Genomic DNA, 144179 nt, shown 5'->3' with positions numbered 1-144179 from the left:
TGCGGCACGGACAAACTCGACTAAACCTACACGTCGTTAGAGATGCCATGACGACCTAGCCAACGGTCAGCACACCTGTGCAAATATACACACCGGACACTCCCGCACCAATCTACACAAAGAATATACTCAGTGCTATGACGTAGGCGACAGACATACTCACAGACGTACATCTTTATTATTTTCCACATAGGCTCTCAAAATGCAGAAACGCAAGACGCATCATGAACTTATATAAAAAGGCTTGCTCACGCTTCTTCTAAGAGCCATGTACCATAATGAAGAATATAACGGGGACACGATACTGAGGATAAAGCAATATGATACCGTAACCTAAAGCGCCCTGCATCAAACGGTTCCACCTATGCACCAGGTCCAAGTAGGCCGCAGGCAAAAGCTTCCATGAACATTGAATGAGCAAGAACTAGGTTGCTGACCCTGCAAAATGAGCCCGGCGAAAGCACACCGCCAAGGGCACGATGTTGCAATCTCGCACGCTGCAAGCCAACGCCAAGGTCGCACCTGCAAGATAAACCAGGCACACAGTAGGAAAAACAATATTAATTGTGTTGAATTTTGCCTCAAACACGGTCCCACCTCACGTGACAAAGCCAAACCTGACAAGATGCCAAACCCAGGAGGAAGGAGACGCCTGAATCCCACGTTTCAAGACACAGGCAGATACAATTAAAAGACTCATTGGACATCTGCAGCAGTGGGAGTAGTCGACCTCCCAACATATGAATAAATCCTCACATTGTTTACACCTACCCATATTAAAACATTGTTGCAAATGACAGGTGCACCGCGAGCTGGGAACAGCGATAGTCCCAGACTGGGAGGCTCGCGAGCGGACCAATTAGAACATGGGGTTCTTATCACTGACGCCATTCACATTGACCAATCCTCAGAGGTCTTCATGTAACAATTTTCATGTATCAAATTGAAGGGACAGCCCAGGTATACCACCTGACTAACCCTCAACCACTAATACTGTTCTCTATATGTATGCTATACTAACCCTACCACTCGAGTACCCAATCCAGAGTGGAGATAGGTTTTTTGCTAAACTTTCCAAGTGACGCAAGTAGCGCGTCATACTAAGGTAAAAAGGGCCTGCAAGCCCCGCGATTGTGTGTGTGTCAGGACGGACGCGTACGCTCCTTGACCCATCCCTGCCGTTTTGTCTAATAAACAGCAGAGTCACCTTGCTTCTTGCGTGTGTCTCATAATCTATCTCTTTTGGGATATACGGGAGGAGTTGGGGCCTCCCTGCCCGGAGGTCTACGGACGGCCCGGCCGACCCCGGCAGAATTTCCCCCCGACAGATCGATGGAATCAGCAAATATCCTTGGAACCAAGCCACAGTCATCTACGCTTAAGGTCTTGTGACATAAATGCCCTAGCTTACATACAAGACCAAAATTGGAACGAGAGAAGAACTACCCGATAGAATACCAACTTTTTATGGAATTCTATAGGACAAAAAAAGACGGCTTAATAAACCAACTTATCGAAGGCATAACTTTGATCTAAAAGTTGTGCAAAACAAATTGAGGAAAGATTTAAGAAAAACTACCCTTGTAGCCAATCTCAATCAAAACTCGGAAAAAAGGAAACTGAAGAACGTATATAATAACTGGACTAAAGCTCACAGATCGCTACTTGAACAAAGAGATGCGAAAGTAATCCTCGATGCCATGAATCAAAGAAATCCAAGAAGCTTCTGGTCATTAGTCAACGACATAGAGAACCCACAAAACGCGTCACTAATAAATATGGTGAACGAAAGTCAATGGATAAGACATTACAGTCAACTATTCAGGAAAAAGAAAAAAACATCATGCCCAAACCTGAATATAGGTCAACCATGGGAACTCACAATGGAGCAGAGATGATATCCGGAATGGTATACAAAAGAGTAGCTCCTCAAGGGCAGCTGGCACAGATGGGCTATCGAACGTTATGCTCAAAAATAACCTTGAAGAATGGACAGACTTCTGCAAAATCCTCTTTCAGAACATAATAATGGAAGGCCGTGTTCCATCAACCAGGAAACTAGGAGTAATTGTTCCTATATTCAAAAAGGGAAACCGTACAGATCCAGCAAATTATTGGCCTATAGCCCTTTTGGATGTTGTAGGAAAAATGTTTGCAAGTCTCCTTCTATCCCAACTAACGAGATGGATACGAACAAACAACATTTTTGATGCCCTACAAACAGGCTTTACCAAAGGTGTAGGATGTAATCTAAATCTCCTCAGCTTGAATCTGTTAAAAATAGATGCCATAAAATCAGGCCACAAAGTTTATTTGCCATTTATAGATCTAGCCAACGCTTTTGACGGAGTCAATCGCAAAACATTTTGGTCTAAATTAAAATCTAGAGGCTGTTCTCATAGCCTAATCCAGGTAATAAAAGAAATGTATTCAGACACACAGATACACATTTGCTTAGATAGCCAAGGCCACCTGTCCAAGCCCATCCAAACAGCAAGGGGGCTAAAACAAGGGTGCCCTCTAGGAGCGATGCTCTTTAATTTCTACATTTCGGAGGTGGGAATCGCACTGGATGGCTTAATGTCGTTTCCATGGGTTCCATATCAGCTGGATCCTCTACGCTGATGACATGGTCCTTTTTGGCCTGACCCTAATTGGACTTCAAAGAAAGCTTGATACACTAAAAACCTATATTGAGGACCTAGGGCTGGAAATCAATGTAACCAAATCAGAAATATTAGTCCTGGAAAACCGAAGGGGAAGTTGATCCAAAACAAACAAGAAGAGATGGACATTGGGAGCCAATGCCTTGAGTGTTATGCACAACATCCGTGCCCCCACTAGGACCCCTACAGCACCCTCTGTTCCACACATACTCCCCGTTAGACCCCCCTTTAGTACACCTGCACCCACCAGTATTAGAGCACCTGCAGCGCGGGGGTCGCGTGGACTTGTTATGACCCGAGGAGGAGGCCGTTTGCAGTCTCGTGGGTTTCCCTTTCTGCACTGGCAATTGCCGTGGTGAGTGCGGTCAGGCAGAGTCAGGCTGTCGCATCGATTTCCTGGTCACGTGACGCTTTCCCGGTCACGTGATCCTGCTCGCATTCACGTGACAAGGAAGCGGGCGATATAAAAACAACGTCTTCGTAATCACTTGTTGCTTCACAGCTGTTTCACGACTTTGTTTGGCGTTTTGGCTTCGATCAGGATCTATACTACTCGACTTCAGGAACTCCAGATTTTGGATTACGGACTGCTTTTCGGATACTCCCTGGCATTGGCGCATTTCTCTGTGATCACCTGGCTCTTCAAACTCGGAACTTCATAACAGACTTCTTTTTGCTTACCCTTGGGTTTCTACGAAGTTACCAAAGTCCACGTCTTGCATTCTTTGGTTGTCAGGACTAATCAGGTGTGTTGCAGCAGGCGGTCCCTCTCCAGCTTACCGGCAACTGAGAACAACTGTTCACATGACCTCCCCGCAGCACCTTCCCAGGTCCTGTGTGGTGAGCAGTGTCCTGCTACCCCTGCTTAGGTAAGACTTATAGTCGCTATACTTCCAGCTACCGCTTACACAGATTACTATGCTTGTTTGTGCTAATCCCTGTTTCCTTTACAGCTGCTCTGGGGTATCGGCATCGCAAGGTTCCGGCAATCCAACATCCACACCTGTGGCTTCAAGGACCGCACAGAGAGTATATTTGCTTCTCCCTGTGGGGTACTTGGGGATGGAGGTCTCTATACTCTTCACGACTATCAAGTCTCGACATTGAGTCCAGTATCATATAGTCGATACCTGGGCATTCTGATAAACTTGAGTATAAACGATGACCCGATGGCGAAAAAGATTGCAAGTAATTGCAAACAGTTAACAGCACAGGTCACGATCATACATACAAATTATGGCAAATTCTCATATAATCCAATAATACATTTCTACAAGAGCAGTTAACAGCGCAGGGCACGATCTTACAAAATAAAATATGGCAAATTCTCATATAAGCCAATAATATATTTCTACAAGAGCAAGGTGGTGCCAATATTGGTTAATGGAGCAGAAAGCATGTTTGGGTGTTCATCACAGATCTGGTCTAGGTGTGAAAGTATGTTCTGGAAGCAAATTCTTTAGCTCCCTCAAGGGTGTCCTACTGCATGTGTATTGTATGAAGTAGGCTTGTCCATACTAAATGCCAGAATAATGTGGAATATGCTAACCCTATACAGTAAGACCCTGGAAGAAGCCGACTTACCTTCTTTTGAAGTTATGATCGAACCGAAAAAGCAGATGAGCAAGACCTCAATAACAATGTGGAGAAAACAATGCAAAGATATTCTGAAACAACTAGCTACGAATGAAAAAACATTATGGACCAACCCAAATGCAGTAAAAACAAAATTGATACAATTGGATTGGATTGAAACGTCAGAAAAAAGAACAAAACACAAATGCATGGAAAACTTTCCTGCTGAAGCCAAAGGTCTTAACAGCATACCCAAGTATGTAGCACTGTTTCCAGGTAAACATCTGAGAAAGCTCTATTTAAAATTCAGACTAAATCTGTACGAAACTAAGTAAATTGTAAGACAAAGACAAATCATACAATCTGAAGGTCTAGATTGTAGATTCTGCCATCACAATAACGAAAATTTAAAACATCTAGTCCTATTTTGCCCAGGTGTATGAACCCTAAGAACAAAATAGTTTGGGAAAGAGATGGGCAAATGCTTGACCTATAGTGCTGATGATTGGTGGCTCCAAATGCATAATAGTGAATGCAAAAACCTGACACTAGCACTTACGAAGTTCCTGGAACAGTTACAAAAGACGATGGACACAGGGACATGCAAAAATAATGAAGAATAAATGTCTAAGTAGATTGTATTAGAAGACACAACTAAATGAGAAATAGACAATTGGAATCTAGATCCGTTCTGTTGTCTTTTGAGCTAACAAAGTTTTCTTTTTTTATTAGAGTTTTATATTTCAAAGGTTTGTATAAACTGTATGAAATTAAATTTTAAAAAATAAACAAATTATCAGGGGGTACTATTAAGTCAGGCTCACCACTATAGCACAAAATACCAAAAATACCTCTAACATCTTAGTGTGTTTGCCGGGAAGCGGGTATAATTACTGGGCGTGGTCCTGCATAACATTGCACAACCATATTGTGCGCCCCTTGTCAGAATTAAAACTGAGCAAAGCAACTGTGCCATGTGCACTAATCCCACCATTTCTAAGTTTCAGGCAGAATTTTCTGAGTTATGGGACTATGTTGAGGAAAAATATTTCGCTTTTGCAAACTGGTCATCTGAAAATCAGATAACATGGAAAGACAGAATTTATACTGAAGTGGAAAGAGACACCCCAGAAGACATCTTTGGTAAAGTGAACATTATCCAGACATGTCTTCTTAGGCTGTTTCGAGCATCAGAGTATGAGGAACAGAGCGATTGCATCATTAGGTTATCTGTGAAATTATGGTTTTTCTACATACGTTTATAAAATTGCAAGAAACAGATGCTGAAGTCATTAGCAAATTACAGTGCAGTTTGAACAATTAATGTAATCAGGTGGAGCAATTGAAAGCAGAATTAAAACACAGAGAGCAAGACACGGAACTGCAAGCCAAATGTAGCGACCTTGCTGTTCAATTGGCTCAGAGAAACAATTTGCTGAGAGTGAAGAGGAATTCATTCATTTAAAAACAGTATTAGATCATGTAGGGCAAGATAAAGATGTTGCAATTTAAGAGGTCCAAAACTTTAGAAAAGATAATAGTGAGAAAGACAAGGAATTCTGCGCCAGGGAACAGGAGATAATTAAAGAATTGCAAGCAATAATCAGTAAGGTCAGGGATGATAATTCTGCCCACTGTCATGAAGCAGAGCAGTTTCATGCACAGTGTAAAAACCTTAAACAGCAAATATTTATTTTCATGTCTCAGGAAGAGCAACATTGTACCACATTCACTGGAGCTGAACTTAATCACAGTCCTAGCCAGGGTAATTTGCCAGCGTATGCATGCCTGACCAGGTGGGATTATGATCCAATTTTGGGGTCCGAATCAGGGCCAATTACCTACACACATACTTGCCCACAAGAGAGCAGGAGTGAGAGACAAAATGGCATCTCAGAATGCACCATGTAATCCATTGCAAATTTTGAAATCTATCAAGACTTTGATCAGACCATTGTCTATTGAAGAACATTTGGAATTTGTTTCTGATATATTTAAAACCTTGCAAATCCCTAGGGAACAATATGGCTGCTATGTTCATCTTACATTGGATGCAGCTTCTGCCAGTGTTGTTTGTGGCCTTGGCGGCGAGGCTCATGGCCATGTAGTCAGCTTTGGCTTTTAACAGATTGGCCATTAAACATGTACTTAGATTGGCACTGAACGGAGGATATCACAGGGGCAACGTGCTGGACTTGGAAGCAAGACCACGCAGAGCAACAGAGACTCGAATCCTGGATCCACGCTTAGAATCCAAACACTCTGGTAGTAAGGTTGTTATACAAAAACAATTAAATACTTAGTTCTCATGAACCACATTTGGGCACAATTTTGCATGTGTGATATTGTGCAGATGCTGAGGTTTAGATTGTCACATTGTGTTGGTACTTGCTTTTGTGAAACATGTTTGAACACAAGAATATACACAATAGTATTTGATTGTTGGAGATGATAATTTCTTGGACTGTGATATGAATGAGAGAATAGTAGATGATACATCACAAGAAGATACTTCACAAGAAGATACTTCCCAAAAAGATACTTCACAAGATGTTACTTAACAAGATAGTTGTGTATGATAAAAAAGGAGGCAACTGGTAATCTTGGAATGAAAACTGCTTCTAATGTCCTTTATTCTCTGAGCTTGGTGTTCTGGGTGCGAGGGACCTAACCAAAACAAGGCAATTGGTTTGCCCTCAAGTCAAACTGTCTCTGCGTTTGATGAATGTTGTGGAGGAGCCATACATTTTTTTGTTTTTGTTTTGTTTACCTCTTTTTGAAGTTATGCTTTCCTCCAACTTTTCTGGCATCTACATTTTAATATTGCAGCACTTTCTGTGCAGAGTTGCTAGGAGTTCCTAGACCTCCCACCTTATTTTCCTTGGGTTAACAGACATTACCGGAAGTTGACCAAAACTCCCCTTGTCTTTTTACTGCAGTGTGGCTGACTGAAACCAGTTCAGACTAGGAGGCTGACTGTCCTCATTGGACAACCACCCTCCAAGTTTGAATGGTGCATGGGTCTTGATTGGCAGAATCCACAGGTGTTCCTGGTTACATTCCAAGCAACCCCCAGGGCCTGCTGATTAACTGCTGCTGTTCTGACCTCCACTTCTAAATAAAAGGGAAGATCTGAACACAACGTATTCCCTTGGACTGGTAGTCCTAACCAGTCTCAAAACGAACAAAATTTTGTGCCAACCCTGGAAGAGTTGCGACCTCCATGGCCTGCAATTCACCAATACATGGGGACCTGTGCTGCATTGTTGACCAAACCGCGAATTTGCTTGGAACTTTGTGGTCATCCTTCTAAGCCTGCAGTAACTCGCGCCAGCTCCCCAAAGTCCCCTCATCCGAGACGAGCACTGAGAAAATAGGTGGGTCTACCGGCGCAACATGCTTCCTCCAAGCCTGAAAAAGGTGGCAACAAGCTGAACCGCAATGATCCTTTGCTGGATGTCAGTACGAGGGCTGTTGCCAGATCCACAAAAGTCCCTTTCTTTTGTCACCAAGACTGAGAAACCGGTGACTGGTCGGCTGTTGCCTCACCGCTGTCCTGCAGCAATTGCTTCTTCACTCCAAGATACTGTCCTGCTCCTAGTAAAATGTAGCTGGAGGCTGCTTTGTTGATCCTTTGTGGCTAGGTGCTGTAGGTAGCTGGTACCTTGCACTCCTCCTGTGCTCCCCCAATTACATTGGGATGGATACCCCATTGTACTCAATCCTGCCTTAGGCTATCGGTCCTTGGGGCAACCCTTTAAGGAAACCTTGACTTCCCTTGACTTGTGAAACCTAACCTTTACTTGCCTGCAAAACCAAGAAGAGATCCTGTTGGACTCGGACAGTACTTTTGTAAATCCCCCAACACCATGTCAGAAATCCCATTGTTAGGGCAGTTTTTCTGATGTTCTACCCAACTTCATCAAAACCATTCAACTGAGGCAGTACAAGACTCCACTCTTAGTATAAGGCTGTACCACCTGAGTACATGGTAGCATAGACAGAGCAGCTAGGCTTATCTTAAGAGGGAGAGAGGGCTGTAGAATCAGTACAAATGAAATAGTAATACCAATGGTCCAAAGAAACACTGAAACGCTATGTATTGTAAAAATGAAGGATTTATTCAAATACAGGAAGGGCCAGATAAATCTAGGGGAAATGAGTACTAACACATTATATGAAATTACAATTTATAAAAACACAACACTATACTTGAAGGTACACAGACCCAAGTATAAAACTTATTTGAAGCACCTAACGGTAGTTCTAGGGAAGTCAACACCTTTTCATACACATTCAGTATAGGTAACACCTATTATTGGGGAGTAAAAACTAATGGTTACTTTCACAATTACATTCAGTAATGGAAGGGCAGTCGACCCTACCAGTTGTACAGTGCCTTTCAGTACAAATCACATAATCAGTCAACTGGACAATATACTTTTTGTGAATAGTGGAACACTTATTCCAGGTACAGTAAAAACCTATAACTACTTTTGTGATAACACACAGTTATACTAGGTGAGTAAAACCTAAGGATGTAATATTCAACTACAGGTGCTTTTGAGATCAGTGAAACACTGATTGAGATGAGCAGTAACTCTGGTAACTTATTTTTGGAATGACACACAGCTTGCACCAGGTACGTAAAACCCATATACTTTTTTAATCTCTCAAGGAGTCTAGGTTAGATCTTTCCCAACTATACAAGTGACTGATGTAGGACTTATAAGGGACAGTTAGAACCACAGACTCTGGGTAAACCCTAATGTTACATTTTACTGAATGACTCAAAGTTATTCTAGGTAGGCAACAACCTAATACAGACTTATTCTTGACAGGCTAGCAGCAAGTCAGGGGAAGCAAGACCCAGTTGGGGGACACTCATACAATTATCCTAACAGGACTAATCTGGTGAAACCAACACATTACTTTTGGGAAGAGGCACAACCTAATCACAGGTGAGTAATATACCTTCACATCTACTTTCTAATAGAATGACAAAACAGTTTCTAAGGAAGACAAGATGTTAACCATACTTTTAAGAATAATGCATTACACATCCAATGTAAGTAAGAACTTTGTTTCCATCCAGGCGCTGCAGGTGAGTCAGAAAGTGCCTTGACCCTCCTGGATCTGTAATTTTTGAATTTGCCCAGTGTACATTTGAGCCCCAGTCCCCTCTTCTTCACTGAGCACAGCCGTGTCCCTTCCTCTCCACATCCCGCCTCCCTCCCGCCCCCCGGTCCTGTTTGGCTATCCCTATCCATGCTCCCAGCCCTAACCCTGGCACCTTGACATGCATGCTATTTTCCAACCAGGTGATGCAGGTGAGTCAGAAAGTGCCTTGAACCTCCTGGATCTGTAATTTTTGAATTTGCTCTGTGTACATTTGAGCCCCCAGAACCCTGTTCCTCGATGAGCAGAGCCACGTCCTTCCTCTCCACATCCCGCCTCCCTCCCACCCCCTGGCCCTGATTGCCTGTCCCATTCAAGCTCCCACCCCTAACCCCGCCACCTCGACCTGCATGCCATTTTCCATCCAGGTGGTGCAGGTGAGTCAGAAAGTGCCTTGGCCCACTGGGTCTGTATTTTTTGAATTTGCTCAGTGTAAATTTGAGCCCCCAGGCCCCTGTTCCTCGCTGAGCACATCCGAGTCCTTTCCTCTCCACATCCCGCCTCCCTCCCACCCCACAGCCCTGATTGGCCCAACCTCGACTCTTAATTCACCCTCCCAGGAGAGCCCTCTGCCCGGCAGCCCCTGCAGCTGAGGGCCCCAAGGCAAAGGGCGGCTCCCACAGAGGCGGCACCATATTGTGTCTGCAGGTGTCAGCAGGGGAGGCCAGTGGCCAGCCGTCATCCAGTAGCAACCATCAAGGTAGATGGGGAGTAGAGAAATCACTCTACTCCAGAAACCCTACCACTCTACCTGCCCTTTGACCATGGCAGACTAGAAAATTAACACTAACCTCCTTAACACTTAGAAAGAATTGTGAACACTAGCCATGCGTCGCATCTAGATGGGATTGTGAATTTTAGCAGGTGCCACACCTAGATAGAATTGTGAACCTTAGCCTGCGTCGCATCTAGAAGGGATTGTGAATGTCAGCAAGTGTCACACCTAGATAGAATTGTAAACATTAGCTTGCGTTGCATCTAGATGGGATTGTGAATGTTAGCAGGTGCCACAACTAGAAAGAATTGTGAACATTAGCATGCGGTGCATCTAGATAGGATTGTGAATGTTTGCAGGTGCCACAACTAGATAGAATTGTGAACATTAGCATGCGGTGCATCTAAATAGGATTGTGAATGTTAGCAGGTGCCACAACTAGATAGAATTGTGAACATTAGCATGCAGTGCATCTAGATGGGATTGTGAATGTTAGCAGGTGCCACAACTAGATAGAATTGTGAACATTAGCATGCGGTATATCTAGATAGGATTGTGAATGTCAGCAAGTGCCACACTTAGAACTGTGAATGTTAGCAAATGCCACCCTTAGAACTGTGAATATTAGCAAGTGTCACACTTAGTATTGTGAACATTAGCATGCGTCACATCTAGATAGGATTGTGAATGTTCGGAACAAAAGGGTATCCTACCACAGGGCAAGTTTTATGACAATGCTTTATTCATGATATGTCACTCAAAGTTTAAGAAAAGATCTAGTAGCCTTTAAAGATTGGCTATAAATACCCATTCAAAACATGATCTTGGATGATTCAGGATCAATCAACACAAGTACCCGCAAACTTCTATTAGCTTGTAAGGCAGCTTTATTGGAATTGCTGTCAGTTTGTTCAGTAACTGAACCACTTTCCTTTGTTATTTTCAATTCATAGTGTTTTTCAAAGAGAAAGTGGTATAAAACACAGTGCACAGTAACAGAGCAATTGAAATACAATTATACAAATAAATTAGCATTTTACAGTGAAGACAAACAAACAACAAGAGCTAAAGACCATCAATTCAAATGTAGGGAGGTCAAAAAGAAACCAAAGCATATTTAGCACTTTTACATACATGAAAAGGGTGCCCCAATTCAAGATAATTAGAACTGAGGTGGCCTGTAGAGCTGTCTTATTGACAGTGTCTAAAATCCAATGACAAATTTGGGAATGTTGGGATGACCAGTCAAGAGAACATGCCTAACAGCACATGAAGGTGAGAGATGACCAAACCATAGGTCTACGCCTGGGGGAGACTCCCCCGGTGGTGTTTAGGACTTCTCAGTGCTTAGAAAGTTGAGAATTGTGAACATTGGCCTGTGTCGATTCTAGACAGGATTGTGCATGTCGTCCAGTATCACATTTAGATAAATTAGCTAATATTAGTTAATATTAGCCATTGCCAAATTCAGATTGCATTGGGAAAATTACCAATGCCACATTTAGATAGAATTGTGAATGCTAGCTCGCTTCACATCTAGACAGGATTTTGAAGATGGGCCAGTGCCACATTTGGATGTGATTGTGAATGTTGGCATGCGTCACATATGGACGGGATTGCGAATGTTGGCCGGTGCTGGATCTGGATAGAAGTGCAGAGATATTCACGCGCCACATCTAAAAAGAACATGAAAATTTAGCATATATCACTTCTAGCGAGTGCAATAACCAAGCCACTAACAATTTCACACCTCTGCATACACCTCTCAAACTCTAACTTCATCATAACTGGCCCAGACAACAAAGAGAGGAATTCAGAGACATAGACAGATTTCAATGCTTAGAGGCCCAAGTTAAAATGTTGTCTGAGTAAAGAGGAAAATTATGTGTAGTTCAAAAGCAACAACCAAATGAAGGTGCAGAAAGTCATAGGAGTGATCCTGCACGTAGCAACAACAAATGACTAGCTAATCACCTCTGCCATGATGAAAAACAGATGCCCATGAATCACCTTTGAATAAAAATACTGAATTGCTTGCCGATTTAAAAACAAGAAAACAAACAAATGATAATGAGACAGGGAATTATAACACTCACAAAAAGGGATTGTGGGTTTACTTGGAGTTGAACCAGACTATTCAGGTGTGTGAACGTGAAGAGCAAAAAATGGAAAATGTGCAAGAAGAACTCAAAGAACAGAGAAGTAGATTTAAAAAGAATATGCAATGCGAAAATGAAACACAAAATGAAGAGTCAGAATCAACAAACAGTTTATACTTACTTGATCATCAAAATACTTTTGATACCCCCACAGAACAAACAATTCCCTAAAAGGCAAGTGCAGATCAGTCACCTGAGGAGTATTTTGAACCACAGATATTCCAAGGGACAGAAATGACAGGCACTGTACAAAATTCAGATATGTGTCACACCAGAAACTGACATGCTGTCAAGTGACAGGTGTGAAAATATACAGCCAATAGGTTCTAGAGTGGAATTTAGTAGAAAGGACCCAGACAATGGGGAAATAATAATGGTAGATTGGGTTGTGAGCACTGGTGGTCCCATTTCAGAGGGGCAGTCAGTGGCTGCACTTCAAATGGTTTTCAGCCCAGAAAAATAGACAACGAAATTCAAAAAGAAATGGGCAAAAAGGAGGATAAAATGGCATTACATATGTCCCTTTGCCTTGCAAAATGGCAGGCTGGTCTGAGAAAAGTAAGTCCTGAGATCAGTAGCAATTCACACTTTCTAGGCGTAACAGGAGTTGAGGATAGATATTATGCTCCCATCACAGTTTAAGAGAAATGTAACGTGTTTGCTTTGATTGGCACCGGTGCCCAAGTAACAATAATGTCAAGGGAACTGATGCAAAGTATCAATGAAGGGAGATACCCACAAACCATGTGAAGGTGAGGCAAAGTGAAGGCCCTGTGCGCAATTTCAATGGGGAAGAAATACCTATCGAAGATGTCACTGAGGTTGACATAAAGATAGGGGAGCATAGAATGAGACAGGAAGTGTGGGTCACACCCATTAATGAAATACCCTTCCTCATAAGGACAGATTGCCTAAATAGGCTGTCACCCCTCATTGATGGGGTAAATGGGGCATTGTGGTCCTTAGCCAAAAAACCATTGAAACCTAAGAAAATAATGTCCCAAAGCAATAGTGTAAAAGAATGCCACACCATAGCTAAATCAGAAAGTGCAGTGGAAGTATATCTTCAGAATGGCTGTTTGCCTAGTTTCACTGTAATTTTCATGTGTCAGGATGAAATGCAGGAAGAAAAAGAGAAGCAATCTTTGGAGATGTATTTGGACCCTAAGAAAAATTGGCAAACATAAATAGATGAAAACACAATGCGTCTTTATCTAAATGTAGAAAAATACAGGAAAAAGCATTTCAACAATTACAGAAATACACATGGGAGAGGGACAGCCATGGATCTCTATCCATGTGAAGGGGCATTATGAGATGATTGAAGCCAGAAGTTTCATTAATGAAAAGGTACTCAGGCATATAATTGACAGAAAGGAGATCCCAAAGTTTGAAATGAAAAATCAACACATTTTTGGCCTAGATGTCCCTGAATTGAGACAACAAATAGTGGGAAGATGCATGCTAAAGATTATAATTGGCTCTAAAAGCATTCATCACAATGTGTGGATTGTGAGCGGAACACAAAACAAATTCTATTTGGGAAATGGCATCATGCACAGAATGGGTATGGCGTTAGACTTTCTAAATCAAATGGTCTGGTCTAGATTGGGTGGAACTGCACGTGAATTTGAAGACAAGAGACAAGCTTACCATTGTGCCCAAAATATGCCATATGCAATTGAATTTCAAGTGAAAAAAGACATTACCATAGCATTTACCAGGCAATTTACAATAACGTTACAATACAGGAAGGGACACCAGAAGAAAGATCCTGATGCTTTTGTGTGCCTAAATGAGTCCAAAAAACAGCAAGGATTAGAATGCAAATATACACGATTGGTAGAGATTGGGGATGGACCCATTCAAATCCAGGTGGACAATAAAGGGTGTGAAGACATTTGTTTGGAAAAAATACAGCATTAGGAATGGCATTACAAGGATCTTACTACACTGCTGATGTCAATAACCCAGTGATCAGGAATATCCCTGAAAGTACTGTCACTGTACAGGGTGAATTTCAAGAATCATTGGATGTTAATGCAAGGGAATCTTTAAAGTTCAGTCTTTGTACCCTTATGAGCCAAGTGAAATGGTATCATGTCATCAGGATGATTGTGTCCTATTCGAATTAGGTGAATCTAAAAGAGAAGAGCAGCATATTGAAGTGGAGGGGTTAATATTCCAAAATATTTGAGGGTAGCTGCTCTCCAAAGAGACACAGCCACATGGTTAGAGGAAAGTACAGAGGTTCCTCCTTTGGAAGATTTTCCAGAAATTTCCAAAAAGGTAGAGGAGCCGATTCAAGCTGCAGATGCTTGCACTAATGAAGAAGAAAAAGACCAGTTGAGGAAAATATTTATGGAATTCAAGCAGGTTTTTGCCAAAGATCCCTATGACTGTGGGCTGACTGATTTGCATGCTGCTACACTACCAGAAGGACATGGTAGGGAACTAGTATTTGTGCGACAATATAGGTTGCACTTGGCATGTGTGCAGTCACTGGCTGAGATAATCAAAAATGTTTAATCTAGAGGAATCATTAGGCCTATTTGCAGTACATCAAATACTTCCATATTAGGTGTGCTAAAACCCAGTGGCGTATGTCGTTTATGTGCAGACTTAAAAGAATTGAGCAAGAGGGAACCTGTTTCATGATGGCCTCGTCCATTTATGGATCAGGGCCCTGCACAGGTTCATGGGTCAAAAGTATTTATTGCCTTGGATCTTGCATCTGAATACTGGTGTGTACCACTGGCTGAAAATATACACAATGTATTTGCATTTTCATTTGACAAATCATAATATGCATGGTCCAGGACCCCTTTTGGGTATGTCAATAGTGGGAGAGAGGCACTCTCAGCTGAAAGAGGAACAATAGTTTATGTGGATGATGTGTTAATCAAAAATTAAGATTTGAAAAGCCAGTTCAATGAAATTAGACATGTAGTCAGTCAGCCACAGAAGGCTAGGGCAAAAGTATCTCTACAGAAAGCACAGTGGTGTAGAAACAGAGTAAACTTCCTATGCCATGAAGTGACAGAACATGGGTTAAACCCACTAAAGAAAAAGGTGGAAGCAATTCAGAAACTTAAAGATCCCATTAATTTGAAAAGTTTAAAAGGTCTATTGAATGACAAGTTACAAGAGAAAGTTATTGAGAATTATGCATAGATTACACAACCTTTTACTAGATTACTGAAGCAGGGTGTACCCTGGAAATGGGAGGAGGAAAAAAGTGTAGCAGTGGCCATGTTAAAAGGCGGTCTAAAATCAAAGCTCCATGTTTGGCATAGCCAATGAAAATCCAGGATTTCTTTATAGGAATAGGATTCACATATCCTATAGGATAGGAATAGGAATAGGATTCAGCAGTGTTATATCAAAAACACGATGCAAATAACTAATCCATTGCATATGCTAGCAAGGAATTGTCACAGGTAGAGACTAAATTTAGTGAATGTGAAAAAGCGCTTCTGACCACCATCTGGGCATTCCAACATTTCCATCCGATAATTCATGCGGAGGGGATGATTGTTGAAATAAATCACCAGCGTCTTCAATTTTTGCAAAGTAAAAGAATCAGGAGGTGGGAATTTGGCCCAGTCAAGAATCACTTCATGGACAGTAGCACTACAGGGATTCCCAGCAGAAGTGAGATATGGACAGAATAAAAAGAGCCCAGTTGCTCAAGGGCTAGCCGAAATGCATGATTGTGCAGCTGTCTGTGCTCCTGAAGACATAGTTAGAGACAACTTTAATTGAGTTTGAGAAATTTCCACACAAGGCTTTCAACGTTCAACGAAGAAACATCTAAGGATTTACCAACTGTGTGTGTAGATGGATGTGCATACCATGTAGAAAATGATGCTGAAAAATAACTGGTGGCAGGAATAGGAAATGTGTGGTATAAATGCGATGGCATTTCAAGAGTAAGCATGAGGATAGGACCCAAAAGCTGTCAAGTTGCAGAATTGGCAGTAGAAAATAGAATTAAAAAAGTAGTTTTGGTCACTGACTCTGATTATGCATGAAATTGTTTTGTGGGGTATTTACCTTGCTGGAATGTAAGAGGTATGCTCACATATAATAAGAAGCCACTTAAACATGGCAAGATAATTCAAACTATAGACAAACTTGTTTCAGAAACGGACCTGATCATCCATTGGAGGAAAATACATGGACATTTGAAAACACCAGGTGAGGATAAGGAAGGAAATGCCAAGGCAGATCAAGTAGCCAAAATTGGAGCTGTAATGGTGGAGTTATTTTCTATTGAAAACCTGTTTGGTGAAATACAGGTGGATGCAATAACAAGCTCCAAAACTCTGAAAACTGTTGAACAGCCCGTGGCACAATGGAGTTTTAATACGCTGGATCAAGACTTGATTAAGGCGCAAAAAGAAGATATTATTTTAGGTGCATTTTACAACCATTTGTTAGATGCAGAGCAAAATCCTCTGACTGAGGAAGATTGCAAAGGGAATGAGGAATTGAGGGGATTGCTAAAAAACAAAAAGAGAATTAGTTTACATGATGGACTGATTATTAGGGAATCTATATCAGGTCAAATACAATGGGGAGTGCCTTTGTCATTTCTGGGATTGATGTTGCATCATGCCCATGACGCCATAACTTCAGGCCACAGAGGTTCCCAGAAAACTTTGGACATTTTAAAAGATTATGCCTATTGGCCACACATGACCCAAGATGTAGTATTATATACCATAGGATGCTTGGTTTGTACACAATTTCAGCCTGCGTCACTAGCTCAAAGGCTAGCTCTGAATGGCAAATCGATTGTATAGGACCTGTGCGAAGATCAGCAAAGGGAAACAGGTACATGTTAATGGTCCTTTGCTTAATATCTAAATGGGTGGAGCGCATTGCAGTTCCAAACTGCAGTGCACAAACCGCGGCCACCTTACTGGTGAATCATATTTTTTCAAGATTTGGTTTACCTCAAAGAATAGAATCAGACCATGGAAGTAATTTCTCGAGTGCAGTAATGACAACAATTTGGCAAATCTTGGGTGTGAAGAGGAAGCTACACATTTGTTACCGGTCCTCCTCTTCAGGGGCAGAGGAAATGTGTAACAGATCAATAATTGACATGTTGAAGAAGTTTGTGGATGAGGCAGAATGTAGCTGGGATCTGCGACTTCCTTTGGTGTTAATGGCTATCAGGTTGACACCATGTAGAGCAACAAATATCAGCCCACATGATATACTGACAGGTATGAAAATGGTTTTGCCACAACACCTGCTTTACAGAACAAATGAACAAATCCTTGTTAATGCATCAATAATCCATGAGTATGCAGAAGAATTGAGAAAGAACTTGCAATATGCTTTTGCATTTGCGCAGAGAAAATTTGGAAAAGCTGTTGATAGAGCAAAGTCATGTTGCGATAGGAAGACATCTCTGAGAGAATATGAGGTAGGCAACCGTGTACAAATTTAATTTTGGAAAAGGTAAACATAAAATTGTAGATGAGGTTTTACCTGTGGTCTACAGATTGCTAAAAAGGAGGGAGAATTAACCGTGGAACAATTTGTCCATGTTAATCAGATTAAGCTCTTTCAACCCAAGCATGAATGAAAGAAGAAAAAACAAAAAAGCGGCGTCAGTGTTTTAATAGGTGGAATCTGGCAGGTGAACATGGTGGAAGGTCAGGGCCAGTGGACCATGTTCTTTTTCCTGAATTCGTGCAGATTGGCAGGGGACATGGCTGAAGGCTTTCTGCTATGGCCAGTGGCACACGGTTATTCACTAGTAAAGGGGTTAGTACCATCACCATAGGCTGTGGCCACAGGTTCTGGCTGAAAGCCATGGCCAATGGGTCATGGTCTATTGCCTTAAATGGTGCAAAGTGGAAGGGAAAACAGAGGTGATGTTTGGAAGGTTTAGAATGAATCTTAACCACTGGCATTGCTCTGGGTAACCCTCCAGACCACTGTTCTTCACCTGCCAAGCCATTACAGAAGGTGGAAAGGCCATATGCAAATCAGGCTTGACCCCACTCCAAAATGGGCAGTCCAGCCCGAACTGCTAGGTCACATCCCTTCTGCACGAGACCACAAGCATCCCCAAACATGTTTCGTCCTTGTTGCGGCTCATCAGTGAGGAGTGGATTGGGTCTCTAGGCCCAGCAGGCACGGGAACCAAGTCTGGGCATACCCGTCCCACTCGGGGTGACAAAGCAAAAACAAAGAGGTGATGGCTGGAAGGTTTAGAATGAATCTTACCACTGGCATTGCTCTGGGAAACCCCCCAGACCACCGTTCTTCGCCTGCCAAGCCATTACAGAAGGGGAAAGACCATATGCAAATCAGGCTTGGTCCCACCCCAAAATGGGCAGTCCAGCCCGAACTGCTAGGTCACATCCCTTCTGCACGAGACCACAAGCATCCCCAAACATGTTTCACCCATTTTGGGGCTCATCGTGAGGAGTACCTTGGGTCTGTAGGCTGAGCAGGCACGGGACCCACGTCTGGGCATACCCGTCCCACTCGGGATGGGTATTCTAAACCTTCCAGCCATCACCTCTTTGTTTTTGCAAAGTGGAAGGGTCCATGGCCAACGGCCTTGGCCAGTCAGATATGTTTAATGACTACTAAATGGAGTAGTGGTTGAAGGCTATGGCCAGTGAAGCACAGTCTTCTACTGTAATTGGTGGAAAGTGGTCAGCTGACCTCAAAGGTGATGAGTGGAAGGTTTTGAATGAATCTAAACCACTGGCAATTGCTCTGGGCAACCTTCCACACCACCGTTTTTTAGCCCGTCTGCGCCATTGCAAAAGGAGACCAGCCATGTGCAAATCAGTCAGCAGCTGCCGCCACTGAAGGTAGCAGCCCAGCCCGAACTGCTAGGCCAGGTCCCATCTGCACAGAAAACCAAACAACCCCAGACATGTTTCGGCCTTGTTGGACCTCCTCAGTGATGTGCAGCCTGGTTCCCTGTGGCGCAGCGAGCAAGAGACCCACGTCTGGGCATACCCTCCCTCACCAGGGAAAGGGGTCAGCTGCCATGGCAAAAGAGCATGGCCAGTGGGTCACAGATGTTCACCCTAATTGGTGCAAAGAGGAAGGGACTTTGGCTGAAGGCCATGGCCAGTAGGACATGGTTATTTCCTACTTATGGGGATATGGATCACACCCTTTGTCTCTCACCACTGGCCAATGCCTAAATTCGGAATTCAGTGATTGTAGTAAAAACCTTTTGGTAGAGGCATTTTTTACCGAAATATATTTACTGAAAAAAACATTGCATTTAAAAAATTATTTTTATGGAGGTTGTGGGATTAAGGGGTTAAAACAGGTGGGGAGTGGGTGGGGCTAAGAACACGGGGACATGGGGCATTTGGCAGGGTCTTATAGATATTTTTCAGTTAAAAAGGTTTCAGTAAAAAATGCCTCTACTTAAAGGTTTTTGCTAAAATCACATAGAACCCTAAATACATGGCCAGCAGGCAATGCTCTTTTATCATAATTGTTGCAAAGTGGCCAGTGGGATAATATATAACATAACAAACATTTCAGATTCAGGTAATAAAAACTGTAGCTAAGAGACAGTTAAGGCCAAACAAGACATCATAATACATCCCATGTCATTTTGCAAGTGTTGGAAGCTACATCCATCTTCGAGCCTCCCATGTTAAGAAGCCCAAGAACACTCTGACAACATGCTAGACACATCTCTCCACTGGAATACAAAGCATTCTGTGTGTTCTTCTTTTAACACAAGCAGGCCTACTATACACATTCCCATATGCTTTAGCTTCCTGGCCCCTCCAGTTATAGCTCACAAAAGGAGCTGAAATAAATCACCATCCAGAAATGCAGACCCTACCAGCCCAGACAAGAAAGTCTATCGACCTCTAATACCCTACAAATACATTAAATGATTAACAATGTACAAACACTGTCACAAAATACCTGCATGGTTATCCATTAGTGCTAAGGCATGTTAAACTAATTTATAATATTGTAAACTATGTTTTCGTCCTGGACATGTTGGTAAATTTAAAATCATCATGTAGTCCGCCTTTCCGGTTTAGTACATATGTTGGCGCTTTACTACCACTTTGTGGCAAAAACAATGTAACACAGAGGAAAAGAGAAAGGGTGTTTCGAAACAGAATAGCATTGCATACCAGACTGTGCCTGGATATTCTGGCTACAAAACAATGGACCAGTAACTGGAGTAGCGAAAGCGAGGAGTCGTGCCCAGTTTGTGGCATGATACCTGAGAGTGTCAGCCACCTCGTGTTAATCTGTACAGGATATATGGATTTAAGGGTAACATTCCTGAAACCACTATTTCTGAAAAGTCAGACCAGAACGCTACATGAGGCAATGCAACTCTGTTGCGACTCCTCTGATAGCCTGGCGGGCCATTCTGTATGTAATTACTGCTTGTCCAGAGCATGGAGGAGGAGGATGGCCAAAACTCAGAAACACCACATAAGGTTTGCTGCAACCCTCTAGATGTGATATGTGCATACCCAGACCTGACGGAAGCTGTTGTTGCAGAAACGAAGGTGCTAATAAATATAGCAGATCTTAATGTGCCCCAAGTGAGGTCACTGCAAAAACCACTTGTAGTGTATGAATGCATGAAGCCCTTTATTAATCAGGATGTGAGTGGCACTGTTTTGCACAGACTAGTTTCAGACTATACGTGTGATGTATCCAAGACTCTGAGTCTGGTTTTTGGCACTTATTGTATGCACACTTATGGAATTCCCTGATATTGTACTACAGGAGATGTGTCCGAATATTTATTGCACTGTAAGCACAAAGCATTTTTCTGAGTATGATTTGTATCGGTGTGCATGGATAGGTTTTGCAATGTATGCGAAATATATTCAAGATCTTAAGTTTGATGTTAATGTGTATATTGAATGTGTGGGTTTTATGGTATGTATTACCGAAATAAAGCTGATTGATTGATTGATTGAAGCAGAATATTTGGTTGGCATGACACCTAGCAATACAATTGGCAAGCACTGACTGCATCATAGATTGGTATGTGTTGTCCTGCACCTCACAATGATAACATTTCTCAGAGCAGGCCTCAATAAAAAAGGAAAAGAGCAGAGTCCTGGAATTCACGGCATCTAAGATATAGCTCTAGTCCCTCTTCCTTGTCCTAGTCCTGCTTCCTCTTTCTTAGCTAGTCCACTCTCTTGCCCCATCCTAATCCATTTTCTCTCCCTTTTCCCAGCGCGTCTTCATCTCAGCCCTTCTTCCCTTGCTCCTTCATCTTCCTTGTTTCTCTTCTTTGTCCTAATCCTAGTCCATGTTTCTTGACACAGTGCCTCTTTCTTGTTCAAGTCACTCGTTCCCAACCTAGTGCTAGACCCTCATCCTTGTCCCAGTCCCAGTCCCTCAACCTACTTCCCAGTCCCTCGTCCTAGTCACAGACCAAGTCTCTGCCCTATTCCATGTCATTCTCTTATTCACATGCTCTAAGGTTCTCAGTCTCCAGTCAGTCACCGTCTGGACCTCTCGCCCCCGCATGGCTTTATCTAGCTTTTGTTCTTTTCCCCTTAGTTTCTTCTTTGTCTCTAAGTCTCCTTTTATCTACAGCAGCTCTCTCTTTCTCTTTTCCCACCTTTCCCTCGGCAGTGTGATGCCAGTTGAAGGGGAACAGTGCAAGAAAAGGCAAAATGAGAGTTAAGACTTCATGGTAAGCTAAAATGTTTCTCAGCTAGAAATTGGCCTATGTCATTGAAGCTGTTAGATCTTGGCTTCATTACAACTAGCGTGTGTACGCCAATGTCATCCCTTCTTTACCTGGCCACGAAATAAAGTTATCAAGCATGTTAGTTACTGCTACTCATACTCTCATATATCACCTATGGCTATATCCTAATTCAGAGTGGTATTTTACTACCTTTGGCATTTTTGTAAAAGAATTTTTAGGAGTAACACTATTCTCTTGGACATTGTTTACAACCCTCAATAATTGGGGCTTGATATTGTGCTTTAAAATGATTGATGATGCTCTGCCCCATTGTATGGTGTTCAAAAGCCTTTTATGGGCTTTCCAGGCGTTCAGACGTCTTCGAAATTCTGAAATACCCAGACTTTTTGCTAAATGTGATATGTAACACTTTGGAGGTTTGCATCTTAGAACAATGCATAAGAGAAACAATATTTCGATTGGCCAAGATTATACTATCAGATCAGCTAATTCCAAATACGTATTGGCATGTTTTTTTAACCCTTTTTTAATACAACTTGTCGATTTGAAATGAAGGAAAACTACACACATCATAATATTTAAATGTTAACACCAATATTTTGGATTGAACTCAACCTATTCCTCTGGCGGAATTTAGAGACCACACGGCAGGCTGTGAGCAAGTGGTGCCCACCTGAAAGTGAACCCAAGGTGGGTGGAAAGAAAAAAAGTGACCTTGTTGGGGCAGTCTTCACATGACAGCCCTCTACAACATCGCTCTTTTGTAGGTGACATATAGACATAAATCCTTTGATTTGCATATTTATTCATAACTGTGAAACCATTTTTGTCACTGAGTTAAAAAATATAGTTTTGGAATCAGATCTGCCGAGTAAAATGCATATAAACACGTTATTAAGGGATGCATAGTGTTTGCATAAATTGGATCGCTTAATACAACCACTTATATTACAGTGACCGAAATGAAAGATCCATTATTAGATTTATAATATTTTCACCAACCAAAGTAAGTTATTTGCTAACCCTTCTATATTCACACTAAATGCTGCATCAAATATAAATATGTTTACTCAATTTCACAGTTTTTCCCAAAACTGTGGGTGAGTTTGAGGCTGGTTGCTCCCCCTTATGACTCACCAAGTTCATGGCCCAATGTACCTAGAGGACCCTCGTTCTTTGATATGCATTAGTGAAAAAAACAATCACAGAACCCATCCAATCAAATTTATGGAGCCATATGATGCAAAGGTGCCATATGATGCCATATGATGCAAAGTCGGGCAGAGCATACCTAGTATTTAGAGTCCTGACTGTATGGAGAACAGTCATGACTGTTTCCTTCCTGCACTTATCAGACCTACCCTGTCTGCTGCCTTAAACCCAGCCCTTGCCAATTGCTGGCTGCACTACCACTGTTTATTGCCTTTAATATTTATTTATTTATTATTATTTATCTGTTTCTCCTTTGCTCCGCAATATCCGCAATCTCTGCAATCTCCACTTCTCCCCCCTTCCATGCACTTTTCCCCTCCACATCTCCATGCACTTGCGCATTCTCAATGTCACTGGGGCCTAGTTTTGTTCTCCCCTGTTCCCCTCCCTTGCCTTGTCGCGCTCTGAAACACTTGTGTAGGAGCACGTTAGAAATAAAATATCAATATCAATATCAATGGAGAAGGAGAAACTGAATGAGTTTTCTTGCTACCTGCTGACACATATGATTGGCAGTAGATATGGCTGCTGATTTTCCAAATTCATCCAAAATGGGATCATAGCTAAGTGCACCTTATCAGTTGGATCCAAGGGCTAAGGATAACAACTCGACATGATTTTCAATGCACACATCCGGAATAGGACAGTGCCAGCTTCAGGGTTCCTAAGCAATCTATCCAAGAGGCTATTTTTTATCAACACGCTGTTTTTGATCAACTAAACTATATTTAAATATTAAATCCCTCAGCAATTGAACCTTGGGACCAGGTTCATTTCTCTTTCTGCATTAAATTAAATATTCTTTTCATGGCATAGTTTCATAAGGAAAAGGGTCTCCTGGAATCTGTGGCCTCTGATGCATAAGGGGAGATAGGTTTGGAAAAAGGAATACACGACAAGAGGCTCTGCAGCAGCTCTATTCAAATAATGTCCAAAAGTAGAATATTTTTCCGACGTGTGCAAAATCCAGGGGAAGGGCTCTGTTAGTGAAATCCAATTAGGAACTTGCTATTCAAATTTCTACCAGCTCTCCTTCCAAAAGAAAATCACGGCCATTTAGAACACCCTTTCTCCTAACTGACCTTAGTTAAAAAAAACATTATACAAAATACTCTTTCCATGTGCTCTGAAGAGAAAACCTTACTATTTCAATACAGCTGTCCTTCAATATCATATTTCACTGGCACAACCCTATTTCGCTCACGTTTCTCAATTCTTCGGGTTTACGTTTGAGCTCAAGTTTTAAAGTCTTACATTTCACAAGAATTAAAGGCAGTTTTAATACTCGGTATCCATTAAGAAAAAGTAATGGAGCCAGATATATTTTTGAAGCTGAATATTATTTAATTTGATTGTTTCACTTTTCTCATATTGACCCACTTTGCATTGCCTACATTTTGAAGTGCATTTCATTTGATGTTGACAAATATTGGTGCTATTAGTGAAATACATGACATATTTGTGTGTATTGTATGGAGTAGTTGTTCATATCTGTGCATATATGTATGCATATACATGTGTGGATGTCTGCACTCATAAGCAGAGTTAACTTTATGATCGTGGGAATTGGGGTGGTGAACTCTGAAGATAGAGTAGTTCGGTGGAATGGCTAGCGAGAGCAGGGGCCAGAGATTCTGTGGAGCCAAGATTCAGTGATGGCGAGAATGTCCAGGTGGTGGTCCATAATGAGGTGATGGATTTTAGTGGCATTAGCTCCAACTGAGCGTGCATTTAGGAGAGCACTGTTGAGTAGCACTGACTAGCTGGCTGGAGACAAAGGCACTATTGCCTATTTGTCTGGAGTCAATGGGACTGTGGTTGGAGGCTCAGGGCACGGGACATAAGGGTAAGATGGGGTGGGGATAGGTGCGAGAGGTGAGGCTAGAGCGTCTGGCATCACCCACAATGGGGAAGGTAAGGCCTGGCAGAGGTTGGGGAGAGTAAGAGGTTCTGGCGCAAAGCTTGTGTAGTCTAAGCACTCCACAACATGGGCTGGAGGGGCATGCCGGGAGTCAGCCTTGCTGCTGGCATATTGTGTGTATCTGTACAGTGTGGAAGTCGGTAGGAGTGTAAGGTGCCAATCTAGATGGGGTGGCTGTAGGTATGGGGGTTCGTGTTTTGAGCAGTGTGAATGGATTGGGTTGTGTGGATGGTTTGGTGGGTTAATGCAAAGTTTTGCGCAGTTTGAGCACTGCACCAAGGATGCCCCCTTGACTCGGTCCATAATGGACTGGAGAGGGTGACCAGCCAGTAGGAAGGAGGTGGGTGGGGGGAGCTGGTGTTAGGAGGGGTGAGGTAGGATGCCAGCTTTAGGACTTGTGGGTGGTTTAAGGGGGTAGGCTATGTGCCGTTCATGTGTTGAATTCCCCAGCAGTGGATTCACCATAGACTGAGCTGCCTGGGACTGAGGGGGCAGTACTGTCTTTACGAATGGGGTCGGTGGCAGGAGGTAGTGGTACGGGGTTAAGGGAGAGAAGGCAGTTTTGGTTGGCCCAGGTGGTTTGTGCGGAATTTGCGCTGATCTGGGCAAAAGGCCAAATGTGGGACTGGGATTTTGCTGGTAGCTGCAGAGTTAGTGTTGGGGGTAGGAAAGCTGTGGGCTCCGGGAGGTAAAGGTGGGGGTATGGTGTGGGGAGCAGGCCTTGGTTAGTGTGAGCAACTTTTATGGGTCAGAGAGGCACTGAGCGGTGTATGGTAGCCATGATCCTGGGACGATTGGCTCAAGAGTAGGGGATGCAGATGGGGGTGAGGAAGGCCAATGCATTGGTGCGGTGGGTCTGGAAAATCAAGTAGTCTAGGGGTGTAGGGTAAGCCTACCACTTCCTCTGAATTTCCTTCTTCTGTAGTCATCTGCATGGGTGTGGTCTCTTCAGTTACCATTCCCCAGGATAAATTAGAACCGTCAACCGCATTCACGGATTCCAGTATTGTTTTAACGACTACTGGAATGCCAGCTTCTTTGGCGTATCAGACATTCATATAGTTGTTGGTCGCCCACTGCAATCACAACACTGGACAGGAACTTACTGGTGGCAAAAAACAGTAAAAACGGAAGCACAACAGGTGATCGCTGCGAGAATCAGCAAGAGCCCAAACTCAAACCCAGCAAAGGGACTCCTTCTATTGCCAGGGCCTAGTGTTTCCCGGATTCCTTGATGGATTCTTTGGACAGGTGCTTAGTAGGTGATCAGATGAACCACAGTACATACATAAATTGTTCTTTCTGTGATTCTCTCTCTCTGCGGTAGACAGACGACCACGGATCACCCCGATCTATATGGACTCTGACTCAGGGGTTGTGGTAACAGGGTTGTCTGCACGCAACAAAAGTTGAACCTGGTTCTTCTTTTCCCCTTTTCACTCTGACCTGCGAGTGTCTATTTGCAGGATCAGATCCAAGAGTTCTGCAAAACCTGTAGGAACAACTGGTACAGTAGCAAGGGTATCTTTCAGTTCCTCAGACAGCCATTTGTAAAACACTGTAGCTTTCTTATCGTCTGGCCAGTCGGTTTCAGCTGCAAGTTGGTTGAAATGGGCCAAGTAAGACATGATAGAAAGGTTGCCTTGTTGTAGACTGAGGAACTCTAAATCTGTTGCTTGTGTATTGTACCACATGTCAAAGACTTTGCTCATGGCCGTAAGGGGAGTATCGCAATCATAAAGGAGGTAGGTGTTGGTCTCAAGTAATGGATTGGCCCATGCAGCCAAAGTTCCCCCAAGATATGAAAGGACAAACCCTGCTTTAGTTGTGGAATCTGGAAACGATGCAGGTCGACAGAGGAAATGAAGCCTGCATTGGTTCACGAATGTTCTATAAGCCTTGGGATGACCATTGAACCATTCCGAATGTGCCAAGGGGAAATGAGTGGACATGAGTATGGGTACAGAATCCTGTCGGGGAGCAGGGAACCCGGTACCAGAGGAGGCAGCCCTTGAAAGAGTATCACTGTGAGGAAGTGCGAAAAGCATCCTCCAACACATCTGTGCGGTGAAGCATTGAGTCATGTGCTGACGTCATGTTGTTTCGTAGTTCTGTGACCAATTGCATTAACTGAGCTGAGGTTTCTGTGACTTCCATATTGGAGGATTCTGATTCTGTCACAATCAGTCACGCATCTTACAGTATTATGGAACGGGGTGTGACTTACCAGAGCCAAGGAGTATTCACAACCGGTGACTGGAGATAACTGTGAGCCCTTGACGAAGGACTCTGTGGTGCAATTATTCACCAGAACCTCACTCTGCAGATATACGACCTTCCCAATGATACACCTCACTAGCTACTGGCAATAATAAAAGCTAGAGGAGTAGAACAATTGAAGGGCGAGGAAAACCAGCAAATTGGGAACACACCAGGCTGAGAAATAAATAAGGATGCATTAGAGACTACGATAGCAAACCTATCCCTGTGGTTCTACACTAACCTGTATGGGAATCGGAGTCAGGTCTTCCTTTGTGATAACGGAGGACCTCTTTCTTCTTTTAACCTAGGAAGATCAGTAAAAGAGGAATCAATGAGAGTGGCCTTATTAGACTATGCTCAAATCCCCCACCCTCCTTATACATATATTGTCAGGATATGCTGAAAAGTCAGAAAAATAATGTGATAGTTGGGATGGAAGTGTTAGTAGGGAACTGTAACCCGAACGCACAAAGGTTGCACTAGATCCGAGTTGGTGCACGTGTACACAGCATAGCGTCCCAATAGTTCCATGCACTGCTGAGTTTCCTTGGAACCCCCCAATGTCGAGATGCAGTCCAGATTTGAAGTGGAGATGTGTAGCAATGGTCATCCGTGGAGAGAAGCAGGAGGTTATTGGAGGATCCTCGGGATGGATATATTGGTGGCATTAGGACTATGAAACAATGCAGTAACACAGCACCACACAAAATGCCTCTAATTGGAAACCAGGGCTGAGGTTCGGGTGGAAATTACAGTAGCCCAGTAGTAGCAGGAGAGGATATGATAATATTCAAAGAATCCCTTTAGTGGGAAAAGCGGGGCTAATCTGGAAACCAGGGAAAGGAGAAATACCTGTGAACCTTGAGTGAAGTGCACAGCTTGGCTTGTTGTGTGGAAGCAGCACCCTGGTAACAGAGCTGTGTTACACAAGCCGGAACCGTCAGAGCAGGCAACAAACAGACAGAATAGGCAGAGCCAGTCTCAATCCAGGAAAACAAGCCAAGTCATATGGGGTTAATCAAAAAGTCGGTAGCAACCGAGTCTTTGAAGTCGCGAGCCTCCGAATAACAGGTCAATGAGAAGCACCCGATTGTAATCATAGGAGTGCTTAAATAGATGAACGTTACGCTGCATTAGCGCAAAGGCACCGTGTATCGTGTCATGTTACCAGGAGGGATGAGAACATTCAAAGGCATCCCTGAACGCCACATCGTTGTCCAGGTGACCTGCTGAACAGTCTCCATCGTAAATAGAACTGTGATGTCATCTTTGATGTCATGGGTGTTATTCTTAGCAGTGCACGGTGGTGGCGCGAGTTATGGTTGTTTAGCTTACCATAACTGGCAAATTTCAGGGGTTTTTCGGTTTTACTTTGAACCCTAATGTCCCTTTAACAAAGTTTTTTTTTACTGAATGTCATAGGTTTTTATTAGCGCAACTTAATCATAAGGTCCCTTTAACAACGTTTTTTACTGAATTTCATAGGTTTTTAGTAGCGCAACTTAACCATAACTTCCCTTTAACAACGTTTTTTTTTACTGAATATACATTCTCATAGTGTGTATTTGATAGATGTTTACTAGGATTCCCTTACTTTATATACATTTAACATAGAACATACTGAACCCCCCGCTGATGATTTTGAGGTCCGCAGACTGTGCATATGTCTGCGGACAGTCACGGGCGACATCAACACTACCCGAAAAAATAGGGGGTATCTTAAATTGTTCTATCATACCATATAAACACTGCACAAGTTCAAAATATGTAATAATAAATAAACAGTGAAACCTATACATCTAACACACCAACCATCCATTTAAATACCATATGTAATAAAATGGAATATACCAAAACAAAAAAGATATGCCTCCAACATAATTACCTCACAGAAACTGCACAACTAGAAGCAACAGTAGACCTACACAACAGTACGAATACAACTAGTAATTAAACTTAATTTTTCTTATATATTTCTAAACTTTTTGTATTAGATACACTACAATTAATATATTTTTGTTTTTCACACAGAAATATGCAGTACTTTGGAAGGGCTTGAGGAGAATTTTTCACGTGAAGAAATGTCTGAAGACAGTGATAATAATGGTAGACACTTCTCTATTTAAGGAAATTAATAATCATTACTTTATGTGTACTTAACATATATATATATATATATATAGTTATTTTTAACAGACCATACAAACATTGAAAATAATACACCAAAAGACAAATTGGAAAAGACTCTGCAACAGATGGAACAGAAAATAGACATGCTCAAAGAACATTTCAATGTTTTGAAACAGTTAGTGGAGGACCACATGAAAGAAAAAATGAAATACCATTGTCCCACATGTACCTGTTCCCCCTCTCCATGTCCCAGTCAACTATCCCCAAACCCTCAACACCAAGAAAAACGTTTTGATGAGACTTCCATCCCTTCATCCCCTCCCATCAATCCTCTCCAAACCCCTAATTCCCCTGTATTTGTATCAGTTTCTGCTTCCCCCTCTCTTTTATAAATTGTATATATGTATATAATAATATATGTATATAATACAAATATTATATTTCTTTTAATGAAATTCTTTGTATCTTATTTTTTTTCAAAAAGCAGCTAGAATGTGCGCGGATAGCGCGCCTGTCCGGGCTGTCCGTAATTAACAAAATGGGGATGTCCTAAGGACACTACACCTGTCGTACCATTTGAAGCCAAGATGGAACTGTTCTTAGAACACACCCGGTGTCCGGGATGTCCGTAAATAAACAAAATGGGGGTGTCCCAAGGACACTATAGCTGTCCGTACCATTCGCAACCGAGATGGAACTGTTCTTAGAACACACCTGGTGTCCGAGATATCCGTAAGTGAACAAAATGGATGAATCCTAAGGACACTATACCTGTCTATACCGTCCGCAGCCAAGTTGAAACTTTCCTAAGAACACGCGCCGTGTCCAAGATGTCTGTAGTCAAACAAAATGGAGGTGTCCTAAGGACACTATACCTGTCCGTACAGTCTACAGAACATCTACGCACATGCGCACCACACCCGTAACTCCTGCGAACATCGCGCCTCTCCGTAACTGTCTGTCTCACTTGTGTCGCACTTTTAATTAGTTTCAGGACCCGAACACTGTCCGTAGAACACCCGCGTACAACCGTTCCCATGCATTTGGTGCCCTGCGGACACCCGTTCCCTTCGCGGACGTGTTTTCCCGACGTCATCATGTGACCGCACCCAGGCTGAGCATGTGTCCTAATTTGCAGACACTGTCCGGTTCCCCAACATTTTAAAAGAACTTATTCAGACAATCCAAATTATTTTACAGTAGAAATTCACCATTGCACATGTCCCAGACAATGACCCTGGCTTTCCACATACTTTTTGTAACTTTTTGAACCTTTTTGGGTGTTCGATCTGTTCACGAAGCGCACCCCTGCACCCCTATAAAAGGCCATACCCCAGAGCTGATCTTCATTGTACTTCTGGCTATTGCAGATTGACTTTTGCTGACTTTGCTGCTCTTGCTGAGATTATCTCATCAACTTTGATGGCATCAATGGCTGCTTTTCCTACATCTGCCTCAGCACCACCCCCAAAACTTCCACCACCACCACCACCACCTCCCCAAGGGCCTGCAGAGGGGAACACGCGTGAGGATGTAGAGAACTAGGATGAAGAGGATGAAGAGAATGGGGTCGAGGAACTCCCTACTACCAGCACTCGCCGGGAGCCTTGGGTGTGGCGGTTGTTTACCGTTCATGGTAACATACCAAAAGCATGTGCGAACAAGGTCACCTGTAACCAGTGCAACATGGTGCTGAGTCGTGGGAGATGTGGTTTATACAGCTTTGGTACGACATCCATGAAGTGACACCTAACGTCGTTCCACAGTGCGGACATTCGCAAGGTTGTACCTTGTGATAAATGTAGTAGGTTGAGTTCCTCTACAGCATCCTCCATTTCCGCTCCTCTCACAAGAGACACTCCTGTGGGAGAGTGCATCCCTCCAGCTGCTTCACAGGCCATTTGCAATGCTGTTGACCCTTACCTTTCGAGGGTCACAATATTGTGTATGTACTGCGATGCAGTACTCGGCAGGGGGAGAGACTTCAAAGTGCTTTCGAGACTACGGTCATGTTACACCAGAAGACCTGCTACCTACCTAAGTAAGGCCCACCCTATATCTTCCTCTCTCCACCTGCCCTTTCTTATCCCTGTGGTAGGTGTCCCTTCCTTACCCTCCTTTCCCCTCCTCTCCTAGTGTGTCGTGTGTAAAAAACACAAAATAATATAAAACAACAAAAATAAAAAAAAGGCTCTTTTCAGAGCCGCCTTTCACAGTTTAAAAATAGAAGTGGCAAATAAACAGTGCAGGGCCCTGTGCATTTTTTGGAAGTCCGCGGACAGTCTTGGACATATAAAATTTGAGGATGCTGCCCTAGAAAAACCAATGTACTTTTCTCTGGTAACAAGTGGTGGCTCTGAAAAGAGCCTTTTTGTGGTGTTTTTGTATGTTTCAAAAACTTTAAATCATCAACATCTGCAAAATAGATGACTATAATTCTAAAAAAGGTCGCAATGCATTTTGTACATTTCTCAGAAAAATCTGATTGCCAGCATAAGTAAGATGGACTCCATCTCTGCGAAAAATGTATGTGCTATGAAACATAATATTTTCATTGTGAAAAGAGGACATTCCAACATCTCTTAGAAAGGCACAAACAGCCTTATTGACATTGCGCCTCGCTTTCTCCATTTGTGAACCAAATAAAGAAGAACGCAGCCACATTTGTCTTTGTGCAATATGAGAAAAAATGACTTGGGAATCTGGAAACATGTCCATGAACTTCTCAAGTCCTTCTTTCATTGCAAATTGCAAATAAATTCCAGACACATGTCCTAAACTGTTCCCTCCACAATGAATTATAATTATGTCTGGATGATGCTTAGTCTCTAAAGTAGCACAGAGAGGTATCAAGTCCAGCCACTTCATTCCACGCACTCCATCCCAGTGTACTTCCACATGAGGAAAACCAAGATCTGCAGCTACTCCACAGCGTTATGCATGCACCTCCAACCAATGTATCCATGAGTCTCCCAAAATCCAGATAATCTATTTTCGGAAACACAGAGCCATAGCTATCTTTTCTTTTCTCAGGAAAAAGAGGTTCTGACAAAATCTCTCCTTATACAACACACGCAGTAAACTTTACTGACCAATCCGTACCTCCGCTCATTCTCATTTGCATTCCTCTCTACCCCAGAATCCCTGTATGTAATACGCGCTGTCCGCAGACTACCGCCATGTCCGCGGACACATCTAAAATCTGAGTGTGCTGAATGTACATTTAAATAGTGTGCCCCATTTCTCCTTTCAGGTGGGCTCTGAAAAGAGCCGTTTTTTTGTTTTTTTTGCAGATGCCTGACAGACATCTTTTATTTTGTATTTTTTGGGGGTTTCTTCTTCTTACTTCACAACTAAAATCTTCACATAACCTTCTCCAAAGCAACCCTTACATTACGAAACAGAATTTCATTTCCCAAAAAAGATAAATATATGCCATCTTCTTCAAAATAAACAGCATTACTCGAATCAATATTCTCATTATTACAGAAAAACATACCAGCTCTAAGCATGAAAGCAAACAATCCTCGACTGATTGCACATCTAGCAATGTTTTGCTGAGGAAAAAAAACAGAACTATTGTCCCATATTGCCCAAGGTAGTAATCCAGAAAAAATTACTTCCGCATTTGGAAGGATGTTCATTACTGCTTGAACCAACTGTTCCAAATCTGCCAACAAAGTAGGGGCACTGACGTAGCCCAAATGGAAAGCACCATAGTGCAAAATTATCAGATGGGGACTGTTCATCCTGCGTATATCTTCACAAACTTGCAGAATTCCCTCTACATTACAATCAGGCACAGCGCTCCACACCACCTCCACTCCTTTAACATCGAAATTGTTTGCAACATTTCTGCATTGAGAATACTGCTGTAAACCATGGACAAACATATCTCCAAGCACCACCACCCTGACTTTCTCCACCTCTGCCATCTTCACTACACACACTAGCTTTCTACACAAATCCACAATGTCAACATCTGATTGGCTGATCCCTACAGTCCCCTTTCCATACTAGATTTTCTGGAAAACCCCAGATGTGGCACGCCCTACCCGCAGACAGCCACGGTGTCCGTGCAGCACATAACTCTTAGCCAGCCCTTCTACCCTTTCCACATCACTTTCGGTGCCATTCTCTCATTGGATAAAGTTAAGCAGTCACACAACCATCCACCCATCACATCCAAGACCTCTACATCTAACTCTATCATCAGAGTTCTGCACTCCAAATGTACTGTTGATCACTCTGAGTACAAGTTTCATATCATTGCAAAGCACCTACTACACAAACTACTCTACAAGTCTCCAAGATTTCTACTTACAGCTGCATTAATATCCACATGCATGAATACAAACTACAGGTATGTATATTTTATTCACAGTACATGTACAACCATCATGAATCCATATAATCAAGAGTAACGCCACTAAACCTGCATAGCCTATACATACATGCCAACCCTCCCGATTTAAGCACGAGACTCCCGATTTTTCATTGAAAAATTGCAGTATTGTTTACTATCTCCCACAAAACCTAAACACACATGCCAAACCTCCCTATTTAGGCGCGAGACTCACGATTTCTCATTGAAAAATCACACTATTTTTTACTTTCTCCCGCCTAAATTAATGCTAATCCAATGCAATCCTATGGGAAAAATAAATGTTCCTGATTGCTGTAGTGAAATCTCCCTCTCAGGTGCTCCCGATTATTGTCATGTCTACCTATAAAATGAACTTATTGAAATTTTTCCCATCTACTATAATCAACTGTCACTTCCAAACCTGTCTTCTATCTACAACACACCTCTAAAAAACCAAGTGAATTTCATGCACTTAAAATTCTACTCATTTGCAAAGCATGTTGAACTCACATATTGTAAATAAAATATAAAGGCCGCACATAGTCAAATGAAATGCATGCATACACTATGTTCAGATATCAAACAAGAATACTACCACAAAAACATAAAACTCAACGTCTACATTAACATCAGTGCTATAAACACACAAAATTACTAACTTCTTTCTTTTACAATTGCAGTGAAGACCACTCTCCTGAAAATCAGCAGCATCTGAACTACAAACAACATATCTGAGAAACCTGCTCATTCCACAAAAAAAGAGTAAGTACAATACTACCTTAATATTCTTACTGTTCCTCAAACACACTGCATGGTTCATTCATGTAATTTGTGCACCAAAAAAACTGCAATTTCTGAACCATTCTGCCCACAAATCCCCATTTTTTAAACAGAGATTAGCAGGCAGAATGGCACACAAATCCCTGTTTTTTTTAACACAAATAACATACTCAACCCTTAGAATGTTAGTACTATAAAGCAAAGAACTGTTTTAATTTTATACCATTAGATGTACTGTTAATGCTTCTCCTCACCACTAGCTCACCTTCTACTCTCATCTGAACCGCAGTTTAGTAACACACAAATAGAAGAATAGCCTTCCCAACTAATTGTAACTGCCCAATGCACAATCACACACCACCACATACATCTTTCCCATCATACTCAGACACTCATGCACACAGCACACATACATTGCAGAACGGCCCAACCCATTCCTTCTTTTTTTTTTCAACAGACCCCAAAGAATGCCTACCAAAAAGCAAGTCCATAGAAAGCAATGCAGAAATAGAGCAAATGAAAATAAAAGTCTCCAAAATAAGCATCCATCTCTACCAGAGTTTGTACAAAACGTTCAAACAAAACAGCTAATACAGCCATTTAGCGAAACAAAACAAGCTTCCTGTACCGAAACTTTGTCTCCTCTATCAAAATGCAAAACGAAACAAAAAATGCTTAACAAGAATTCGGCTACCAGTACTGCTAAAACTACTTCTATAAATCTTGATATACTAGCAATAAACCATATCAAAAAAGTATTTTAGCAAAAATGTTCCGCCACAGAGTCCTTCAGACTCTTATAAAAACAGGAGACAAATCATGCACAACCCTTCAAACCTACCGTAGAAAATTAATCTTAGAAGCTTTAATAGACAGTGCAAGCCTTCTCAAAAGAAAGTTATTCATTTTAGTGTTAAACAGAATGAAAGCACTAACAAAACTAACTACTAAATTACAAAAAAGAAACGTCTCAATCAACGGAATATCAATAAAATGAAAGTGCTGCAAAATATGGATACCTGTCCAGTGCGCAAATACACAGGACTACAAGGACATTCATTAGCCTGCATTTCAGGGCATATTTGCAAAAGCACCTTCCATCATATCAAAATGATATCAACACATCATTCAACTATAAGAAATCTAGTCTATAAACTGTACTATGCTAAAAGTCCTGCTTTAGCGCTAGCCAATTTAAATAACACTCTTCTACATGGTAAACCCAAAGACCTACTCGAAGAAATCGACCATATCCAGAAAAAATATTTTGTAAGTGAAAGCCACTTACAAAATGCAATAGCTTTACAATAGACTAGCAACAATTCTGCATATGGCAACCATCTACTACACACATACAAAAAAGAAATACTAATATTTAAAAGTACATCCGCTGAAGTACCAAACCATGTGTGTGTGTTGCCGCAGAACTTTTTATAAAAGTAACACAAAAACTATAGACATAACATACAAAATAGAAGACAATGGAGATTCTAAATGGTTTGAATTAGCTCTTTACCTTATAGCAGAAAACAAATACAAAATAAATTACCCCTTAATACTTTGCAGTTACTGCACTACAAAACTTGACAACAACCAAACTCCTTCACGTGCTATTACAAATAACTTGGAATTATTCCCACTACCAAAACCCCTGCAACAACTCAATTTATATGAGAGCATCATAATTCAAACAGTGCACCCATTTCAAGCAATAATACGCCTTCAACCAAAAACAGCAAAATTACCTCCCTCTGAATTGGTGAAAGGCATTTGTGGCAAAGTAGTTTATTTACCATTAGATCTGAAAGAAAATGTGCACACTCTGGGAGTGCAACATCCAATAGAGCAATCTTTAATTGTCTTAGTAAATGGCGTACCAACAAAAGACAAAATAATTTGGCAACAACTCGTAGACTTACATAAAATTAGACACGCCTTGCAATATCTAAAAGACAATAATGAATACTACAAAGAAATAAATATTGAAGAAAACTTAAGGGAAACAACTGAAATAATTCAAGAGTCACAAGAAACTGGTCAATTTGAACTTCTAGATCCTGCTACAGTATCCAATATTTTAAACCATTATACAATTCATCCATTACACTCTAATGACACCATAGATGATGCACTAGAAACGTACCAAATGCGACAAACCAAAGGATCACCAATCAGCATATGTAAAAAAAGTATAGAAGCACATGCTTTTCCTCTACTCTTTCCTACTGGCAAAGGAGGAAGGTACGATGATAGACCAAGTCAGATAATAGCATCAGAATACCGCTCGTTACAAATGTATTCCGAAGATCCCAGATTTAGACAAAATGTGGAATACATATTCCACCTACTCTTTGAAAGTGAACTAGCAACTCTATCTTACGGAGTTGCACACATATTGAAATCAGGAACCCACTTTCAAAATATGTCAGCTACGCAATTAATACAAAAAGTGCAAGAAAAAAATGATGTTTTACGATCAAGCATTACAAATCTGTTAGCAAACATGCGTGGTACGAAAGAGTACTGGTTCTGACGTCACAGAGATGTACGTTGTATGATAAGAAACCTGGGCCCACCCACTTGGTTTGTTACATTAAGTTGTGCAGAATATGCATGGGAAGATTTACATGATTTCCTACGTATATCAAACAAAAACAAAACAAACATAGATATACTAACACCTGGGGAACTTTGCTCTCTAGATCCTGTTAATGTTTTAAGATATTTCCATCATTGTTTCAATTTGTATGCTATACTTTATTTGTAACAAAACTGTTCCTCCCCTTGGAGAAGTGCAACACTTCTTTTGGAGAAAAGAATTCCAAGGCAGAGGAGCACCACATAGCCACATGCTTTTATGGATTAAAGATTCACCTAGATTTGGTCAAGAAAGTGATTCTACTGTTTTACAGTTTACCGAAAAATATGTCACTTGTGAAATTTCATCAAAAGCAACAAATAGTGATCTTCATGCACAAATTGTACAATTTCAAAGACACAAATGTGGCAAAAATTGTTGTCGCAAATACAAAAACAAAGGGAAATACTACACCAAATGCCACTTTGGTTTCCCTAGACCAGTTACAGAAACAGGTGAAGTGAACAACTTCATGTCTTCAGTTAGACATAGTGTTAAAGGTAAATCACCGAAGAACATGTATTACATAAAAAGAACAGAAGAATCAAAATATATCAATGATTACAATGCAATAATTGCCCTCCTATGGAATGCAAACATAGATGTGTAGTACATTGCAGACAATTCCACTGCAGTTGCATGATATGTTACAGCCTACTTAACAAAAGCAGAAAAAACAGAGCTTCAAGACCTCTGGAATGACCTATCATCAGACAAAACACTATCTCAGAAATTGTACAGCTTAGATATAAAAATGCTCTCTCATAGAGAATGTGGCTCCTATGAAGCTGCAGATCAGTTAACCAGTACTGCTTTGTATGGAAAATCTGAAAATATGATATGGCTAAGTCTTGGTCCTGCTAAATCTAGAAAAAGAGTTCTCAAATCATATGAGGACATAGAAACAATGGCCAAAAATGATCCCAACAGCCAAGAGATTTTGAAAAACAATTTACTGGACACATACTACCCGAACAGGAGTACCACTTTGGAAACCATGTGTCTATCCCACATAGCCCAAAACTTCACATACAAAAATAATATAAAACCCGATGAAAAAAAAGGTATATATAGAATGACAGATTGTGATGGTAGCTTAGTGAAACTTACCAAACGAAGCTTAATTAAACATATCAAATTGTCATTAAAAACTCCTCAACAGAAAGAACTAAATTACATGTCCCTGCTACAACTTTTTAAACCATGGAGAAAAGAAGAAGAGATGCTAGAAAACTATGACTCCTATGAAGACGCTTTCAAAGCAAATGAAAGCACTATCACCGATATGAACTTTATGCAGTACAAAACAATGTTGCACAATGAACAGCAACACGAAGAAGAACTCCAGGCCCAACTAGATAAGGACACTCCCGACAGTAGTCAACCTTCTGTAACAGGAAGTCAAGAACCACTGGGACAGCCACTAATAGAAAATGAGTCAGAATTAGCTATGACAGAATTAGAGAACACCATGTGTCACTATGAAGAAGATACAGAAGACTTAACTGTATACAATCAAAACTGAAACAAAGAGCAGCGCACCTTTTTTCAAGAAGTAACAAAAGAAATTGCACATGGTGTACAACATGAAAATAAAGGATGTACCTGCCAAAATTACAAACCTATACTACTATACGTCAGTGGTGAAGCTGGTTCAGGCAAAACATTCTTAATCAAAATCATCAGCAAGTTCCTTCAACAATTGACAAACAACAAACTGTCAGCTGTTGTAACTGCCCCCTCAGGTTTAGCTGCCTACAACATAGGCGGTGTCACTTTACACCGATTACTACTCCTTCCAGTAGAACACCAAACAAATTAGAATATTACAAACTTTCTACAGAAGCTGCAATGGAACTACGCAGAGTGTTAAAACAAATGAAAATGCTACTAATAGATGAAGTGAGCATGGTCTCCAAACTAATGTTGGCTTTGATTCACCTCAGATTGCAAGAAGTACTTGAAACAAACTACAAAGAGCTCTTTGGAGGAAAACACATTGTTTTCAGAGATCTTCTCCAATTGACACCAGTGAAAGGTGAACTTATTTTTAAAACCTGAGGACACAAACTCTGCCGTAAAACCGTTGGCAGCATAGGAAATGTCAACAGTTGGCTACATTCCCAATACAGAGAATTAACAGAAAACATGCAAAAATCTGCAGACCTCACTTACGCCAACGTTTTAAAAAGTATTAGAGTTGGTGTACTATCTCAAGAAGCACAATCATTATTAAAAACCTGCCACCTCCATGCACGTTATGGCCATAACTCAAGTGCTACTGATGTTATGGAACAATTAACGCACAAAAATGTCAATTGTATGTCCTTAATGCCAACTCTTGCAAGCTGTTCCAAATCCAATGACACAATGTTGAAAAAAGAAATGCAACCAATAATTGGAATTTGCTCCACAGACAAACTGGACGTACATGGTATGACACTACCCATGTGTCAACAAGCCACAACAAGACTAAATACCTTAGAAAATTCTACCTCCAACACAGCTGGTTTGGAGAAAATATTAAAATTATCCTTAAACTGTAGAGTAATACTTAAACCTAACCTTAACGTGGAGCAAGGACTAGTTAATGGTGCGCTGGGTACAGTTGTTGGCTTTCAAATTTACCCACGTCACAACAACATTCATTTTGTCAATATTCTCTTGACAAACATTCAGAAGTAAAAATGATAGGGCACTCAACAGCTCGATTCCTTCTGTTCAAAGACATGTATGTACGCAGAGAACAATTTTCTCTAACTCTAGCATACGCAGTCACCATTGATAAATCACAATGTCTTACCCTAGACAAAGCATTAATAGATATTGGTAAAACAGTCTTTAAAGAAGGCATGAGCTACATAGCACTATCACGCTTACGTACACTTGACAGTCTATTTCTAATCAACTTTGATGCAAGTAAAGTAAACGCTGATATTCCTTGCATTTTAAAATACAATAGACTATGTTCACTGTGCACCCCCCATCTAAAAACATATCCTGTTCCACAAAAAGGAAAACGTTGTAAAAGAAAACTAATTCAAACAGAAATACAACAGGATCTGACTGCAAATCCTCGAAAGAGAGTAAAAGAGCTAATACTTCATCAATTACCACAACCAAAAAAGAACCTATTACTCAAAGTAACTCAGGTACTTCTTCAAAGAAGAAACACACACTCCGAAAAAATGACTTGGACACAGAACTATTTGGTCCATTCAAATTTTCAAATATAACTGGTGTAAGTTTCTTCGCAAATGTAGCAATGAATATTCTATTTCAATTGCCACCAATTGTTGACAAAATTTACTTACACAGTACTGACCAATTGCGTTTGCAAATGTTAGTACTTCATCGAAATGCAACAAATAATCCTGACAACACGTATAGTATTCATGGAATAAGACAAGAATTGGACTACTGTGCTGGAATGGTGAAATTCACTATAAACTCACAAGAAGATCCACAAGAATAGCTAATGTACTTACTACAAGTACTGGAAAACAAAAACATACCTATAAATGAAATCTTTCAGATTTCATACATGTGGAAACATACATGCACTCTCTGCAACAATGTGACACAGGAACAAATCCCTAATGAGTGCTTCGTGTATGTATCCATACCTAATTGTGAATCTGTTCCATTTCAGCAACTTGTACAAAATGCAAACCATGGTAGATTATGTACTACCTGTAATTCAGATAATCGCTCCACCTTATTAATACAAACACATAGTAATTACGTAATACTAATGCTTCTACGTTACAATGCAGATGGTACCAAAAACAACTGCAGGTTGACTGGATTCACACATGGTGAAGTATCACTTGGTAAGAAAACCTTCACAACAATAGGTATGATCTACCACGCAGAAGCCACAGCCAATGCAGGTCTCTACACTGCATATATAAAAAAGAAATGTGGATGGTTCGAATGTAATAATAGTACCATTACTCTAAAGCAGAGATTACCAGCAAATCTTACAAATGCTTATTTAATATTCTTAAAACCAAAATTTAATAACTAATCTATACTTAAACATTAACAAAATTTCAATTAAAAAACTATAAACTGTTAGAATTTGCCAACAGGTATCTAACTGCCTCAAGATTCTATAACAACCAAACAGAAAAGTGAATACCACTGAATTATAACAAGAAATAAACAGTTAGAATATGCCAACAGGTATCTAACTGCCCCAAGATTTTGCAACAACCAAACAGATAAATCATTACCACTAAATTATTACAAAAATAGACAGTTAGAATACGCCAACAGGCATAAATATTGCTGCATAACAGAACCATTGAAGCAAACATCGAACCATACACAATAAAAAATGTTCACTTCCATTGATATGTCATACTGCAGTGCTTGTTACCAAACTTAATGACATGACGTAGCCAAAGCTTCACATACAAACTATACAAATCAAACAGTACACAAACTGTAGATTTTCAACCATTAGATAGATATTCGATTCTATGGGTGTGATCTATGGGTGTCATATGCTGCGGTGGTTGTGCTGCGGTGGTTGTGGCCAGGGCCTGTGGCCGTGCACCCAAGACTCTATGCCCTGGCCACAACCACTGCAGCATATCACACCCATAGATCACACCCATAGAATCAAACATTTTAACTGTCTATATGGGCCCACCCATATCACACTTTCTGAAAAGTTTGGTGAGAATTCATCAAGGGAAAGCGAAGTTATAAGCCACCCATGTTGGTTTATAACTTCAGTGCATATAACTTCAGTCTTGGGTGCATGGCCTTTGGCCATGCACCCAAGACTCTAGGTCCTGGCGACAACCACCGCAGCATATCACACCCATTGTGGCTCATAACTTCAATGCCTTTGGCCATGCACCCAAGACTCTAGGTCCTGGCGACAACCATCGCAGCATATCACACCCATTGTGGCTCATAACTTCAATGCCTTTGGCCATGCACCCAAGACTCTAGGTCCTGGCGACAACCACCGCAGCATATCACACCCATAACCACTGCAGCATATCACACCCATTGTGGCTTATAACTTCAGTGCTTATAACTTCAGTCTTGAGTGCATGGCCTTTGGCCATGCACCCAAGACTCTAGGTCCTGGCGACAACCACCACAGCATATCACACCCATTGTGGCTCATAACTTCAGTGCTTATAACTTCAGTCTTGAGTGCATGGCCTTTGGCCGTGCACCCAAGACTCTAGATCCTGGCCACAACCACCGCAGCATATCACACCCATAGAATCAAACATTTTAACTGCGGCATATGGTCAATTTTTATGTCCTCTGACACCGCGTGTGTCCTTAGAACAGTTTCAACTTGCCTGCAGACAGCACGGACGAAAATACTATCCTTACGACACCCCTCATTTTCACTAATTACGAACCTCCCAGACAGCGCAGGCATGGCTAATACATCAGTAGAACCTGCCACCTAAACAAATACAGTATTTCACCCATCTCTTACTCCCCAAACCTCCCCAAGCACTCTTGCACGCCAAAACACTCCCCAAAACTGCATTTCGCCTCTGTTCGCCACCGTGCTGTCGGCGGATCCAAGATGGCGGGCGCATTGGAACAATCTGACGCACATCATGCCTCACTCCAGCCAATCGGCAGACACGTTGCGTGTCCACAGACATGACGCGAGCCGATTAGCCAATCGGTGTCCTGCCCGTGAAGCGAACAGAGAAGTGTGTCCACGGAGAGGACATAGATATCCCTAATTTTTTTAGACCTACTTTTTGATCGTTTTAAAAAAAACTACTGGACGGATTTTCACCAAATTTACAAAAGCACGCTTTCAGGACCAAGCTGCTGCTCCTGCCACAAATTTGGTGAAAATCCGTCCAGCGGTTTGGGCTGTAGGCGTGCGCAAAGTTTTTTCCCCATTCACTCTATAGGAAAAAAATAAATTTTGGGACCCCCCCTATAACTTTGCCCCCCCGGACCAAACCTCACCAAACTTTGCAAAATTCAGATTGGCCAATATACTTTTTTTTCAAAGTTTGGTGAGGATTCGTCCAGGGGGAGCAAAGTTATAAGCCACCCAAAAAGTGCTCTTCCTATGGGAATAGCAACTGAACCATAACTACACAGCCACTAGTGTGGCTGTGTAATAAAAAACAATAATAGTCACTAAAATAGCATGTTTGTTGTCCAAGATGATGGGGTGGAATAGTTGGTGCAGGGACGGTTAAATCAGTGTCATTCTTGTCCATACCAAGACAAAAAATCAACAAAAACAGCTTGTGCATGCCTCAGCTTTTGACGTGAAATGTTACAAGTATTTCTGGGGTCTGACGGTGGCAGTTGCAGCGCTCTGCTTGCCTCCTGTGTGGAGACCCAGAGGCACCTTCATTTCTTAGCATATAGGGCCTGATTCACAGAAGTCTTTAATAATGGTGCAATCCCATTGAAAAATGCTCCGTGAATCAGGCCCTATGTACTTTGCTTTTTTGAGTTATCTGCCGACACAGCCTTTTTAGTTCAGGCAATGGAATGTGTGTGCTTGTTTGTGTTTGTGTGTGTGCTCCTCACCTGCAATGCAATGTGAGCCGTGTGTCTACTGGTTTTGTGAGAAACATCATATTTTGGTTTGGACTCTGTACAGTTTATATGCAGAGGCGTTGCTAGAGGGGGGACTGAGGGGGCTATAGCCCCGGATCTTTTGGTTGTAGCCCCAGACAAAAGTTTAGGAATTACAACCAAAAGACTAGCTAGCCCCGAGTCTCGACAATCCCAACATTAGCGTAGCCCCAGATCTTTTCCAGACCTAGCAACACCCCTGCTTATGTAATCTTTGTGCTGTCTTCATGCAAAGTCTGATATAAAATATGCAATGCGGAGCTCCCTAGCTAGACATGCCTCCTGTGGCTTCGGTGATTTCTAGCAGGCTAGACCATTTTGTTTGCTTCCACGAGCATGGGGAGATGTTTGGAACAGGATCTCCAGAGCTGGACTGAGTTATTGGCACTCCAAGAGGTGCAGCCTCCTCAGCAATTTTCTGATCCATCATTCTTATTCCCCACTCCAAGGGGATAAGGGTGGGGCCACCCTTCATGCCATATGCAGCCCCCATCCTACCCCAACATTCTTTCCCACATTCCACACCTGCAGTTCCCCAATGTCCTCTGAGCCCCAACCACTCCCTTTTCAACTACTGCAAACAGTGGGGGTGTCCCAGCTATGTGTGTCTGTCACCAGGGTTACAAAGGTTACCCCTACATCCACCAGAATTATCCCCTACCACACACAGATATACCCACTGCCCAAAGGAATGCACCCTTCAGTTCCCCATCCAGTGATGGGAGGTGGGCTCTGATGAAAATATTCTGGCTCTGTCCATCCCTTTGAAAAATGCAGGCCCTTGAACGGCCGGAACACCACATTTCTGGTTGACACTGGTGCTACAAGGAGTACAGTTAAGTCTGCAGAATTCCCTGGTTTAGCTCATTCGACACTATCAGTCACAACAGTGGGTGTAGCGGGCATATCCAGTTGCATACAGCTTCTAGAGCCGGACAGTTCTCCTTGGGGTCCTTATCAGTGCATTAGAACCTACAAGCCCACGCATTATTGAGCCATGTTCTTCACTCTGTCTGGGTGGGTTCTTGAAATTCCTGACTACTAACTTTAGATCCCACTGAGCACAGTCCTCTACTTTCCAACGTATCCTCCAACAACGGCAACACTCATACTCACATAACCTGATCTGCTCATCCTCCAACAGGTACACTCTTGCCGCCACTGGTCACTTGGCCCTAACAATGTCAGCCTAATTTCCTCTGCTGACCCAGGCTCTAACTATCAGGCCTAGCTGCACACTTCCTTGGCTGTCCCAGTACCCTTTGGCCTTGGCAGCCATCAAGGGAATTAACCCACGCATTAAGGGAGTCCTGTTGCAAGGGATACTGTTTCCCACTCCCTCCTCCTACCCCATCCACATTCCTCATATCAAGAAACCCTCTCCACTGCCCATCACCTGCTCCAGAACTTAGGCCCAGTGAATGCAGTAGTGCCACTTTCGTCCTCAACCCATCATCAATCGTGGCCAAAGTAATGACCTTCAGAAACCGCTTTATGATTGTCGACCACTTTTACACCTTCTTCTCCATTGCCCTACATCTGGGCGGCCAGTTCATCTTTGCTTTTACCTTCCAAGCGGTGCATCTCACCTGGAGAAGCCAATGAATTGTGTGGAGTCTGGTACCGTCTTTTCTCAAATCCTACTCAAGGACCTACTTCATCTCTGTCTATGCATTGATTCTGTCCTCATTCAGTATCTGGAAGATCTGCGTCTCTACTCTGCACCCCTGGAGGCCTGCCAGGGAGATACCATTGATATCCTCATTTATTTAGCCAATGCAGGACAAAAAGAATCTAAAGACAAAATGCACTTTTGCCAACCAGGGGCCATATTACAGAAACTTTGCACTGGTTCAATTGCAAAGTTGCATGGTATTAGCACTAAGGCAAAGTTTTCCCTATTTCACAAAACACAGGGACATATTAGACAAACATTGCACAATGACAAGTACAGTTTGGCCTGTTACAAGCACTAGAGCAACAATTGTCCTAGTGCAAAAAATATACGTTTTCACTGCATTTTTGTACCAGGGGAAGTGCAAAATGCATCAAAAAATGTTTTTGTTTTGTTTTTGCATTAGGTTAATTTTTGTGCTCGTGGTAATACCATGCCAAATTGCACTTGTCATGGTGGAATGGTTTTCTGATATGCCCCAGAGTTTTTTTTTTTTTTAAAATAGGGCAAACTTTGCCCTAGTGCTAATACCTTGCAATTACAAAGGTGTATGTAAGCCCCTTTACTGAGAATGAACATGGGTCAAATACCCTATTCTATGGAATTTCTTCCACTCTGGAGGGTCTACAAACACGTTTTAGCTCACTGCACCCTTTACAGAAGAAATACCCATTTGCTTATCAGTCTGGTCCCATCCACAAGGGCAGTCCAGCACCGAAATACTAGGCAATTCTCCTATGAAAAAGAGTACTATCAGCAACCCCGGACACGTGTTTCGGCCTTGTTGGTCCTCCTCAGTGAGGTGAAGTTGAGCCTCTCGAAGTACAGTGAGCGAGGGGCCCATTTCTGGATTAGCCTGGGTTACTTAGGGTGTAACCCCAAGTGTTACAAAATTGAAAAGGAGTGTGGAAGAGGTTTGCTGGGGTATACGTGATGTAGCTAACCAGATTGGGAAGATTTTCAACTGCTTACGAAAGATGGTTAGAAAGTCCAATGTACGAATGGAGAGAAAAATAAAGGTAATTTCATGCCCTTGGGCCAAGTACTCAGAAACGGCGGTCTCCTCTCGTTGGGCAACACGAACAGGTAAACAGTTGATGATCAGAGTGCTTGAGAGGTCAAATAGAGTTGAATTATCTGGGCGAGGAGAGGTGGAACCAGTCCACAAATACATTTTAAAACAAGGCATAGGATCTTAAATAGGATTTGTGAGTTCAAAGGTAGCCACTGAAGAATATGCCTGGCCAGGGTGATTGATCAATCTTTTGGTATTTTCAAAGTGAGTCACACTGCATCATGTTGAGCAAGCTGGAGGTGATAACTCAGATACTTGGCCGGGCCAGCGTAGAGGGCATTCACATAGTCTGGCTTAGAGTGAACTAATGTACTGACTACGGATGCATGGGTGTCAGTTGGAATATAGGGGAGCACCCGCCTAAGGAGATGGATGCTAAGAAAACGTGTTTAACATATTAATTTGATTGGATAAGGTCAGTGCAGATTCCAATATGACCTTGAGATTGTTTGCTTTGTTGGCATGATCGAGATGATAAACAATGTAGGAGGGGAAGATTGTTGAACTAAATCACGAAGCAGATGTTTGGGGCCTGAATAACATTTTTGGGTTTTTGATGGATTAAAGTTGACGTTCATTTTGTGCAAGCCAACATTTTATTTGATTAAGGCAGGGCTGTTTTTGGTTAAAAGGGTCTGTTGGACCCGTGGCTTTGATGTTAAGTTGTATATCATCAGCATACATAGGAGTGGATGTGGACATTTAAACTATGCATGATATCCATACGTGTGAGCTGAGTTTGGTACCTCGTATTTAGCTGCTTGTCATTAATTTTAGCAAAGAAGACAGTAAAGTAGAATTTCCAAACAGTGCCTTTATCACCAAATGTGCCCTTTGCGGTGACACGTGTTTCTACCTGTTGTAGGCTTTTTTCAAAAGTGGGCATTTATAAATAAATACGTCATCAAAATCAAAAACACATCATTTCGTGAATGATCAGTTCAAAAAGGGGATACATTATTCATAACACAAGTAAGTTACAAACAGTATCAATAAGTGAGAGTATATACATATTAAAAAGAATTGGGGAAAGAAAAGAACCCTGGGGGACACTGCAGGTAATTTGTGCAGGGGAAGAGACCAAAGGTCCACATTTCACAGATTGTGTATTTTTTCCAGACAGGAAACTGAGGTACCAGTCTAGTGTGCTTCTGTGAATTCCAACTATGTGAGACACTCTGGTTAGGGGGATGGAATGATCTACCGGATTAAAAGCAGCAGTCAAATCTAGCATAACCACAAAAGATAACTGAGCTGGATCTGAGTGCTGAAGCAGGTGGTCCCATCTAAGTTTCCATGCCATGTTTAGGCAGGAAATAGGATTTGAGTACAACAAGTATGTTATTGGCCTCAGCACATTGCGCTAGTTGTTGTGTGGCAACCTTTACAATATCTGTTGCCATACAGGGCAGACCAGCTATTGGGCAGTAATTATTAAGAACCAAAGGGTCAAGTTGGCATTTTTTCAGAAGTGGTGAGATAAGAACTCCATTCAGGCCGTGCAGAAAGACCCCTTCCTGTAAGGATAGGTTTGGCAATTCGGTAACACAGTTAGTTATAGCAGGAGCATTTGTTTGGGTAACTGGCAAGGTATCGATTGTGGACCCAGTGGGTTTGAGTTTGGTAAGTAGTGAAAGAATGTCTTCATTTAGAACCTCTCCGAAAACAAAGGGAGAGGTCAGTGCGGAGATAGTAGCATAGGTAACTGGACTGTTTGGGGTGGTTAATTCGAGAAAGAGCACAGCCTTACGCGCCAACCACTATCACCAGGCCAGAGCAGGCCTTAACAGGCTTGGCATCAGCGAGGAAGCCCGCGGGTGCATTCTATGATGGGAAAAGAGCGCTGCCACAGAGGTGGTTCTAGGGATTGTGGTCACTAACCTAAGTATAATGGGTGTGGCGGAATGCAAGTGCGGTAAACACAGAGGTATATAGCCTATGGGCCACAACAGTAAAGAAAAGCAGGCCTGTTGCATAGCTCATCCATACCGTCAGTCATGCCTTCAAACCACTGTTTACGCACAACGAATGGATGGAAAGTTCCAAAAAGGAAAGTCATTTTCATGTAAGCTTGTGTCAATGTCTCTGGTGTGGTCAGCATCAGTCGTAAGAGCGTGTGGTGTGTATTTATGCTGAAAATGCTGCTGTTTGTTGGAAGAGTATAAGTGTAGCTTGCACTGATTTGTAGGAACCTAGAGCAATGTAGTTTGGGAATTACAAATTGGGCATCTTGTATTGAAGGTAAAAAGGAGAATGGCTTGATCTGTATGCAGCAAAGATCTGTGCATGTCACATTAAGAGCATCCACGCACTAATGCACATTGTAATTTCAATACACGTGGAACCGGCTAATTAATACATTTGGGGAAATGGTGATAAAATTACCAAACAATGCTAATGGATGAATACAGATGGAAATGTCACAAAAATAGATACCATATAACCGGAGCTACAATTACAAGTGAATTAATGATCATACAAACTGTTCGTCAAAGAAATGTAGCATGTATTTGCCAAACCAGCCCTCTAAACAAAGAACAAGCCAGCAGAACAATGACAACCCCAGATCTCGTCATTTCCCAATGCCTTGCACACATTTCACATGGCCTCTCTGCTCTACCTGTGTCATACCCACTGCTCAATACGTGCTCCCCTTTATGCTTTGTGTGCACTGTCCACTGTCAGGAAATGTCCTGGCTCCCACATCATTGCTCGGGGTGGCAATTAAAAGCCTACGCCAATGCCCAATTGATAAGGAGAGCTGGGAAATGCCCTGGTATTCACTGATGGCAAGGGTACACTACCTAATGCTCTATGTGCTCCCCATTGCCATGGATGGCCATTCAAGGGTCAGGTGGCATTAATTGTGAAGGATTGTCATTACATGCATGGTACATGCCCCAATGCCAAGGATAGGCATAAAATGTTCAGGTACTTGCCGCATTGCCAAGGATGGCCATCAAATGCCCAATTATAACCCTGAGGGTTGAATGAGCCAATCAGCTTACTCCAAATGCAGGCTGAAACTCATGTTCCCAGCCGTGCTCAACACTCCACTGCCTCTATTTCATCTACCTCCCTTCTGCCCTGTCCCAACTCTCCCTGCACTTCCCTCACTTCTCTAATCTGATGAATTCCACCCTCCCCAATCTTCCACACACAGCCCTTTCCCCACCACTGCACTGACCCTTTCTCTTGCTGCCGCTCTACTTCCGCTGCTACATCACCCATATCATGGCCGCCTGTGAAAGGAAGAAGGTACAACTGGTAGTTCCTGTCACCTTTTTCCCCGGCAGCCATTTTCTAGTTGCAGTACCCATTTTTATTTTGGGCGATTAGGTGTCAGAGCCCCCTATATGCCGAAACTACTGCATTAGACTAACGATAGGGAGAAATGGCATATGAGGAGTGACACTATTACATCAATTTGAGACACTAAGGTACCTACTTAGAGGGGCTACCCCTAGACACCATTATCTCTTCAAAACCTGAAACCCCTCGAGCAACAACTCCACCAGGTGTTTTTATTTGAAAAAATATATCTATTTAACTTTATTAAAAAATTCTCAAAGGAGGGACACAAAGCTTGAAAGTGTTGTTTGTTTATAAGCTCACCCATGGCCATGATAATCCTTATGGCCATTCCTACCCAGCTCCTACCCGTCCCCACCCAAAACACCTCCTCATGGGAACTCGCTGAGCTCACTTTAATCAAGCCTTACCATCAAACGGTGCACTCAGAGTGCCTGCCAGTGGTTTTTTTCAAAGCAGTCGTATCAGATTTATTGACTTAATTGGAGCTGCAAACAGCTACTGGTGTAATAAAAATGGCTTAACCAGGTCTGCATTCAGCCACTGGATTCATAAGCACTATTCTTGTCCTTCACTAAAGTTCTGTTAAAAACAACAAGCATTGGCAAAGCCAACAGTTTTGTCTTATGCCAAGCACAACTACTTTTCTATGCAAAGGTACTGACACCATTTTGCACCAGCTACCATCTATGGCCAGTCAAAACCAGTGCAGCAGTGCCTGGCAAGTGCCTTTCCCCTGCCTGCACAAAAGTTGACACTGTTGGTATTGCCAATCCTTGTTTACTTATGAAATGGCTACTGTGCGATTTCAAAAGTTTTTAAAAAAAACATTAGAATGTCAAAGATTGTCCCAGGGTGCTAATAGCAATATTACCCCTTCTGACAATGGGCCCAGGGTTAAGACCCGAGCGAATAACTTGGGCCAATCATTGTTTCCTGCAGGTGAAGCCACCATAAAGGAATATTGTTACTTACATGCTCAATCTTTTGCAAAGCTTTAGCATCATCAAGTCCCCAAGTTCTCATCCCATTGACAACGATTACCCTCAACTGCCCAGGTACTTATCTCATTGCCAAGGAGTGTCATTAAATTGCCCAGATACTTGGCACATTATCAAGCCTTGCCAACAACTACCTCAGTACATACTCTTAGTCCCCTAGTCTGATCCTAGCGCCACCTTCTCTACACTGCTGGTGAAGGGAAGGTAAATGTGGCACGGGTGCATTCTCCTTATGTGTATCAGAATTCAAGATTACCGTTGCAAGAGAAGCATGTATTGTCTCTGTTTTTTGTTATCCTTGACCTCATCACCTCTCTCAATGCAATTACAAATGGGAGCAGGAGAGTGGGGCTGGGGGAGTGTATGCAGCCATGCTACAGAACAGCTTCCCTTGTTCCACCGAGTTCCCGCTTGTCTTTAACTGTGTGCAGTAGTTTCGAGTGGGGCAAGAAGTATCATAGGCACGCAAACAGATGTGAGTCCCTATAAAACAGTCAGCACACAGTATAACAAGGTACAAGAGCCCCATGCCGGCTCCTCTATAAAGTTCTCACTCCGAGATGCCCTTTTTAGTTTTGGCTATTAGGCGGTGCTGAAAGCGTTACCTTTAAGCCAAAATTATTGTCATTAAAATAGGGGCTTTGAATGAGGGTCTCTAATGCTTTTAAATGCAGATCTAAGTCAAATCTATATGATTTTTCTCCCATTCCCACCCATTCCACTTCAAACCACACCCCTTTTTGCGCTCTTTACCTGCATGGTATTGTGTGCTGAATTTGTCAGCCATTTTAACTTCCAAAATGGCAACCACCATATCTTAACATTAATAAAAGGTTATTTGACTGGATTGATGGTTTAAAAAATATTTACTATAGATTTTAAGTTATGTTACATATCGTCGTGCTTTTTGTTTTAATTTGTTTGAAAGAAAAATGTCTCTAAAAATGTCCATGTATGTTTTTTTCTCAAGCTTTTGGTGAGGTAAGAAGTACCTGATTGGGCGAGTGATGTCAGTAAGATGTGATTGGCTCTGGAATATGTGTTTTTTGCCCAGGGCAGCCATTTTCATTTAGTAAGTGTGCGTGATGGCTAGACACGTGTTGAGGGCAGACAACCTGTAGCTAGTGTGCGCCTTCCAGCTGTGCACTTGCATTCACAAGATTTGGCTATTGGGGATCATGGGATGGGTGCCCCTGCTCTAAGCCTGAGCCTCACATACCTGCTGACCGGGCTGTACACCTGGACATGCACCAGCGCCCTTCTCAACCCCACATGGGGAGCTTCCCAGCTGATGGCTATGGTGGCCTCTGGAAAGGACACCATGCGGACCCTGGCATCCGAGGACATCTTAATTCAGATTGAGCATTCCAACAATTAAATGGTATTTTAGTGTATTCATTTGTTCCTTAATATTTCCCTCTCAAAACCCTGGTACTGCCAGAGAGTTGGTGTGTGTGAACGGCCACACAGAAGAGGAACAGTTGGAACACATGGAAGGGGGTTTCCCTGTGAGAGAACATGATGCGCGACAGGAGCGGACAATGCTTCAGGGAGCAGAGTCTTCGAGGGAGCTGCAAGGGGAGCTGAGTTTGGCTAGCATACCTGAGGCAGCTGCTTCGCCGTGGTGCCTGGATTCATCCCGCTCAGGCACCAGGCTGGCTCCTCGACCACCCTCTCCCTTTCTGCGCCACACACCTTCCAACTGACAGGGTAATTCATAGAATTTCGCAGAAAAGTGTCGCAAGCGGCTGGCGCAGAGTGTCCGCGTGCGATTGTCTGCGCCAGGCACGTGCGCTAAAACCGATTTCCGCGCACAGTGTATTCATGGATTTTAGGCTCCCAAACCAGCCGTGGCGCAGAGTATCGCAGCGACCCTGCAGCAGTGCCAGTAATGCCCCCAAGAACGCCCTCGCGCAAGGAAAAGCCATCAAAATCGCTAAATCATCGCAAAGGGCTGCGCTAACCCTGGACCAGTTTACAGGGCTGCCAAACAAGGAACGCAAAGCGGGTAACGTGCATATCAGGGGTACGCGTGAAGTGTTACACGTGATTAGCCAGGGCACGTGTATCACAGGGGTACGCGGGAATTATCACACGCGATTTGGCTGGGTACGTGTATTACAGGGGTACACGGGAAGTTTTACACGCGATTCGGCTGGGTACGTGTATTTCAGGGGTGCGCGGGAATTCTCACATGCGATTTGGCCAGGTACGTGTATTACAGGGGTGCGTGGGAAGTTACACACGCGATTAGGCTGGGTGGGTCCTCACAGGTGTTCCCTGTACACCCTCCACGGCCCCTGCAGGCAGCCCACAAAACAGGGGACTACCCTGCACACCTGCTCATGTCCCCCTGCACCCCCACCCCCCAGCAGTGCAGGGGCAGACTCCACCAGGCCCCCACTCATGTCCCCTATCACCCCCACCCCCCCGCCACCAGGGGCACCCTCCACCAGGCCCCCATCCATGTCTCCCACCACCCCCACCCCCCAGCCACCAGGGGCACCCTCCACCAGGCCCCCACTCATGTCTCCCACCACCCCCACCCCCCAGCCACCAGGGGCACCCTCCACCAGGCCCCCACCATGTCTCCCACCACCCCCACCCCCCAGCCACCAGGGGCACCCTCCACCAGGCCCCCACTAATGTCTACCACCACCCCCACCCCCCAGCAGTGCAGGGGCACCCTCCACCAGGCCCCCACCCATGTCTCCCACCACCCCCACCCCCCAGCAGTGCAGGGGCAGCCTCCACCAGGCCCCCACTCATGTCTCCCACCACCCCCACCCCCCAGCAGTGCAGGGGCAGCCTCCACCAGGCCCCCACCCATGTCTCCCACCACCCCCACCCCCCAGCAGTGCAGGGGCACCCTCCACCAGGCCCCCACTCATGTCTCCCACCACCCCCACCCCCCAGCATCCAGGGGCAGCCTCCACCAGGCCCCCACTCATGTCTACCACCACCCCCACCCCCCAGCAGTGCAGGGGTACCCTCCACCAGGCCCCCACTCATGTCTCCCACCACCCCCACCCCCCAGCAGTGCAGGGGCAGCCTCCACCAGGCCCCCACTCATGTCTACCACCACCCCCACCCCCCAGCCACCAGGGGCACCCTCCACCAGGCCCCCACTCATGTCTCCCACCACCCCCATCCCCCAGCCACCAGGGGCACCCTCCACCAGGCCCCCACCCATGTCTCCCACCACCCCCACCCCCCAGCCACCAGGGGCAGCCTCCACCAGGCCCCCACTCATGTCTAACACCACCCCACCCCCCAGCAGTGCAGGGGTACCCTCCACCAGGCCCCCACCCATGTCTCCCACCACCCCCACCCCCGAGCAGTGCAGGGGCAGCCTCCACCAGGACCCCACTCATGTCTCCCACCGCCCCCACCCCCCAGCCACCAGGGGCACCCTCCACCAGGCCCCAACCCATGTCTCCCACCACCCCCACCCCCCAGCCAACAGGGGCACCCTCCACCAGGCCCCCACGCATGTCTCCCACCACCCCCACCCCCCAGCCACCAGGGGCACCCTCCACCAGGCCCCCACCCATGTCTCCCACCACCCCCACCCCCCAACCACCAGGGGCAGCCTCCACCAGGCCCCCACTCATGTCTACCACCACCCCCACCCCCCAGCAGTGCAGGGGCACCCTCCACCAGGCCCCCACCCATGTCTCCCACCACCCCCAGCCCCCAGCAGGGCAGGGGCAGCCTCCACCAGGCCCCCACTCATGTCTCCCACCACCCCACCCCCCAGCAGTGCAGGGGCAGCCTCCACCAGGCCCCCACCCATGTCTCCCACCACCCCCACCCCCCAGCATCCAGGGGCACCCTCCACCAGACCCCCACTCATGTCTCCCACCACCCCCACCCCCCAGCCACCAGGGGCACGCTCCACCAGGCCCCCACTCATGTCTCCCACCACCCCCACCCCCCAGCAGTGCAGGGGCAGCCTCCACCAGGCCCCCACTCATGTCTACCACCACCGCCACCCCACAGCCACCAGGGGCACCCTCCACCAGGCCCCCACTCATGTCTCCCACCACCCCCACCCCCCAGCCACCAGGGGCACCCTCCACTAGGCCCCCACCCATGTCTCCCACCACCCCCACCCCCCAGCAGTGCAGGGGCACCCTCCACCAGGCCCTCACTCATGTCTCCCACCACCCCCACCCCCCAGCATCCAGGGGCACCCTCCACCAGGCCCCCACTCATGTCTCCCACCACCCCCACCCCCCAGCAGTGCAGGGGCAGCCTCCACCAGGCCCCCACTCATGTCTACCACCACCCCCACCCCCCAGCCACCAGGGGCACCCTCCACCAGGCCCCCACTCATGTCTCCCACCACCCCCACCCCCCAGCCACCAGGGGCACCCTCCACCAGGCCCCCACCCATGTCTCCCACCACCCCCACCCCCCAGCCACCAGGGGCAGCCTCCACCAGGCCCCCACTCATGTCTACCACCACCCCCATCCCCCAGCAGTGCAAGGGCACCCTCCACCAGGCCCCCACCCATGTCTCCCACCACCCCCACCCCCCAGCAGTGCAGGGGCAGCCTCCACCAGGCCCCCACTCATGTCTCCCACCACCCCCACCCCCCAGCAGTGCAGGGGCAGCCTCCACCAGGCCCCCACCCATGTCTCCCACCACCCCCACCCCCCAGCAGTGCAGGGGCACCCTCCACCAGGCCCGAACTCATGTCTACCACCACCCCCACCCCCCAGCATCCAGGGGCACCCTCCACCAGGCCCCCACTCATGTCTCCCACCACCCCCACCCCCCAGCCACCAGGGGCACCCTCCACCAGGCCCCCACCCATGTCTCCCACCACCCCCACCCCCCAGCAGTGCAGGGGCAGCCTCCACCAGGCCCCCACTCATGTCCCCTATCACCCCCACCCCCCCGCCACCAGGGGCACCCTCCACCAGGCCCCCATCCATGTCTCCCACCACCCACACCCCCCAGCAGTGCAGGGGCAGCCTCCACCAGGCCCCCACCCATGTCTCCCACCACCCCCACCCCCCAGCCACCAGGGGCAGCCTCCACCAGGCCCCCACTCATGTCTCCCACCACCCCCACCCCCCAGCCACCAGGGGCACCCTCCACCAGGCCCCCACTCATATCTACCACCACCCTCACCCCCCCGCCACCAGGGGCAGCCTCCACCAGGCCCCCACTCATGTCCCCCTGCCCACAGGCCCTGACAATCCTCAAGCATGTGCCTCATGGCCAGCCACCACAGCACAAAGACACAACCAAGTATTACATGTGCCCATGATACTACTCCAATGGAAACAATGTAAATCAACACGTGTCTCGCACACACACAATGGTTGCAAGGGAACCTGAAAACCCATATCATGACATGCATGAAAACAATGAGATGAAACCACACATTGAAGAATGAAAAAATAAAAATAATGTATTAAAAACAACAGCAATGGCTATCAAAATCAACCAAAATACACAAGTAAAATAATTAAAAAATTAAGCAGGCTGTCTCTTTTCAAAATGAAATCAATAAATGACAATACGAAAAAATATCTTCCAAAGTTCAAGTCCATGAAAAGTAAATGAAGGTAAAAAAGAAATAGAAAACCATTGCTTCATGGCAAAAAATATTCATAGTTAAAAAAATATCCAAATCCAAAGTCCAACTATGTACGAAGTATTCAGGGTCCATCATCCCAAGAGAAGAAATGAAACCTACCAAAAAACCTATCTAAAATGGAACTATATACAAAAGGTGGAGCAGTGTCCGTCGACTCCAAAGAAAAATAAACTGCAAAGGAAACCTAACACTAAATACCTATATACAATGGCGGCAGGCCAGTCCAGCGGCTCACTTAGTGGTGTTCCGGGCCAGGGCATCATCGAACTCCTCGTCTATGTCCCGGAGGCGGTCCTGTTCCATGGCCCCGATTGTCCGCAGGGACGCCGACATGTTCACCTCCAACTCCCTGCGGATTGCCTTGAGGCACTCGGCCCGCCTCATGGCCCTCCGCATGGAGTTCTCCGCCCTGACCATCGTGAGCCGCGCCTCTTCTGCCTGCCGCCGCTCCGCATCTATGGCGTGGCCCAACCGCTGCCACACGGAAGACACTTCCCGTCCAGGGTCCTCCTGCCCTCCGGCCGATGCCTGCCCCTCCGATGTTGAAGGCCCCGAGCTATCGTGGCTCCCACCTACAGCCTCCTGCTGCTGCAGCTGCTGCTGTCCATGTGCCCTGTCCGATGGTGCCTGCACATCCTCCTCCAGCTGGGGTGCAGTCGTTGACGTGGCCACCCCTGCTGGACGTCCGACTCCCGACTGTGGCAGGGATCTGTTGTCCACCAGCCTGGCCGCGCGGTCGGAGGCAGCTCCACAGGGCACCCAGGTGACACATGGGTGGGAAGATGGCATGGAGGACGACTGGGGCATAGGGGGTTCTGTGGAGAAGGGGGTCGGAACAAGGTCCAGGAAACGGAGGAATCCAGCCCTGGTGAGCTGTCCCAGTGGGTCAACGCAGTCAATGAGCCATGCGAGAAGACGTGCAGACTCATCATGAAAAGACTGCAGGTCAGCTCGCATGGCCCGTTGACGCAACGCCACCCCACCCTGGACAGGCACAACCTGGTGCAGGATAGCCACATCCGCAGGGAGTGGAAGGCCAGGTGTCGTAAGCCAATCCTCTCCCTGAGAACGGGTCTGGAGGTAGGCATCCCCGCTGGTGCAAGATGATGCAGTGACAGGAGCAGGGACAGGATTGCACACAGGCACCTCCGCGGCGGCCTGTGCTGCCTCCTGTCCCTGATCCTGCACTGCACCACTAGCACCAGTGGAATCCCCACCTCCAGACCCCGTCACTGTCGCTTGCACGGCCTCCTCCTCCACCAAACCCCCCACCAACCTGGATGACTCCGTGCCATCTTCCCCCGTTGGGCCCTGTGGGGTCCCAGCTGCCCCTTCTGCTGCCGAGGAGTCCAACTCCAACCTCCGCCTCTTGGACCTCCCCTCGGCAGCTGCAGCCTGGGACGCGGCACCGGACTCCTCACTCCCCGACGAGATCACAACCTGGGAGGGGATCCGGGCCTTGTGTCTCCGGCTGGTGGTGCGACCCCTGCCGCTGTGCTCCACAGCACCTTCGCCGCCCTCTTCATCAGTTGACGCTGCAGACAGGGAGAAAGAAAACACAGGCATCAGGGCACTGTAAAATGGACTCATACACACATGACAGTTATACATGAGTGGCATTGGTAAACCTCAGACATGGCATCACAATCCCCAACACACATGTCATTTCAACTTGCATGTGTCACCCTCACGGCCCTGTACACCCCCCGTACTTGGCCACATAAAAATACATGTTCAACCTGCACACTCCTGGCACACCACCACACGCACAGCTTACAATCAGTATGCATGTACACTTACCGCTCGACTCCAGACGGGTCTGCTTCTCAAGGACCTGGATGTGGAGCGCTGGGGATACGCGTTCCAGGACCCTCATCTGATCTTCCGACAAGTGGCCCCGGCGCCCCTTAGCATCCGCTGCCTTCAGGAAGCGCCGGGCCTTGTTGAGGGTCCTGGACCTGAAGCCCTCCCAGCGCTTCCTGACACGTCCGTAGTCGCGGACTGCCACCTCCTCCGCGTTGATGGCAGTCACGATGTCCATCCAGATCCGAGTCCGTCCTTCCTTGTCGGCGCGCAACCTTCCGAAGAGGGCATCATACTGTCCCAGGACATGCTCCACCAGGACACCAACTTCGGTGGCAGTGAAGCTGGTGCCCCTCTGCCTCCTTGGCCGGGGGTTGCCACTGGTGCCAGATGTTGCAGTGCCCGACATGGCAACCCCAGAGGCAGGAGTGGGTGGGCAACTGGGTCCTGGGGCTGGGCTGTGGGGCGATGGAAAATCAGTCGGGAGTCTTCGGTTCCAGCAGGGGTGGTCACAGCAACAGCACCCCTGGCTGATGTGCAGGCAGCAAATGGCAGGGCACGTGGACAGCAGGCAGTCAGGCAGCAGCAGATGGCAGGTGGGAGCGTGCTCAGGGCTCTGGGGGGCAGTAATTTGGCCTCCGTGTGTGAACGCGTGGCCAGCTTGATACGGAGTGATTTGGCACGTGAAAATCCAACACATCTGCGTGTAATTCGAGGAAAGGCCCTTAGCGCGTAAACACGTCGCCAGCGTATGCGCGTCTATGAAGTCACGTGCACGTTGAACTGGGCACACGTTGGAAAATGTTGCGTGTGAAAAAAATGAAAGACACGTCCGAGTGTCAAAGCGTGTAATTGGTGGGAATGGGCCTAGCGCGTACACGCGGCAGTGACAAAGCGTGTAATTGGTGAAAATGGACCTACACGCAGAAGTGACAAAGTGTGTAATTGGTGGAAATGGCCCTACACGCAGAAGTGACAAAGCGTGTAATTGGTGGAAATGGCCCTAGCGCGTACACGCCGCGTAAGTGACGCTGGACGTGTGGGCCTGCATAAAAGGTACGTGTAGAACACCATTTCCTTGTATGTGCTTTTCGTGGAGAGCGGGTGGGTGAATTCTGTACTTCTTGTCGTTTCACACGCGATTTACTTCACGGCGTTTCAAGTTCGTACTCCCTGTTACCTCTGACAGTTTTTTCTCTTTTTTCTCTTTTACTGGTTTACCTGGGCCTGTTCCCTCAAACAGTGTTCCCTTCTACTGTTGTCCTGTCTCTTCAGACAGCGTACAAATCTTCTTTTGGCGGGGGTGTTGCCAACCAAACGCGCTCCTTTTTCACGCTCTTTTACCTGGCAGACGGTGAGTCACGCACGTATCTAACATCTGTGCTTGCCCCGTGTGTAGCCTACCCCTTCAGAGGTCATTCTAGGCTGCGTGTGACACGCATACGTTCATTCTTGTGTTACTGGGTGCCACAGCTGTCATGATCTCTGCTTCCAAAAGATCAGGACTTGCCCGACTCCCTTGGAAGCAGACCCATAACCCCGGTTCCGAGTGCCAGCCAGTCCCAATTGGGACCTTTTGGACCCTGTCCTGGCGCCAGTGGCACCAGGCTCATAAAGATGCCCAGTCCCAGCGCTGGAAGCGCCGGGCTCATAATGCTTGGGTGGACTTACCTGCAGCAGACCATGCTGCTTACTTACCTGCCAGTTGAACCCCGGATCCTCTTCTGTTTGGGACTACTTTTCCTGTTGGGTGGGGCAGGAGCCACTCCCTAGGTTCAGAACACTGGAACTCTTCTGGAAAGCAGGAACTCTTTTCTTACCTAGGCGTGGCTGTGGAAGGAGACACATAAGCACTACAGGAGGCTATTTAAACCACACCCGATGGATGAATCTTGCTTTGTGTTATTCTGCATTCTCTGCAGCAGAACGCTCATCGTGTCTTCTGCTTCTGATCCTGGGCCTAAGGAAACAAAGGCTTACCATCCTGGAATCCAGTCTTCAGCAGCACCTGTAAAGACAAAGAAAGAACAGGTTAGCACTACAGTCTTCAGTGGCAGCGCATCTCTTACCTGGTCCATCGGCTGTCACCAACGCCTCGCGCTGCATTCCGGCATCTGAAAGACAAAGGCTTACCTACTCTTCGCATGTTCCGGAGGTCTTCGCACTGCATTCCGGCATCTGAAAGACAAAAGCTTACCAGCTCTTCGCACGCTCCGGAGGCCTTCGGCGCTGCATCCCGCATCTGAAAGACAAAAGAAGGTGCGTTTAAAGACATTGGGCAACTTTATTACTCACGTGCCATTACTCCTTCCCACGCCGAATCCAGTGGGTATTCCAGCACCCTTCAGCTTCTCTAAAGCTCCGAACTTGTACCTGCAAGATAAAAGGGACAGTTAGTGCGCATCGTGAAGCAGGCTACAAGCGCTTACCTACGTGCTTCCAGGCGCTTCTATTCCTCACGCGGGTTCGATCCTCAACTCTCATCAGCCCGCCATCCGCCATCGCCGGAACTCTGCAAAACAAGAGATATCATTACAAAAGACTTTTAAGACATTTGAAGCGCCCAGAACTTACCGTTCGTGCAGTTAACGACGGACAGCAGTCCTCTGAGGTCAAGAGGCCTGCACCCTCATCCAGTGAAGGAACTGGTTACGGCACCCTGCCCCGAGGCAGATGGAGAGCTCGGCGTTCACTTACCTAAGGTGAGGGCGTTAACCTTTGGGGTTCTACAGGAGAAGAGAAAGGGAAGAGGAGAGAGGCACCCAATAACCCCAGTTCATTAATCCCATATTTTCTATCTGCAGACATCTTACTCTTCGAGTCAGACATACAGTGCACAGAGGTCCAGCCCAAAGAGCCAACCGTGTGTTACACATCACCTTTGAAGATACGGCATTCACCCAGTCAAGACCGGCGCCTCTGCGGGAATCAGGTGAGCGTTACAACAGCGTAGTGCAGGTTTTTCTTTCTGCACACGTGGTCTAGGAGTGGTTGCGTGCACGTCATCTCCCTTTTTTGGGCCCCCTGTGCGTAGCGTGACCCGTCATCTTTCCCCAGGGGTTACATTCAGCCTTGCTAGAGCACTAGGGTACAATTACCATCTGGTACCCAACCCCTTTGACCCCCAATTGCCCAGGACAATAGTTTACAGCCACTCCCATATGCACATTAACATCAGTGCCATGGCTGGGAGGCGAGGATTCCGTAAGGGTGGCAAAGGTGGAAGAGCCACAAGTGGTGGCCGTGGTGGATCCGGTAGGGGACGTGGTTGTTACTTGCAGGGTGAGCCTGTCCCCCCATGTGTGGAGGACCAGTCAAGGGCACCCATAATTCCCCCCCCCCGTTGAGGCTGATGTGGCTGACACCATCCATGCTCAGCCCTTGTTGGACCAGCCCATTGTGGCACCAGACCTGGCTGACTCCATGGTTGACTTCCAGGTCAGCAGGCCTATGACACGTGTGCTGGTGCACGTTGATGTCATCATGCCACGTGCATCTGGGGCAGCAAGGTCATCTGCTGCCCCAAGTAGGCAGGGCGGAGAGGCTGCAGGGGCAGCTGCGGCTCCATCCACCCCAGCTCTCACACACCCAGCCAGGACAGTGTCGGTCCTAGTCCATCCTGCTGACATTCCCCCTGACACCATTACACTTGAGCCAATGCCTGCACCAACTCCCATGCTGAGTGTGCAATCCCACACTCCTGATACAGAGTCCACCAGGGCTCCTGCCCCTAGTGTCCAGAGCGGCGCAGGACACTCAGGATCACCACCACCTTCCAAGCGGAAGAGGAAGAGTGCTCGTCCGGCACAGGCTGATGCCCCAGACACGGCTACACAGTCCGGCCCGTCGAGGAAGCCCAGCTTCACGGATGACGAGCTGAATGCACTTGTCGAGTATGTGTCCGGACATGATAACGAGATGGTCATTGTTGCAGGATCCAAGACCACACCTGCACAACGCCAGGCACACTGGCAGACCGTTGCGGACATCGTAAGTGCCCTTGGAATCGTGAGGCGCACAGCCAATGATTGCTATAAGCGCTGGAATGACCTAAAGCGCAGGGCAAAGAATAAGCTGGCCTCAAGTCATGCCGCAACTCTAGTGACTGGAGGTGGGTCTCCAGTAGTAGACATGGAACTCACTCCACATGAGTCAGTCGCTGGGACCTACGTCACGGAGGAACAGATCCAAGGCGTGGGAGATCTGCCTGATTACGAGGCATTGTCTTACGAGGCATTGTCCGGTGAGTGCACATGCATGTGTGTGTCATCCATGTGCATGGTGTGTGTGTGAGGGCTTCTGTTTGTGTGCCAGGTGAGAGTGTGTGCGCCTGAGTCGTATGGGTCAGCCATGTGCTTCATGCAATACATCCTGCGCAGCTGCATTTGGCCATAGCGGTATCCCTTCTGCCAACAGTAGACATCTAGCCCAACAGCACGCCAGTTGCCCTTGAAGTGTCACCTTGCCACAACATTGTTGCTTATTTTTCTCTGTTCATTCAGGCAGATTGTTTGCATTCCACCACTTTTACTAGGCATTTCTCAGTCCTCTAGTCACATGTCTGACATGGCTATGGTAAAGTGGAGTGACTTTGTTACCTGGATATCATTTGTTCACACATGTCCCTGTGCAATTGGACTATTTTGGACTGGCAGCTCCAGGTGAAAAATCTGACCTGTTTGAATTAGAAAAGCTATTACATGCGGGAACTGGACTGAATGAATAGGTGCTGCCCTCCTCTCCATCTTCATTCAATAGCAATGGTACATGCCATCTGTGTGATGGCATGTGTGTTTCACCTGGCAATCACAGGCCAATGTGTGATGCCACTGCCAGGCAGCATGCAGAAAATGTGTTCATCTTCCATCTTGGTGTCATCAGTGTGTGCCATTTGCCTGCCCTTCATATGCAGTGAGGGTGCATGCATGGGAGGGTTTTAGTCATGTGGGACATGTGTCAATCAAGTACTGGTTCTCTTGCTTCTCAGCCCTCATTGTGTGCCTTGGTGCTAATGCCTGTTTCCATTTCTTTGTTTTTATGTCTTTGCAGGGGAAGACGCACCTGATACTGCTGGGGTTGTGGAGATGGTGCAGACCCAGGAGGGGTCCGGGGGCCGACCAACCACCAGTGAGGGACGTGGTGTGGTGGTGGGTGAGAACCCACAAGTGCTGCAGGTCGTGCTCTCAAGGGGTGTCTCTGGCTGCACCTCCCCCGAGCTGTACTCAGGTGTTGATTCGGATGATGAGACCTACGTGCCGTCGCAGGTGAGTGTTCCAGGGAGGGATTCTGTTCTGTCCCACCCACCTGCACCAGGGTCAGAACCCTCAATGGGGATGTCAGTGTTGGCAGCTACGCCTTTGGTGGTTACGGATGCAGGGTCACACTCCACGACATCTGATCCTGGGCCAGCAGATCAGAGGGGGAATGCAGTCCTGCAGCCTCAGGCAGTGCCGGCACAGCAAGGCGCAGTTCGCCTTGCCCCAGACAGGTGTGGTGCCCGCCGACGCGGTGGCCGTACGCCACCTGGCAATACTGCATGGGAGCAATCCATTTACGGTATGGCAACCCAACAGGCAGCATCATCCGAGATGATGGCTCAGGCCATGGATAGGGTGGCCACTTCCATTGTCCCCCCTGAAAGGCTGATGGAGCGACTACAGCAGGCAACCGACTCCATCTGCCAGTCACACAGGGAGGACATGTTGGAGTCCAACAGGGACAGGCGGGCGGCACTGGCGACTCTGCAGGAGGCCATCTCCATAGAGTCCCAGGGCCACAGGGAAGCCCTGAGGCAGAAGCTCCTTCACCTCAGGACGACTCTTGTTGAGCTTGAGGCTTCAACACACCAAAGGACAGAACAGCAGCTGGAGCGTCTCACCCGTACCCTCTCAGCTGAGATGCAGGCAACGAGGGCGGAGGTCCGGGCATCCCGTGAGTTGTTGCATGGGGACCTGCGCACACTCATCCTCCAGAATGAGACCTACTACACCCGCATGCTTGCAGCCATGGAGGAGCAGACTAGGGCCTTGCGTGGGCTGCCTCCCATAGTGCAACCACCTCCGGATGCAGCTGCACAGGGTGATAATAGCGACAGCAGTGATACTCCCACAATAGGGTAGCCGTGTGGGCCATGAGCCCATGGAGGTGTTTTTTTTCCCAGGATCCACACAGGTGGGTTTTGGTGTGCACCCTGTCCTCGGACCTCCTGGGTGGCCTCCCCAACCCCCCCGGGCCCATCAATGGCTATTTTTGATTTTTTTTTATTTTTATTTTTATTTTTATTTTTATTTTTCCCAATTTTTTTGGGACAATTTGTTGCCTTCCGTGGTTCCTGTGGGCATACGCTGCATTGTGGCTGGGCACATGCAGGCTTGTCATGTATTTGGTTCAGATGCTTGGGTTTGAGTCACACACACCCCTCCTGCTTCCCGTTTCCATGGGCTTGCAAAGGGTGTGCCCAAGTGACATTGACGTACATGGTGACATTGGACTCCCACTACATGTGTGGGTAGTCTAGTCAATACTGTGTATACATTCCTAGTGCATATTGCTGTTGTGTTGTACACTGCATGTTGCATTGATGTGTAACTCATCATCTGTGTCTACCTCCCAATTTGCAGGTCCCTTCCTCATGTCTACACAAGACCCTCTAGTTTGGAGATGGGGTCCATGTTGGCAGCAGTGCACCTACAACTCTACATGGCGCCAACACTGTACAGTTGGAAGTGGTGGGAGTGCAGGCATTTCCAGGTGGTGAGACTACTAATTTATTACATTTGTGATGTCATGTTAATGGTAGTACCTGCTCAAGTTTGTTGTTGGTCCTGCATTACTGTGAGCATTTCAGGTGTTGCAAGTTTCAATAAGGGACACTGTACATTGTGACACTTGTGTCATGTTGTGGGGATTACTTTGTTAACCTGCAAATAGCATGACATGGCACGGTGTGTCGTGTGGCGGTGCTGGGGATGTGTTGGCTGACATGGCACTGTCCTCTTGTTGCATTTTGCAAGTGGGTATTCATTTTAGCTGCTTGAATGTGTTTCTTCACAAAACTGCATTGGTGGTGTCTGTGTGGGTAGGGATGCACACATTGTAACACTTCCAGGTGAACAATCTCAGGCTGATATGGTTTTCACGGTTGATTTTCCAGACATTCAGGATCAGTGTCAGGTTGAGTCATCATTGATTGTCAGATGGAATGTGCCAGGGCAGTGTGCACTCCACAGGGGTGTGATTTCTATGTGAAGTAAATAGCCACTAGCTGTGTACGGGCTGCCTCCCCCCGTGCCCTTTCCCCTCCCATGCGCAGCGGCTGTGCATGTGGTTGGGGATGTGGGGCCACCATCATGTCCACGGCCAGGCCCCGGCGTGTTGCAACGTTGTGCAGGACACATGCTGCCACTATGATCCTGCACACTACTGGGGGAGCGTATAACAGCTGCCCGCCAGAACGGTCAAGGGAGCGAAAGCGTGACTTTAGCACTCCGAATGTGCGCTCCACTATGCCCCGGGTTGTAATGTGGGCTGTGTTATATCTTACCTCGGGTGGCGTGGTGGGGTTCTGAATTGGCGTCATCATGTGGGGGCTGAGAGGGTAGGCACTGTCCCCTGTGGAGGTGGTGATGGGTATCATTGGTGGGGTTGTGACCTTGCTCAGTATCTGACATGCATGCATGTGCAGTGGCATTCATACTCACCAAGCAGCCATGTATCGCCATGCCGCCCAGCTTCTAGGTCCCGGCTTAGGGTGGACATTCGGTAAATGAAGCTGTCGTGGGTGGACCCGGGATAGTTGGCATATACTGAGGTGATGATTCCCTTGGCATTACATACTACCTGCACGTTGATGGAATGCCAGTGCTTGCGGTTCCTATAGATGTGCTCTGATGCCCTGGGGGGACGTAGAGCCACATGGGTGCAGTCGATGGCACCTAGCACTTTGGGGAATCGTGCCACACCGTAAAAATCCAGCGCGGCAGCATGCCTTTCTGCAGGTGTTCTGGGCAGGTATATGTGCCTGCGGACTGATGGGCGTGCAGTGATGATGTTCAAGACCTGGTGTAGGCAGCGTGACTGGGTGGCCTGTGATACCCAACCCACTATGGCACTTGTCCGCTGAAATGATCCAGTGGCTAAGAAGTGCTGTACATTGAGGACCTTCTCCAGGGGGCTGAGTGCTTGGGAGCACAGGGTGGGTGATGTGAGGTCATCCTCCCACTCACTCACCAGGTACAATATTATGTGTGGTGGAAACCTTTACCTCCCATACACCTGGTCATCAGGCTTCCCGAAAAGGCTGGTTCTGGGTGTGAATATTCTGGCCCTGACTATCCTCCTCCTCCTCTTCCTTTGGTAGCCCACGGCCACTGCTCCTAGGAACGGTATGTTCATCCTGGGTCTGAGCTTGTTATTTTGTTAGCGTGCAAATGTATGCGTTGCGCGTGTTGTAGGCGAGCGTGTGACCCGCGCACCCATGAAATCCAGTACCCAGTCCAATAGCGTGTGGAAATTCCCGCGCACCCCGGGACACAGGTGCGCTGACGTACTTGCGCGTGTAAGTGCCCGCGCACCCCTGAAATACACGTACATAGGCCAATCGCGTGTACGCGCACTTTTGTCCAATTACACGCGATAACACTCTGACATGCTGTCCAATTACACGCGATGACACTCTGACGTGCAGTCTTTCCACGTGTGCTCCGTCATCACGTGCTGTGTGGGAAACACCCGTGCGGGTCCCGTCACAGACGCGCTTACGCGCTGAGGGCCTTTGGTCCAATAGAATCGCGTATGCGTGCTGATGCGCTTACGCGCTAAGGGCCTTTCCTCGAATTTCACGCTGACGTGCAGGATTTTCACGTGCCAAATCACTCTGTATCAAGCTGGCCACGCGAAAACACACGGAAGACCACGCTCCTGCCCAGAAGGCCGAATTACTGCCCCCCAGTGCCCCGAGCAGCCTCCCACGTGCCATCTGCTGCTGCCTGCCTGCCTGCCTGCCTGCCTGCTGCCACCGTGCCCTGCCATTTGGTGCCTGCACATCAGCCATCTGCAGGGGTCCAGTTGCTGTGTCCACCCCTGCTGGAACTGAAGGCTCCCGACTGGGATTACATCGCTCCACAGCCCAGCCCCAGGACCCAGTTGCCCACCCACACCTGCCTCTGGGGTTGCCATGTCGGGCACTTCCACATCTGGCACCAGTGGCAACCCCAGGCCAGAGGGGCAGAGGGGCACCAGCTTCACTGCCACCGAAGTTGGTGTCCTGGTGGAGCATGTCCTGGGGCAGTATGATGCCCTCTTTGGATCGTCCTGCGCCAGCAAGGAAGGACGGGAGAGGATCTGGGCCGACTGTGTGGTTGCCATCAACGTGGAGGGGGTGGCAACCCGCGACGTCCAGAAGATCAAGAAGCGCTGGGAGGACTTGAGGTCCAGGACCCTCATGAAGGCCCGGCGCCTCGTGGAGGGGGGCCGGGGCCGCATGAGTTCCATCCAGATGAGGGTCCTGGAACGCGTACGCCCAGCGCTCCACGCCCAGATCCTTGAGAGGGAGACCCGTCTGGAGTTGAGCGGTAAGTGTCCAAGCATTGCTGTGTGAGACAGGGCATGTTGCGGTGTGCTGGTTCTCTGATACTTGCCTGTATGTGTGACATAGGCCATGTATGCATGTATGTGTGCAGGGACATCATGGTAATGCATGTGTGACCAGTGATGTGTGAACCACATGGTTGTTGCATGTGTTTAAATGCCACATGGGGAGCCCTATGCAGATTTTAAACATGAGAGCATGCCAGTCTCTGTTCCTGGACATGGGTGGGGGTGAGGGATGGGTGCTGATGCCAGGTACATATATGGTAGCCATGTCTGTGTGCCTGACCTGCGTGTCTGTGACTTGTGCATGCCATGGATGCATGACACATGTGTGTGACAATGCACAGATTCACTGATGCAGCCTAGTTACCCTTGTATCCGCTGTGTTTGGGGTGTATGGGGCCAGATGGATGTGACTGAGGTGAAGTGTGTGCATGTGATAGGCATGACCCATGATGTATGTGAGTTCCATATCATTGTATGTTTCAAGAGTACATTGGACATGTATGGAAATGTCCATGGCATGCACCATGCCTGTTACTGTGTGTGTTTTGCCTGGACTGACCCATGTGTTGTGGAGGGACATGATGGAAGTGTACTTTGACAGTGGTACTCATCTGCCATTGCTTCCTGTCTAGGGGACCATTGTACAGTACCCTGATGCTTGTGTTCTTTGTCTCCCTCTACGCAGCGGCTAGTGAAGAAGAGGGCGGAGACGGCGCTGTGGAGCAAGGCGGCGGGGATGCCCCCACGGCTGCAGCGGAAGGGGTGGGTGAGCCCCCACAGGGGTCTGCTACGGTGGAAGACGGTGAGGAGCCATCCAGGTTGGTGGTTTCCACAGAGGAGGAGGAGGCCGCCACAGGGGCACACATGGGGCCTGGTGGGGGCATCCCTGCTGGTGCAAGTGGTGCAGTCCAGGGCCAGGGGCAGGAGGCAGCACAGGTCACCGTGGAGGGGCCTGTGCATGTCGCTGTCCCTGACCCTGTGAGTGCACCACCATGCACCAGCAGGGATGCCCCGTCCCAGGCCCGTCCGCAGGTAGAGGGGATGTCCATGTCACCTGACTCCCCTCCACCTGCGGACGAGGGGACCCGTGTCCGTATGGAGAAGGTCCTGATTGGGGTTGCGATGCGCGCGGGTGCAATTCGTGATGACGTGCGTGCTTCCCGGGAGGAGCACGCACATCATCACGAAGAGCACCGTGCCGACGTGGCCCAATTGGGATCTTCCATGTTCGGGGGTTTCCTGCATGTGTTGGCCAATCTGGCGGCCCTCTCCTCCTCTGTGGAGGCTATACGCCGGTCGTTCTCCTTACCGTCTTCCGGCCCAGATGTCACCAGGGCCCCCTGTGGACCTGCCCTGACCTATGCAGCCAGCTTGGTGGGGATCCCATCCCTGCCACAGTCGGGAGTCGGAGGTCAAGCAGGGGTGGACACCACAGCAACTGTACCCCAGCAGATGGAGGATGTGCCGGCATCATCAGGCAGGGCACGTGCACGACGGCGTCGGTGGATTCCATCAGCCTGGATGCCGTCGTGCTGGCAGAGGCAGTTGCGTCGGAGGCAGCAGCAGAGTCAACGTGGGAGGCATCATGGCTCGGGGCCATCAACATCGGAGGGGCAGGCATCGGCCGGAGGGCAGGAGGACCCAGGACAGGAAGTGTCTTCCGTGTGGCTGCGGTTGGGCCAGCAGATAGGTGCGGAGCGGCGGCGGGCGGAAGAGGAGCGGCTCACGATGGTCAGGGCGGAGAACTCCATGCGGAGGGCCCTGAGGCGGGCCGAGTGCCTCGAGGCAATCCGCAGGGGGTTGGAGGAGCAGATGGCGTCGTCCCTGCGGACCCTCGGGGCCATGGAACAGGACCGCCTCCGGGACATAGACGAGGAGTTTGATGATGCCCTGGCCCGGAACACTACGGAGTGAGCCGCTGGACTTGCCCGCCGCCTTTGTATATAGTTCTTTAGTTTTAGGTTTCATTTGTTTATTCTTATGATTTGGAGTCGACGGACACAGCTCCACTTTTTGTATATAGTTGCATTTTTGTTAGGGTTTTTTGTAGGTTTCCTTTGTTCAGTTGGGCTCATGGACCCTTGGATATTTTGTACATAGTTCTTCATTGGATTGTTTTATTTTTTAATTTTTTATTTCTTCTCCATGGAGCAATGGTGTTTGGATTTTTTTTTTGTCTGTCGGATTGATTTCATTTTTAATGTGACTTTGAAGTACATTTTTTTTGGATTTGGTGTTTTTAATTTTTTTGGACGGACATGCACCTTTTCTTTTTTTCATTGGCATTGTAGTTTGTTTCATTTCATTTGCATTCATATTTTTTTAATAAAATTTTGTTTTCATACTTCACTGTGTGGTATCATCTCATTGGTTTCATGCATGTCATGTTGGGTGTTTTCCAATTCATTTGCAACCATTGTGTGTGACAGACATTGGTTCATTTGCTTTATGTACGTTGGGGGTGTAACATGTAATTTCCATTTCCATGTGGGTGAATGGGTTACTTGGTAGGGCCTTTTGGCTGTGGAGGCTGACCATTACGCACATGGTTGGTGATTGTGAGGACCTGGGTGCAGGGGGACATGGGTGGGGGCCTGGTGGAGGGTGCCCCTGGTGGCTGGGGGGTGGGGGTGGTGGGAGACATGAGTGGGGGCCTGGTGGAGGCTGCCCCTGGTGTCTGGGGGGTGGGGGTGGTGGGAGACATGAGTGGGGGCCTGGTGGAGGGTGCCCCTGGATGCTGGGGGGTGGGGGTGGTGGGAGACATGGGTGGGGGCCGGGTGGAGGGTGCCCCTGGAAACTGGGGGGTGGGGGTGGTGGGAGACATGGGTAGGGGCCTGGTGGAGGCTGCCCCTGGTGGCTGGGGGGTGGGGGTGGTGGGAGACATGGGTGGGGGCCTGGTGGAGGCTGCCCCTGGTGGCTGGGGGGTGGGGGTGGTGGGAGACATGGGTGGGGGCCTGATGGAGGCTGCCCCTGGTGGCTGGGGGGTGGGGGTGGTGGGAGACATGAGTGGGGGCCTGGTGGAGGGTGCCCCTGGTGGCTGGGGGATGGGGGTGATACGGGACATGGGTGGGGGCCTGGTGGAGGGTGCCCCGGCACTGCTGGGGGGTGGGGGTGGTGGGAGACATGAGTGGGGGCCTGGTGGAGGCTGCCCCTGGTGGCTGTGGGGTGGGGGTGGTGGGAGACATGGGTGGGGGCCTGGTGGAGGGTGCCCCTGGTGGCTGGGGGGTGGGGGTGGTGGGAGACATGGGTGGGGGCCTGGTGGAGGCTGCCCCTGGTGGCTGGGGGTGGTGGGAGACATGAGTGGGGGCCTGGTGGAGGGTGCCCCTGGATGCTGGGGGGTGGGGGTGGTGGGAGACATGAGTGGGGGCCTGGTGGAGGGTGCCCCTGGTGGCTGGGGGGTGGGGGTGGTGGGAGACATGGGTGGGGTCCTGGTGGAGGGTGCCCCTGCACTGCTGGGGGTGGGGTGGTGGTAGACATGAGTGGGGGCCTGGTGGAGGCTGCCCCTGGTGGCTGGGGGGTTGGGGTGGTGGGAGACATGGGTGGGGGCCTGGTGGAGGGTGCCCCTGGTGGCTGGGGGGTGGGGGTGGTGGGAGACATGAGTGGGGGCCTGGTGGAGGCTGCCCCTGGTGGCTGGGGGGTGGGGGTGGTGGGAGACATGAGTGGGGGCCTGGCGGAGGGTGCCCCTGGTGGCTGGGGGGTGGGGGTGATAGGGGACATGGGTGGGGGCCTGGTGGAGGGTGCCCCTGCACTGCTGGGGGGTGGGGGTGGTGGGAGACATGAGTGGGGGCCTGGTGGAGGCTGCCCCTGGTGGCTGGGGGGTGGGGGTGGTGGGAGACATGGGTGGGGGCCTGGTGGAGGGTGCCCCTGCACTGCTGGGGGGTGGGGGTGGTGGGAGACATGAGTGGGGGCCTGGTGGAGGCTGCCCCTGGTGGCTGGGGGGTGGGGGTGGTGGGAGACATGGGTGGGGGCCTGGTGGAGGGTGCCCCTGCACTGCTGGGCGGTGGGGGTGGTGGTAGACATGAGTGGGGGCCTGGTGGAGGCTGCCCCTTGTGGCTGGGGGGTGGGGGTGGTGGGAGACATGAGTGGGGGCCTGGTGGAGGGTGCCCCTGGATGCTGGGGGGTGGGGGTGGTGGGAGACATGGGTGGGGGCCGGGTGGAGGGTGCCCCTGGAAACTGGGGGGTGGGGGTGGTGGGAGACATGGGTAGGGGCCTGGTGGAGGCTGCCCCTGGTGGCTGGGGGGTGGGGGTGGTGGGAGACATGGGTGGGGGCCTGGTGGAGGGTGCCCCTGGTGGCTGGGGGGTGGGGGTGGTGGGAGACATGAGTGGGGGCCTGGTGGAGGCTGCCCCTGGTGGCTGGGGGGTGGGGGTGGTGGGAGACATGAGTGGGGGCCTGGTGGAGGGTGCCCCTGGTGGCTGGGTGGTGGGGGTGATACGGGACATGGGTGGGGGCCTGGTGGAGGGTGCCCCGGCACTGCTGGGGGGTGGGGGTGGTGGGAGACATGAGTGGGGGCCTGGTGGAGGCTGCCCCTGGTGGCTGGGGGGTGGGGGTGGTGGGAGACATGGGTGGGGGCCTGGTGGAGGGTGCCCCTGGTGGCTGGGGGGTGGGGGTGGTGGGAGACATGGGTGGGGGCCTGGTGGAGGCTGCCCCTGGTGGCTGGGGGTGGTGGGAGACATGAGTGGGGGCCTGGTGGAGGGTGCCCCTGGATGCTGGGGGGTGGGGGTGGTGGGAGACATGAGTGGGGGCCTGGTGGAGGGTGCCCCTGGTGGCTGGGGGGTGGGGGTGGTGGGAGACATGGGTGGGGGCCTGGTGAAGGGTGCCCCTGCACTGCTGGGGGGTGGGGTGGTGGTAGACATGAGTGGGGGCCTGGTGGAGGCTGCCCCTGGTGGCTGGGGGGTGGGGGTGGTGGGAGACATGGGTGGGGGCCTGGTGGAGGGTGCCCCTGGTGGCTGGGGGGTGGGGGTGGTGGGAGACATGAGTGGGGGCCTGGTGGAGGATGCCCCTGGTGGCTGGGGGGTGGGGGGTGGTGGGAGACATGAGTGGGGGCCTGGTGGAGGCTGCCCCTGCACTGCTGGGGGGTGGGGGTGGTGGGAGACATGAGTGGGGGCCTGGTGGAGGCTGCCCCTGGGGGGTGGGGGTGGTGGGAGACATGAGTGGGGGCCTGGTGGAGGCTGCCCCTGGTGGCTGGGGGGTGGGGGTGGTGGGAGACATGGGTGGGGGCCTGGTGGAGGCTGCCCCTGCACTGCTGGGGGGTGGGGGTGGTGGGAGACATGGATGGGGGCCTGGTGGAGGGTGCCCCTGGTGGCGGGGGGGGTGGGGGTGATAGGGGACATGAGTGGGGGCCTGGTGGAGGCTGCCCCTGCACTGCTGGGGGGTGGGGGTGGTGGGAGACATGATTGGGGGCCTGGTGGAGGCTGCCCCTGGTGGCTGGGGGGTGGGGGTGGTGGGAGACATGGGTGGGGGCCTGGTGGAGGGTGCCGCTGCACTGCTGGGGGGTGGGGGTGGTGGTAGACATGAGTGGGGGCCTGGTGGAGGCTGCCCCTGGTGGCTGGGGGATGGGGGTGGTGGGAGACATGGGTGGGGGCCTGGTGGAGGGTGCCCCTGGAAACTGGGGGGTGGGGGTGGTGGGAGACATGAGTGGGGGCCTGGTGGAGGGTGCCCCTGGTGGCTGGGGGGTGGGGGTGGTGGGAGACATGAGTGGGGGCCTGGTGGAGGGTGCCCCTGGATGCTGGGGGGTGGGGGTGCTGGGTGACATGAGCAGGTGTGCAGGGTAGTCCCCTGTGGTGTAGAATTTCCCGCGTACCCCTGTCATACACGTGCCCAGCCAAATCGCGTGTGGAACTTCCCGCGCACCCCTGAAATCCACGTACCCGGCCAAATCGCGTGTGGAACTTCCCGCGCACCCCTGAAATCCACGTACACGGCCAAATCGCGTGTGGAACTTCCCGCGCACCCCTGAAATCCACGTACCCTGACAAATCGCGTGTGGAACTTCCCGCGCACCCCTGAAATCCACGTACCCGGCCAAATCGCGTGTGGAACTTCCCGCGCACCCCTGAAATCCACGTACACGGCCAAATCGCGTGTGGAACTTCCTGCGCACCCCTGAAATCCACGTACCCTGACAAATCGCATGTGGAACTTCCCGCGCACCCCTGAAATCCACGTACCTGGCCAAATCGCGTGTGGAACTTCCCGCGCACCCCTGAAATCCACGTACACGGCCAAATCGCATGTGGAACTTCCCGCGCACCCCTGAAATCCACGTACCCGGCCAAATCGCGTGTGGAACTTCCCGCGCACCCCTGAAATCCACGTACACGGCCAAATCGCGTGTGGAACTTCCCGCGCACCCCTGAAATCCACATACACGGCCAAATCGCGTGTGGAACTTCCCGCGCACCCCTGAAATCCACGTACCCTGACAAATCGCGTGTGGCACTTCCCGCGCACCCCTGAAATCCACGTACACGGCCAAATCGCGTGTGGAACTTCCCGCGCACCCCTGAAATCCACGTACCCTGACAAATCGCGTGTGGAACTTCCCGCGCACCCCTGAAATCCACGTACCCGGCCAAATCGCCTGTGGAACTTCCCGCGCACCCCTGAAATCCACGTACACGGCCAATTCGCGTGTGGAACTTCCCGCGCACCCCTGAAATCCACGTACCCTGACAAATCGCGTGTGGAACTTCCTGCGCACCCCTGCAATCCACGTACCCTGACAAATCGCGTGTGGTACTTCCCGCGCACCCCTGAAATCCACGTACCCGGCCAAATCACGTGTGGAACTTCCCGCGCACCCCTGAAATCCACGTACCCTGACAAATCGCGTGTGGAACTTCCCGCGCACCCCTGCAATCCACGTACCCTGACAAATCACGTGTGGAACTTCCCGCGCACCCCTGCAATCCACGTACCCTGACAAATCGCGTGTGGAACTTCCCGCAAACCCCTGGAATTCACATGCGCTGCCAATTCGCGTGTGAGACTTCCCGCGCACCCCGGTATACACGCACACGTATTTTTTGTCAGCCGGTGTCCGTGTTTGTGGGTACCCCTTTGCACGTCATTTGTCCTGGAGGGCCACAGTATAGGACATTCATCATGGCTGTATATAGGTGCTATTTGTTGGCGCACCTTTTGGCGCACATTTCTTACAGGCGCAGAGACGCTACCGCCTGCTTTCTTGTGGCGGTCGTGTTTGTGCCTGTGCGCTGGTTTGAGCGTGCGCTTTTTTGCCCTATTCTATTCCATGAATACGTGTTGTAGGCGAGCGTGTGGGCGTTCCGCGCACTTGTACCCTGTACTTCCCCCGTGACGCCCACATTTTGGCAAGTTGTTCCCCATTCCGAGTGTTACGCCCCGTGTTCCGCCTACTTTTGTTGCGTGCGCCGCGCTATGTGCGATTTTCGCTGTGGCCTGTGCGATTTTCGCTGTGACCTGGCGCACGCAGTTAGATGGCCTGTGCGCCAACGTGCGCCGCGCACTTTTTTATCGCACATCCGATGGTTCTCTCGCGCACGGCCTTCCATGAATCGATGTGCGCTGCTTTTGGAGCGATTTTCGCACTTGCACTGCGATTTTCGCTATTCCACTGCGATTCGCACGTTTTTGGCCACTTGCGCCGCGCTAATTATTCCATGAATCGGCCTGTGTGTCTCTCTAGGGAGAGTCAATTCATGCACATTGCTCACCGTGGACTGGATGAGTGCCCGGCTACTGTCTGTCATTCCGGCCCTGTCTGCTGTTCTATGAATGCACACTGCCCAGGGCCTATGCCATGCAGAGAAAATAAATGCTGTCATCATTCATCTCATTGTCTTTTCTAATTTATGATGGAAATTAGCCGACCCATGCATAAGCATGGGAACGGGAACGAGGGAAATATACAGTGGTGAGACAGCACTGCGCCCCATTCTCGGGAGCCATACACTGCAACGTGATTCTTGTCATGTAACGCCATATCAACGCCCGGCTGACAGCTCGTCCTCCCCCGCCTCCGTCCCACCTCTCCTCGTGCAAGGATGCCATCTACATTTATGTAAACGTAGGCTCTCCATCACTAAGCACCCTTTTGCTTTGAGGCATTTGGATTGTTGAAAATTATGGCTGCAAAGAAAATATTTCAAACAGCAATGCAGCTAAAGTAGCTATGAAAAGCTCAGTAACGGCGTCAGCACCTTTCAACATTTTCCAGGTCAAATGGTCCCCGAGCTGCTGCCTCCATGTTGGCAGTCTTCCTACACAGCAACATGTTTCTTTCAGTTCATTACATTAAGTGTGCGCTTTGGCACAGCCTGCTTTTACTGTTTGCTGTCACCTTAATTCATGACAAAACGAATGTGCCCTTGGTTCGTGCATGTTACAGGCTCTGTTTGCTGGCGCCCAGCATCCACCAGTTTTGTGATGGCCACATTCGGTTTCATCTGCATCAACAACTTGCTGATAAAGAGCAACTACTAGCTTTTCAGAGGATATTTAGTGTCTTCCCTCTGCAGCGTTATTTAATATGGCGTCATCCCTGCGGGCATAGCATTTGTCTTTTTGTTACCATCTTTAGTTAACATGGACCCTGGTGAATAAGATAGCTTCCAATTCGGTTTTGCTCTCCTTATATTGGGACTCCAACCATTTCTGGTACACCCACGCCTGCTCCACATTTTATCCAGCAAGGTGGCTTGAGATTCCAGATTGGGATAAGGAACACTCTTTTTCTTAATACATGTGTTATTTATATTTATCTCTCGCATAACGACAACACTGGGCTTACCTAAGTTGTATGTCATGTCTTTGCAGAAACCAACTGGGCCTTCAATACTAAATGCAACCTCCAGGGTCCTTATTTCTAAATGAGAGGTCATTTGTTTCCCATCCCACCCAACTAAGATATGTTAAAACGTTGTGGCACATATTTAGACTCATTATTTAGAATTAAACTACTGACCTTAGCTAATACACGACAGAGGCATACACATGGCAAGGCCTGAGTGGACAAGGCCCACCCAAAATCTGTAAATGTTCCCTCAGCAACGCTGTGTGGGCATTTACAGATGTTAATGCCACTGCGGTGTGGCCAACTACATTAGCTTCAGGCCCCACTTGTTACGCTACGCCTCTGATACACGGTTCACACCGACATTATGCCTGCGACCGTGGTCGAATAGAAAAGGATAGTGCTCTTTTGTGAAGTGGGACGAGGGGCACTGGAGTTCCTGCCATCCAGTGTCAGTACAAAGATCTTGGCCAGAACACGGCCCTATTTTTGAGCGCCTCCCTTAGAGTGCTCTATGGTGCAGTTTATTCCCCTGACCGGGGCCAGACTTTCTAGTTTCTAGGCTCCAAAAAGAATTTGTGATCTTTCTCAGCACAGTTTAATTCATTTTGTGGTAGGAGGACTCATGTTTACGAAAAATAGTGGTAGGTGCATTTCGAAGTATATTGGCCTAGTGACAACGGGCGAAACAACCAGATGCAAATGTCCTAAGTCATTAAAATAGACCTGCAAAAATTGACCATATTTTGGCCCGTTGCCTCATGAGTCAGCCAGAGAGGGCTCCTGGCTAAAGGGTTCGAAATTGGCAGGAGCTATTTAGCTCCTGGTTGTAACCTATGAGTGCCTTGCCCCGGTAAGGTATAGTTTGCATCTCAGATGGGAGATACATTTGCAACGTGCAATATAATAGCTTCTGCTTGCCCAGAAGTAGATCCTGCTTACTGTAAGTGATATCAACCCGGCACTTCACCTAAGTCAATGCCTAGCGTGTGATGCACAGCTGAAACCCTTAATTAATTATTTATGTCTATAAGTTCTTTTATTTCTGAACAATGTACCACTTATATCACGCCCCTCTCTTTGAATCCCCCCCGGTCACACTGAACCGGGAAGCAGGCTGGTTTGCAAAGTTACATTTTTTTTTTGGGTTCTTTAGAAAGCCTAGGATGTTAGCTTCAAGTAGACGCAAAAGTAAAACAAGAATGCACTTTTAAAATTACAAACAAGGTTTCTTTACACTAGGGATAAACTATGAATATACAAACTACACAACAGCACAGCCACCAGATCAGGACGTCACCGATCAGGTTTTTGCCCGCCGAGACGCTTGCCTTTCTTCGGAAAAATATATCAGCGCACAGATGATTTTAAAAATATTATTACAGAAGGACTATAGGATAAGAGAGAGAGTTCAGGCAAAACATAAAGGATTTCTAACAATACAGTTCTGGATATGAGATATATTTGATCGTACATAGGGACTAGCCTATGTACGATCTATATAAATATAGATCGTACATAGGCTAGTGACAATCCTGTACTATGGATACTCACTACCAATGTTTTGAATGGATCCGTCAAGGATCTGGTCAGGGATACTTACTGGGACAGACTGCTGGGCACACTGGACTGCTCTGGTCAGCGATCAGCAAGGCCCTCTGGACACTGCACGCACGACTGGACTGGATCTGCAATGGCTCTCTGGTCTGCACAGCACAGCACAGGGTTTAATCTGCCCTTCTAGTTATGAAAATTATTCTTTGGCAGGCAAGGAGTTACAGCACAGCCTGGCTGCTCCTTTTGGTTTTCCCCTTAAGTGGAGGGATGTGTTCTGGAAGTTAGGCCCAGCTGAAAGTGGTCCAGCTATGCTATGGAAATGGGCCTTTCTGCTTGCAAATTTTTGGAGTCTGGAACAAGGTGTATGGATGGTTCTCCTGCAGAGTGCTTTGCCAAATTCGAGATGGTGGATGGATCAGTGTGTGTTTGTGAGCCCTCAGCTGTCTCCATTTATGTATTTTCTAAAGGGGTGGGTATGCTGAATTATCCTAGGCACACCCCCTAGGTAATCTATTGGCTAGGGTCTTTCCTCTCCCTTGATTGGAGAAGAAAACAGAGTGTCATCATGACGATGTGGATTATGAGGCAGGGAAACCCTCCCCTTTTGCACATGAAATCTACTTTTCATATAACACATATTTACAATTTTACATACTTGATAGCAATAGCATATCTAGATCACATATTTTGTGGAACAAGTATTCATCCAAGCCCCATCTCTGTAGGATCTTGGGTCTGGATTTGACACATTTTCGCACTTTTTTGTCTGGGATACAATATCTATTTTGTCCAAACTTAGTACACATGTGCGCATTGCATAGGGGCACAAGTGTGTGAAGTTTCATATTTCTGACATCAATGCATGTGCTATAAAACCACAATTTCTACAGTTATGTCCCAGAACATAGCACAGAGTTCTGGCACCTCTTAAAATGTGCACCCAAAATTTTGATTCAGAAGTCTGGGGTTTCGATATTTTTAACAATTGTCCACAATAAATGATCAGTCTTATTAGAAATCCCCGCCTCCAAAGGTTTCTTGTAGCTCAAGAGCAATCCCTGCCTTCTTCCTTTGGCAGAGAGCACTGTTGACACTTTAATCTGCATATCCTTTCAGCCCAGGAAGGTCCTGTGTCCCTCCCAGGAGCAGCAGCCCAAATCCCCTCCCCTCTTCATCAACACCTGAATGTGATTTCCTGGCCTTTTGGTAGGAAGCAGAAGGGAGGTGTCTTCCCCAGTGGGGGAAGTTTCTTTGTAGATTTGGCTGAATCAGGCTTACTTTAAAAGTAAATGTGTTACATTTTTCTTTGTTGAAGATAAACTTACAAATTTAAAACAAACATCTAGAACACTGATTCTAGGCTCTACTTCATGGAGTTTAAATAGTTACAACCTAGTTTGCTCTTGATAACAAGTAACTTAGATTTGAGACATTAGATCTTAATGGTACAACTTTTTACAGTTTTAAAACAGTCTTTTGAAACAGTCACAGGCGGCCGCTGGTACTGCACCCAGATTTTGACAGCTTTCCCAGGCAGGCAAACTGGCTGTGGATGTTTTTGTGACCAATTCAACTTTCCTGGATATTGCAGATGCACAATAATTCCTTGTATTCCATAGAATGGGACATCCCGCAAGAAGATTGGATGTTTGCGGGTGTTTGGGACCAGCATTCTGTATTGTTTAGCAACCAAGAAAAGATTTAAAAGCAGATTTCAGATTTCTTTCAGTAAGCACTGCTTTTCATCTGTGCTCCATTTTTACATGTTGGTAGCCCAATGACATGTTTCAGAAGTGTGGTCTCCATTTCACCACTGACAACATGCATGGTAGGTTTAGCAGCCATCTTTTTGTGCTTGGTGGAGCACAATTTCCTTAGGTTTTGGCTCACATGGGATTTTCACGGCCATTTTGCTGATTCTGGTGCCACCAGCACACAGGGATGTCGCAGGGCAGAACAGAGTGGGTTAAAACATCCCACAAAGCCCCCCCTCGCGATTTGACTTTTGACCGCCCGTCAAGGGGAAGTCACGAGATGTTCAGTTTTTTTCTTTCTGGTCCAAATGACAAAATTCATCTGCTTCTTCCATCAGTGGTGGATCGACAGGTTCTCCTCTCCTCGCCAGTTCCAGATGGAAGCGTATGGAGCGATACCCCGGGCCCCTTTGATCTTTCCTCCTGGTCCCCGAGTGGTCCTCCTCGGTTTTAGGATCCATGGTTTTATTCCTAGGATGACAAAACAGAGCATATTTGTAGACATTTCCCGACCACTATTCATGTAGTGGGGCAGACACATACATTTGACATGTAAGGACAATCCTTTCTATTTGCAATTTATTACTCATTTTCACAGGTGGAATAGTTTATAGTTGGAATTTCTAGGGAGCTGGGATGTCCCCCTCTGGGGTTCCAGACAAATCCTCTAGTTGCTGCAGAGTGTGTCTAGGATGGCAACACTTCAGTTGGTTGATGTGGACCCACTTATCTTCCCCTTCTGCCAGACTGCCTTTGGGGATACGGATTTTGTAGGTGACTGGTGAGATTTTATCTACAATTTCAAAAGGACCCCTCCAGCTAGGCAGAAATTTGCGCTGTTTGGCCTGGTTCCTTTGGAAATTGTATAAATAGACCTGGTCTCCTACTTGGTATTCTTTTCTAGTTGTCTTAAGGTCATAGTGGGTCTTCATACTGTCTGCAGATCTTTCTAGATTTCGCTGAGCATAGGCAAAAGCATGTTGAAGGTGTTTTCTCAGATTTTCAACATACTCATGAGTTGTGGAGGCATTGATCAATGTCTGCTCTTGGGTCCGGTAGAGCAGATGCTGGGGAAGCACCATCCTTCGCCCAGTCATCAGCTCAAACGGTGATATTTTTGTTGCAGAAGAAGGGGTAGATCTGATGGCCATCAGGACAAGAGGTAATCGAATGTAGCAACTTGGCCCAGAATCTGCCACAAACTTTTTTAATATGCTCACAATTGTCTTGTATCTCTCCACTACACCACTAGAGGCTATCCGGTAGGCAATGTGTAATTTCCTTTTGACCCCAAGTATCTCCCTCATCTTTGTCATCACTTCGCTAGTGAAGTGGCTACCTCGGTCTTACTCGATCCTTTGGGGTAGTCCAAAATCCAAGAAGATGTGATTGATCATCAGGGCAGCTGCTGTTTCTGCCTTGCAATTTGGGGCCTGGAGACATTCCACCCATTTAGTGAACAAGCATGTCACGGTCAACATGTACTTGTTCCCCCTAGAGGAGCGAATCACGGGCCCGATAAAAAAAGACTTGTAAATCTGACCAAGGCAGTTTCATCCCCCTCTTTTGGAGAGGCACATGGTGTGTGAGGGATGTTGACTGAAATTGTGCACACACAAGACTCCCCTTCAAGTATTGGTCAAGGTCCTTCCTCATGTGAGGCCGGTATGCAACCTCTCTTAAGATTTCAAGTGTTGTATGAAACCCCCTATTACTGGCTGTGGCCGCATCATGGGCGTGAATTAGCATCAAGCTTTGGAATGAGGTAGGGAACACCCATTGATCATGGCCAGCTAGGGATCTCCTCACCAACAAGCTGTCTCAGAACATTTTTGGATAATTCATCAACACTCTGAGGTCCTCTTTCCCTATGTAATCGGTATCCGTCAGGGGAAAGTTCTCAGGGTCCTCAATGTGTTGATAAAACTTACCAATTATTGGATCCCCTTTTTGAGCCGTAATCAAATCAGCATCTGGGGTCTCCTTACTTCATTGTGCAGTTGAGAGTTCATTGTGAGCATTTGTCTGGGACCTAGTGATAGCAGTGACCTGGATTTCCCCCAACAGGGACTCGATCTCAAGTAGATCCCCTTGGATGGCTCCGGTTTTCGCCAGCTGATCAGCTAGGTAATTTCTAGTTTTGTCTGGTCCCTCTACTTTAGAATGACCCTTGATCTTTTTCCAGTAGATGGTCATCCCATTCGAGGTGACCAGATCATCAATATTTTGGATTCATTTTCCATGTTTCAATGGTTTGTTATTAGCACATTGCATGCCTCTGGTTTTCCAGTTATCCAGGTGCTCCACGAACCGGTTACGTACATAATCCGAATCTGTGATTATGACCAGTTTGCGGAGTTGGTGTTGGACAGCAGTGAGGATGGCTTGATGCACAGCCATCAACTCTGCCACTTGACTACTTCGGGAACCGATTTTGTACCCAGCAGAGGGTTCTGGGGCATCATTCACCCATGCAGTCCCTACGCCGGCCACAAGTTCTTTTTCCCTGTTGTTGTCAACATGGTAAGAGCATCCATCCACATAGACAGTGGGCATTCCCTCACACTTGTCGTCTTCAAAGACTTTGTGTGGGGAATTAAGGTATGCCTCCATGTTGTCCTTGATTTTGAGACTTTCGTCCTCGAGACAGTTTTCTCTGGCACAATCATGCAAGTCAGCCAGACCTTGCGCGAGGGGACTCTTCTTGTTTTGGCCATATCTGACCTCCACAGGAAAGCCTTGCATTAATAGAATCCACAAAGTAATTCGGGAATTACTCACATTTCTGGCCCGGATTCTGTCACTTTGGAGATATTACAGAGGCTGGTGTGGAGTATCCACTATGATGTATTCCCCTTGGATAAATGGGCGGTAATTCTTCAATGCCCACACCATTGCCAGGAGTGCCTTCTCACAATCGTTGAATTTTTCCTCCACAGAGGATAAAGTTTTACTCACATAGGAGATTACTTTATTGAGCTTGTCATGCTTTTGATATAATACTGCAGTCAAGCATGTATTTGAGAACCCTGTCTCCAAGAAGAACGCCTTGTTTTTGACAGGGTAAGCTAGGCAAGGTGCTTGTGAAAGGCTTCTTTTGAGTTGTTTTACTGCTTCGGCTTGCTCTGGACCAGACTCCCACTTGACCCCCACCTTCAAAAGCTGGATCAGGGGTCTTGTGATCTCTGCGTAGTCCTCAATGAACTTTCTACTGTAATTAGTTAGTCCAAGGAGGCTCCTTAGTTCCCGCAGAGTTGTGGGGTCTTTTAATTTCTGAAGTGCTTTCTTTTCCTGGGGACAGAGACCCTGAGGAGTAATCTCGTGCCCCAAGAAATTGACACGGGTTCTGCACCACTGTGCCTTTTGAAAGGAGAGTTTTGCTCCGGCAGCCCTCAACTGCGTCAGAACATAACGGATCTCCGCTATGTGTTCCTCCACAGTTGAGCTTTTGACTAGAACATCGTCTACATAGGCCAGATTGCCCCTTTCACCCAGGTCGGGCATGGCCTTGTGTAGAAAAATGTTAAATTCATTGCCGGAGTTGTGTATCCGAAGGGAGTCTGGGTCCATTTGTACTGCTGCCCCACTAAGGTGAAAGCCAGCTTGTATTGGTCCTCCGTACTGACAGGTACAGTCCAGTACCCATTTGTCAGGTCTTTTGCAGTGAATACCTGTGACCCCTTGATCTGGGCCAGCCCTTGGTCAATATAGGGAAGAGGCCATCTTGAAGTATGGACCTATTTGTTGAGCTCCCTTAGGTCAGCACAGAGTCTCCACTGGCCATTTGGCTTCAAAATCCCCAGCACCGGATTATTGAATGTGGTGTGGACTGGACGAATTATCCCACGGGACTCAAGGTTCTGAATTATTTCAGTAAGGGACTCCATTGATGCGAGAGGCAAGCGATATTGCTTCACAAACACTGCAGTCATGCCAGGGTCCGTGGGGATTGTTGTGTGGATGTCGGTGCAACCACAATCATATGGGTCCACTGCAAAGAGATCTTGAAAATCTAAGAAAACCTGTTTCAATTGTTGCTTTTGCTCCAGAGTCTCACAGGCATCAGCTAGGTTGACTCTCTCTTCAACCATCTGTTTGAAGCAAGGAAAGACTTCCAGTTTTGCTATCTCAGTGGCCTGCTCCAGCTGGGTGGAGAAGTCCCTGGTCAATGTGCTGATTTGGACCGGTGGCGTCAGGTGGGGAAGGCAGTCCTCGCGGACTTGGAATATCACCTCACTCTGGAAGTCACAGGTCACATCTTCTCTACCATAAGGGTAGGAAGTTTACACCAGGAAATTCCCCCCATGCCGGGTGAAGATCCTGTCTGGTGTTGTGTCATCATCGCTATCACTGTCAAAACAGTCCTTGGGGATTGTTCCTAACAGTTCATTGCCTAAATCTATGGAAAAATGTCGGTCATCAACCGCCATTCCAATAATGGTACCTGCGGCTAGCGTGATACTCTTTAAGTCGCTGTTATCCACCTCTATTGGAATAGTGTCATGTTCTATGTTGGCTAGTGGTGTTGGGTTTACCCCCAACTCTCACTGTTCGAAGTGAGCATTAAGGTGAATATAGGCGTCAGGGTTTTTCAGTTTCTGTGCTCTTTTAACTTTCTCTTCCAGGGAGAATTGTCGGGTCCTTTCTGGGATGGTGGCTTCCTCTCCAATCTGAATTTCAACTGCATAAAGCAGCAGTTGAGCTGACCTAAATGCTTTCTCTGGGTCATCAAAGCCCATGGGATTACCCACTAATTGGGACCAAGCCTTGAAGTTTATTAGGTCCAAACTAATGGCAAAGCGATTGAGAATGTCACTGCCTGAGTAAAATGCGGCAGGGACATCTCACACGACCCAACAATTATGGACTATGCTCTTGTTGCCTATGCAAATATTGAGCATACACCTCAGGAGATATTTGGAATTGGGTGTTTCCAGGTCCATTTCCCATTTGTCTATCAGTTTAAATGTAGGAATGGCTGGATCTTTTGGGAGTTTGCAGAACATGGCTTCGCTGATGAAGCTCTTACCGTTGTTCACACACACTCGGGAAAAAACAGAGTCCTTCCCTTCATTTAACTGAATAGGGATGAACAAATGCTCTCCAATTTTCTGAATATCAGCCAGGCTTTGAGCTGATTCTTCATCTTTCTGGACTATAGGAGTGGGATTTTCTGATTGTGAATTTGTAAATCATTTCAGAGTGTTTCCTTCCAGTGTAAAATGCCACCTTAGACTGAAAGGAAGGTTGATTTTCAGAAATAGAGAGGACTCCCCATCACCAGTTTGTTGTCCTCTGCTATTACTGTCACGTCTGGGATTTGATTGTTCTGGAAGTGAAATTCTATTTGGACAGGTTTTTGTTCAAACATGTGGCATGTGCCATTTAAACTTACATGGTTGACACTCTATTTCAATTTTATTAGTTGGCTAGTCTGGGTCCAGAGGACCTTGTTTACACAATTTATATGGGGTGACAACCTACTCACGATGTCATTCCCTTGTAAACAAGGGGTGCCCTCTGGAGTCACAACTATGACCGGGTGCTTCACCTTGTGTCGCCCAATTTTAATGTCCAAATCCGCAGTCCCCTCGATGGGAATTTCCTTCCCGTTGAAGTTCTGAAGTTGTCCAGGAAGAGGGGTGAGAGGAATTTGGTATTTCTCCCCCCTTCCTGAATTCAGTTGGTCAAAGGCCCTTTTTGACAGAAGGGTAGCTTGGGATGCAGTGTCCACCAGTGCCAAAAGTGTACACTGCCCCTGTATTTGGCCCGGGGCATAGAATCTTCCCTCCTTCTCCTCAAGGGGGCACAGATAATGTACATTTTTGGACAACTGGTGGGTTAGTTTCTTGGTTTTGGACACTGACAGGAAGATGATTTGGGCAGGATTCTGTTTGGAGTCTTGGGAATCTGAAAGAAAGAGGTGACAGCTAGATATGGGGGAAGTTTTGGGTTCCCCTGGTTCTGGGCTGCCCCCCCCTTTTTGGAGGCAGTCACCAGGATGGGTTTGAACCAGGAAATTTTGTTGCTGATGATTCTGGGGATGGATGATGGGTGGTGCTAACTCAGTCCTCACATCTACCCAGTCTGGATTTGGATCCTTTGGGACCCATTTTTCTTTGGGAGGAGTTCCCCCATCCCTGAAGGAGAAGATCCTTTTCCCAGGATCTTCTGAGGATCCCTCTCCTACCCCCCCCCCGTTCCCCTTGGGTGGCAGACTTTCGGGGGCAGGAGATTTTGGTTCCGGTTCCTGGGTTTCCAGGGGCTTTTGACAAGTGGGGAAGGAAGCTTCCTCCAAGGCTGTACACCCCCCTTCCCCTTGTGCCTCCTCCCTGGGAACCGGTGGGTTGTCGGGGTTCTTCCCCCGTCATTGCTCTGGTTTGGAGGCATTCTGCGCTGCCATGCTCATCTGATGGTTCTGTTGAGCCCTCAGCATGCGACCCAGATCTTGTGCCATGTTTTGGACCTGGCGCCATAGTTGGGGCACCCGCTCTGGCTGGTACGGGGTCCTCATGTCTCCACTGGGTTGATTTCGGGAAGGGTAGCTCTCCCTTCTCCCAACATAGCCCAGGTTAGGAAAATTTGGGTACCACTCCACCCTTGGTCTCCCTTCTCCCGGACTGGGCTGTCTGGGCTCAGGAAAGTGGGGAAAGAAGGATGGATTGTTTTGGGAGTTAAAGTTTGGTGGGTACCTTGGGAAGAAGTTCTGTCCAGTATTTGGGAGATTACTGCCCTCCTGGGGGAAGTGAGGAGGGAGGTTCCCTGGGTTAGCTGCTGTCTGGTTGGATCCCCCCCCTTGGGCTGGAGGAGTCCACACATAACCCAGAATGGGTCTATTGCCCTTGTAGCGCGGGCTGATGTAGTCAGGGGAGTTAGGGGTCCCATTGGTGGGGTTTCCTCATTGGCTCCCTGTTTGTGATTGGCCCGAGGGCCTTCTGTGCTTAGGGTTGCTTTGATTCTGTGCAGGCCAGTTTTTAGGTCCCCCATCTCCAAATCTAAAAGGGGGGCAACCTTCACCTCCGCCACTTTAGCAGCAGCCAGGGTGTTGGTTGTTTTGGGGCTTTTGGGATTATTTTGTTTTCCACTGGCTTTTGCACCTCATAAATGCATGTGGCCTGTTCAATGACCCAGTCTAGTGATCTTTTCTTATGAAAGTGTCTCACTAGCTGGGTCATGATGTACTTGGGGAGAGCATGGAAGAACGTATTTACAAATTCTTTGCTGTCAGTGCGCACCCTCCTAGTGGTCTGCGCAAAGGCACGCTTCAATTCTTGAATAAATTCTTGTGGGGCCTGATCTTCCCCACATTGCAAGTTATAGGCTGCCTTGCGAGCCTCCTGAGGATTCCTGTGCACAGAATATTTTTTCAAGATGGCCGCCTTATAGGTGGACCATCTAGAATGATTCTGTTCCTCTAGCCCCGCAAAGAAGCTGGAGTACTCGGGAGAGAAGGTCAATTTCACATACTGAATACAGCTTTGGCTGTCCTTCAAATGGAAAGTCTCCATCATTTGTTCAAAGAGCTCAAGGTGCTCCCAAACCGAATACTTCATTCTTATGATAGGGCGTGATGACGCTCCTCTTGACCTTGTTGGCTTTTTTGGTTCGGGTAACCCTGGTCCACTCATCCTCTGACTCAGAGGCACTGCTATCAGAGGTGCCTGTCTGGTCTTCTAGGCACTCCTGGATTCTGCGAGCTTGGGAATGGCTGGCAGAATGTGGGGACCTAGTTTCTTGAGTCCTGTGGCACTCAGAGGAGTCTTCTGATTCCTCCTTGCTCCCAGGATTTGCTGTGTACCCCCCCCCCCACTGTCCTAGCTGGGCAGAGGTTTTCAGGATGCCCTTAGTGGGCTTACTCTCATGGAGTTCCCCACTAAATTTGACTGCACTTGGGAACCCATACTCAGATGCCCACCCATCCATTCATAGGAGGTGCTGATCTATGAGCCACATATTCCTCATTGGATTGAAGTCTGCCATCCCGTGGCCTTTGGTTCATGTGCACCAGTGGACATGGGTGTGGCAGACTCCATGGGGTTGAAGAGATGAAAGCTTCTGGTACTAGGGTTCCTGAGGTTATGCTCAGGTGGTTCCCTTTCCCAGCGGACTTCATCTCTCTCAGCCCCTGCTCCCTATTGCCATGCAAGAACCTGACCTTTCTGTTCCTCTGTCAAGGCCTTGCTAGTCTCTATCAATTGGTCTTGCATTGCTACCTGTCTGTGGAGCCTGTCATCTTTCTCACAGAAAGCCTCATTGTCTCTCTGTGCTTCCTGTGTCAATTTAGAGTACTGGGCTAATTTCTGATGCAGGAGGGTTACCTCCTGAGTCCTGTCCTTACTGGCCTGGTCACTTTTTGCCAGAGCATCTTCCATCCACCTGGAGTGCTCTAACAATTTTGTGTAATCTTTTTGGATCTCACCCGGTCCCTGGAGGGCCAGGTGATTTTTCTTCATTTTATCTTTTAAATAACTGACCTCCTGGCCTAAGGTGTCTCTTTCCTGAATAAGAGTACCCCTCTGTGCAGCCGGGTCGTCTCTTTGTTTTTGGAATGCACCCACATTCTGGGGCTCCCCATCAAATTCTGTCTGGGTGTCAAGGTCTTTCAGGATTAATTTATTATTCTCTTCTTTTTCTTGGACTAGGCAGTTTTGCAGGGTGACCACCTGCTCTGCGCATGCTCTATTAAAATGTATTTGCTGTTCCAGCTTTTTCCGGTTCTGTAGTAGAGAGTCCAAACTTTCTTGCCACTCTTTCTGCAGGGCCAGTACTTTGGTACCCTGCTTTACCTTCTCCTGCTGCAGGATGTCCATATCTTCTTTTATTTTTATCAGGTACTGCCTGGTTTCATTTTCTGATTCATGGCTCTTTTGTAGCCTTTGCTCTGCAGAGTCCAGATCAGTTTGGGCTTTTTCTAATGATTGTAGTTGCTTGTTTGCCAGATCTAGGTGTTTTGCATATGTGTCCTGTGTTGCTCCAATGTGGAGGTACAGATATGCTGCTCTTTTGGCAATCTTACTTTGCTCTTCTTTTACCTTAGGGGCCATATGCAGTTCACTCAGTGCCATATGTAATGGACCCTGATCTTGCCATTTGTCTAATCATGTTGCACTGGCCTGTTCTTTAATTTCCTGCAACCAAACATTCTGATCCTGCTTTGTCCATTCACCCCTCACAAATAATTTGTACAGTAGGTGTTCTTTTGCCATATTGATTTCTACCAAGGTCGCCATTCCGGAAATATTAATTTCCTTTCTGACTTACAGGAGTTATTTTATTTTTGCAAAACAGACTAACTTCCTTAGAGCGTTCCTATTGAGGGGTGCTTTTCACAGTGTAACCTAGTGTGGTAGCCCAACAGGGTTTATGTACCCCATTAGTTAGCATGCTGTATTAAACTGTCACAAGTGGTATGTCTAATTCAGAAATCCCGGTATCGAGCCCCCAATCTTGTAAGTGATTTCAACCCGGCACTTCACCTAAGTCAATGCCTAGCGTGTGATGCACAGCTGAAACCCTTAATTAATTATTTGTGTCTATAAGTTCTTTTATTTCTGATTGATGTACCACTTATATCACACCCCTCTCTTTGAATCCCCCCCCCCGGTCACACTGAGCCAGGAAGCAGGCTGGTTTGCAAAGTTAAAATATTTATTTACGGATTGCACAATATATATCACACTATTTTTAATGGTTAAACAATGATCATCAATGGGGTGATGTCACACTCAACAATCTCTTTAATCACAAGGAGTAATGATGGGAAAAATAATGCAGCACAGAAATAATACTTTGGGTATGTTCAAATCAAATGGCAGTGTTATTAATATTTCCCCCTGCACGCCCCTCAATCCACTCAATATGCAATATAAAGAGATAGAAAGAGAGACAACAGGTTTTAGGAATGCAAAATTCAACAAAAAATAACAATCCCAATTTCCCCCACTAAACACACACAGAGAGTCAGGAATGATTGCAAACTTGTCAAAAATGTTTTTTAAAATGAGCTTTGCATGAATGGGTAAAACACTGAAAATTGTCTAAATTACTAAAATTGTTGAAATACTAATGGGAGCCACTTTGTATGGTTTCAGACAAACATTAGCAATGAGTAGAGAGTAAGAAGCAAGTTGAAAACTTAATTTTGAAATCGGGTGCAATGAAGAGCTATTTAACACTTTATAGATTTGGCCAAATGAAGTTAGGGGATCTTTAGAAAGCTTAGCATGTTAGCTTCAAGTAGACACATTTTGTTTCTAGCATAAAGTATGGAGAAGTTATGGCCGTTTTCGTGGAGGTCATTTTTTTTTAGAAAGAAGCAAAAGGTAAAACAAGAATGCGCTTTTAAAATTACAAAGAAGGTTTCTTTACACTAGGGATAAACTATGAAGATACAAACTACACGACAGCACAGCCACCAAATCAGGACGTCACAATCAGGTTTTTGCCCGCTTGTCTTTCTTCAGAAAAATATATCAGCGCAAAGATGATTTTAACAATAGTATTACAGAAGGACTATAGGATAAGAGAGAGAGTTCAGGCAAAAAATAAAGGATTTCTAACAATACAGTTCTGGATATGAGATAGATTTGATCTGGATAGGGATGACTATAGATCGTACATAGGCTAGTGACAATCCTGTACTATAGATACGCACTACCAATGTTTTGAATGGACCCGTCAGGGATCTGGTCAGGGATACTTTCTGGGACAGATTGCTGGGCACACCGGACTGCTCTGGTCAGCGATCAGCAAGGCCCTCTGGACACCGCACGCACAACTGGACTGGATCTGCAATGGCTCTCTGGTCTGCACAGCACAGCACGGAACGGCACAGGGTTTAATCTGCCCTTCTGGTTATGAAAATGATTCTTTGGCAGGTAAGCAGTTACAGCACAGCCTGGCTGCCCCTTTTTGGTTTTCCCCTTAAGTGGAGGGATGGGTTATGGAAGTTAGGCCCAGCTAAAAGTGGTTCAGCTATGCTCTGGAAATGGGCCTTTCTGCTTGCAAAGTTTTTGGAGTCTGGAACAAGGAGTATGGATGGGTCTCCTGCAGAGTGCTTCGCCAAATTCGAGATGGTTTGTGGATCAGATCAGTGTGTGTTTGTGAGCCCTCAGCTGTCTCTATTTATGTATTTTCTAAAGGGGTGGGCATGCTGAATTATCGTAGGCACACCCCCTAGATATTCTATTGGCTAGGGTCTTTCCTCTCCCTTGATTGGAGAAGAAAATGGAGTGTCATCATGACGATGTGGTTTATGAGGCAGAAAAACCCTCCACTTTGTTTTTGCACATGAAATCTACTTTTCATATAATACATATTTACAATTTTACAAACTTGATAGCAATAGCATATCTAGATCACATATTTTGTGGAGCAAGTATTCATCCAAGCCCCATCTCTGTAGGATCTTGGGTCTGGATTTGACAAATTTTCACACTTTTTTTGTCTGGGATACAATATCTATTTTGTCCAAACTTGGTACACATGTGTGCATTGCATCGGGGCATAATAAGTGTGTGAATTTTCATATTTCTGACATCAATGCATGTGCTATAAAACCACAATTTCTACAGTTATGTCCCAGAACATAGCACAGAGTTCTGGCACCTCTTAAAATGTGCACCCAAAATTTAGATTCAAAAGTCTGGGGTTTCTATATATTTAACAATTGTCCACAATAAATTATCAGTCTTATTAGAAATCTGATTTTTGTCCATTTGTGTATCAACAAAAAGGTCTATTCCCGCTTCCAAAGGTTTCTTGTAGCTCAAGAGCAATCCCCGCCTTCTTCCTCTGGCAGAGAGTACTGTTGACACTTTAATCTGCATATCCTTTCAACCCAGGAAGGTCCTTTGTCTCTCCCAGGAGCTGCAGCCCAAATCTCCTCCCCTCTTCATCAACACCTAAATGTGATTCCCTGGCCTTTAGTTGGGAAGCAAAAGAGAGGTGTCTTTCCCAGTGGGGGAAGTTTCTTTGTAGTTTTGGCTGAATCAGGCTTACAGTACATTTGTTACATTTTTCTTTGTTGAAAATAAACTTACAATTTTAAAACAAACATCTAGAACACTGATTCTAGGCACTAAATCATGGTGTTTGAATAGTGACAACCTAGTTTGCTCTTGATAACAAGTCACTTAGATTTGAGACATTAGATCTTAATGGTACAACTTTTACAGTTTTAAAACAGGCTTTTGAAACAGTCACAGGCGGCCGCTGGTACTGTGCCCAGATTTTGACACCTTTCCCAGGCATGCAAACTGGCTGTGGATGTTTTTGTGACCAATTCAACTTTCCTGGATTTTGCAAATGCATAATAATTCCTTGTATTCCATAGCATGGGACACCCTGCAAGAAGATTGGATGTTTGCGGGTGTTTGGGACCAGCATTCTGTATTTTTTAGCAACCAAGAAAAAATTTAAAAGCAGATTTCAGATTTCTTTCAGTAAGCATTGCTTTTCATCTGTGCTCCATTTTTACATGTTGGACAGCCCAATGACATGTTTCAGAAGTGCGTTCTCCATTCACCACTGACAACATGCATGGTAGGTTTGGCAGCCATCTTTTTGTGCTTGGTGGAGCACAATTTCCTTAGGTTTTGGTGCACATGGGATTTTCGCTGCCATTTTGCTGATTATGGTGCCACCAGCACACAGGGATGTCGCAGGGCAGAACAGAGTGGGTTAAAACATCCCACATTACTCTGAGATACCAAATACCCTTGAGGCCTTAAGCACCTGTTAATTGAATCCGTTTTTGTACCCTGTTGGAGACACTAAAATATCACATTTTAAAGTCAACCTCAAATTTCAAAATTAGCACAAACCGGCTAAGATTTTAATTTTATTCGCTCTTCTCCAACTCTCACCTTTGCTCTCAGCCCTAACTTTTTCTGTCACCCTTCCTCTGACACTCACTTTTTCTCTTACTCTCTCACCCTTTCTCATCATTGGCACCCTCTCTCAATTGCTTCCTCTATTGCTCTATTCCCCTTCTCATTCACACATCTGCACTCCTTATCGCATCCTCCTTTAAAATGGTGCACTCTCCTCCTTGCACCCTGGTGCCTATAAATGCAAAATGAAAAGAACAGTAAACCCCAAAGCTATTGGCTTTGCCAATGCTTGTTTCTCCTAGCGCTGGAGCACTTTCCGCATCCTGCTGTGACACAGCCAGCAATTAGGGAAAACTGTCATAGAAAAATGGGTGTCGTTACAGCTGAAGGACACATCAGAATGAGGTCCTGCATCTGGCGTGCCTCCCAGCCCTCAAGGGTGCAGCATTGTACTTTGAGACATAGCGAAGTTGGGCACAGCGCAGTATTATTCTAACAGTAAAGTTATTATGGAAAACAAATAAGCAGGACATGCAAATGTTAAGCTTTTTCATAGATGTATTTGTTATTTATTTAATGTAATTGATTGGGGGTTTTGTAAAGTGCTAACACACCGCCTTAAGGCTTCTTCGCCATGCAAGCAGAAGTGCATAGAAGTGAAGTAAAATAACATTACGTGCCGTGTGTCTAGTTTGAAGAACTGCGTTTAGAGCACTTTTTTAAACTTCAAGTTACCTGGTTCCTCGAGGGCAGATGTAGAAAGTGAGGAGCCAGTGAAATGCAAAGATCTATCCCAAATGGCGAGTGTCTTGTTTCGTGGGCACCTTGTGGATTTAGGGTGCCGTGTTTATTCATATTTTTGAAGCACACATCAGCCGGGGGCATCGTGGCGCTGTTGAGGAATTAACAACATTGCTGGTTACAGAGGAAGGCATAATGGTTACATGGTAATTTGCATTTTTTGTTAGCATATTTTGGTTACATAGAAATTGCATTTACAGAAAGGTTGTGTAACAATACAGCTTGAGGTTGCAGGGTGGTCGCTGGGGTGCGGGGAGGTGAAGAGGGTTATGTGAATAGTGTTGTTTTGACCGATTTGCGAACGGATTCCAGAGAGGGTTCTGCTCTGAGAGAGTTGGGGAGGGCGTTCCAGAGCTTAGGTGCTATGTGAGGGAAACCTATTCCTCTGGCTTTTTCTCTTCTTATGGTGGGAATGCAGAGCTGGTTAGCATGATGGCTTCTTTTGGGGCGGTTGGAAGAATTCTTGGTTATGGTTTCTGATAAGTATGAAGGTGTGTCAAGATTGATGCATTTATGTGTAAGGGTGAGGATTTTGAAATTAATTCTTTCCTTGACTGGGAGCCAGTGGGCATTAGATCTGGCCTGTGATATATGGTCAGATTTGGGGATGTGAGGGGCGGCGCGGTGTGCATTGTTTTGCACTACTTGGAGCCTGTTTATGTTTTTTGTTGATGTGCCTGCAAGGAGGGCATTGCAGTAGTCCAATCTACCTCCTATCGTGGCTCTGGCGATAGATAAGCAGTTTTGGGAAGTTAGCAGGGTTTTAAGGCATAGATGAGTTTGGTGGTGAGCGCAGAGGCTGAGGAGATGGTGCGGACCTGTCTTGTTGTTGAGAGTGTGGCGTCTAGGTAGACTCCTAGAGTCTTCAGAGACGTGGAGACAGGTATGTCACTATTGTCAATGGTGACATGCGTGTAATCAGAGCCGAGTTTGGATAGAATTTCCTTAGGGGCTAGGATGATGATCTCGGTTTTATCTCAGTTTAAACATAGACCATTAATAGTGATCCATGTTTGGATGGTGGCATATATCTGAAGGAGAGCTTCTGTGTCTTGGTCATAGTCTCCAGTGAGAGGGAGGAGGACTTGAGTATCGTCGGCATAGTTGATATAAGCTATGCCGAGCTCGTCTGGCCTGTCAAAGAGAGGTTTGGTAAACAGATTGCATAGGGTAGGTGCTGTGCATGATCCCTGGGGGACTCCACAGTTAATGGTGGAAGGGGCTGCATTTGCCTGGTCTGAGTACCCTTTCATGGCCCTTCCTTCTAAGAAGGAGGTTATCCAAGTGGTGGCCTTGTGAGAGAAGTGTGTTGCGTTGAATAGGTGGGATGTGAGAATGTCATGGTCAACAAGATCAAACGCGGCAGAGAGATTTAGGAGGAGCAAGAGGGCAGGTTTGCCATTGTCCATTATTTTAAATCTAGGAGGGCAGTTTCTGTGCCGTGGCCCTTGCGGAAGCCTGATTTTCTTTTACATTAGTTTCCAGACAGTATGGGATTTGGTTGTGGGCGGCTTTGTCTAAGATTTTAAGGAGGAAGGGGACGGTGGTGATGGGACGATAGTTGTTGGGGAGGCTGGGTCTAGGGAGTATATTTTTAGGAGCAGGCAAACCCAGGCTTCTTTTAAGCTTTGTGGTACGACTCCAGAAGAGAAGGACGCATTAATGAATGCTGTGATGATAGGGACCAGCGAATCTGCGCATTCTTTAATGATGGTTGGAGGACAGATGTCCCCCTTACATGTGGAGGGTTTGATGTTTTTAAGAAGGTCAGTGACTTCCGATTCTGTGATGTCTCTGAAGGCAAAGAGGGGCGTTTGGAGGAATGGCATGTGAGAGGGGGTTGGGAGTGAGCTGTCATGGTTAGAGAGAGCTTTACACCGAGTTGCTATTTTTTCTTGGAGCATTTTAACTTTGTTGATGAGGGCGGACTGGATGCTATTTCACCAGGCTTCGTGTTTAACAACTTCATCTGGGCTGGCGATGGGTGTGGTGAGCTCTTTAAAAGATAGAGAAAATGTCTTTTGTTTTAGAGTTGGCTTTGGAGATTCTTTGGTTGAAGGAATCAGATTTGGCTAGATATATGGCTTTTTTGTATGCGATAGTGATCTCTTTGAATTTGTTCAGAGAAGATTGGTTAGGTGATGCTTGCCATTTGGTTAGAGCTCTGCATTTCTTGACATGGAGTACCAAAAGTTCTTCTGTGAACCAAGCGTTTGAGTACTTTGATTTTTTTTCTTTTTTATCTTGTAGGGGGCTATGGACTCAATGGCTTGGGTGAGAACGTGGGCATAAGTGTTGGCAAGAGTGGTGGGGTCATTGCTAAATGGAGGTTTAAGTTCAGGGATATTGGAATAAGGTACGAGGTTGATTTGTGTGAGTTTTTTTTGAGTTTCTGACTTTGGCGGGTGGGGCATATGTGAGAGACTTGCAGGTGGGAGTTGTAGGTATAGAGAATTTGATATAATGGTGGTCTGTCCAGGGGAAGACTGAGATGTTAGTGATGGATGACGAGCAGTTATGGTCAGCGATCCAATCAATGGATTGGCCTTTGCAATGAGTAGGTGCTGAGATTTTGTGATCGAACCCCAGGTGGGTGAAGTTCTTTGGCTAGGGAGGTGGCTGCTTTGTCCTTAGGGTCAAGTAAGCCTAGGTTAAGATCACCGAGTAGGATGGTTTTTGTGGAACTTTTTAGATTGTTACCTAAGATTTGGAGGAGATGTTTGTGGTAGTGCGGGGGTGATCCTGGTGGTCTATAGGTAATTATGATGCTTCTGGTACAGTTAGGGTTTCAGATATAGTTTGGCAGTGAGGATATCTTCATTGTTTTCCCATTGTTGGTTACATATTCTAATGGGAAAGGTATCTTTGAATATGAGGGCTATGCCTCTGCCTTTAGATGTCTTGCGGTCCTGTCTCAGGATAGTGTGTCCTTGAGGGAGGGCAAGGGATAAGGAGGGGCTGGATGCTTCATGGAGCCATGTTTTGGAAATAACTAGTAAATCAAGATTATGGGATGTGATGAGGTCATTGATCTCAATGGCATGGGCTGGGATGGAACGGGCGTTGATAAGTGCACATTTTAGTTCAGTGTGTGCTGGTAAGGGTGAGAGAAGGGTGTGAGTGCTTGGGTTGGGGAGAGAGTGGTAGTGGATGAGTGTTTGTGTGGAAGTGAATGGGTGGAGTTGTGCATGGAACGTTGGATGGGGGATGGAGTTGGCCGTGTGTGTTAGTGGATGGTGTGGGATGCGAGAGCTAAGTCTCAGATTCCTAAAGTAGGTAATGGGTGGGGAGCTGCAGTGAGTGATGTGAAGCTTGGTGCGAGTTCTGAGTCTGCAGAGTCTGGGTGGAGAAGAGATTGTCCATTAATTTTGGTGGTGTGGAGGTTGGGATAGGTTATGAGTGAGGCATTCGATGTGGTGTGAAAATGGTCTGATGGTGCGAGTTCTGTGTGTTTGGAGGACATGCTGCGGGTTGTCCAGAGGGTAAGAGAGATCGGGAGGATGGACGAGAGGGGGAGGTGAGGTGTAGTGTGTTGGAGTGGTGGCGCTGTTGACTAGGTACTGGGGGAATACATTTGTGCAATACAGAGATAGAAAAAGCTAAGTGCCGATCTAACTAAATAGTTGTGTTAGACAATGCATTTAGTAGGCTTTGCCATAAGGCCAGTGACAGTTCAGATAGGGAATCTCTAGGATTAGCAAGGTAAGGTCAGCTTTAATAGCAAAGCTAGAGGCAGAATATGGTATATATAAGGCTAGGGGTGTTAGAGACTCACAATGCATGTATAGGCACTTTTGCCAGTAATCGATGCTAGCATTAATTGTTCGTGATATACAAATTAGCAAATATTCAAAATACAGTCGACATGTTGCGAATTGCAGCTGTTAGCAATGTGCTAGCAATGTTTGATTCTATGGTGAAGTGGATGCTTTCCCATATCAACTCACATACAAACTATACAAAATTACACAAAGTATACACTGAGTAAGAGGTTGAGCAGCAGTTTGCTACATATTTGGATTCTGACTGGATCCAGGAGGTGTGACTGCATACAAAATGCTATGCGTTGACAATGGGTATCGTAGTCTGTAGTGGCCTAGCTGGGGGTGGGGGCCTCATAGTTGTCTATGCAGTGGGTAGGCATAGAGCAAACTCACCGAAATGTCATGGGGAAGTGGCGAAAGTGTGCATTGTGTGTTAGGCATAGCGGCTTAAACATGTAACTAATTAATGATGTATATAACACATGGCAGTATGAACCTGGATAGGAATCTTAGCACAGATGATACCGCATAAACGGCATCCAGCTGTGTATGTAAAGTGCTCACAGCACTGTGGGATGTATTGACCCACTCAGATATGCTATGCGGCATCACCCTGCCAGTTATGGGGAAAGAAACAGCAACAGTGGCGGCAAGACCCGTGTGCGCGCCAAAAACCTACAAAAATCTACAAAAACGGTGTGCTTCACCACACAAAAAGAGGGATGCACAACCTGCCATCCATGGTGAATGTGCGGTGGAATAGAGCACACCCTGCAGAAATGTGCCAGTGGGCGCCATAACCAGCAAACAGAGTGCAGAGAGAAGTGGCACTTTGCAAAGGAAACCCAAAAATGTGCCTACAAATGACATTTTTGCTTTGTTGCCAAAAACTCCAAAATGCCTATAACACAACACTTTTCAACATTCACAATCTTGACTGGTGCTAAAATCCATGTATAAAATTAAACATTGTGAAACATACTAAGGGCCTCATTACACGGTAGGCGGTAAGGGTTTACCGGTACCAGTATTTTACCGGTACCGGTAAATCCTTACTGCCTTACTATGAGGTCCCTTTGCGGGTTGGGGAATTTTACGCCTGCTTTTTGCAGGCGTTAAAAACCAACCCGCAAAGGGACCCAGGGAGCTAATTATAGTACCGCAATTTGCGGTGCCGTAATTAGCGCCTTCCCCATTCCCATTATGCCCTATGGGGCAAAAATTGGACTGGGGAAGGGCAATGGAGGAAGGAGGAATTACCGCCTTCCCAACCTTGGAATAGGGAGGTAATTCCCCTTTCCTTCAAGGCGGTACCGGTAAATTACCGGCATGAACCATGGGGCTAATAGCGCCATGGTTTACCGCCTACCATGTAATGAGCCCCTAAGTCTGAAAACTGACAGCCTCTATGCCAAGATCTGGGTGCAGTACCCGGGGCTGCCTGAATGACATCTGTTAGAGGAGTACTGAGGAAGCTTTAAAATGACCTACCACTAACAAGTCTGCTGAATTAGCAAACATAAACAGGATTGTTGCCAAAAAGGAATACAGATTTTAGTTGTGTTTTTGAATCCACAGATTTTAAGGCCAAGAAAGAAATGCGTTTGTATGTGATGAAACAGATGTGGTTTTTGCTAAGTTTAAAAGTTAATCAGCTTGGCTGAAGCTGCAGAAAACTGGAAAAGCAGGTTTTTCTCCCAGAAGGAGGGCCTTCCTCTCAGCAGAAACTCACAGGGTGGTGTTAATTGCTGGTTGGGACAGCATCTTGTCTACAGAGAGCAAAGGAACAACGACAAGGCTGCAGCCCAGGAAATTGGAAGTGTGAAAGGGGGTCGTAAATGACCTCTGGAAGGAACAAGCCAGGGGGGGATGCCTTGGACTACAGGGAGACAAAAAGAGGTGGAGCCAAGAGACCATCTGTTACTAAACATGAACCTAAAAGAGGTATAACTTGCTATTCAAAATGGTGAAAAATATAAAAATGACAGAGTTGATAATTTAATTTCTGGCTACACGTGTGAAGAGGCGGCAGAACTGTGTGACATGTTCTGGGCAGGAATGGCAAGATATGTGGTTTTATGCAAAATGTATTACTGTTAGAATTGTGAAAATTTACAAGCATATCTCTATGTTAAACACGCACACTTGTGGTCATTTTCAGAAAAATTGGAAAGTGTGTTCATAGCGAAAAGGACAAAATTCTGTAGAAAGCGGAGACAAGATCCCACAGCTACAGGATTTTGCGGAATAGCTGCTATGTAAAATATGGCATCATTGTGTGTGATTTGTATAAAGGTGACCAATGTAGAAATGTACATTTAATATAAAATCAGATTTTGAGACCAGTGGATAATGGGAGGTCTCAGAGGATTGTAAAGAAAATCATAAAACGTAACATCACCCAGCCTTGATCCAATCACTCAAATTGCAAGGCAGAGATGAATTTTGGTCCTATCCCAGCTCACAGGGGCAAGCTTAGCTAAGCCAGCACACACACACTTTGTGATGTCATTCTATAGCATAAATAGATGCAGCTGACAACACATAGGGACTCACAGATCCAGCCACTTTCCTGATTCTGGCGAAGCACTCTGATCCAGCTTTCTACATCCAGCTTTAAATATTCTTCCAGATCCAGATTCCAAGTCTCTTGCCAGCAATAGAGACTATTGATTTCCAGCAAGGCCCTAAATCCTCAAATGTATTCTCTCCACTCAGTAATGCGCTTTGTGGTGTGAGAAGGCCTTTTGAACCAGTATCCAGAACCCCTCTGGCTTGCCACCACTAGGCTTGCCTGAGGAACATGCCATCCAGCTGACCCAAATACCCACAGACTAGGAGAGCAGATCATGTGCCAATCCGGCGACCGGCCTAGAGGATTCAGTCCTGTGCCTGAGGTGCTGTCTTTCCTAGACCAGACCCAATCCTGACCAGAGCTGACGGTCCCATTTAAAAACTTATCCTGTGAGTATAAATCGGAAGAACTGTGTCCCATAGCATATGTACTTTGCATATTCTTATCCCTATTTCGCACCCATCCTATCTCTCATTCAGAACCAGTATTGTTAGGAGTATCTTTGCCTTGTCTTATCCCTTTCCAACCCATCCTATCTTTCCTTCAGAACCTGTATTGTTAGAACTATCTTTGCGCTGACCATTTTCTCATCTGAAGAAGTCGAGTTTCCTTATCAGGTGGGCCACCCTGATCCAGTGACGGTAAGATTCCTGTGTGGTATTTGCTTCTTCATAGTCATCCCCTAGTGTAAGCAAACCCATTTCATTTGTCATGTTCAAAAGTGAACTTCTGTTTCCATTCTCGCGCCTATTTTACAAAAATGACCTTTACTAAAACCTCCATAACTCCCTCAGCTTTTGTGATAGAAATGAAATTTCAATTGCTGTTCCTACTTGATTCTCCCGTTATCGCGAATATCGCGCAATGAAAAGTTTGCCGTGATTTAAAGAATCTGAAAGATTCACACGCGTAAAATTGCTCTAAATGGCATCATACTTGGACCTTAAGATTTCAATTGTTTTCTGCTGACCAAATCATTGCTTGTGCTTGTGTGCAGCTATTCAAAGTAGCTCCCATAGGAATGTATAATAATTTCAGTATTTTTTACCATATTTGGTGTTTTTGCCCAGTACATTCTAAAGACAATCTTGAAAGCCAGGCTGCCAGCTGAAAGTCAATTCCGTTTTTCTCTTGTGTTTGCTGGGGGAAAGTGGGACTGATATTCTGTTTGATTTATGCTATTCCTGAATACCTTCTCCCTCCTTACATTGCCTATTGGGGGTTTGAGGTGGTTCTAGGGGGAACTGCTAACCACAGTGCTATATGACCTGAACCAACACAAAAGTATTATTTTCTGTGCTGCATTTGTTTTGCTCATTACTTACTCCTCGTGTATTAAAGATAATATCAAGTGTTCTGTCACCCCATTGGTGATTATTGTTTTTCTATTAAAATATATTGTGATTAAATTTTAAATACACAAATAAATATTTACCTTTGCAAACCAGCTTGATTTCTGGTTCAGTCCCAGGGCGGAGGGGGAGGGCGGAGGGTGGGTTGCAGGAGAAAAGCGTGATATGAGTGGTATATCGTTCAGAATATTGAACTTTTAGACAAAAATAAATAAGGATTTCAGTTGTGCACTACATGCTGGGCTTTGACCTGGGTGTGTGCCGGATTGAAATCACTTACAGCACTTTACAGTCAAACACACTCTTCTGCACTGCCAATAGAAGCAGGGCTTTTCAGTGTCATTGCCTACCGTTTCCAGGTCACAGCAACAATGGCGTCCATCATGATTTGCATGCAGTACACTCATGGCATAAACACAATCATTAATCATATTAGTGGCGAGTAATGCCTTTCGCGTTTTTTAATATCCATTTCTAACTGGCACCAAAATATTGTTTAGAACAATTTTTATAAGTGCCCCGAAAGGTCTTTGACCCATTAAATGTAACAGGGCCAATATTTTATCTTTCTTGCTGGATAATTGCATTCTTTCTATCGTGTTCGGATTGCATGCTTTTTAGAAAGGTAATTATGTTGTCACAGGGTCAACGATGATGTGAACTTTACGCTGACAGATATGGCAATGGAAACTGAAGCACACGGCTTCGTGCTCCCTTCTGGGAGGAATATGGAAGGAATGTCACTGCTATTAAACTGACAGCCGAGTGACAAAACCAACAATGGAAAAGAAGAAAGCATCCATGGCCTCGTTGAACATTGAATTACACAGTACTTTCAGGAATGCCAGGCCTATTACAATAGCATATTTGTATGTACGTTCTGTGTATGCGTATTTCTCCTTCACTGTTATTTCTTTTGTCACTGTTGGCATGTTTATACCGTAAACTGAGCCTAATCAAGGCTGGATGTGCATTACAATAAGTGGATTTCTATAGCTCTTCATACCAATTCGTCCAGTTTCTAAGCGCAGAAAAATGTGGCTTCATGATTATGAACTCCTCCTACGACTATATTTATCATCCTCGTGAGACCGAAGGGCTGAGTCGGGAGACGAGGGCTTCAAACCATTTCTCACGATATTGGTCGGTTCCCAAGTCGAGCACATTACACTCGATCAATCTCCCCACCTATCAACCTGTGTCACGACCGCCTTCAAAAACAACAGCAGCCCTGTTAAAGGTTCCAGCATCTTAGTGCATGTGAGGCCGCAGAGAAGCACACGAATCTCTTGATGTATTGCTTTAAAATGGCAACCTAAATTGCCCGGAGCACCCTTGAAAATTCGAGAGTGGGCTTAATAAATATATACACAATTCAAGCCACTCATGAAACAGACATGCAATTTCATTATTTGCATGCAACCTTTCAAATATTGATTGCCTTATTTGCGAAGTGAGCCCGGTGGGTTTGTTAGGCAGTGTTTCCTGATAGTCTTCGACAGAGTGACAATCGATCAGTTTCGATTTGATGTTGATTTTTTAAGCTGTTCTTCAGGCTGCGGTTGCTGTGGCAGACTGCCTCTAAACGATTGGTTTCCTCATTGTATAGACTGTTGTTAACTAATACCTGTCAGGGGGGATTCTTAGCAAATATGGGAAATAACGAAAGGACCCCTTATCGTGTTTGAACATATAATTGATCACCTTCACCCCCAAAAACTTTCAAAATAAGCAATCTAGCTTTATACGATCAAATTACGTCTGCTGTGCAATGGTGTCACGCAAATTAATCGTTGCAAGGTGGGAAGTAAATAAGTTATGCATGTTTCTTCAAAACAGCTGACATTTTTTTTTTGTTTTTTTAAATCACAACGTGGTTAATTAAGGGCATAATGTTAATGGAAGTGGCGGTGTGCGACGCAGTGTGTTAGAGGCTGTCAGTACCTGCATGTTGCTCTCTGTTCACTGGGTTTGCTGTGCTTTATTGCAAACGAAAGTCTGCCTTTCATCTTTATTGCCAGAAGGAGGAGCTCTACTACAAAAGCTACACACCAGCACGCAGCGCGCGCAGTGTGCAACACAGTGTGATGGAGGCTGTCAGTACCTGCAGTTGCTCTGTGTTCACTTCGCTTTATTGCAAACGGAAGTCTGCCTTTCATCTTTATTGCCAAAAGTAGGAGCTCTACTACAAAAGCTACACACCAGCACAGAGAGATTGCGGTGTGTGAGGCAGTGTGTTGGAGGCTGTCAGTACCAGCACATTGCTCTGTGTTCACTGCTTTCACTGTGCTTTATTGCAAATGGAAGTCTTTCTTTCATCTTTATTGCCAGAAGGAGGAGCTCTACTACAAAAGCTAAACTTCGGTGTGGAGGGCACGCAGTGTGTTGGAGTGTTGGGAGTTTGGGAGGCGGCAGATCAGGGTAACCCACTTTCCAAGCGTAGCTGTCATTGGAACTAAAACCGTCAGTGAGTGATTTCTCTATCAAGTTGATCCCCCATTTGGCTGGGAATAATGTATGTTCTTCGGAGTGGTGGGCCGATTATTTCTCCTGACTTAGACCCTATAACTGACGCAGGGATGCTTGCTGCTATCTCCCTCTTCTTTTGTCTCCGGTCGAAAGTGCCTCCTCCCTAGTCAACTGATCTCCCCACTCATATACCGCCCAATTCAACACAAAAGTACAAAAACATCGTCTTAATTTGAGTACGCCCTTTTTTTCTCCCCAAAACGGGACATGGGCATGGCCCCTTCATTATCAAATAATGGTATGGACGCTATTTCTCACTCAAAAGCAAGAAATGAAAAGTTGGTGCCCTCATCACAGGACAATGTTGGGACATATGACTCAGTTCAACAGGTAAAGTTTTGTTTCCTTGCGTCATTAACGCATCAACAAACTCCTCAGAAATGGACACTCCTCCTGACATAAGTGCCCTCTGTGATCCTCAATTACAAAACTATCATTGCCTTTCGGGCACAGACTTTTTCTCATCATCTCCTCCCCCCTCCTCGACTCCCCAGCCTACGCGCCGGCTCTCCGCAGTCATGCGCAGAATGTATACAAATACGGGCCAGGAGCGGGAAGGGTTGTTCACCGAAATTAATCAAGTTCTGTGCATTTTAGTCTGATATGAGGGATTATAGAGAAACATGAAAGCCAATACAACCCTTCTGGAATCCTTGCTGTTTAAATTTGAACACATAAATCTTCATGTGGCAGCCAGAGAGTTTTTGTTTTCACGAAGGACATGTGCCACGGAAAAGACACCTACTGTAACCTCCACTGAACCGGTACAAACCGCATCTAAGGCAGCCCCATTGTATGATCTGCAAGGGAAAGCCAATACTCCTGTGCTGATCCAGGACTCAGTGGCTTTTCCCTCAGTAGGGCTGCCTCGTGAGTCTGGTAGACAAGGTCTCGATGTGTGCTTAGATCTGCCCCCTCGGTCAGTATCACAGTCCTCACAAAATGTACCTCTCCTGGTTCCCTCGAAGTCGGCTCGGCCTGAGGTAACTCAGGGGAGCTGTTCAATTACATCATCTGACATATTTCCTTCAGATGACTCTTTAGAAGAGATCTCGAGCATGGTGACTGTAGTAAAAGCTGGATCTTTTACTAAGCCACCACTCAGCAGAAGGCAGCAAGTGACACAAACCAAAAAATCTAAAAACTTGCTGATAAAACTCACAATCAAGCGTGGCGCCAGGAGCTTTATTAACTCTCCTTTCTCCCAGCCAGCAGTCTCGGCAGCTCTCTCTCATCTTGACTCAGCTGCTATTCCATTTGAGGTCTCTGGCTTGGAGTGTAACCATCATGACTTGAATAAAGTTCCATCTTCAGGGGACCATACAGAGGAGGTGGGTACAGGGTCGGCAAGATCAGCTTACCCCCTGCCCCTAGCACATCTGGACCTCAATACAACTTCTACGTTGTCTCGTGCTGCATTACCTACGCTGACTGCTTTCCAGAATTTGGCACGTGCACCAGGGGTTGCTTTGCGGCCTAACACGAGGTCTCAGAACTGTTGGGAAAGTAAAAGCACGACTTGGGCCAACACACAGGAAGCCATGGAAGAATCTAGATGAGCCGTTAACTGTGCTGATTAAAAGTGTGATGTCGGACACAAAATCCTCTGTTCTCAATAAGAAAAACTTATTATCTCTCCTGCAAGAATTTCCAACACTGGCAGGTATGCACTCTGGAAATCTAGCAAGAATTCATTTTCCAGAACGATATAGATCAGATCATGTTGTGATATACCTAAAATCAAAACATTTCATGGACATTCTACTTCAGGAGTGTGCCAATTTACGACCTGCTTCTTTTTATTGCAAAAAATCAGCATGCTGAAAGAAACCAACAAGAGCCTGTAAGAGGCATTACCAGCAAAGACAGGCTGCAGGCTGGGTCAGACAGCCTTTTGGAGGACTAGGTTCAGTTGTTAAAGAGGAAGATTCTGGCTTTGGAAGAAAGCCGGGATTGGTCCTAGCTGATATATGATATGGCATTTATAACACGCCTATACACAAGTGTTTCAAGGCACGTCGAGGCAAGGCAGGGGCACAGAGGGAAGACAGAGACAACAATCCTACTAGGCCAGGCGACATTGAGATCGTGCAAGTGCAGGGGAGAGGGGAGGAAAAGTGTGGGGAGAGCGCACAGGGGGCAGTGCAGTACATGGGATAACAGTAAAATAAATAAAGACAATAAATATAAATGCGGCCATTAGGTGGCAAGTGCAAGGGTAAGTGCAGACATCAGGTGTCAAGTGCTAGTAGGTGCTGTAGGGATACAGAAACAGTCCCTGACTGCAAGGATTGCCAGAAAGGCAGTGCAGGTGTGAAACTGGCGGGGAGGGGACCTGGGCCCGAAATCAGAAGATAGCCAGGTAACCAGTGCAGTTTCAAATACAGCCAGGAAATCAGCAGGGGAGAGAGGGGAGAAAGCAGAAGCAAAGACGAAGGTCTTGAAGTGCTTCCGGAACTGGGGATGGTTCTCCTCAAGTTTCAGAGAGGCAGGGAGGCTGTTCCAGAGAGATGCCCCAGCAGAAGAAAGTGATCTACCACCGACTCGCTGCTTGGAGAAGCGACTGACCCTGAGGGAGTTGGAGGCGGATGAGCGAAGAGCTCGAGAAGGAAGATATTTAGGAAGAGAGTGTAGAGGAGGTCCCAAATATGGCCTGCACTCCAGTCGCCCATTTTGAAGTACCAGGAACGTTCACACCGATATATGTGACGTATGATGAGCAAATAAACCAGCAGAGACCCGAAAGAAAACGACAACCAAAAAGCAGACACACAGAGATGAAACGCCATGGAATAAGGATATCATGAACTTAGAAGGAGAGACAATGTTGAAGTATAAAGAAACTTAAGCCGTAAGCAGGATGAAGACATTCAACCAGCTAACGCCTGTACATATGCTTGTAACTGCAAGAAGCAAAGAAAACAGTGCAGCTTGCAATGCTTAGTAGAAGAATAGAGCGGCAAGCACCACCTATACATATCTACCTCAACAAAGCGCACTATATAAGTGCGAGTCTACTTTACACAAAAGCGGAATTAACTCTGGTTACTAGGTGGCAAACAGGACAGCTAAAATGAGAAGAGACGGCTGAATCGAAACTCAGCAGGAGCAGCTTGTGCCTGGAAATTCGAGGTCAGACCAAGAGAAGGAGCTAACAGTAGCTTCGTGGAATCGAAACTTAAGAACAAGAACAGCCTATCTCAGGAAGGCCGAGCTAAGGAGGCCCAGGCAGGTGGCAAGCCGAATAAGAATTAAATGTGCAAATAGAAGGAAAACTAAGCAGATTCACGGTGTGCTAGCAGGTGACCAGCCGAGCGAGAAGAGGCACAGTTTCACACCTACGCCTGGCTGTCGCCCAGACAGAGATATCATAACTTTTTGTGACAAAAAGCTACAGTTTCGAGGCCGACCACAGCCAGCTAATTGAAACATAGCCACCAAAGTACTGATTGATGGAAGGGAGGCCGGGTGAATCTTGGGGCATCCTGCACCTGGTTGACCATTCTGTGTGCTGCTAATTAAAGTGGAGATTTATGCACGGGGTTGAAGCCAACCCCATCACAATGGACCAAATAATCTAGGGTCCTATAGGTAGTAGCACCAATGAGACGTTGTACATTTCGGGACGTCCACCGTAGTTATTTGTGAATAGTGTTTATCCAATCCCCACACTCCGTTTCCATATACAGATATAGCACCTATATTTAAGTTACCTTTTTCCAACCAATAGAATTGCATGTTAACGTTTGAGTGTTACACGTCAATGATGACGAATTTTTGGTATAAATGTTACTGTTTGTATGAAGTTATTGGGAGTTGAAGCGAGACGGGCTATTGCATCACTGTTGATTTCCATGTTTCCCCGTTTTTTGTACTTGTCATTAAACGGACTCCCCTTTGCCAAACCATTGAGTTGTCCTTATTGATTGGTGTTGGAGTAAGACAACTTGCACCCCCATCCACCTCAAGATGCAGCTATCTCGTCTTAAATTACTGCAGAGCAAACTCTGACTCTATGGGCCGGTCGGGGGTCTCTCCAGTACACTTGGTAGCAGAGGATGGTTGGTGACCATCGATTATTGATTAAAATAAGACCCCTATTGACCGTCGACATAAAGTAACTCTAGATCTTCGGCAATATCATGAGTCCTTTGCCATTCCTCTGAGTAGACCGTGAAGCTCCCTGTAGGCAATGGTAGTGTAAAGAAGACTGCAGTCAGGGCCTGAAGGGACCCGTTTTCCCAACACATCTCTTCCCATTCCTACGGGCAGCCGATCGGGGGAAAATCTGAAGAAGGCGGTAACAAAGGCGGTGATCCCGAGGATCCAGAGACGAACCATGAGAACAGTGAGTGAAGCAAAAATGAAGTGCTTTGGCAAACAGTACATGCTTTAGAACATGTATCGGGAAAAGGTAACGGAGGGAGGCAGAAAAAGAAAAAAAAATATATAGATAGAAGTAGAGAAGGCTGTATATATATATAAGGGGATAATGACTCGAGAATAATTGAACAAATAGAGGTTACCGGGGTGGACACCCGAGAAGAGAGAGGTTACCAGGGTAGACACCTGAGAAGTGAGAGGATCCGCCTTATTCCTGCACTTTAAATATAGCGGCCAGAAGAAACCTGTACCCAGAGTCCCTCATGATGGGGAACAATTAGACTACCACAACGTTTAAAGACGTTATGAAAGGAGTTTGTTTACACTCCATGAAGGGGTAATGATTAGAGGCAGAGATATCTGTGTCCAGCTGGTGTCCGTCTAGTCTGTTAAGTGTCTGTTTTACATGTTTTGTTGTGACATCATATGTGATTTTTTTAAAAAAAAGAACTGATTAAAAATGTGGCGCGATTCGATAGCTGAGACAGAATCGCACATAAGTTGATATCTTTTGAGCAAATTGGTAATTTAACATTTTTTTTTTTAGTGGCAAATTTGGATTGGAGCTTGCAGTGTTCGGTGCTCGCTCATATTGTCACAAGGTGTTTAAACCACACGAAAGCATAAACAAGTGTTATATAAGCAGAAAGGGAACAGATTTAAGCATGGAAGACAAAACTCCATTAGCACGCTTATGCAAGCAATTGCCAAAACACGCACCCAAGCTAAAGAAGTATAGCACTGAGTGAGTTAAAGGTACTGCCCACAAGATGTCTATGCCATGGCCACAAAATGGGTCTTTATCTAAAGCCACTACAAATTAGAGTTTGGAGGCAGTTGCCTCCTGTTTATACCTCAGTATTATAACACATATGTAACAGAAGGCTAGGTAATTACAAAAGTTATTCCTGACGCTGAGTCCCTAGCACAAAGTTAAATGACCCTACATGTAAAAAATCTCTTATCAAATGTAAGATGGCCCTAGTGAGTGCTGCTGAGCCGACTACAAAAGATGTTGAGATCCTGACCCTATCCTCTCTAAAACACTTTCCTAGTATCTACAAGTGCACACAAAAATGGAGGTTGGTATTTTGTTTTTAATCTTTCCGCCCCCACAACGCGTGTCTTATCGTTAAAATAACAAAGGTCCTCACTGACAGTTAGTCACTAGAGGAATTAAAAAACCCTATTACCTCACCACTAAGTTATAGTGGAGATAGAGTATATAGTGATAACTTCAACAATTCCTTTGTGCAACCCCTTTCTCTATATAGAAGGGTATTGGAGTCTGGGTTATCAACCAGTACTCTTAAACCAACAGTCAACCGGTTTCAGCGGGATTCTTGGGTGGCCGCTTTCATCAGGACGAATACTTTTCTGATTTTAGTATTCTCAAATTGTATTCAATTTTTTGAAGAGTTTAGGGGTATCTTCCGTTGTCCAGAGTAGGTATAGTGGAAAAATCCCTGATCCTATAAGGACAAAGACAAGAAAAAACAATTGGGACCGTTGTCAGTCTCGAAGTACTTTTTTAAAAACCTTTTTAAACTATAGGCTACGTGGTGTTTTCTTTACCTATATCTGTCGAGGTACTAGATCGTGTATTAGTCCCGATCTCTGTCTTCGACTTTCTGTTCGGGGAGGAAGGTTTTGAGTCCTCTCTTCTCTCCTGGATTGTTCTCATTAGAATGAGAGCATCGGTGTCAGATCATTTATGTAAGGTTTTACAGCCTACTATTAAGCACGTTTACTATCACCAGTGTTCAACGGCTTCACCCTGGCTTGATAAGGTTAGTCTGGTGCTCCTTCTATGTGTTCTAAGTTAAAATATTATCTAGCTTCTATTGGTAGTGCACGAGATAGCTTGTGCGTTATTTTCATCACAGTTCACATGCCTTATTGTAGGCAATGAGGTCACTCTCGGTAGTGCTTCCCGATTCACTGCGTTTCGTTAGTTTAGTTATCAGGTGGTTTGGCTTGATCTATTTTTTTGATTAATCATAGCGAACGAACACTGGACCGATTCCAGGCTCTCATGTGAGTTTTGTCGTTACAATCGAGGCAAATATTTAAAACGCTACTTGGGAACGCTTACCTCTATTTAATCGTGGTGACCGCTTCTCGTTGCACGTACCGTTATCGCGCCATCTTGGATGATGTCTGTTTATATCTCAGCGTCATGTGTGCGCAATCACGTGTGAGCTTCAGAAGGGACTCTGAACCACCTGGGAATTGTAGTTCAGTGCCATTTCTGTTTTTCATGGACATGTTATGGCTGTAAATGTTTCAAAAAGAAATGTCTGGGCATTATGGCGAATAGTTTGAAGTTCCACAGTGGCCAGTGCATATATTCCTTTGGAAATGTGTGTATATCTGTGACATATTGGTGTTCGGCATATAGCAGATACAGTGGATGGACCCACCGGAGTCGCCTCAGTTGCCAAGATGTATTATGTCTAATCACCTTGTTGATATTGATTATCCAGATGTTTTAAATGCGGTGAGTTTTGTATGTATGCCACGTATTGTGGATTGTTGTCAGATTATGGAAAAGGTTTCTTTCGGTTTTTTAGAGTGTTTCTATTCACTTAGCTGTCACTTGTAAATCATTTATAAGACCGCCAGAGTTTGCCAGCAGATCTCTTCATTAAGGCCTGTCTGGTGGCTGCGGGTCTTGTATATCCATTGTTGTTCTCTTTTTAATAGGAGAGCTGTTATATTCCCGCCTCGTTTAGGTACTCTGACTTTCTCTATGATGGTCCATGTCAAGTCATTCTCAGTGTGCTGTTTCTCTATGAAGTGTTCGACCAGTGGGGCAGTTCTTTTTTGGGTCCTGATGTTAGAGAGATGCTCCCCTATACGTGTCTTAATGGCCCTTGTTGTCATGCCAATATATTTCTTGTTACAAGGGCACTGGATTAGATACACGACATTTGTTGTGTTGCAATTGGTCAGGCTTCTCTGTTCCCATGGATACTTCCAACCTATATCTATTGCTGTTGTGCGTTGTGTGAATTTACACACAGTGCAATTTCCACACAGTGTATGACCCTGTGGTCTGGGTTGGTTCCAGAGTGTGTTCGTATTGATTGAAGTTGGTATTTCTTTATAGGTCTGTACCAACGAATCTCTAAGATTTTTTTCTCCTCCTTATCGCAAACTGCGGTTCAGGTGATAGTGTTTCTTCGATGTTCAATATGTGCCAGGCCTTTCGAATTTCTTTTTTCAGGCGGTTGATTATTGGAGAGTGACTAAATACAGCTGTAATTGTATTTTCGTCTCTTTTTCTTTTGCCATACTGATTGAGGGTTAGTTCTCTCGGTATATTTCTCGCCCTTTTCTTTGCTTGATTAACAATTCGATGTGGATAGTTTCTCTCTTTTAAGTTGTTGGAGAGTCTTGTTGCTTGTGAATCCTACTCTGTTCTCGTGGTGCAGTTCCTCCTAAATCGGAGGAACTGCCCAAAGGGTAGATTCTCTTTTAATGACCTTTGATGGAAGCTATTGTAGTCCAATAAAGAGTTTCTATCGGTTGGTTTTTGAAAAACCATAGTTTCGAATGTCTGACCTGTCCTCATGATTTTCAAATCCAGGAATGTGGCTGTTGTTTTACTTGCTTCGTAGGTGAATTTAAGAAAAGGATTTAGTCCATTGATCCAACCCATGAAGTTATTCAGGGTGGTGTTATCTCCATCGAACAGTACAAAGACGTCGTCAATATATCGACGCCAGCTCACAATGTTGGTGGCAAAGGGGTTAGTCTCTGGGTATATGTAATTTTCTTCAAAATTGGCAACATATAGGTTCGCTAGAGTAGGTGCGAATGTCGAACCCATTGCTGTACCAGATCTTTGTTCGTAATAGCTGTCTCCATTCAGGAAATAGTTTTTCGTCAAAGCTATTTCTGCCAATTGCATGATCAGTGCAACAGGCATGTCCAGTGTTTTGGTCTGTAATACACTTTCAATAACCCTCAAGGTTTCCCCCTGAGGGATCTTCGAATATAATGACTCAATATCCATGGTTATTATATAGATGTTTTCACTTTCTAGAACAAGATTATTCAGATATACCAGAATAGCTGTGGTGTCTTTTGTGTACGAGCGCATTTTGCTCACCTCTTCTCTAAGAAAGAAATCTGTGAATTGCGAAAGGGGTTCTAGAATGGAACCAATTCCGGAAACAATCGGACGTCCCGGAGTTGGCATGACGCCCTTGTGTATTTTAGGCAATGCATAGAAGGCAGGTCGCCTGGTACAGCAATCGGTGCGACATTCGCACCTACTCTAGCGAACCTATATGTTGCCAATTTTGAAGAAAATTACATATACCCAGAGACTAACCCCTTTGCCACCAACATTTTGAGCTGGCGTCGATATATTGACGACGTCTTTGTACTGTTCGATGGAGATAACACCACCCTGAATAACTTCATGGGTTGGATCAACGGACTAAATCCTTTTCTTAAATTCACCTACGAAGCAAGTAAAACAACAGCCACATTCCTGGATTTGCAAATCATGAGGACAGGTCAGACATTCGAAACTACGGTTTTTCAAAAACCAACCGATAGAAACTCTTCATTGGACTATAATAGCTTCCATCAAAGGTCATTAAAAGAGAATCTACCCTTTGGGCAGTTCCTCCGATTTAGGAGGAACTGCACCACGAGAACAGAGTATGATTCACAAGCAACAAGACTCTCCAACAACTTAAAAGAGAGAAACTATCCACATCGAATTGTTAATCAAGCAAAGAAAAGGGCGAGAAATATACCGAGAGAACTAACCCTCAATCAGTATGGCAAAAGAAAAAGAGACGAAAATACAATTACAGCTGTATTTAGTCACTCTCCAATAATCAACCTCCTGAAAAAAGAAATTCGGAAGGCCTGGCACATATTGAACATCGAAGAAACACTATTACCTGAACCGCAGTTTGCGATAAGGAGGAGAAAAAATCTTAGAGATTCGTTGGTACAGACCTATAAAGAAATACCAACTTCAATCAATACGAACACACTCTGGAACCAACCCAGACCACAGGGTCATACACCGTGTGGAAATTACACTGTGTGTAAATTCACACAACGCACAACAGCAATAGATATAGGTTGGAAGTATCCATGGGAACAGAGAAGCCTGACCAATTGCAACACAACAAATGTTGTGTATCTAATCCAGTGCCCTTGTAACAAGAAATATATTGGCATGACAACAAGGGCCATTAAGACACGTATAGGGGAGCATCGCTCTAACATCAGGACCCAAAAAAGAACTGCCCCACTGGTCGAACACTTCATAGAGAAACAGCACACCGAGAATGACTTGACATGGACCATCATAGAGAAAGTCAGAGTACCTAAACGAGGCGGGAATATAACAGCTCTCCTATTAAAAAGAGAACAACAATGGATATACAAGACCCGCAGCCACCAGACAGGCCTTAATGAAGAGATCTGCTGGCAAACTCTGGCGGTCTTATAAATGATTTACAAGTGACAGCTAAGTGAATAGAAACACTCTAAAAAACCGAAAGAAACCTTTTCCATAATCTGACAACAATCCACAATACGTGGCTTACATACAAAACTCACCGCATTTAAAACATCTGGATAATCAATATCAACAAGGTGATTAGACATAATACATCTTGGCAACTGAGGCGACTCCAGTGGGTCCATCCACTGTATCTGCTATATGCCGAACACCAATATGTCACAGATATACACAAATTTCCAAAGGAATATATGCACTGGCCACTGTGGAACTTCAAACTATTCGCCATAATGCCCAGACATTTCTTTTTGAAACATTTACAGCCCTAACATGTCCATGAAAAACAGAAACGGCGCTGAACTACAATTCCCAGGGGGTTCAGAGTCCCTTCTGAAGCTCACACGTGATCGCGCACACGTGACGCTGAGATATAAACAGACATCATCCAAGATGGCGCGATAACGGTACGTGCAACGAGAAGCGTTCACCACGATTAAATAGAGGTAAGCGTTCCCAAGTAGCGTTTTAAATATTTGCCTAGATTGTAACGACTAAACTCACAGGAGAGCCTGGAATCGGTCCAGTGTTCGTTCGCTATGATTAATCAAAAAAATCAAAAAGATAGATCAAGCCAAACCACCTGATAACTAAACTAACGAAACGCAGTGAATAGGGAAGCACTACTGAGAGTGACCGCATTGCCAACAATAATGCATGTGAACTGTGATGAAAATAACGCACAAGCTATCTCTTGCACTACCAATAGTAGCTAGATAATATTTTAACTTAGAACACATAGCAGGAGCACCAGACTAACCTTATCAAGCCAGGGTGAAGCCGTTGAACACTGGTGATAGTAAACGTGCTTAATAGTAGGCTGTAAAACCTTACACAAATGATCTGACACCGATGCTCTCATTCTAGTGAGAACAATCCGGGAGAGAAGAGAGGACTCAACACCTTCCTCCCCGAACAGAAAGTCGAAGACAGAGATCAGGACTAATACACGATCTAGTACCTCGACATATATAGGTAAAGAAAACACCACATAGCCTATAGTTTAAAAAGGTTTTTAAAAAAGTACTTCGAGACTGACAACGGTCCCACTTGTTTTTTCTTGTCTTTGTCCTTATAGGATCAGGGATTTTTCCACTATACCTACTCTGGACAACGGAAGATACCCCTAAACTCTTCAAAAAATTGAATACAATTTGAGAATACTAAAATCAGAAAAGTATTCGTCCTGATGAAAGCGGCCACCCAAGAATCCCGCTGAAACAGGTTGACTGTTGGTTTAAGAGTACTGGTTGATAACCCAGACTCCAATACCCTTCTATATAGAGAAAGGGGTTGCACAAAGGAATTGTTGAAGTTATCACTATATACTCTATCTCCACTATAACTTAGTGGTAAGGTAATAGGGTTTTTTAATTCCTCTAGTGACTAACTGTCAGTGAGGACCTTTGTTATTTTAACGATAAGACACGCGTTGTGGGGGCGGAAAGATTAAAAACAAAATACCGACCTACATTTTTGTGTGCACTTGTAGATACTAGGAAAGTGTTTTAGAGAGGATAGGGTCAGGATCTCAACATCTTTTGTAGTCGGCTCAGCAGCACTCACTAGGGCCATCTTACATTTGATAAGAGATTTTTTACATGTAGGGTCATTTAACTTTGTGCTAGGGACTCAGCGTCAGGAATAACTTTTGTAATTACCTAGCCTTCTTTATCTAAAGCCGTCTTACAACATATGACGACATATTTGCATGCCACATACACAGGCAAGAAGCTAGAAAAATGCGCCTCGCTGTTCTAGAACTTTGGAAAATGAACAAACAGACAAAAGAGGAAGAGCCGGCTACAGATTGGATACTTAATGTATGCACTGAGGTGGGTGAGGCGCCTATCGCGCCACCTGCCCTGCCAGAAACATCAATTGAAGGAAGTAAGGACGAGGGATTATACCGGTTGAGGGAATTTAAGGCAGCCACAGGGTACAGCAACCCCGCACATGAGTCACCTATATATAGTAGCGATGAAAATCAAGGGAAGGATACGGACAAGAATCTCACCTCCGCAGTCCCAAGGGACGAGGGGAGGCACGATGACGAAAGGAAGGATCAGGCACAGACAAGTGCATCTTTCGACAAGAAGAGAGAAGGGAAGAAATGGAAAGGGAGCGAAGGCAAAACTTATGAGACAGAATTTGCAAAAGACAAATGGATGGGAGGATAAATCTTATTGAAACTCGATGTGAAAGGCAGTGATGACGTGAGACCAAAGGAGAGTGTCACGGCCCCTGCCCTAGGCCTGGACTGCCAGGCCAGGTGGGCTACTTCTAGTACCCCCATCAGGCCCTCAAGGGCCTTGACATTTGCCCCCAGACTCTCTTGGAGTCAGTCCTGGCGCCTTTGGCGCCAGGCTCATGTGCTTAAGCAGTAATCTGGGCCCATAAGGGCATTGCGCAACAACATGGATGCTTCCACATGGTTCAGTTCCTGAACTGAACTATGCGGTTTAGCATTTTGGGTGTGGCAGGCCCAGAGACACCTGGGATGCCTGCAGGCTATATAAGCCACGCCCGGACTCCAGTACATGCTTCGCGTTACTTTGCAATCCAGCAACGTAACGCTCATCGTGTTCAGCTGCGTCTGCGAACCTCGAAAGAACAGCATCTGAAAAACAAAAGGACATTGTGAAAAGCAGCAGTTTACCTGTGATTCCACCGCAAGCTGCCCTCCGCTCCTGCAACCACCATCCAAGGTACACCGAGCCTCCCGGATCGTTGAATCTGCAAAAGGAGAGAAAAGGGCATTAGACATTCTGCAATTGTGCCGGCATCTTACCTCACGAGTTACCCATCGACTAGCATCTGGGACTTCTTGCTCCAGGTGAGCACTGAAACCTATGAATGAAAGACAACAGGTTAGCAAAGGCAAGGCATCATAGCGCTGCGCAAAGCACCTACTTACCGCATCAAGGCGCTCTCAAGACACCATCACCTGTCGGCGAGTCCCAATTCAGCCAACGTTCCAGAGCGAATTTCCGTGCATCTAAGGAGAGAGAAAGACATTATTTAAATCCAAGAAAGGCATAAAGTATAACAGTAATAAGACCTACCTGAAAGACTCTAAAGGGCTTGCATCAGTGAAGTAACTAGATCGCACTCGCCCACAAAGGACAACGCGCCCCTGCCAAGAAGGCAGGACGGAGAGCACGCCAAAACCTATAACAAGGTGAGGAAAGGTCCGGGGAGGGGCTGGGGGCATACGGGGTGTTGGGAGGCTCTTACCCCAGTTGCCCAGTCTTGAACATTGCCCACCTGTTTTCCAGGCAGAACTTCTCTGCTGATTATACCTGGGAGCGGCTGAGAAGGGCACCAGAGTACCCACAGCTGGGTGGCGTCCCCGTGGATACCAAGTGAGCGTAACAGAACGCAAAGCCTGCCAAATCAATCCACCTGGGTGCCATGGAAACATCTGAATTAGACCAATTGGCCCAATTGTTGGGAGAACTTCGTGCCGAGGTTCACTCTGCCAGACAGGAGACTAACGCTCTCCGGAGAGACTTATTGGTGACTAAAGAGCATACCGAAGATATCAGCAGGCAAGTCTTGCAATCACAAGCAGGTCAGACGCCTCTACCTGGGAACAACCCACTGATGCAAAATCCTAGCATGTCATCCACAGTCTCTAGTCCGGTACAAGTTGTGTTACCAGGTACAGCTCCATTGGCCCCAACTGAGAGGTTTGCTGGTGATCCACGAAAATACGCAGCTTTCATGAATCAGTGTCACCTTCATATTCTTTGCAGGCCGGGAGCATTCCCAAATTACCAAGCCCGGGTAGCCTTTGTTTTATCGTATCTAAGTGGCAGCGCCGCAGATTGGTCGGTACCATTGGTGTCCCATGATGATCCTTTATTACATAACTTTGGGGACTTTCAGAGGGAAATGGAAAAACTCTTTGCTCGCCATACCCACGAACAAGCTGTGGACAATGAACTCCTTTCCCTCCGACAGGGGAATCAGGATTTGTTAACGTACATTGCTACTTTCAACCGATTGGTTGCTGAAGCTAGGTGGCCTGAAAACAAAAGAACCACATTGTTTCATCTGGGCTTACGAGGCAATTTAAAAGACGTCCTAGCTCAAGTGGTTGATCCTCCCAGAGATTGTTCTGAATTCATAGACTTGGTTGTGCAACTGGACCACCGGTTGCAAGACCGAAAAGCAGACCGTTCTAAAGCGGACCCTCGGCCAGTGTACGTTCGACCTAGAGACAATGTAATTCGAGTGCAAGAAAATACTGTGGAGCCCATGCAAATCGGAGGGGTACGACCCCCGCTAACAAAACAAGAGCGAGGTAAAAGGAGACAACAACAACTATGTCTGTACTGCAGGAAGTCAGGACATTTCCTGAAGGACTGCCCAGTGAAACCTCCGAGGAAGATCGTTGGAGCCACGGAAAAAGATGAAGAGAAGGAGTGTCCGTCGGGAAACTACCCAGCTCGGCAAACATAGAGGTCAGTTTGTTGAGTGAGGAAAAGGCGCCACCGACCTCACACTTTGCAATTCCGGTGATCTTAATTAACAGCCAACGGTCATCAAGAATGCATGCCATTGAAGCATACATCGACAGCGGAGCAGTTGGAAATTATATAGATCAGGACCTGGCTGCAGAAATGGGGCTTCCCCTGTGCTCCAAGCCAACTACAGACAAGGTAACCACGGTGGATGGGACAGAAATCACTTCCGGACCCGTAACCCAGCACACAGCCGAGATGACCTTGCTGTGTCAGGACGGACATCAGGAACTTATTTCGTTCGATCTCATCAAGGCATCTCAATTCCGGCTCATACTAGAAATGCCATGGTTAGTTGCTCACAACCCTTTGATTGACTGGCGGGCAAGAAAATTAACCTTTCCCAGCGACTGCTCTCCAGCCTGTTATTACCAAGCACAGAAACCTGCTTTCAGTATTTCTACGACTCCTGAAGTGGCAACTTTTGGAGTGACTAGTACCTTGCCTGAGGAATACCACGATTTCCAGGAGGTATTCCAGAAGGACCAAGCAAACACGCTGCCACCGCAGAGGCCCTATGACTGCCAGATCGACCTTGTTCCCGGGGCTCAAGTTCCTTGCGGCAGAATCTATGCTCTCACGGAACCCGAAAACATTAATCTGAAGGCTTATTTAGACCAGTAGCTCGCAAATGGATTCATTTGCCCATCCAAGTCCCCTGCAGCTAGTCCTTTGATCTTCGTACCGAAAAAAGAAAGGGATTTAAGAACCTATATTGACTACCGCGCATTAAACTAGATAGCTGTAAAGAACCGTTACCCCTTGCCGCTCATCCCAGAAATGCTGGACCAGGTCAAAGAGGCACAAATTTATACCAAACTGGACCTTCAAGGAGCATACCACCTGGTGCGGGTCAGATGTGGGGACGAATGGAAAACTGCTTTCCGCACCAAGTATGGTTTGTTCGAATATCAAGTCATGCCCTTTGGGTTATGCAACGCTCCTGCAGCGTTTCAGTATTTTATGAATGACGTTCTGAGAGAGTTAATTGATGTCTGCACCCTAGTGTACATAGATGATATTTTAGTGTACTCAACTTCAAAACAGGATCATAACAAGCACGTCAGTTCGGTCCTCTCCAAGCTCCGGGAACATTGTTTATATGCAAAGCTGGAGAAGTGCTTTTTTCACGTCACCGAAGTTGAGTTTCTGGGTTTTATTCTTACTCCAGGAGGCATCAGAATGGACCTGCATAAAGTGGACGCCGTGTTGAAATGGCCATCACCAACATCAGTAAAAGGGGTACAGAGCATGCTGGGCTTTGCGAACTTCTATCGCCGGTTCATACCAGACTTCTCACAGGTCGTACACCCGATCACCATATTGCTAAGAAAAAATAACAAGAAATTTGCCTGGACCGAAGAAGCAGAGAAGGCTTTTCAGGAACTCAAGAAAAGGTTCACCTCTGCACCAATCCTGCGACACCCTCGCCCCGATCTTCCTCATATTGTGGAAACAGACGCTTCCAGCATAGCAATGGGAGATTTCCTCTCGCAAAGAGATCCAGTTTCAGGCCAGCTACATCCAGTGGCCTTTTGGTCAAAGAAATGTTCTCCCCGGAGATGAATTATGCCATCACAGACAAAGAACTCTTGGTGATCAAATCCACCTTTAAGGCTTGGCGGCACTACCTTCTGGGGGCCAGACACACCATTACAGTTATCACAGACCACCGAAACCTGCAATACCTTAAGACAGCTAAAGCCCAGTCTTCACGCCAATTGTGGTGGGCCCTTTTCTTCGCCGAATACGACTATGTCATCACTTTTCGACCAGGGGTCAAGAATGGAAAAGCTGACGCACTCTCTCGTACAGGCACTGATGACTTGGTATATACGCCCCCAGATCCAGTCCCCATCATACCGGAAGACAAGCTCTTGGGCCTCACTATGGCCCTAACCCAAGTTGAACTGAGAGATACGATTCAGTGAACCATGAACCCAGATGCGTACCTCGCATGGCAAGCGCGAGGAGAACAATATTTCGTTAAAGATCACTTAGCCTTTTTTAGGGATCGATTTGTATGTACCCACCAAAGATTTACAACAACAAATTGTTGCTACTTATCATGATTCCCTGATTGAAGGGCACCCAGGAATCACCAAGACTCTAGCCAAGGTAAAACAGAACTTCCGGTGGCCAGCCTGGCGTAAAGATGTCATCCAATATGTTCAGTCCTGCGGAGTCTGTGCGCAAAACAAGTCGCAAAAACAAAAACCATCCGGTCTTCTACAACCTTTAGACATCCCTCCCACTCCCTGGCACACTCTTTCCCTCGACTTCATCACTGATCTACCTCCGAGTCATGGGTTTAACACCATCCTGGTAGTCGTGGACTTATTCTCAAAGATGGTGCACTTTTTTCCGCTCAAAGACCTCCCTGACGCACACACTCTAGCCAAAGTGTTCCTGAATGGTATTGTAAAACTACATGGCTTCCCATCAGTCCTGATCTTCGATCGTGGGAGCCAGTTCATCTCCAACTTCTGGAAAAAATGTTCTGCAATGGCACAAATTGACGTCAGGCTATCCACTAGCCATCACCAACAAACAGACGGCCAAACCGAGAGGACCAACCAGACCCTCGAACAATACCTACGGTGCATGTTACACCATGAACTAAGAGACTGGAAAGATTTATTATGGATAGTCAAGTCGCATATAACAACTCCTTGCACTCGAGTACCGGACAAACACCTTTTTATACCTTTTATGGTAGACAACCGCGTACCTCAGAATTAGATGTCCCAACAGATTTGGAAATGCCAGAAGTAAAAACTCTTCACACCAATATCACCCAGGCTTTCAAAAAGGCCAAAGAACATCTTATTTTCACAAAAGAAAATCAAAAGCAATTTGCCAACCAACACCGAAAAAGGCCGCAGACTATCAGGTAGGAGACAAGGTGTGGCTGGCTGCCAAGTTTGTACCCATTAAGGGAACCCAGACTTTTCAACCCAGGTACTTAGGACCTTACATCATCAAGGCAATTATCAATCCAGCAGCCGTCAAACTAGATTTACCACCTAACCTACAGATTCACCCGGTGTTTCATGTGTCCCTATTAAAACCAATGCAGCCTGGTACACGGATTAGGACACCACCAAAACCCATACTTATTGACGGAGAACCAGAATTCGAAGTCAGAGGCATCTTGGATTCCAAGTACTCAAAGGGCAAGCTGTACTATCTAGATTGGAAAGGATTTGGACCCCAAGATAGGTCCTGGGAACCCTGTGGAAACATTCACGCACTGCGTCTGATCAAAAAATACCATCGAAATTTCCCAACTAAGCCTGGGCTGGACAGAAGGAACATCTTGAGAGGGGCCTTAGGGGGGAGTGCTGTCACGACCCCTGCCCTAGGCCTGGATTGCCAGGCCAGGTGGGCTACTTCTAGTACCCTCATCAGGCCCTCAAGGACCTTGACATTTGCCCCCAGACTCTCTTGGAGTCAGTCCTGGCGCCTTTGGTGCCAGGCTCATGTGCTTAAGCAGTAATCTGGGCCCATAAGGGCATTGCGCAACAACATGGATGCTTCCATATGGCTCAGTTCCTGAACTGAACTATGAGGTCTAGCATTTTGGGTGTGGCAGGCCCAGAGACACCTGGGATGCCTGCAAGCTATATAAGTCTCGCCCGGACTCCAGTACATGCTTCGCGTTACTTTGCAATCCAGCAATGTGACGCTCATCATGTTCAGCTGCATCTGCGAACCTCGGAAGAACAGCATCTGAAAAACAAAAGGACATTGTGAAAAGCAGCAGCTTACCTGTGATTCCACCGCAAGCTGCCCTCCGCTCCTGCAACCATCATCCAAGGTACACCAAGCTGCCCCGATCGTCGAATCTGCAAAAGGAGAGAAAAGGACATTAGACATTCTGCAATTGTGCCGGCAGCTTACCTCACGAGTCGCCCATCGACTAGCATTGCCTTTCGGACTTCTTGCTCCAGGTGAGCACCGCAACCTATGAACGAAAGACAACAGGTTAGCAAAGACAAGGCATCATAGCGCTGCACATAGCGCCTACTTACCGCCTCAAGGTGCTCTCAAGACACCATCACCTGTCGGCGAGTCCCAATTCAGCCAACGTTCCAGAGCGAACTTCCGCGCATCTAAGGAGAGAGAAAGACATTATTTAAATACAAGAAAGGCATACAGTATAACAGTAATAAGACCTCCCTGAAAGACTCTAAAGGGCTTGCATCAGTGAAGTAACTAGATTGCACTCGCCCACAAAGGACAATGTGCCCCTGTCAAGAAGGCAAGACGGAGAGCATGCCAAAACCTATAAGAAGGTGAGGAAAGGTCTGGGGAAGGGCTGCGGGCATACTGGGTGTTGGGAGGCTCTTACCCCAGTTGCCCAGTCTTGAACATTGCCCACCTGTTTTCCAGGCAGAACTTCTCCGCTGATTATACATGGGAGTGGCTGAGAAGGGCACCAGAGTCCTCACAGCTGGGTGGCATCCCCGTGGATACCAGGTGAGCGTAACAGAGAGATTAGATGAGGTACAGAGAAAGGAGAAAGAGAAGGAGTTAAGAGATGAAAGGATAAGAAGGACAGACAGACTAAGGCAAGAACTGCTATATCGCAAAGAGCAAGAAAAACAGCTTGATCACAACCCAAGGGCAGCCTATGATCAAGACAGACAGAAACAGCAAAGGTTAGAAGAAGAGCAAAGGGTATGTGAAAAAAGGATAAGGAGACGAAGAGATGAGGAAATTCGAAGGGCAGATGAACGTAGAAATGAAAAGAGAAAGGAAGAGTATAGGGTCAGAGAAGAGGCAAGAAAGCGCAAAGAATTTGATGACGATATCTAACGTAAGCGAAGACAGAGAGCATGCGATCTTGAATATTTGGAGAGGGAAGTTAAAAAACCCAATCCAGTTGTAGACTGGGAAGACATCGAAGAATTCTATCCTTTGTACGATTCAGTACCAAGAACATCTAGGGCAAATATTGAAGATGACTTCGACACCAGAAGTATCGGGGAAACGATCGATAGAATATATGATGAAATGGGGTTAGAACAAATACCCCAAGGAGAGAAGGAGGACGAGCGCTTAGAAAGCACTCAGCTGTATGACACTGAGGATGTCACCCGAAGTAGTGGGAATAGTAAATTGTCCCTGGATAGATTAGAAATCAGTATAAACAATGAAGACACAAGAAGTTACGTGAATTGGGGACAAACAATGTCCGACTCCGAAAGGGAGGAGCACGAGGAAAATGAGGAAGGGAGATGGAGCAAAAGACGACTCCCAAGGGAAAGAGGGATATGATGGTCAGACACTAGCGAGTCCGCACCGAGGCCATCAGAGTCAGCCACGCAGTCTGACCGACATGAAGGAGTACCTCATGGTCAGAGGGGGGTGTCTTCACTGCCCTATGTAGACATACTAAGGACATTGCCAGGTAGAAGGCGATGCAGGAATATCACCCCTGCAATAGACAGGAGAACTATGAGAGAAGAGAAAGAGGGCTGCGCATTCCAATTTCCGCTACTAGAGAAGGGGGGCGTAAGACCACAATATATTCCTTGGCCACACATGGATCGAGAAAACTTGAAAAACAAGCTTCCAATGCTGACATCGGGAGCCGGAAAATGGATACATGAGTTAGAAAAAATGACAGGAGGAAACATGCTAGCTATAGGAGACATCAAAGGTCTCCTGATCGCCATACTTGGTGAGAGAGAAGACGATGTGTGGACACGGGCAGGGTACCCTGGTGTAGCCACAATTAACACCGCGTATGATGGAGCGCCATTTAATAATTGTAGAGCATCAGTATGGAAAGCGCTACTAGTGCTTTACCTGGATACTTCCGATATGGGAGCTATAATGACTCAAAAAATGAAGGATTCTGAGGATATATACCAAATTTCCAAGATGCATGGGTGCTCGAGACGCATGAATCTTGGACGAAATCAATATCTGTATTTTACCATATATTGTGCCAAGGGTTGCCAGAACCAGTGCAGAAACAACTCAAGAAATTGGTAGGAGTTGAGGCTAAGCCTTGGGCTGAAATACAATTGACTATTGCACATTATTGTAGACTGTTGCAAGAAAAGAATCGCAAAAAGGAGGCAACTCGAAAGGGTGAGGAAGAAGAAGTTGGTGCATAAGAAATTATCAAAGTATGCTCTTGAAGGAGCCATGCTAACTAACGCAGCTGAACAAAGCATGCAGCAGGTGGCTATTCCACAACAGAATAACCAGGCTAACGCAGGGCTTTACCCAAAGGGAAGAGAATTTAGGGGAATAGGATGGCAGAGCTATCAAGGAGGCTTTCAAAACATGCAAAATGGTAACCCGAATATGTCAACTGGGCAAATAGTCCGACCACCGCCAGCATGTTGGCTGTGTGGAATGACAGGGCATTTGGCGCGCACATGCAGAAGTCAAGGCATGATGCAGAACGGTCAAAGAATGGGAGCAGAAAACAGCAAATCCACCTGCACATTTACAACAGAACGTTGCACAGAATCATATGGTGCAACAACAAGCGCCAGGAGCGCAACAAGGAGTGCAACCTCAGAGCATGGGCATTTTTCCACAAAGACAAACCCAACAGGCACCTTTTCAAGTGTCACACACGATGAGCACAGGGCAGACCCAGAACCCTGGAAAGGGAAGTAACACTGGGAATGGGGAAAATCCACAAGTGCACAGTGGGCCAAACTTATATATGAACTAGGACAGCTCACTGGGAACCCTGATGTGCTCTATCCTATCAGTGACACCAGACCCTCATAGGGAACCTAGGGTGGATGTCGTTATAGGGGGTAAATAATATTCATTCCTAGTGGACACGGGTGCAACACGCTTGTGTATACGTGAATGCAAGTTTTCCTTGTCTGGCGAGGCCATAGATACTCAGAGTTTTACAGGAGCTCACAGCCGAGTTCCCTTTACAGATGCAATCCCAGTCTCCATAGGAGAGTGCAAAATGAATGTACCTTTATTGTATTCGCATCAGACCCCAGTAAACATTTTGGGTCAAGACTTAATGAGAAAGTTGAACATGACAATTTCGTCACAGAGAAGGGTATAGTATGCTCCACTCCAGGAATGCACTATTCAAATGTATGCAAAATGATTAGAGCATTGTTGGGGAGAAGTTGGACCCCCACCAGGGCTTCTGGGGGTCCCAGCTATGGGAGGCCCCAACCCCTCCCATTTTGCCCAAAGAAATGCAGCAGAGTCCAAGCAAGCAGCAACATGTTCCAAACTGCGTTTATTTCTGGCCAGCAAAAAAAACACACACAGAGAGCTTTGTGCACAACGAAAATCCAGGCACCGTCTCCCCCGGGGCTGACTTGCAAGCCAGCTTTGTAACACACTGCAGGCTGACATCACAGAATTGGACCAGCACCCAGAAACCTACCTCATCCTGCGATTGGCTGCTAAGTGATAGGTTACCTATGGAGCCCTTATAGGAAGCCTGATCATTGGGCATTAGGAATTTGGCGTCAGTGGGCTGGTTTAACTGCGCCACCCCCATTACCTAATTCTAAAATTGTTGCATTATGAATTTGTTCCCATTAGTTTTTAGTTTGGACAGGCTTTTCGCCCCTGGGCCCTCGGCGTTCACTGGCCAGAGCTGAGCCATTCTTGTTACAATTATGTTTCAAATGATGTGTGGGTCTTTGCAAAAATGTCTTTCGTTCCCAGCGAAAAAAACATTGGGCTCTGGATGTTCTGCTCTGGCTTACTCGTATTTGTGAAGAATTAAAAAAGCTTGTCTGCCAGAGTTCACTGTCGTTCAAGGAAAGGAATCTTATCTTACTGTAAGACCTTGGCTGCTGCTGGGTTTGCGAGGCACATTGCTGAAGTCAGCACGAATCCCCACTGCGGCTGGTGTTCAGTGAGACAAATGCACTTGGCTGTAATTTCCTAAAACATGGCTTTACACTGTGCCATTGGATTAGGGTAATTCATATGAGCATCTGCATGCCTTTAAATAGGAATTCTTGTGTTTTGTAGATTCTGGTATTGCTGCATTAAGGCTAATGTAGCATGTAGGTTGCAATGTTGGTGAAGTGGGTGTCTTTCAGCATATTTGTCACCAATGGGTGCGCTGGGGCCTGGTTCAAATCATAAGTGTGCTCCTTATTCTTCCTGCTCTTCTTTCTGTTGAGGTGCCTAGGGTGGGGGGGTAGGAGTTTGATCTCGATTTTCCCTCTTCAGCATACTCAGGACACGTAGCCATGAGGGCCATACCAGGAGCCGGAAATGTTCGCATATGGCATGCTTGTGCTTATGGCAGGATTGCCAGGCCTTACAGACAGAACCATGAGAACCCCTGATGAGTTTTAATTCAGACCTAGAATACCTATGCATGAGGTGGAGGGACAAGTATTTCCCTTGATGATACATGCAGCTGAAGTGCAAGGGAAAGTAGTATTTGTTGATGGTTACGATGATGAAGGTAGACAATGGTGCGCGATTATCGCCGTCGAAGAAGGATATCGAGTGACTGACGTCACCGATGATGATCTGTTTGAAGAACAAGCAGACACGGAAGAAACAATGGTGGAAGTAAGTCTCACCTTTTGGGTAAGGATGATTAAAAGAGAAGTACCGCAGAGAATGTTGTTGGCACTAAAATGTCCTGAATATTTTGATGACGACATAGCTAAAGTGCCTGTCCAAGTGTGGACTAGAGGACCCTATGACGTAGGCCTCTTGAACGGGGTGGGAGAAGTAAGGATTAAAATGAAACCAAGAGCAATTTTACCAAGAGCCCGACAATATCTCATGTCCAGAGAGGCAGATGAAGGGATTTCTAAGACAATTTCTGCCATGATGGACCAGGGCATCTTAGTGACGTCAGAGTCACCATGTAATACGCCAGTGTATCCTGTCAAAAAATCAAAAGGAGGGTCTTGGCATTTAATTCAGGATTTACGACCGATAAAAGATATTGTTGAAGCCGAGTTCCCTTTAGTCCCTAACCCGCTACAATTCTATGTAATATACCCGTTGAGGCAAAATATTTCACGGTGATTGCCTTGAAAAATGCCTTTTTCTCAATCCCGTTACACCGTGACTCACAAGATCTGACATCATTCACGGTCAGACAAATGCGTTTGAAAAGCACGAGGCTACCACAGGGATACTGTGAGTCTCCCTCTATTTTTATCAGAGTCCTGCAGATGGACTTAAGCAATATTGCATTAGAAAGTATCGTCTTGCAGTATGTGGATGACATCCTAATCTACAGCACCACAGAAGAGCAATGCAGGCACGATTCTGTTCAGCTACTCACTATACTGGCTGAGAAAGGTTATAAGGTTGACAAGGAAAAGTTACAATATTGTCAACAGGAAGTGCTGTACATAGGCCAGCTAATCTCACATGAAGGCAAGACTGTGACCCCAGAAAAGGCTGAAGCCATATTAAACACGGCTAAGCCACACACAATAAAGCAAATGCAGAGCTTTCTAGGCCTGTGCAACTATGTTAGGGCATGGTTTTTATTTACAGCTCGTATACTAAGCCTTTACTTCAGGCCCTAAAGAAGGCCCAAGTGACAAAATAAAAGATTGAATGGTCTGGGAAATGGAGAAAGGGTTTGCTGAACTCAAGAGAGCGATTTGTACAGCTCCAGTTCTCGGAATTCCCAATTATGCAGAGGAATTTTACCTGTTTTCACACACAGACGGCAGTGTTATGACGGCAGTGCTCACTCAAAAAACGTGTTGGGGTACAAGCCCCTCGCATATTACAGTGAGAATCTGGACCCAGTAATGAGAGGCCACTTTCCATGCGAATAAAGTTTAGCTGCCGCAGCGTTCGCCGTAGAGAAGGCGACAACAATTGTAATGGGATGCTCCATGATGTTATATGTTGAGAACTCATTATTTGCCATTTTAGAGAAACCAAAGGGCACATTGACATCTCATAGAGCTTCTGCTTATGAAGTGATCATATCAAACCCATTGATTAAAATAGTCTGATGTAAGATAGTGAATCCAGCTATGTTTATAGCAGAGCCGGTCACTGAAGGAGAGCATATACATGACTGCACGAATTATGAAGAATTCTATGATGAAATCCCCAGGGGGAAAGAACATGCCTTGGCTAGAGGAGAGATCGTCTTTATTGACGGGTCTTCGAGAATCGAACAATGTGATGGGCAAAGATACACAGGCGTCACTGTGAAAAAGCACACAGCTAATGGAGAGTTTCAAGTGCTTCTTAGTGCTCGAATACCATCTCATTATTCAATACAGGGTGCAGAATTATTGCCATTGATACTTGCCATTGAGAATCACGCAGACCAGGAAGTAACAGTGTACAGTGACTCCACCTATGTGATGTCAACGGTGCACGCAGGCTTAGTGCGCTGGAAAACGAGGGGCTACTTCCGAGTGGACGGCACGCCAGTGCAGCACGCAGCCTTATTGGACAGGCTGATTAAGGCACTACAGCTCCCAGTGGGCATAGCGGTCGTGAAATGCGCCGCCTACAAGAAAGGGACAGATTTTGTCTCACGCGGAAATCATGCAGCAGACACGGAAGCCAAGCTTATGGCATCCAAAAGTGAGATGATTATGGAAGTGGAAGTCGTGTGCACCCATGAAAGAATAATGGTTGCACGAACCACACCTGAAAGTTAAAATGATTTTGGGCGAACGCAGCTAATGGAACTCCAAGGGGAGGCGCCTCAGAATGAGAAAAACCTGTGGAAACGACAAGGGTGTTCTTTAAACCCCTCTGACAGCTTGTGGTGACAAGACAGCACTGGTAAACCAGTAATGCCTGAAGCCCTATTAAAAATATTGCTGGAGCAACTACATTACCCGGCGCATATGACAAAAGAGAAGACTGGTTCATACCGAATTTAGCTGAGCATGTTGCATTCTTTATGGTGAACTGCATAATCTGCCAGCAATTCACAGTTGGGCACACATTAAAAATAATGAGAGGAGTCATCCCCAGGCCAAATGGGCCTTTTCAGCACTTGCATGTCGATTATGTTGACATGATTCAAGTCTGCAAAAGGTACAGATACTTAATTGTTGTGGTGTGTCCATTCTCTAGATGGATAGAAGCAGGTCCATGTACACACACAAACTCTACCTGTGCGGCCACATTTTTAGTGAGGGAAGTATTCCCCAAGGTGGGGGGTGTGTGAAGTCATGAGATCAGATAATGGGGCTCACTTTGTAAATGCAGTCTTTGAGCAGATTAGCTTGCTGCTTGGTATAAAGCACAAGTTCTTGTTGACATATCATCCAGTAGGTAATGGGATCTGTGAGAGGCTCAACGGCTCGTTAAAGGAAAGGTTAGCCAAGTTGAAGCTTACTCTAAAGAAGGGATAGTTGCACTGCCTTCCACTGGCACTTTATGCTCTTCGGAACCAACCTGGCTCTGACCGTCATCTTACGCCACACAAGATAGCCACAGCAAGAAAATTGAGAACTCCCCTCACACCCAGAGCTAGATGTGATGCCCAGTCGACAGGAGAGGTTTTAGGGTCTGAAATGCAAAACTATCTGAACTGTATGACATCTTGCCTTACTATAATTTCAGACCAGCTGCAGCCATGACGAAACGGGTGCAGTGCAGCACAGAACCCAGAAGGAGACACTACACCATCTTGGTGAGAAACCATACAAGGAAAAAGTGGGACGAGCCAAGATTCAACGGACCATTCACAGTTGAAGACGTTACTCCATCCGCAGTCAAGCTACAAGGAAGAAGAGCTTGGATCTTCCTGGGTGATATCAAGCCATACATCAGAAGAACCCCCCTGCCTGCACCCCACTGCAAAGAGACTTCAGGCAACGGGTAAGAACCAAAGCACGTGCAGACGAGATCCATGACGAGGAAGAAGGACGCATGACCAGCAGAGTAAAGACAAATAACTTTTTGCAAGTTGTGGCTTAACTTGGACACTTCCTCTGAGCAAAAAAGGGGATAAGGACATAAAAACGGACACTCTGTGTATCCTAATTGCAGGGTGAAGAAGAAAATTGCGCATATAAGCCACAACATGTTTTGTTGATTTGAACTTTTGAACTAAGGCACTCTTAAACTGTGATTAGAAAAAGACTATGACAAATTTTGAACAAGATTATTTACATTGGAAACAGATACAGTATCCCGATTCATCCGAAAACCGAGACTTTGTTTGGAAGCACTTATGGTGTCCCACAGTAGAGACATCACAAAGGACGTGGTCACACATTTCAACCTAGTGCTAAGATCATACCCATCACTAGTAGGGAGGCTCACCAGTGTCACAGACTTCCTCCAAGATCCTGAAAACGTAAAAATAATAAGACAACTGCTTACTGTCATTGCCGAAAAATTCATCATACTCCCTGAGTACAGCGAGAAAGAAGCAAATGCTCCCAAAACAGGCAGAAATAGATGAGCTCATCAATATACTTTTTTTTCGCATAATCAAAGACTGTCCAACTCTTATTAGAAGGATGACAGACACTCTCACATTCATTTGAGACCCAGCAAACACTGAACATTTAAGCCATCTTTTAAATAAAGTAAACATTTTGATCGCACTCCACGCGACCAGACAGTGCAGACATTGTTTACTTCAAGGAAAGAACATATAATCCTGAATCTCAACAAAGACTGGGCAAATGTCCCTATCATCAAAAGACAGTAGATTTGCATACCACGTCTTCTTTCACCTCATTGAGAACTTTCCAGAGCTAGTGGGAAGACCAACCAATGTTGACGTACTTACATTTCTCGGAGATCCAGTAAAGTGTACTCAGCTAAACATGCTCTTGTATGCCATTGTAGCCAAAATTAAATATTCCAATCCCCATCAAATCCTGAGGAGATCCTGAGGAGACTTTCCCGCCGAGGGACAGATCGAGGGAGCAGAGTCAAGAACTTTATTTGTTATATTTATTGTCACTTTTCCCTATCTCTTCATACTGACCAGTGTCCAACCTGTCCTCAGGACTGAAGCAGATCTGAAGAGAGGACTGGGAACTCATGCACAGTAAAGGTGACTCATCGAAGTATTATTTTAATCCATTTATCCCATAGTTTAGCAAAGGAACTGTATCCTGTATTAAGAGACAATCGTCACTCGCAAGAGGGGGGGACACTTGTGAAGCACCTGACACGTTTGACACAGAACTCGAAGAACGATATTGGGTGGGCGAACAATAACGTTGACATTTGGCAAATGATCGAGATGGGGGCCCAGAGCAGTAACCTGGTCCTCCCACAAGCAGAGAGGCATCCCAGCGTCTCTGGAAGAAAATGCTGTCGCCTTACATATCGAACCATAATATACCTACGCATTGTATTTATCATTATTTTACTGTTATTAACGATCAGAACGCATTTTTTATTGGTGCATTGAGCGTTCTAATTTCAGTGCACCCACCTGATGATACACGCATGAAACCCACAAAAGCACCCAGACCTTATATAGTAATTCCAGTCGCTAGAAAATCTGATGGTAGAGTAAATTAACTCGAAATGAACTTGATTAATAGTGATATACACACATTTATGGTAACGAATGAGCTGGAAAGCGGAGACAGGGTCGGCATGAAATAAATGAAGACAAAGCACTGACAACTACACGCGCACACACACTGAATGCACACAAAACAGGCCTAATGTCAATGACCACAGAATCACAAACATACTGTAAAAACCTTCACAGGTGATAGTGGGAGAAAACAAGAAGAATTAAGAGAAAGACCAACAGAAGCAGTCATATCAGAAGCCCTAAGAGAAGCGGAAGTGGCCTCAGAACAACTCTCTGCAAGAACACAAATGTTAGTAAACTTACTATTCCCATACATAGCCAGAGCAAGGAAACGACAAGAGGAACTGAAGAACAAAACGACAGAGGCTGTTTTACCCAGCACACATATTCCAACACAAGGGACAAGTAAGTACCAGGCCTACAATACAGCCAAAGACTGGACCACTGGTTGGCATGGGCACTTCTACGCAGCAAAGTAAAGATGCAAGAGGACCAGGAAAGAGCTGCCAGACTCTTGTCCATTCAAATGATGCAGATGAGGAAGCCTGCATCATGGACCAGGATACCTGAGAACCCGCCAGCAAGAAAAAGCCATACAGAGGCATTCAGAGATGTAGTTATAGCAAACTACAGGAAAACCTTAAGAATCAAGAGAAGCATGCATGAAGATAATAATGAACTCAATGACTACCTGGACAGCACAGCACATCTTGGAAACAACATTTGGTACCAGCACATGAAAGAAGTTGGAAGACGAAATTCAGAAGGAGAATGCTTCGTTTGCGCACTCCTACCACACAGCATGGGGAAATCCAAGATCTTCGTGGCTGTAGAAATTGATGTCCAGACAGCACACTGTCTCTCACACATAGCAATGTGCAACACCAGAGGCCAGTTCATGGGAAGTGATGCCTCGTTGATATGGGCCACTGAACCGGCTTACCCTGATGAAGATGATTATGTCCAAGACATTAAGATGAGAAACAGAGCTCATACTAGGAATCAGGTGAACAGGTACGAGAAGCCTGCAGTTAAAGGAGCAGGAATAAGATGGGAAATAAACCCGAGACTAAATGTCCAAGGGAAAACTCCAGCAGAGGCTCAAATTTGGAAAAACAGAGGCCAAATGCAGATTTGGGGAACAGTGCTTTCACCAGACGGATGGGAGGCAGGAGTAGTGATCTGCAGAGCATGGATGGTCCTCGGAGCCTGCAAGGAAGCCATCGAAAACTTACACAGACTGTGCAAACCATTATGGCCTAAACTTACAAAATTACTGACATGGGTCGAAGACAGAGGAGGACCCTTGCAGATAGTGCCACTAGAAAGCCCAAAATTGTGCTTCAGGAACAATGGCACAAGGAAGATGCGAGAGAACCAGAACTGCAGACACATTTGTGAGGCTCCAGGAATGACTCATGGGACTGCAGTAATTATGGATCATTATTGGGCATGTGGATCCAAACCATACATCAGACTGCCGAAAAACTGGGGTGGCATATGCATAATACTGAATGTCCACTTTCCAGCACTAGTGATCCTGAAAAGTGACCTAAATATTGATAGTTTCCCGAAAGCAGGTGCTCACCTGAGGAAGAGGAGATCTGTGGAACTGATAACTCGAGAGAAGAGAGAAAATTACTTTTCTGCCAAATCAGAAGAAGCATTTGATGCAATCCCATATGAACACAGGCTGTTCAGACTCACCTCATCAGTGTTCGCGACAATCATCATGCCAAGATTCCAAGTTGGAGCAAATACTAAATGGTTGCAGATAACCAGATGAGAGTTACTGCCATCAACACAACAATAAAAGGATTCAATGCAATCAAGGAAGAGTTAAGAGCCATCCGACTGATGACTCTCCAAAACAGATATGTACTTGACATGATCACAGCTATGGATGGAGGAGTTTGTGCAAACATTGGAGAATCATTTTGCACATTTATACCTTCTCACGATGAGGAAAATTGAACTTTAACAGACACTATAGGTGTGCTGACAAACCTACATAACCAGATGATCAATGAAACCGACGATGTTGATGATGACAGCTGGTTTGGATCGCTGTTTTCATGGGTTCCACAATGGATGGCAGACTCATTCAAGTTTCTAGGAGCCTTGCTAGTGATGATATTACTAGGATTTTGTGTTATCAAGACAGTAACCTTGCAATGCCAGAATACTGCGAAGAAAGCCATAGGGATGAAGATAATGATTGATGTCAAACCAGGATGGAAGCCGAGAGATCTAAATGATGATGAAATAAGAGACTTTGTGAAGGCCAGCAAGCATGCGCCTGAAGGTACAAAGATTCTTTATCCCAGGAAACGCAAAAATTATGAAGGAAAATGGATCTATTGCAGCCCGAATGGACAATGTCAGCTAACATGACATGGAACTGAGACGAACATATAAAGACAGCAGGAAGCCTGAAGGGAGTGATAAAAATATGGACTCCAAAGAGACTCTCCTTCACACCATCATGTACAAACCCAGAAGATGAAGAAGAAATTAATACAGAAGAACCAAGTAACATGAACCCAAAAGAGGAAGCAGAAGTTGTCGATGAACCGACCAGAGGGGGGAGTGTGGAGGAGGTCCCAAATATGGCTTGCACTCCAGTCACCCATTTTGAAGTACCGGGAATGTTCACACTGAGATATGTGACATATGATGAGTAAATAAACCAGCAGAGAGCCGCAGTAGGGCTCTGCCCAGTGCCTATCAGAAGAACAATACCTATTGAAGTACCAATAACCAGACAACCATGGACAGTAATGCATCCATTGAGAAAACCCTCCCAGCAAATGAAACAAAATGAAGATTATTAAACACTGTCCCGGAAGAAACACAAAATGCCTTAATTGAAGACGAATGGTGACGACATGAGGGCCCGTACAGACTCACAGATGAAAGAAAACGACAACCAAAAAGATGACACACAGAGACGAAACACCATGGAATAAGGATATCATGAACTTAGAAGGAGAGACGAAGTTGAAATATAAAGAAACTTAAGCCGTAAGCAGGATGAAGACATTCAACCAGCAAACACCTGTACATATGCTTGTTACCGCAAGAAGCTAAGAAAACAGTGCGGCTTGCTATGCTTAGTAGAAGAATAGAGTGGCAAGCACCACCTATACATATCTACCTCAATGAAGCACACTATATAAGTGGGAGCCCACTTTACGCAAAAGCGGAATTAACTCAGGTTACTAGCGGTCAAACAGGACAGGATTCGTATTCCAGCTAAAACGAGACGAGACGGCTGAATAGAAACTCAGCAGGAGCAGCTTGTGCCTGGAAATTCGAGGTCAGACCAAGAGAAGGAGCGAACAGTAGCTTTGCGGAATCGAAACTTAAGAACAAGAACAGCCTATCTCAGGAAGGCTGAGCTAAGGAGGCCCAGGCAGGTGGCAAGCCGAATAAGATATAATGTGCAAATAGAAGGAAAACTAAGCTGATTCACGGTGTGCTAGCACATGACCAGCCGAGCAAGAAGAGGCACAGTTTCACACCTATGCCTGGCTGTCGCCCAGACAGAGATATCATAACTTTTTCTGACAAGAAGCTACAGTTTTGTGGCCGACCACAGCCAGCTAATTGACACATAGCCACCAAATTGATGGAAGGGAGGCCGGGTGAATCTAGGGGCATCCTGCACCTGGTTGACCATTCTACGTGCTGCTAATTAAAGTGGAGATTTATGCATGGGGTTGAAGCCAACCCAGTCACAATGGACCAAATAATCTAGGGTCCTTTAGATAGTAGAACCAATGGGACGTCGTACTTTTAGTGACGTCCACCGTAGTTATTTGTGAAGGAAGGGCTTAGACGCCCACCTAATAGTGTTTATCCAATCCCCACACTCCGTTACCATATACAGATTTAGCACCTATATTTAAGTTACCTTTTTCCAACCAATAGAATTGCATGTTAACTTTTGAGTGTTACACGTCAATGATGATGAATTTTTGGTATAAATGTTACTGTTTGTATGAAGTTATTGGGAGTTGTTGCATCACTGTTGATTTCCATGTTTCCCTGTGTTTTGTACTTGTCATTAAACAGACTCCCCTTTGCCAAACCATTGAGTTGTCCTTATCGATTGGTGTTGGAGTAAGAAAACCTGCACCCCCATCCAACTCAAGTTACAGCTATCTCATCTGAAAGTAGTGCAGAGCAAACTCTGACTCTATGGGCCGGTCGGGGGTCTCTCCATTACAAGAGAGTTGAAGGTATTGAGGTCCCAGGTCCCAGAAGGCCTTGTGGTCAATGCAGAGGGTTTTGAACTTAATCCTCGCCTCCACTAGCCAGTGCAGGGATGTCAGTACTGGAGAGATAAGATCCCTGGGCTTGAGTCCAAGGACAAGACTCACAGTCCTGTTTTGAATGAGTTGCAGAGGGCAGAGAGTAGAGGCAGGAAGATTTAGAAAGAGGCTGTTGCAGTAGTCCAGCCTAGAGAGAACCAGTGCTCTGGATACAGTGAGCTTCTGGGGGAAGAAGAGGAATTGAAGAATACCTCCGAGGAGGTGCAGCTGGTAGTGTGACTTCTTAGAGACGTCAGAGATGTGAGGAGAGAAGGAAAGTGTGGAGTCGAAGATCACCCCAAGGTTTTTAGCCTCACAGGTGGGAGCAGGAAGAGGGCCAAAAGAGGCCTGCCAGAGAGTGACAGGAAAGGAGGGAGCAGGTGTGCCGATGAGGAGAATCTCGCTCTTACTGGCATTAAGGCAGAGATGATTGATGGCACACCACTCCTGGATGGCAGACAGACAGTCAGAGATGAGAGAAGGAGAAGGAGAAGAGGTGGCGCAAGGGAGCCTGAAAATGAGTTGAGTGTCATCCCCCTAGCACTGAAAGTTGGGGCAGAGAGCAGTAATGCGGTGGGCAAGAAGTTCCAGATATTGGTTGAACAGCCAGGGAGAGAGGTTAGACCCCTGGGGAACACCAAAGGTAGAGATAGACAGAGAGGAGAGGCTTCATCTTCTAAATAGTTCACTAGCCAGCAAGCCTGCGAGTTTGAATATAGTAGCGTACCCATTCACAGGCGGTTGGACTGGTTTTCTTTGATCTCATTTAATTCCCAGGGCCACTCCCATGTATTTAAATACAGCATGCTGACTCAGCAATTTAGGAAGCACACCATCATTACCATCCAGGAAACTTGGCTTAAACTTCAGCCTGCATTTGATCGATATGGAATATTACACCAGGCCACTCGTCAGGATGATTGCGGCCAACCTTACGGTGGCCTCATTACTTTGGTGGAACTCTCCCCGACCATCAAGGTCATTGCCATTTTTGATGTGCAGTTTCTGATTTTAGCCACCCAGATTAAAATCTTGAATTAGGAGGCTTTGAATGTTCTAATTGTTAACATATATTGTTATCAGGGTATGTTCTCCCTTGTTGATACTGTCGATCGGTTGTCATTCTATGTTGCTGAATGGTATGACAGTACACCAGGTGGACGTATCCTCCTTGTAGGAGACTTTATTTCACACGGCATGTCAGCCATGGAGTTAAGGGAGGTGTGTCTGACCCATAAAGCTTTAAAAACTAGGAATGGAAGATTGTGAGCAGAAAGTTTAATGGGGATGGCGCTCTCGCATTTAAAGGGGATGGTTGTTGGGGGCATCTCTCTTGGTCTGATGACTTTAGTTCTTCGATTATAGATTATGTTTTTGTGGGGTCTTGGCTTTTGGGGAAATGCATCCGATTTGAAATCATCGGTCTCTCCTTAGTGATCACTCGTTATTGGTGGCTCACTTCGATATCAGTGTAACAGGGTCTGGACCTGTTGCTGTGAACTCAGTTTGTCTGGACATTACACTGAATACCCAAGGTAATCAACTCCATTGGTCTCTGGATTTACTGCTGAGAGTTACTCAAATGATTGCCATCAGTATGGCTTCAAGGCTTGAGTCAGAAAGGCCTACACAGCCTTCTTGGTTGATAATTATGAGGCATTTGTGACAAAACAATTGTATCTTATTTACCAATGGTGGGTATTAGGAAGCCCTGTACCTCCCCACATATCCACACATACAATTTGGCTGCAGTACAGAGGAGAGGAGATTCGAGGTGCTTAATTAGGCTGATTAAAAATGATCACACCACAACTGACCTTGTTAGAAACATCTATATGCACAAAGCCTGTCAGACATATAAAAACTGGCTGCGTTCTTCCCGAGCCTGCCGCACCCAATTGGATGTGTAACCAATGTATCTGCTCTTTTGCAAAAGAACTCAAAGTGCTTTTGGGCACTGAATAACGCCTCTGACACTCCAGAAGCGGGTATGTTGGTTAATGCTGTCACAGAAGAGGGTTAGGTCCAACATTTTGAAGCCCTTCATGCTGCCCCACCTTAACTGTCTACTACTGAGTCCTTAAACAAAGTCCCTGATTTAGTTCCCGTAGAGATAGATTTAACAAAGGCCACAATCTTGGAAATAATTACGGGTATCAGCAATTCTAAGGCAGCAGGACCGAATGCCCTATTGAATCGTCTTTTTAAATATGGCCCTGTACAATTCTCCCCAATGTGGGACCAGGCACATATCATCCTTATCTATAAGAGGGGAGACAGAGCCCATCCAGGAAATTGTCACCCTATTGCGACCCTGGATACAGATGCAAAAATCTTTTCCTGTATATTGCCCCAACACTTAGAATACTGGGCTGACAGGCTTACTTTCCAAGTGGCAAACGGGATTCAGGAAAAACATTGGTACCCAGCTGAATGGTATATTGCTCAAATGTATACAGAGCTTGGAATGGACAAAAGATAGTAATCCAGTTTACCTGTCCTCGGCTTACCTGGCTGCAGCCTTTGATGCCATAGACCGCAGTCTTCTATGGTGTAAATGACAGGTTTGGGGAATTCCCCCAGGCTTGTTCAGATTAATAATTGCCCTGCACAGCCACTCCTCCATAAAAGTGAGTTTAAATTAGCAAGGTCTACTGTCGCGCCCGATAAAAAATTTAGAGGTGTGAGGCAGGGGTTCGTATTAGCCCCTTGCCTATACAATCTGTACATGGCAGATTTAGATCAATATCTTCGACCTTTGGTCTTGACAACGTCCAAAATATCCATTCTGAGACGACTATGACTTGGCTATGCAGACGATTTTCTTATCTTTGATAACACACCCATAGGCCTGCAACATCTGCTTGACGGTTTCTCCACCTTTGTGCAAGCTCACTTTCTGTCTGTTGATCCAGCAAATACAACAGTGTTGCAACTGTCTCACGCTAGGAAACAGTCATCTTTTAAGTGGCATGTTCAGTCAGAACCTGTGGAGAGGATTACATGTGTTCCTTCAGTAGCTGTGACGCAAAAGAGGTGTCAGTGTTATTTAGGTAGGTTTGTTAAATTAGCCCTAACAGGTCGGGACTTCACTTCACCATTGCAGCCGTGCATATATAAATTGATAGCACAAAACTACAACGAATTTCGTGCAATATAAGCGCAGGGGGAACCATCAAATAAGGAACCTGTAGTGTGATAGTAATCAGAAAATCCAGAATGCTTTGAAGTTCACATTGTAAAGGAATCAAATCCTTGTTTAAATGCCACAGTTGGCCTCAAGACCAGGCACCGTATCTCTCCAGGACTGAAATCGCTACACTGGCTCCCAGTGGCTGCTAGGATTAAGTTCAAAACCCTCTGCATTGTCCACAAGGCCTTCTGGGGCCTTGGGCCAAAATACCTTCAACTCTCTCTTCCTAAATATCTTCCTTCTCGAGCTCTTCGCTCATCCACCTCCAACTACCTCAGGGTCAGCCGCTTCTCCAAGCAACGAGCTGGGGGTAGATCTCTCTCTGTAGCAGGGGCCTCCCTCTGGAACAGCCTTCCTGCCTCCCTGAAACTTGAAGAGAACCATCTCCAGTTCCGGAAGCACCTCAAAACCTTCCTCTTTGCCTCCACTTTCTCTCCCCTGCTAAAATCACTGAACCTGCACTGAATCTGCAACTGGCCACTCAACGATCTCGGTCCTTGGCCCAGCAACTCTTCCCTGCACTGCCTACCAGCACTACGGGACTGTCTCTGTATCCTACAGCCCCTTCTCCCAGCACTTACCTTGCACTTGCCACCAGCTGGCCCTATTATTTACCGTGCATTCTACTAACCATGCACTGCACTCTCCTTGCACTTGCCACCAGCTGGCCCTATTACTTATCTTGTATTCTACTAACCATGTACTGCACTTCCCCTCTCCCCTTCCCCTTGCACTTTTCCCAGTCCCCCTACCCTTGCACTTGCGCGATCTGAATGGCACCTGGCCTAGTAGGATCATTGTCTGTTCTCCTCTTGTTCCCCATCCTGCCTCGTCGCGCCTTGAAACACATGTGTATAGGCACGTTACAAATGCCATATCATATCATATCACAGTTGATATGAATTTGAGTAATGCAAGTTTATCTTATCTAAAAGCCTTTTTGACAGCTGAGCCACACAGCACATCTCAAAACATCATTCTCAACAACTAAGATGATAGTCTCAGACAATGTCTTGTTTGGCAATGCTGGGCATTGGAGAGGAGATTGAAACTAATTCTGTACGTATGCTCCACTTCAGGGTTTCCTTGATTTCAAATGTCACTGGGATCAAAGCCTCAAAGTTGCCAAATGTTCACACTAATGGTGAGGAAGAGGTACTTCAATTGATACATGTATCTATAATAAATATGCAACCTTTGTTACTGTGATAGATATGCCGGGAGGTGGGATGCTGCACATTGTACCACATGCCATCTAGGGATCCATTCAACCTGCATGTGCTGTTGATGCTATTAAGTGAATTGGAGCACACTTGCAGCACTACCATTCCTTTCTAAGTGTGTAAGGGATTTAGACACACCTTTTCCCTCGCTGTCCGACTAAGGAATTTCAGCAGTCTCAGATGCAGAGAGGACTGGGACAGGTGAAAGGGCTTATGTAAAGTATTTGCTGGAGACAGTGCTCCTTTGGTGTTAATTATGCACTTAATTGGAATCACCAGAAGTGAGATACCCTTTCTATGTTTCTGTGCTTTTCATATAACTTTGAAATAGGGTACATTTAGAAAGACTGCCAACATCACAAACTGATGTCTTGGAAATGCACTGCTCAAGGCAGAGTCTTACTAATGATTGTTCGGCCCTGTGGTGCCCGGAAGTGCACGCCGGCTAAACATGGGAGTGTGGAGGAAGATATTACTAATGAATATTTATTGCTGCATCCCGTTCAGCGCACCTTTGTACTGATCAATTAATGTTCATTGTCAATAATGCGATTTCCTTTGCTTTGCAATGCATAGATGCATATTTAAATAAAGACAAAGTGCCTTTCCCTCTATGAACCAGCTGTCACCCTGACGGATTATTTGCAAGAAATGAGACAAACATGAAACATAAGCTGGCAACTGGTAATGCACTTGTAATAATACAATGATGAATATATTAATTTAATTATGAAAGATATGTTGACTTATTTTCTAAAATAAATGTGCAACCTTTGTTGTTGTGATAAATATGTAGGAACCTGGGACATTTTAACCGATGCCCTCTACTTGTGGGAAGTTCAAGAAAAACTGGGTCCAGGGAACAAGAGAAATGATAGCATACATGTCTCCTGGAACCCTTTAAAATTGCCCGTCTGATGGTTCCTTCCAAGCGACTAGATCCCATAACCATCAGAACTGACCGTCGATATAGCAGCAATCATGGCATGGAGTCAAGTTCTTCAGCACATTGTGAAACCTTAGTGCTCTCAGCATGTTGTGTACCTGTTGTTTGTCTCCTTGGTGTACACCTGATTCAACCAATTGGCTAGCTAGGGATGTACCGTTATGCCATCCATGTGCCGCTGGCTTGTTACCAGGGCAATGATCGTTGTGAAAATCCTGGTAACTTTTTCCAAGATGAAAGGCAAGACTACATACTAGTAGTGATGAGATGGCACGACAAACCAAAATGACACTTGGTACACTGGCTCTATCAGCACATGATAATATGCATCCTACTTGTCTGCTGGAATAGGAAAATTCCCTCTTAATACTAAAGCCATCATGTGTATTAACTTCAAATCCAGAATAAACCTGACATATCCTGACAACCGGAGCACCAGATTCACTACTGAGTTAAACCCACCCCCTCTTTCGCATTGAGGAATTGGTACAATTGAAATTTCTATCAATATAAATGTTCACACTCTGGGTTAAAGATCTTGCCTGACTGATGTTCCTGGGCACAGGAATTGTAATCATTCTTGATGCTTGGGTGGTTATAATCTCTTTTCAATCGCCCTTCTCCACCATATGACAAACCCTTTAGTAAGTCATTCCATATGTGACCGTGGAACTGTTTTCCTGCCCCTACTGGTATTAGTTCTAACCTGCCAAATACGCACAAAAGATTGGCACGCAATTGTATGCACTGGGATTTTGCTGCTGCAATGGCCTATTAGAGCGGCTTTCAGAAGAGGTCTACGCCACACTCACATAGAGTGTATTTTATTGCAAGTAAGACACTGTCAGAAGGGGGCGTTTTTGGAAGGGATCGAGAGAGTGGAGAATGACCACACGTGGATTGCTCTTGCTTTAGTAGATGACGCCCGCATGTCCTTTTCCGAGGTTGATACTAACCAAGCAACTAATGTTATCCTTATAAATAATAGGAGATACATTTAATGGACTAACATCAAGGGTCCCCTTATATATAAGACAGTTACCCCCATTTTAGAGGCACATGTGACTGGAGGAAAAGTACGCCCAATTGAACAGGAGAATGATTACCAGTCACCTACAACGGCTTTACAGCACATTGCCACTAAACCCTCCTCCCAGATTAGAAATCACGTTCGGTCAACTAATTTTTGATACAATGAAGATTGCCGCTTAGCTAAATCAGAATTTATTGATGACATCAAAAAAGATAAAGCTACATATATGGACTCTCCGAGCAGCATTTCGAAATCTAATGCAGTACAAGAAAAAGGCAGCCAAACACGGAAAATAGGATACTATAAGTAAAGAATCAGTGAACAATGATTCCCAAAGGTTTTGGTAAATTACCTTTGGTATGCCTGGGTAGGGTTCATTATTGTATGCAACCTCCAGCCTCATGGACGCTTGGTCTGACCATTTCAGTAATCTATATAAAACCTCCTTGGGACAGGTTAAAAAACCAGAAAGTGTTCCGATCTCCCTTTGGAGACTGTTAACTTTTTCTGAGGAAGATGTCAGTGAAGCACTTTTGTCACAAACATTTTTTTAAAGTCCCAGTTATAAATGTACGTTATATTTGTTACACGCCCAAAACCAAGGGTATCACAGCATTGGTTACTTAAGAGCTTGACTTATTACAATCTTAAGGATCTGGTTACATAGATGCATTGAGTTACAACATATTCAGAACATTGGCGGTTTTGGTTAAGACCTTAGTCGAATTTGTCGAAGAGCCAGGTTTTTATCATTTTCTTGAAACGCTGGTGCGATTGCTCATTTCTAATGTGAGCCGGTAGTATGTTCCAAAGCGTTGGTGCAGCTACTGGGAAGCTAGAGCCTCGCGTTCTTTAACAATCTGAATATAAGTTGGCAGCAAGCTGAAATATTTCCGATCTAAAAAGTGCTAAGAAAACATCCAGGGAATTATAGACCTATTAGTCTGATTGATGGTCTTTCAAAAGGCAAAAGGCCCTATTATCTAGACTGGAAAATAGAGAGAGAAAATCACATCATCTCCGAACTTCAGGCTGGATTTGCAAAAGATGTATGTGCTATCCATCGAGTGTATTGTCTATTTGCAATTTTAAGCAAATATGTGGATTTACAAAAGATGTATGTGCTATCCATCGAGTGTAGTGTCTATTTGCAATTTTAAGCAAATATGTGGATTTACAAAAGATGTATGTGCTATCCATCGAGTGTATTGTCTATTTGCAATTTTAAGCAAATATGTGGATTTACAAAAGATGTATGTGCTATCCATCGAGTGTAGTGTCTATTTGCAATTTTAAGCAAATATGTGGATTTACAAAAGATGTATGTGCTATCCATCGAGTGTAGTGTCTATTTGCAATTTTAAGCAAATATGTGGATTTACAAAAGATGTATGTGCTATCCATCGAGTGTATTGTCTATTTGCAATTTTAAGCAAATATGTGGATTTACAAAAGATGTATGTGCTATCCATCGAGTGTAGTGTCTATTTGCAATTTTAAGCAAATAGGTGGATTTACAAAAGATGTATGTGCTATCCATCGAGTGTAGTGTCTATTTGCAATTTTAAGCAAATAGGTG

This window comes from Ambystoma mexicanum, chromosome 9 (genome assembly GCF_040938575.1).
Source record: "Ambystoma mexicanum isolate Mex_15411 chromosome 9, UKY_AmexF1_1, whole genome shotgun sequence".
NCBI classification, from domain to species: domain Eukaryota; kingdom Metazoa; phylum Chordata; class Amphibia; order Caudata; family Ambystomatidae; genus Ambystoma; species Ambystoma mexicanum.
This window is presented reverse-complemented; position numbering follows the sequence as displayed.